Raw genomic sequence first — 144,179 nt, 5'->3', positions numbered from 1 at the left:
GTACACCGTGAGTAAAGCCGTATTATCGGGAGAAGTCTACTGGGGGTGTAGGGTCGGACAAAAGGGTGGGTTTGCAGGGTCGCGGAGAAGGCAGTGATTGGCTTGGATCTTACACCTGGCCCCACACCAAGGAAGTGTGGACGAGCATGCATCTCGGATAGGTATCAAGGATAAGGTCTCTTATGGGAAAAGTAACGCACCTCTGCAGAGGATACCGAATTGTGACTGTCACTCCCTGTTTCGGGAAGGGAACTGCGAACGCGGCAGGAAAGGAACTCCAAGAAGTTCTGGTCAACCTGTGAAGACTGACGGGCATAGTTTTCAGAATAAAATAAACCTTTTGAAGAAATGTTTATGAAAACTTGCATTGGCCTATGACTTTCTGATCTATGGCTGTAGCTAGTGCATGATACACCTATTTCCTAATATGAACTTGCTGAGTATGCTCGTACTCATTCTATCCCATTTGAACCCCCTTCTTAGATCAAGGCACCGAAGGAGAAACTACCGTGGAACTCGGAGACAAAGGAGTCAACTGCAACAAGATGAAGAATTCAATCAAAGAAGTCAATGGAGTCAACTTCTGCATCAGCTATAATGGAAACCTAGACTAGTAATAGAAGGGAACCTTTCCCTAATCCTAGCACCTAAGTAGCTAGAGTTCTATAGCAAGCCGATTAGCTCTTGAACTTGAGTTAGCAATAAGATAGACTACGAGTCGTTCTTCTGGAGCTTTATTTGAAGTTTTACCTCACTGTAAAGTAGGAGGTTGTGTTGATCTTATGTAAACAGATTGTGTATCCTTCTATAGACATACCTTGGACTCGCATATGTTTCTGTTGTACCACTCTGAGAGATGTAATATGAGTGGAACGGTGTTTCACTTGTGTTATGTCAACGACTTGTGTACTACACCATGCAGTGGTACGCTGGGTCATCACACCACCATTTGTTTCCGACATCAGGCTAGTTCAACCATTCTCCGCCTCTTCCAACACTGCACTAGGCCGGATCCCCAGTTCCAGAGAGATCCAAGAAGAACTCAAGGGATAAGCCAGGATGGCAGCCAAGGTGCAGGAGGCGAAAAACAAGAAAGCTTCCAAGGCCCGGATCCGCGAAGGTGAAAGGGGTCAATGGTGGCCCTGTGAAACCACTGATGCGGTGCTTAGGGAACTCCAGAACGAGGGAATGATCTCCTCACACTGGAGTTTCATGCGAGACTCCGACGTCCCCAAACCTGATGCAGACGAAAGGGTCATGACAAAAGCTTGGGTCGAGCGCGGTCTATCGCTCCCCTGTTCGGAATTTTTCCTCTCTATCCTCAACACCTACGGACTTCAGCCCCACAACATCTGCCCAAACTCATATCTCCTTCTCTCCAACTTCCCAACACTCTGCGAAGGGCATCTCGTAATCCGTCCAGATGTCTGATTGTGGTAGTTTTTCTTCCGGGTAAAGAAAGAAACGAAAGACAAGGCCATGGTGAACTACGGGAGCATGACTTTTATGCTCCGACCTGGTCGTATGTATCCGCCCCATGACTCCCACGAATCCATCCGGTATTGGAACGCCGGATGGTTTTATGAGAAGAACATCTCAGTTCCGGGTGTCCACGAAGGACTGCCCCAGTTCGTCAACGAACCTCCGGAAGAACTCACCAGCTGGAGCCTCATTCCCACGCTTGCTCAATTTCCGATACTGGAAAAAGCAGCGCGAAGAATTTCTTGGTTAGTCCATGATGGGCTAACCGGATCTCAGCTCACTTTGAGCTGGTTCACTTGGCGGATCCAGCCACTTCGGTACAATGCGCGATTAATCTGCGCATACACCGGGGCGGACGACCTTCTCCGAGCAACCCACCACGACCTTCCGGCTGATTCCCTTAAGAGGAGAATCAAGACGCTCGTGAAGATTGGCCGGGGACAACCGGTCCCGGAGTTAATCAAAGATATCCAGACAAACGACCAATGTCCTCCGGTAAGCCCTACACTAGTAGGAAAAGCCTCATCAGTGGCGCACGAAAATAGGCTTCTATGGCGCACGGGAGGTGCGCCACAGAAACTTCGCCACAAAAATAAGGTTTCTGTGGCGCACCGGCCCATGCGCCACAGAATTAAGGTTTCTGTGGCGCACTTGTTCTTAGGCGCGCCACAGAAAAGCGTGCGCCACGGAATTGGTTTTCGGTGCGCCTACGGAATTTGCTTGTATCATACACGATTTTGTGCTGCCTCGCTATACACATGCGGTTTATAGACGAGCAATATACAGGTTATATACAACAACATTCAGATATAATATAAATATCTTGTACATTGCACAGATATAACATAGACATCATCATCACATTACTTAGATCCCGATCGAGATACATATATAGTGGCAAGTGTCAAATGTTTTGCATACAACTCTTAATTCATACAAAATTCACAATTTCGAGATACAAAGTAGTCTTCATCCGGTTCCTCCTTTGCTCCCTCATCTCTACCCACCCGGCTCGCTTGCATCGGGGTCTTCATCCAGTTCCTACTATGATGAAAATGGAAGAAAGTGAGACCAACAAGTCCGATGCACAAGAGAAATGGAATAAATGCCTCATACATTGTTGGTCAACACAAATATTAACATTCAGGGACGGCGTAAGTGAGACCAAGTCCGATGCACAAGAGATTGATATTTGTGCTATCTTGCCAGGCTCACTTACGCCGCCCCTGAGTGTACGGTGACCAAACATTTTAATCATCGGCATTTTGAAAATCTCAAAGCAAATGGAATGACAAAATGGAATAAGGTCCTCATACATTGTTGGTCAACACAAATACTATGGTCAGAAACCATAGTTGCAGTATACACCGCAGTATACTTTGCAGAAGGGCCCCCTTTCCCGGCCGCCGTTCCGTGAACGGGTGCTTGACGACACAACGACGCCGATCCGCCTCTCCGGCGCAGAACCAGGAGCAGTCCCTCGCCGGTCCAGGCTGAACGAGTCCTTGATGCAAAGACCGTGCCGGCCTGCCCAGCATTATGCCGGGCCGTGTTGCGCGCTTCGAGGCCGTGTGTCCGCGCTCTGCACTATTCGCCTTCTTGCCCGGTGAACCAATAGATCGATCGTTGCAATAAGGAAACCGATGACGGCCGGTCGCAAGATTAAATTGCGATCGGCCGTCATCGGCTTCCTTATTCCAACGATTAGTCTATTCGTTCACCGGGCAAAAAGGCGAAGAGTGCGGGCGCGTGAGACACGGCCCGAAGCGCGGCAACTGAGGGTCGGCATGATGCTAGGGAGGCTGGCACCATCTTTGCATTAAGGACTCGTTCACGTACTGGACGGCGAGAGAAGAAAAGTGGTGATGCGCCGGAGAGGCAGGTCGGCGTTGTTGTCTCGTCAAAGACTCGTTCACGGAACGGCGGCCGGGGAAAGGGGGCCCGTCTACAAAGTATATTGCGGCGTATAGGTGACCAAACATTCTAATCATTGGCACTAAAATGGAAGAAAGAGCCAAGTGGTATCTCAACTAGATATCATATGCATCATACTTTGTTGGTCGAAAGAAATATTAACATTCCGGGATGGGGTCAGTGAGGCCAGGTAGGATGCACAAGAGATTGATATTTGTGCCATCGCACCAGGCTCACTGGCCCCACCCCGGAGTGTACAAGTGACCAAACAATTTAATCATCGGCACTAAAATGGAAAAAAGGCCAATGCAATTAAGAAGTAGCTAGCTAGTATGAACTAAATGGAATGCCTCATACTTTGTTGGTCGAAACAAATATTAACATCCAGGGATGGAGTAAGTGAGGCCAGGTAGGATGCACAAAATATTGATACTTGTGCCATCACACCAGGCTCACTTGCTCCACCCCCGAGTGTACGAGTGATCGACCAACCATCTAATCATCGGCAAGTACAAAAACACCAACAAACCAGCAACCATGGTGACATAAGTCAAGATGCTCAAACACACATAGCATGCATGGAGCGAGATGCTCCAAAGGGATTATTCATCACTTGGTATATAGACCAAGTGATGCTGGCAAAAGAGAGGCCAATCAAGAACCAGTAAATCCAGTAAGTAATAGATATGCCTAAACAAGCAACAACACATAGCATATCCCAGCTAACCAGATGAGACAAGTCTTGGTAGCCAACTTAATCACCTAGCACCACCTAGCCTTTTTAAAACCATCAGAAACAGTCCATTTTCTTCAAAGGATACCACAATGGCTTTCATTTACATGATCCCCTACTGTGGATATCTCTATTTTCATCAAAGCCAACAAGAAATAGAAATTTATCATTACTCAGTTGAGTTCAAAACAAAGCTGGGGTACCATAAGGGATTACTCATCACTTGGTAGTAACCAGGGACATTAACCAGGGTACCATAGTAATTTGGATCATAATGCATCAATTAAGGAGGCAATTAACCAGGGACAAAGGGAAACATTTGATGATCCAGTAAGTGCATGACACTTTGAGCTTCCAAGAATAAAGGCCAACAGTGGATAAACATCTGCAAGCAGCTCACACACACATGCAAACACATGTGTTGACAGTAACTAAACAGCGAGAAGAACACCACCGAGATATTCATGGGTACTTAGGATCAGTAGGGAATTGATAAAGTACGGTGAGGAGCAAGCATACCATCAGAAACTGTCCATTTGAGAGAAATAACATTGGGGTAATGTTAAAATGTTTGTCTCCATATTTGGGAGACATTTTTAATATTGGAGTCTAGCTAATGGAAATCAAGAACTAGTCTTGATCTCCAAATGGTGATTACAGGGAATTTATTCATCTTAAGCAACATTAGGGACAAATGGGATCATGCAAGGGACTTGGGTCATTTGGATCATAAGGCATCAATTAAGGAGGCAACCAGGGACAAAGGGAAACATTTGATGATCCATTATCATAGGCAACAAAGCAGACAACTTTTTCCCCTCTAATCTAGCTAGAGTCCTTAAAAGAAATCCATCATAAGCATGGTCAAATACACATATATAGCATGGGGCAGATGCTCCAAAGGGATTATATATTCATCACTTGGTAATTTGGAGAGCAAACAAGCAGTAGCCATATCACTCAATCCAATAATATAGTAATTTGGATCATAAGGCATCAATTAAGGAGGCAATTAACCAGGGACAAAGGGAAACATTTGATGATCCAAGTAAGTGCATGACACTTTGAGCTACCAAGAATAAAGGCCAACAAGTGGATAAACATCTGCAAGCAGCTCACACACACATGCAAACACATGTGTTGACAAGTAACTAAACAACGAGAAGAACACCACCGAGATATTCATGGGTACTTAGGATCAGTAGGGAATTGATAAAGTACAGTGAGGAGCAAGCATACCATCGAAACTGTCCATTTGAGAGAAATAACATTGGGGTAATGTTAAAATGTTTGTCTCCATATTTGGGAGACATTTTTAATATTGGAGTCTAGCTAATGGAAATCAAGAACTAGTCTTGATCTCCAAATGGTGATTAGAGGGAATTTATTCATCTTAAGCAACATTAGGGACAAATAGGATCATGCAAGGGACTTGGGTCATTTGGATCATAAGGCATCAATTAAGGAGGCAACCAGGGGACAAAGGGAAACATTTTATGATCCATTATCATAGGCAACAAAGAAGCAACTTTTTCCCCTCTAATCTAGCTAGAGTCCTTAAAAGAAATCCATCATAAGCATGGTCAAATACACATATATAGCATGGGGCAGATGCTCCAAAGGGATTATATATTCATCACTTGGTAATTTGGAGAGCAAACAAGCAGTAGCCATATCACTCAATCCGACAAAGTAATTTCGTCGAGCACTTTGTGCCCGCACGGGAGAGGAAGAGGGAGGGAAGGGGAGAGGTGGAGCTCACCGACGATGCTGTTGGAGGAGGGGCCGGGTAGAGGAACAGGGAGGGGCCAGGTAGGGGTGGAGGAGGAGGTGGACGATGATGGCAGGGGCGGCGGCTCCTCCTCCTTGACGCGGAGCCGGCCCCTCCTCCTCCATGCGGCGGCCGCCCCTCCTCCCCCACGCCGCAGCGGCTTGTGCTGCTGGTGGCGGGGATGGGTGGAGCGTGGCGGCATGCGGCCCTCGCGGAGGAAGGAGGCGGCGACGGCGACGGCGACGCTCACCATGGAAGGCGGCGGCGCGCGGCGGTAGGGAGAGGAAGAGGGGTGAGGAGGAAGTACGGGCGGGGGAGGGGGTACGGTTGGTTATAGAAGGCGCTATTTCTGTGGCGCACCAGCACAAGTGCGCCACAGAATCAACTACTTCTGTGACTCACCAGAGCCAGTGCGCCACAGAAACACTTATTTCTGTGGCGCAGCACGCCATGTGCGCCACAGAAATACCTACACTAATAATTGGTGGTGGCAGGATGTGGGCCCCACATAATTTCTGTGGCGCACGGCGCAGTAGTGCGCCACAAAAATAGCTTATTTTTGTGGCGCACTCTCCCTCGTGCGCCACAAAAAATCTTTCTGTGGCGCATTTATGCTGGTGCGCCACAGAACTAAGCTTCACCTATAAGGGTTTTCCTACTAGTGCTAGTTCCTTTGTTATTCTTAACTTCACAAACTTTAGATGTGTTCTAACTTACGTTTAATTCCCCTCCAGCTCGAAACTTTGGCGGAGGAGAGCTTCCGCACCATACTCCGTGTTCCCGTCAGCGGCGAAGCGGTGGAGGAGGATCCAGAGGACGAAGACGAGGAAGCGGAGCATGTGCCCCGCAAGGCTGCCCTCGACCTTCAAAGCGTCCCCGCGCCAAAGCTTCCGGCTCCGAAGCCGGAGCTAGCGGCGAGGCCTCCGCCAAGAAGCCCAAGATCACGAAACCACCTCCGCTAAACTCCAAGAAGGCGGAGCGCGAGCGTATCAAACTGCTGGCGACAGCAGGAAAACGATCGCGCCCCATCATTCCTAGCGCCACGTAAGTTTCCGAGTACAGCGCGTCTTTGTTTCGATAAAACTTGTTACTTAAACATTTCCTTTGCCCGTTTGTAGGAATCCGAGTACCACCACCGCGCGGACCAACATCCAAGAGCCCATCACCAACTACATGAAGAAGTCTCCGACCGTTGGTCCCGCAACACCTGCTCCACCAAGTGCCTCCCATGCCACTCCCCAGCCATCTCTTCCTCAAGCAGAGCAACCTCCCCCTCCCGCCACAACAACTCCACCGGAAATAATTCCGGTTAGCAGCGAGAAGGTCCTGCCCCTGACGAGGCTGAAGTTCAACGCCGAGAAGAGGCAAGTCAACTCCTCGGGGAAAGCTGAAGCCGCGGCGAGTGATATCATCGTTTTTCCGAAGAATTTTGGAGATCCGGCTGATCTTACCTCCACCCCCAAGGCCTACGCAACCAAAATTTTCAACAAGCTTACTGAGGCGGAAAAATGGGAGCTTGAACAAGATCTGCTCAATTCCATGTTGGATAATGCCTGGGGTAAGTCTGACGCCGAGTCATCGGAAATCCAGGACTTCATGAAGGAAGTTGGCCAATTCCTCGACAAACTCCTCTGCAAGCGCAAGGTACTCCCCAGTAGCCCCCAAGTATATAGGCGGAAACTAGTTAACAATTAGCGTCTAAATACTTAGATAAAAACTTGAACTGAAGAAATTTTTTAAAATTAAGTCGCAGTAGCCCCCAAGCATTAGGGCGGAAAAGTTTCCGGCGTCAATGCTTCAGAAAGACATACTTTGTAAAATATCCAGAACTTACTCCTGCTCTTGTTTGTACTTACAGGAACAGCATGCTCTGCATTACGAGCTTCACAAAACATAGCCCTGCAGCGCCGCGTTACCTTGAGCCAGGCGGAGAAAATTCAGCTGTTCAGGCAAGAGAACATGGATCTGAAGAAGAAGCTGTCCGACACCCAAGGTTGGTTTCCGACTTCGCATGCTAATAATTCACAATCCGAATTCCAAGCTGATCTTGAATTTGTCGTGGATAGGTGCATCCACTTCCCTGGCCGCCGCCTCCTCCGAGCTCGAGACTTTGCGCTCCTCGCAGAAAAATCTAGAGGCGGAGAAAAAACTGGCGGAGAAGAGCTCAGAACTCATCCGAAAGGAGGGTGAATTCCAGTTGAAAAGGAAAACTGATAGTGAAACCATCCAGAAGCAACAGAAGGAGCTCGGCGGACTCCGGAACTACATGGAAATGGCAGAGAAGCACTGGGATTTGCTCAACTCAGACGTCATGGGTATGTCTCCGAAGTTCATATACTAATGTATATGCTAAGCTCAAACTGTTATATTTATCAGAAATTGTTTTCCTTAGATCCTCTTGGATATACTGAGAACCGTCGGAGCCAGTTCCCCCGGGATGATCTGCTTCATCTTGCCGGAGATGACTGCAAGGATCTCATCTCCGCCTCCCGGAAGATTTGTCACAACCTATCCATTAAGAAGAGCCGAACTTGCGAAGTTCGAAAGCTTATTCAGAGAATGGACGTTCTTCCGGAGCTGGTGGTGGATCTGCAGGCGTCATCAGCTCGTGGTGCTGCTGCCATGTCCTTGGCTATGTGCCTAGCACATAACCCGGATCTTGATATCGATAGGGTGACTTCCGGTGTTCCTCCGAACTCGGATGTTAACGCGCTGCTGGACGCAGTAAGTGGCTACGACACCCGTATCGCCCGGAGAATCTGTCATGATGAGTTTTACGACAAGGTGGTTCTTCCTGCCGACGAACCTCTTGAAGCAGAGCTCCACAAGAAATGCGAGGCGGAGGCCCGACCTGCTCAATCCGGAAGCCAGTACACCTGGACAAGCTCCAAGGACTAAGGTGGCGCAACATCTCCGGCTGAGGGTGATGAAGAGAGTGATGATGATGTCTCCTATCCAGCCAAGGGCGAAGAAGAAGATGATCCCAAGGTTGATGACAAGGGCGACGCTTCTCCGGCTAAGGAGAAGTAAAAAAACTTATTCCTGCGGGAAGAAAGACAATGCATCATTTTGGCCCCTAGAGGTTTTGTAATATAAATTAAATTCTTAAGTAGCTAGGAACGGGACATTTATGCATGGGCGGAAAAAAACTTATCCTGCTATCCGTTAAATTTATTTGCATGTTTCGTTTGTTGAAAGCAAGTGCTGGTTTTATGTTTCCCGGCTTGCTCACTTGACCTTCCACGAGCCGGAAGACCTTTAACCGGAAACGCTCGCCAGCGGCGACGAAGCCCAATGGCAATCCGTCAATAATCGCGGAAACAAGCCCCCAGCCGAGGTGACGGAAATCGCTACCAGGAATCCATGAGTTTGCAACAGAAAATATTTCCACCAGAAAACTTAAGCTTACGTCCTAAAGGATGATTTTTGAAAATCACAACTTTCATACACGCCTAGGCGGAAATATCCAGCTCTGCAGTTTTAGTCGGAAAACATACACGATCTAAAAATGAACAAGTAAAGGAGGTAAAAGACTCAAAGAGTGAACCAGATGCTTTATTTCATTGATCATGTATAACTATTACAGAGTATGCAACTCGAAAAATTTGCTAAGTGTGGAAAGGACGTAGCTGTGCAATGTTCCAGGGACGTTCTGTTTCATCATATATGTCATCCGGATCCTCTCGCTTGCGTTTCCGGTATCAATTAGCAGGTCTATCCTTTAACTCTCGGAAATCGACAAGGTAGTATGATCCGTTATGAAGCACTTTGCTTACGACAAAGGGTCCTTCCCATGGAGATTGCAACTTATGGTCTTTCACCTGGCGAAGGCGGAGGACCAGATCTCCGGCCATGAACGAGCGATTCCGAACTCGACGGCTATGATAGCGTCGGAGCGTCTGCTGGTAGATGGTGGAACGTTGGTCAGCTAAATTCCGAGCTTCTTCGATCAGATCCACAGATAGCTGTCTGGCCTCGTCAGCAGTTTCTTCATTGTAGGCGGAGACTCGCGGTGAATCGTGGATGATGTCGGAGGGGAGCACGGCTTCGGATCCGTATACCCGGAAGAATAGAGTAAATCCGGTTGACCTGTTAGGGGTAGTTCGTAAACTCCACAGAAAAGAGTCTAACTCGTCAGCCCAAGCTCCAGCTGCGCGTCGCAGTGGTTCTTCAAGGCATGGTTTAATTCCGGATAATATGAGGCCGTTGGCTCTTTCGACCTGACCATTAGATTGTGGATGAGCCACAGATGCAAGGTCAAGCTGGATCCCTACGTCATAGCAGTAATCCTTCAATTCTCCTTGTGCGAAGTTCGTGCCATTGTCTGTGATTATGCTGTGTGGGATGCCGAATCTCGTCACGAGGCTGCAAACAAATTTTAGTGCCGTAGCACCATCGGCTTTTCTCATTGGCTTTGCCTCGATCCACTTACTGAACTTGTCAACAGCGACCAGGAGGTATTCAAAACTGCCAGGAGATGATTTCTTTAATTTTCCAACCACATCGAGCCCCCAGACCGTGAACGGCCAGGTGATAGGGATGGTCTTCAGCTCTTGGGCTGGAGCGTTTGGTTGAGTAGCATAGTACTGGCAGCCTCGGCAAGTTTTTACTAGCTTGTCAGCATCTTCTTTAGCTATGAGCCAGTAAAATCCGAGCCGAAAGGCTTTTGCAACGAGGGACCTGGGGGCGGCGTGATGCCCGCAATCCCCTGCATGGATCTCCCTGAGGATTTCAATGCCATCTTGATTGGAGATGCAGTTGAGAAACACCCCAATTGTGCTTCGTTTGTAGAGCTGTCCGTCAACGATTGTGTAGGATCGTGCTCTTCTGATGATCTGTCGTGCGAGGACCTCGTCCTCTGGCAACTTTTGACCAATGAGGTAGTCCAGGAAAGGCTGTGTCCAGGCCGGAATGATAACCATCACTTCCCTAGCCGGAGATACTACCACGTCTGGATTTTCCGGGTTAGCGCCCTTCACCGAGGGTATCCGTAGGTGATCCAGGAAAATACCAGGCGAAATTGGTTTTCTGCTGGATCCGAGCTTGGATAGCATGTCTGCCGCTGTGTTATCGTCTCTCCTGACGTACTTGACTTCGTATCCGAGGAAGCATTTGGCGATCTCGTCAACTTCGTCTCTGTAAGCCGCCATGACGGAGTTTCTGGCGTTCCAGGTTCCGGCTACTTGTTGTGCCACCAGGTCGGAATCTCCGCAACAAATGATGTGTTTGATCCCAATTTCCTTAGCAATGCGCAGACCATGTAGTAGAGCCTCGTATTCCGCCATGTTATTTGTAGCTTCGAAGTGAATCTGCAGAACATACTGCAGTTCTTCTCCGGTAGGGTACTTCAGGGTGACTCCGGCTCCTGAGCCTTGATGCTGCTTGGATCCATCAAAGTGCATAACCCATGTTTTTGGTTCCGGCTCCAAATTTGCATCCGGAGCCTCTGTCCAATCTGCGACGAAATCTACCAAGATCTGGGACTTGATCGCAGTCCTGGCTTTGTAATTGATGTCGAAGGCAGATAATTCAATGCCCCATTTTGCTGTGCGTCCTGTTGCGTCAGCGTTGTTGAGAATCGTTGACAGCGGAGCCTTGCTCACGACTGTTACTGGATGCTCCTGGAAGTAGTGCCTCAGCTTCCTGCTACCGAGGAATACGCCATAGGCTAGCTTTTGAAAGTGAGGATATCTTTGTTTGGATTCTGTCAATACCTCGCTAATATAATAGACTGGCCTTTGGACTCCATACTCGTGACCTTCTTCCTTTCGCTCCACCACGATGACGAGACTGATGACTCTGTTGGTAGCTGGCAGGTAAAGGAGCATGGGCTCTGACTCTTCCGGAGCTGCTAGGATAGGTGGGGAGGTGAGTATTTCCTTCAACCCTTGGAGTGCTGCATCTGTTGCGTTGTCCCAGACAAATTTGTCGCATTTTCTTCAGCAGTTTGTACAAAGGTAGCGCCTTCTCGCCAAGACGGCTAATAAACCTATTGATTGCTGCAACACAACCAGTTAGTCGTTGCACATCTTTGAGACAAGTTGGCCTTTTGATGCACAGGATTGCCTTGATTTTCTCCGGGTTCACTTCAATGCCCCTGTGAGAGACGATGAAGCCAAGGAGTTTTCCGGCTGGAACGCCAAAGACGCATGGATTTAACATCATCTTGTACCGTCGGAGGTTCTCAAAGGTTTCTGTGAGATCCCTGATCAAGTCGGATCCTTTCCGGGTCATGACCGCGATGTCGTCGACGTAAGCGTGTACGTTCCAGCCAATTTGGTCCTTCAAGCACCGCTGCATCGTACGTTGGTAGGTGGCACGTGCATTTTTCAAACCAAAAGGCATGGTGACATAGCAGTAAGTGCCAAACGGAGTGATGAACGAGGTCGCCTTTTGGTCGGACTTCTTCATCCGGATCTGGTGATACCCGGATATGCGTCAAGAAAACACAGAAGTTTCGCCCTGCTGTCGAATCAATGACTTGATCAATGCGCGGCAAGGGGAACGGATCCTTCGGACAATGCTTATTTAAGCCAGAGTAATCGATGCACATTCTTAGTATTTCATAATTCTTTTTGGGTACAAGGACGGGATTTGCGACCCAATCAGTATGGATAACTTCTACTACAAAACCTGCCTCTAGTAACTTTGCTAATTCCATTCCTATGGCGCGGCGCTTCTTATCTCCAAAGCGTTGCATAGCTTGCTTCACCGGTTTAGCCCCCAGATTTATGTTGAGGTAGTGCTCGGCGAGTTCCCTTGGTACTCCGGACATGTCAGAAGGTTGCCATGCGAAGATATCCATGTTAGCGCGGAGGAACTCGACGAGCGCGTCTTCCTATTTTGGGTCCATGTTGGCTCCGACCGAGACCTGTTTAGTGGTATCTCCTTCCTTGAAGTTGATTTTCTTGGTCTCTATCGCGGCCTTGAAAGAGTTTTTCTGTTCGGAGACCCGCTTCTTGGTGGTGTTTAACTCTTGCGGATCCACCGCAGCTCTGTAGCCTTGCAGCTCCTCTCCAGATATCACAGACTCTGCGAAGGCGGCTTCGCCCAACTCGCACTCGTGAGCCTTCTTGTAGTCTCCGGATACGGTAATCATACCTTTTGGACCCGGAATCTTGAGCTTGTTGTAGATGTAGCACGCTCTTGCGTGAAATTTGTGGTAGGTGGGCCTGCCGAAGATGACGTGGTAGGAGCTCTTGAAGGGCACGACCTTTCAGCACGCAGCTCCCGAGCACGACGATTGACGCCTTCTCCAAGCTTTTCAAGCTCAACATCCGCAACATGGAGTAAGCTGATGAGTCCCTTATCGCCATGGGAGGCCCCGGTGGGTGTGAGCCCGTTGCGCAGGACGTGTCCTCCTAGCACCTGAGTCGTTCTTCCGTTGTGTGCTTCGTCTTAGCTGAACAAGTGTCTGCGGTCGGTTTTGTTACTTCTGTGTCGTGTCACCTGTGGTGCGTCTTCTTTTATCAACAATTTATCTTGTTAGTCATCATGATCGGGCCGGACCTCTCCATCGCGGATTGGAATACTCGTGGGTTAAACGACCAAGGCCGTAAAGACACCGTTCATGCCTTCCTCGCAGACACCTCTTGCCACATCGCTTGCATTCAAGAAACTAAGCTGGATCAGCTAGATCAACATACAACCTCTTATATTGGTGGTTTTCGGCTTCGCTCCTTCGCACATCGCCCGACTCTTGGCACAAGGGGTGGCATTCTTTTGCTTTGGAATGATGAGCATGTGAACATCTCCAACATCCATATCGGCACCCACCTGATCTCGGTGGACGTCTCTGTTCGAGCCTGCGGTACCTCGTTCAAGTTGACCACGGTCTACGGCCCCTCCGACCATGGAGAGAAGGAAGCCTTCCTTACGGAAGTTACCGCCGCCAAGCCCATGGACGACTCCATGTGGCTCATCATCGGGGATTTTAATATCATATATCGAGCAGAAGACAAGAACAATGACAACCTAGACTTCCGGCTTATGGGTCTGTTTAGGAGGGCGCTCACAAACTGCCAACTCAAGGAATTGAAACTTCGGAATAGGAAGTACACTTGGAGCAATGAGAGAGAGACTCATACCCTTGTGAGATTAGACCGGGCTTTCTGTAACGCTGCGTGGGATCTGAGGTTCGAACATCACGTGTTGCACGCCTTATCCTCCTCCCTCTCGGATCATTGCCCACTTCTTCTCTCAAACCAGAGTGGTCCGCGGAAGCCTTCAGTTTTCCTCTTTGAGTCCTTTTGGACCAAGATGCCTGGTTTCAAGGAGGTCATCCAAAAAAGCTTGGTCCGCACCGTCTTCTCACTCTCAGTCGGTCCATGTCATCAACCACAAGCTTAAATCCACGGCGTCGGGACTCGGAGCGTGGAGTAAAGGGCTCTTCTCCGACTGTAAGCTGCAACTCCTTATGGCTCTCGATGTCATTCTACAGCTAGATATCGCCCAAGAATCCCGTCTGCTTTCTCTTGAGGAAAGATGGCTCTGTGCCAACCTAAAACGCCGAGTCAAAGGCCTTGCCGCTCTGGAAAGATCTCGCAAGTGTCAAGCTTACAGAATCCGCTACCTTCGTGAAGGCGACGCAAATACCAAGTTCTTCCACCTACGGATCAATGCTAGAAAGCGAAAGAATCACATCCTGAGGCTCAGGCAAAACTCGGGATGGGCTGTGACGCATGAAGATAAGGGAAATTTGATCTTCGATCATTTCTCCCAAGCCCTCGGGCGACCTCCTCCCTGTCAGCTGGATTTCAATTGGGAAGCTCTCAATCCTACCGCTCACATCCTGGACAATTTGGGTCTCCCCTTCACCGAGGCGGAGATTCTAGAAGCCATAGAGGACATGCCTACGGACAAAGCTCCAGGTCTTGATGGCTTCTTGATTGCCTTCTTTCGCTCTTGCTGGGAGATTATCAAGGGCGACATTATGATGACCATAAATGCTTTCCCAGAGCTCTCGGCGACCAACTTCCATATTCTCAACACTGATAATATAGTACTCCTGCCTAAGAAAGACGGTGCGGAATCCATCACTGACTTCAGACCCATCAGTCTCATACATGTGATCCCTAAGATTATTGCTAAAGCTATGGCACGACGTCTCTGCCCTAGAATGAATGAGATCGTGTCCCATAGCCAGAGTGCCTTCATCAAGTCCAGAACTATCCATGACAACTTCATGTATGTCCGGAATACCGCCCGCCTGCTGCATTGCGGGAAAATTCCGGCCCTCCTCATTAAACTGGACATCGCCAAGGCTTTTGACACGGTGAGATGGGACTATATATTGGATCTTATGCAACGCCTCGGCTTCCCCCAAAGATGGTGGGCTCTTATGACGACACTTTTCCACGGCCTCCTCCCGTGTTCTACTTAATGGGATCCCCGGAAAAGATATCCTTCATGGTCGGGGTCTCCGTCAGGGGGACCCTCTATCGCCTCTGCTCTTCGACATCACCATTGACCCTCTTCAGAGGCTCATGGAGAAGGCTACTGAGGCCGGCCTCCTTTCAGCCATGCCGGGAGGTTTGCAGGGCCCTAGGATCTCCTTGTACGCCGACGATGCTGCGATTTTCATCTCCCCTACTGCACATGATGTCGCCGGCCTTTCTAGCATACTTCAAAGTTTTGGGGAGGTGACCGGACTCGTGACTAATGTGGCGAAGAGCTCCATTGCCCCTATTCAGTGCGCCAACATAAACCTTGAGGAGGTTTTGGCGATTTTCCCTACGGCTACAACCCCCTTCCCCATCAAGTACTTGGGTTTGCCTCTCTCTTTGGGAAGACTCCGACGGGTGGATCTTCAACCTTACATCGACAAGGCCGTAGCCCGCCTAAACCCGTGGAAAGGCAAGTTTCTGAACCGTGCCAGCTGCACCGCCCTGGTTAAGTCGGTCTTGTCCTCTATGCCTATCTTCCTCTTGACGGAGCTTAAAGCTGACAAAGGTATCCTCAAGGCCTTCACAAAAATCAGCCGGGGAATGCTCTGGGATTGCAAAGAGACGGTCAGCGGGGGGAAATGCAAGGTGAACTGGTAGAAGGTCTGTCGCCCAAAGGAGCTCGGGGGTTTGGGTATCCTGGACCTGGAAAAGTTTTTAAGGTCTCTCAGACTTCGCTGGTTATGGTACAAGTGGACGGCTCCGGACAAGCCGTGGGTGGGCACCGAAACCCCTAATGATGCCGCAGATATAGATCTCTTCAACGCAGCCACACGTGTCACCATTGGCAATGGCGCCAAGGCCTCCTTCTGGACTTCTTCATGGCTACATGGCACCCCTCCGAAGGACCTTGCCCCCCTGATTTTCAAGGCTTCCATAAGGAAAAATCGGACGGTCCAGGAGGCGTTGACCGATCATAACTGGGTTTCGATATCGCGGTTGACGCCTTCACTGCCGAACACCTGGAACAGTATGCTCTTCTATGGGATCTTCTTTCTGAAGTCCAGCTGATCCCAGACTCCGAGGATTCCATCACCTGGTCTTTGACCCCTAACGGGTGCTACTCTGCCAGTTCCGCTTATAAAGCCCAATTCCTCACAGCTCTTCCTTGCCAGTTTGGGAAGATTGTCTGGAAGACCTGGCCCCCTCCGAAGTGTCGCTTCTTTGCGTGGCTCGCCGTCCAAAATCGCCTATGGACCGCCGATCGCCTGGCAAAACGGGGATGGTCGCACCACCCCAATTGCCAGCTTTGCAGATGCTCCCCCGAGACGGCGCGACACATCCTCTTCGAGTGTCGGTATTCCAAGCGCATTTGGGCTGCGGCGGCCTCCTGGCTCTCTTGCCCGGATCTTATGAGCAGCCTTAGAGAAGGTAGAGCGAAGATCATTGATTACTGGCAGGCCATCACGTCGACCACTACCTCTTCACCCAAAGGACTACGATCGGCGGTCATTCTCATCTCCTAGGAGAAACGAACACGTTTCAACAATAAGTCCTCGCTGCCATCGGTCGTTATGCATAAGATTAGGGAAGAAGGAAAAGATTGGATCCTTGCAGGAGCCAAGAGCCTTGCGGATTTAGTTAGCTGAGTTGTTTTCTGCGGCGAAACGTTGTTCCGCCTTCTTTTTCTTTTTATGGCTCTTGCCAGTATCTGTTTGCTTCTCCTATATCAATATAAGGCAAAGCTTTTTTGCCCGTTTCAAAAAAAAACTAATAGAAAATGGGGCTTTAGTTTTTGTTGTTAAGGGGTTTTAGTCCTGGTTTTTCAACCGCAACTGGGACTAAAGATCTTTCGCGTGGGCTGTAAGCGCACGCTGGGGCGGAGGACCTTTAATCCCAGTTTGTAACACCAATCAGGACTAAAGGCCTCCACGTGTATTTTTTTATTCAATATTATTTCTAACTTTTTTCTATTCAGATATTTTTTCTAGAATTTCTAGTATTTGAGTTACTTGACCAGTTTAGTCTCTAAGAGCATCTCCAACAAATGCCAAAAAACTTGGCGCCCTAAAACTTGTTTAGAGCGCCACTCGGTAAAATATAGAGGGTCGTAAGTAGCGCTTTACCAGACGCTGTAAAATAGGCCACGTAAAACACTGTTTTATTCACTTGCAGCAAACAGATCCCTAACTTTTATAAAGAAGACCCTATCCAAATTTTAAGAAAAGCGATCGGGTCCCAAATTGGCAATTGGCACAAGAGATCGTCCGCTCCCGTCGCCGTCCCTCGCGAAGCTCACCGTGGCGGAGCTAGCATTCGCCGGCCCGATGGACGCTCGTCCCTGCCCCTGCCGTGCTCGCCCGCTCCCATCCTCACCCCTGCCGTGCTCGCTTGCTCCGTCGCGAAGCTCGCTGCGGTCTGCCCGACGGTCGCTGGCGCCAGCCATAAAAGCTCATGAATAGGACCAGCCAAATGAGGCGCGAGGCCAGGGACAGAGAGGCGCGTCTCCGACGGACATGGACAGCGCCGAAGGCAGTGGCATACAAGGAGATGTTACCGCGGCTCCGCGCGGTGAAACTTCCAATGCCGCGCGGTTGAGCCTTCGTGCGTGGACATCTGAAGGTATAATTGATGCCCCCCATAGGGGGCCTCACAGCGATCAGCGCACGTGAGCCGTCGGATCTCCTCATCTATGTATCTCAGCCGTTCGTTCTTGCCTCTCCTCCCACTAGATAAAGACATGCAATGGCTCTGTGCTACCTGCCTGAGGCTGCTGGTGGGCCCACCATCTTTCGGGACCGCCTATCGGCGACTGCGGCTGGGATCTCCGTCGGTATGCATTGGCGCCAGGCAGTGGATCTCAACCCGCAGGGTATTTTCGGTATTTCACCGCTGTCTCGTATAAAAGCGAGCCCCAGGGGGAAAAAACCCTAGCCGCCCCCGTTTCTCCTCTAATCCCGTCGCTCTCCTCCTCCTCCTCCCCCAATCCCATCGCTCTCTCCTGCTCAGGCCGCCGCCGGTCCCACCGCCGCCATCTCCCCCGCGCGCCAGGCCAGGAAGGCGCAGGCGAAAGCAATGGACGACGGCAACGCGCGTGTCCTGGAGGAGCAGGCCGCGGCCGAGGCGGCACAGGAGCTGCGGGAGGCGGCGGCGGCCCTCGCCGTGCGCCGCGCCGCCGACGAGGACGCGCTGTGGCGCACGCGCGCGGCCTGGAGGAGCAGACGGCGGCCACGGCCGAGGCGGCGGGGGAGCTGCGGGAGGCGGCGGCGGCCCTCGCCGTGCGCCGCGCCGCCGACGAGGACGCGCTGCGGCGCAACGCGGTTGCGTTGGACGGGAAGCTGCAGCGGGGACGGCATACGGCCAACCGAGCGCCCCGTGGTCGGCCCGTGGGGAGGATCACGGGAGGCCGCCACCATCCCTGTCTCCATAGCGATGGGCAGCATCGACGCTCGCTCGAGGTATGCCACTCCTGGCCTCTCACTCCCTCGTATCTGATTTCTCTCTCCCCATCTCACCTCTAGAACTCTCTCTCTCTAAGCGCTTGTTGTGGCGATGCAGGGGTGGTGCGCGATGGGGTTTTGGCGTGAACAAACTGTGATTTGGGGTCAGATCCGTGTGTAGATTGTTGGATCAGTAGGGATCGGGCACCACTGCGCTGCAAGCTCGAGCTCCCTCCACCGCTCCTCAGCTTCATCCTAGGGAGGCTTCCTCACGCTTCAGGCTCCAGCTTGTACCAAGGTATATCCCTAGGTAATTCCTCTATTTTCCCCTTTTCAGTCATCTCTGTGGCATTGAATTTATTCAAAGATGTGCAGCTGCAGACATATAGTAATCATGATTGAACATTCTGATTGGGTAGTTCAAAATTTAGTAGTAGTAGCTGACTGGAGCAATGGAAAACGAAGATTCCCCTCAATTCTGGCTCTTTTGGTAGGTCAATGCTGGACCTTATTAGTTGTTAGTTTTCTTCCATACATTTTGAGCCAACTTCTGTATTTTTCCTGTGCGCTTTGAACCAAAGTTCAACCTTTAGACCTTTTTTTCAAACGAGATTTGTCATCCATTGCACTATTTTGGCTCATTGTCATGGCGGGATTTGAAAACATAATTATATGTATTTAACTAGACAAGTTTGTCACTGTCTATATTCTCAGGGGACTGACGGTGCCTTATTTAGTTCTTCTCATTTAAACAGATTAACATGAGCTTTTGTTTTACTACAAAATTTTGTTATTGTAAGGAGATTTCTCAGGGCTGGTAGATGAGTTTCTGTTCCTAATAGGAAGTAGATTATAGATCCTATGCTTGAACGCTCCTGGGTTGGACTAGAGGCAGAGCATCGTGGTCACCAACTACTAGAGATCTTGTTGTGTGAGTGTGGAGAAGCAAAGTAAGGTGATTCCGCCCACTGATTTATTCCCTGGTTTCACCATAAAGTGTGTTAAACTTCTCTATACCATCGCCATCATGGTTTGGTCATATTTTGTTGTACGTGGTACAATTTTTTCCTTCGATTATTTAATCAATGGTTCTAGCATTATAAATAAAGCAAGGGTGCACAGTAAGCTACTGTAAGATCTGTAGTATTAGGATATTATTTACCACACTCTGTACTAATAAGAATGAGGCAAGATGAGACATGTATTTTAGTTTTCATGAAGAAATGTAAATTCCCGCTTGTTTAGTTTTCAAGGAGAAAGATGAGGCAAGTATTTTAATTCTCAAACTGAAGCACAATGTATGTATCTTTGGACAATGTTTTGTTATAGTTGCATGCATTGTCCCATATTTAAGCTTCTTCGGTTTGAAAACTACAAAATGAAAATGATAGATTTACTGTTTGATGTTTGTGTTCATTGGGACCTGTAATTTGTTAGTTGGTTTGTGTTTAGTCTGCATTACTTTTATTTATGCTTACATGGTTACTGAATTTTGAATTGTTCAGCATTTATTTTTCCAGATCAAATGAGCACCTGTTTCCGCCATCCCCTATAGAAAAGAATCAGAGGGAAAGCTTGAAGGAGCTTTAGGTTAAATGTATGACGATTCATCTGGTCAAGGGTATGTTCAGAGGTATTTAAGTCTATTAAGCTACTGGATAATATTTTAGTATGATCTTTGGGTGCTTCTTTTCTCTTATTAGATAGATCACTTCAGTTTCGCAATTTATCTTGACATTTCAATAATTGCCCTACTAATATTTCCAGTCTGTTGCACTCTATATGCATAGTGACTTGATTTTTCCACATTTGTGCCTGCAAAATCTGGTGCAAATCATTCACTACTGCAAAAAGGCTTATAGCCTCCAGGTGATCAGTGACAGGCAAAATTTTGCCTGTCACTAGTAAATGTACCAGTGACAGGCACATATAAGCCTGTCACTGATACAAAACACTAGTGACAGGCGTATAAAAAAGGATGTCACTGAATTTTTTTCTAGAGGCAGGCCGGGACTGAAAATATGCTAGTGACAGGCTCAGACAAAAGCCTGTCACTAGCAATCAAACCTAATTTATTTTGATATAGCTTGCTATAAATTAAAATTACCATATATATGAGTGAATTTATATGTTTTCTAAGCTTTATACTCCCACCAAGAAATAATTTATTTTGTTTGTTAAGTGATGAGAAAAAATAAGATGAAATGACAAAACATGAAGACTGAAGAGGGAAACTGCTAGTTATGCTATCTTGAATCCTAGGATGTGATGAAGGCACAAGCACGTCCGGAGGTTGGGGAAATTTGGGAGGAAAATAGGTGTCAGGATTTGGGACACATGCATCATACGGAGAAGGCGAGAAATTTCTCTCCGACTACAGCTAAAACGACACGAAAAGCGGAACGGGTGGTCTAGAAACTCGTGCAAGTCCCAGCCGGAGGTGAGGAGACCTATACTCACGGGAGTAGTTGTTACGAATTAGCCAAAAGAAAAATACCAATATTATTTTGCAATCGCTAAAATACCAGCGGGGACTTCGCCAAAAAAAAAGGGCCAGTTGAGCTAGTACTCCATTACCCCGAGATCGGAGCCCTTCCAATCCCCAATCCACAACCGCCGCCCCCCTTCTTCCAGTCGCAACTCCGCGTCGGTCGGCGGTCGCCGGTCGCCCTGCACTCCATACGAGAAATCGCGCCGGCTGCCTTGCGCCCCGTCCGAAACACAGCGCCGCCGACCTCTCCAACGACGGCCGCCCTGCGCCCCATCCTAAAGCCGCGCTGGCAGCCCACTCCAATGCCGCCGCGCCGCTAGCCCAATCTAACGACGGCGTCCGACGCGAGGACATCCTACCGCTGCGCGGCCGACGCCCTAAGCGACGCGCGGCCCTGCATCCCCAACTCCGCGCCATTTCCCTGCATCCCGACCTCTGCTCGGCCCTGCATCCCCAAAGTCGCGCCACCCATTCACCGGACATGAGGCCGCCGCCTCCCGATGACTACATCTGAAGGTATCTGACGCCGACGCAACACTTTGTAGTTTTGTGTTATACTGCTTTATAAACTAAGTTTAAATTGCCTCCAAAAAAGCTCCCGGTCCAATTGCATATATTGAATGTATATCATTAGAGAATAAATTTTTGACATTCACTGAAAACACTTCACTGATCCATAGTCAGTCAACAAAATCCAACCATCATGCAAATGGAAAAAGTTTTTGCTATCAACCTTCTAGTGCTTGTTCAACAATCTATGACCAATCATTGTAGTACTATGACTGAAATGAGCAAAACCCACTGATGTTTAATGCGGGCTGCTATTATCATTAGCTTTGTCATAACTATTGTTAACTCATAATGACAGATGATAATCACCTGTGGAGAAGAAAGACTGGCAGAAAACCAAGATCTTTTATGGGCACTAGCGGAAAAGTTATTTTCCGAAGTTTCAGCTTGTAAATCATTATCCTTGAAAATATAGTATCAAAGAAATTATATCATTTCTCTCAGATTTCTAAGTTCTCGAAAACATAATAGCTAATACTGGCATCTTTATGTAAGAATCTTCAACCACCTACGACTCATCTGCCAATGATTCCGATTCACCTCCTGCTTCTGAAACTGAAGAAGGTACGACAGAAGAAACTAAGTCACAAGAAGCCCCACTGGCACAAATTGATCAAGCATGCATGATCACCGGATGAGGTAAGGGGCATTTTATTCATCCTATATTTGGTCAGCTTGAAATGTATGTTTTCTCTTCATGATTAGTAATAGTGGAAATCTGTTAACACTAACAATCCATAGCTTCCCTCCTGCCTCGTTGATCTTTTCTCTCTACCCAACTTCCCTCAAATTCCCTTTCCAAAAGACTACCGAGAGCTTACTAGAAATGATGCCAAGTTATGTGCTGATGTATTTTGTTAATTTTTGGTTCTCTGCTGGGCTACTGGGAATATACTTTTACAATCTTTTTTGTTTTAAACTAGGGCAAAAACAACTATAGTTTTACTATGTACTATTACATTTTTCTCATGTACTTTGGTTGCAAAATAATACAGTAATAAAATCCGGACGCACCGTCCACCGTGGATCCAGAATCACCGCCGTCGCCTAGGACGATGGTCCTGGTCGCTCTAGGAGCAGGAATCGCGGCTGCTGAGTAGGTGGATGGCGTCTTGGTTCGCAGTGTCGCGCCACAAGCATGGCGTATACCGCCAGTCCTCGCTTGATGCTGGGTACTCCAAGCGCCTCCCCTTACAGCGGAATCCTGCACGTTAAGACTGCCTCTGTTCTCTGAGATTTTTTTCTTTCGTATGTACCAACACGTTATTGATTCTACTCTTCAGACTTCAGTGACAATTAGCAACGTGCATGCTTCATGATTTTGTAAAGGGCTCTCCTTACAATTACATGTTGAGGAAGCATACGAGGCCTTCAATCCCTTATCTGCTGTTAGCTGTTCTGTGAGTGGATGGGCACCGCTGTTAGCTGTGATGGAGGACACCACTATCATCTTGTCCATTTTATTCATGTTAACTGGTATTTTAAGCATTGTAAATTATTTTCACAAATTATTGCTGAGGTAAGAGGCTACTGAGATCTTATGGCAGCAATTTTAGAAAATCCATTATATCTTCATGTAGGAGGGATTTCTTTGATCTTGGGAATCGTCATATTCAGTTGTTACTGTCCCATTGTATTTTATCATCCAGGGGTTGGAAATAGTTGCATCTGATGTTGGATTATAGCTTTGCTCAATCTTATTTAAAGCACACGTTTGTTTGTAATTTTTTTTACTTCTAGCAGATTATCTTATGTAAACTTGAAACTGCTAATAAATATGCGCTATATTTGTGCATGTGAATTTAGGTATATTTATCAATAGTAGAAGGTGTGCAAACTTACTAGTATTTTCTCATTTACTATGTTTATGTTCCCTTTTGCCATTACAGGACTGGCCAAGATTCTAAAGAATTATGACAAGAGAAGTGGGACCTTTATCGGTCTCCCCTTCATTCAAAATGTGTTGCTTTAGCATTTCTTCATCATTGACCGCCTGTACCAGCTTGTGAAGGAGTGCGAGGCCATGCTCGACCAGATCATATCATTGAATAAAACCATCTGTATCAAATGAAGATGGAAAAGAAGATATCAACATTGAGACAAGCCTCTTAACCTCTAGTTCTACCTTGGATAGCAGCGGATGCATTCCAGAGCATGTACATGGTTGCAACTTTTGTGCAAATCTTGTCATATTGGGTGATGTGGACGTATCATTGGTACAGCATTTTAGCAATCTGAGATATTCATGGAAAATGTATAATATCTTATTGTGCTATCTAGAATATTGGTGGAAAAGGCATTTATTTTTTATTATCCAAATTCAAACCAGTGACAGGCAGGATAACGAGCATGTCACTACAATACCTCATAGTGTTGCGGCCTTCCATCACCACTAGTGACAGGCATTTGTTTTTGCCTGTCATTGGTATGCACACACTAGTGACAGGCACATGCCTGTCACTAGTAACCGGATACCAGTGACTAGTCATTAGTGACTGGCTCAATGCCTGTCACTAACAAGCCATTTGTGCCTGTCACTAGAGGCCTATTCTGCAGTAGTGATTCAAAATGAGATTTGACGAGGATAGGCTTCCCCCGCTATTTTAGATACAACATTTATAAATGATGCTACATTTTCTGCTACTAATAATATAGCATATGATAATAAATGTTGCACTTTGAAAGCTACACAGGCAGAGCACTACTTACTTGTGTAGACTAATCTTTTTTACCTTATCGATAGCTACCACTTGCTTACATGAAGCTATAACTGTGTGTTTGCTCCCAAGACAGAGACAAGAGAAACTAGCTCTTGAGATTTTATACTGCTTGTATTCTCCATGAATTTTGATTACAAACCAGAGAGGAGGTAGAAGGGAACAAGCATTTTGTTAACTCTTTGCTAGCAACTCTATTGTTTTCAGATCTGTTTGCCCATAGGATGTTCTTAAGATGAATACTCTGTATCGACTGAACCATGTAATTTTGTCAAGTAGGTTTACAATAATAATATTAGACTAATTTTGGTTTGTTCTAGGTTTATGTGTCAGGATGGTCCTGATGAACACGCTGAAGAAACACGCTTGCCTCTCCACCAGGAAAACACTTTGTAGGTATGTAGCTTCTCCAAAGTGATATATCACTTTCATCGATCATTCTTGTCTGGTTAAACGCGAGGATGACGCTATTGGGCCCATCACATCCTCCATTTCGAAAACAACTTTGGGACCATCATAGCTTATAAGAATGAAAATCCCAGGATGTATGTTTATAATAGTTCTATAGGAAATGTTGCTACGAAATGGTTGTCCAAAAAAAGTAGGCATCCAGCAACCTGTGCAGTTTTTTTTTTTTTTGTCATTGTCTCATTGTTCTGAACCACAAATAATCTTCTCTTCTTTTCACTTGAAGTTTTACCTCAAACTTGAATAGCAGTTTCATGCCTATCAAATATGTTTCGGTGGATGCATATGCCTTCGAAATTTTGTAACTGATCCATGTATGAATGCAAATGGTTGACCATTATGCATGTCGCTGCCTTTGGTGCTTCTGGGCTTTGTGTACATCTGTCAAGTTGCTAAATCAGTTGAGATTGTTCAAAGATATGGTTGTCCAATACATGTATTTAGGTAACTGCATATAGAAAGTTCGCTATTGTTTTCCCTGAGAAGATATTCAGCCAACTAGCCAAACTCCACTATTCTATGAACTCTTCGTTTTCAGTTTGTATCGTCCCATTCAATAGTCCACTGTCCGTGCAAGTCTAGATATGAGATTACCAGACCGAAGAGCGCTCTGTTGCTACTTGAGTGCTGGACCATCCACAGTAGATCTGGTGTAGTACCCAAGTTCTGGCTTCAAATCAGATCTAGATAGTACCAGGAGGAAAACTAAGTGAATTTATATAAGTTCAATACTGCCAAATAATAAGATATTATTCAGGCATATTTTCTTTGGGAAGTAGGAGTACTATTGAATGGGTTGGTATCTTATTAACTTTGATCCGATGCATAGCAATCTTGCCTATTTGGATAACTTGTATATATCCAACATGTGCTTACACCAATATTCCAGTATGGCCAATTCTTCTTAGGCTTCTTACGAGAATGGTGCCTCTGGATTTATAACTTATTAGTTTTTTGCCTTTCTTTTCCCATTTTGATATTATTAATCATGTTATAATGAACTGAATGCCATCTATGTGTATAAATTTGAACTTAATTCTTTAACATGATAAGTTGGCTGGAATCATTTTCACAGAGATAGTGGATGCCTGGAAACAATGGAAAATACGAAACAAGTCCTACTTACATGATCTAGGTTGACAGAGTGATCGCAGACCTCAAAAAGTTTGAGTGCAGAATTCGTCCTGAGCACACAAAGGCGTTCTCATTGTTATTCACTGCTACTTGCACTTGTAATATCTGTTTTCGTACCTTTTTGTGCTCGGCCAAAATGGCATAAGCCTCTGTACATATGCCATGCAAATAATTATGCGGTTGTAATTCCATTTTTTTTTTGCCTGTCATGGTAGTGCCCAACTCATATATGTATATGTGTTGCTGAAAATGTATCCCTTGGTTAAGTCAGTTCACAGTTTGGTGCGAGCTAAACCAAGAGCCCAGAACGCACCATCAAAACAATTTGTCTCAGTCGATGCTTAGCGCAAAATGAAAAAGTTTGTTTCTCTGGTTATAATTTATGGTGATTTGCTATGTTTCGTGAAACCTAAAAAGATTTATTATCACTTTCCTACCTATGAATATGTTTTACGGAGTCGTGCGCCAAGGCGCACATTTAAATCTAGTATTTTTATAGAGCACTGAACATCGCGCGGTAGGCGCTGCAGCTTTTTTGCGTGCTGTTTAGAGACCCAACATCTATTGGAGCATCATTTTTGCTCCTCCCACAAAAAAAGCAGTTATTTTACAACGCGCGGCTATTATACATCATCTCTTGGAGATGCTCTAACTACTTACTCATGGTCAAACTTCCCGAACGGTCATCATCCTCAAACTACTCTAGCACTAGCACGTTTAACTTCTGAGTCCTTCCGTCCCGTTTCCAACTACTTTGCGCATACGTTATTAATATTAGTATCATATTAATTATATTAACCGCTTGGTCACGATGTCATACTTCTTTATTGTTCGAATTCCAAATAATTATTTTAATAAACAAAAGTAATGAAGTAATAATAATAATAAATAACTTTTTTTTGCAAAACCTAAAATCTAATTTTTTTTTCATATTTTCCTTTGATAGTTTGAGAGTCTAAAAATTGGCTAAACGACCGAAGGGATTAAGTTCGGATGTAACTTTTCGCGTACATAGATTTTCATATATTAATTTTTTTTAGTTCGTATGCGAAATTTATTGCCATCTTACCAAAAATATAGTTTTTTTTTCAAAATATGTCGAAATTCATATTTATTATTTTTCATTATAACTAGATCACCTAACCTACCTACACCTGAAAGGATTGAGTAGGAAGTGTCTTTAGTCCCGGTGTAGGAGACATCAACCGAAACTAAAGGGTAGAAAGTTAGTCCTGATTGAGGATACCAACCAGGAGTAAAGATTTTCGCAATAGCCGCAGCCTGTCGCAACCCCTTTAGTTTCCGTTGGTATCTTCAACTAAAACTAAAGGTCCCGTTTGACCCTGGACTAAAGCTGGCCGTGCCCCGTGCGAAAACTGGCTTGGTCTCCCTGGTTCTTTTGGTGTTGATTGAGATGGTATGAGTGAAGGCTTGGCTTTATTTTAGCATGAAAGTACTGTATCTGTATGGACATCAAGGATACAGCCCCAGGTTTATTGATGCTCACGTCTGCCTTGGGCAGGGTGAACCATTATTACTTCACATGATCTTTGTTTGTGGTGATCCATGTGTCACTAAGAGCAAGTACAATAAGGTATAGTCAGCTGGCTATAAGAGATAAAATATTATAAGTTTGCTTAGTTGGAGGAGAGAGATTAGGAGAGAGAAGGTAAGTGGGCTCTTAGAGCAAGTATAATAAGGCTGACTCAGCAGACTATAAGAATTAAAATAGTACTGTTTTGCTTAGGTGGATGAGAGAGAAGTGGAGAGAGAAGAGAGATGGGCTCTCATGCAAGAGCCAGCTCTTGCACGTGCTCCTAGGCACTTTGTGAGTATGTGTGGTGGGCCTTTTATACATAAAGTTATCAATCCTTAAAGCCAACTATTGTACAAGTTAGCTATAAGCTGACTATAGCTGGCCTTATAGCTAGCACCCGGCTGCACTATTAGAATTGCTCTTATCTAATAGCCAGCTCTAGCACGTGCTCCTAGGCACTATGTGAGACTAAAAGGTGGGCCATGTATTGTAAAAGTACTACACTTTTATAGCTTACTATTGTACATGCTAGCTATAAGTTGACTATAGATGATGTGGCAAATTATTATAGCCGGCTGCCGGCTACACTATTGTTCTTGCTCTAAGAGCAATTCTAATATCTTTCGTAAAAAAAGAGCAATTTTAATAGTATAGACAACTGTTGCCTATAACAAGATATCATGTTATTTGTAGTTATCATATAGCTAAGATGTACAATAATTAGCTATACGAATGAAGTACTTTATTAACATATGTCTCATCTTTCACTCTCACAAAGTGCCTAGGATAAGAGCTAGTTATTGTATAATAGCCCACCTCCCTTCTCTCTCCCATTCTCTCTCCTCCAACTCATCTAAAATATACGTATTACTTAATGTCTTATAGTCAGCTGACTAGACTCTATTGTACTTGCTCTAATCGTCACCGAATGTGGACGTTGTTTTCATCACTCTGAGCGTCATCTTCTCTCCCATGGCTAGTTATTAGAGATTTTAATAAAGCCGTATGGCAGTATGAACATTTTCCGGCATGCCTTCTTTTAGAGTCACAGATGATGGCTTTAAGAGATTGTGTACAACTCTGTGAGCTGAATGATCTAGGCTTTTAAGGTCTTCCATTCACATATGACAACAAGAGGGTTGGAAACAACAATGATCGTGTTCATCTTGATCTTGCTATGGCCACATTTACTCTGCCTCATCTTTTGTGCATTTGGTCAGCCCTCCGACTATTGCCCCATCCTACTCAATATGGCTAAGACTAGTCACAATGGGAAATAACATACACTAGTATCATGCACATGATACTAGTTTATGATACTAACCTCACAATGCATAGTATCAGAAAATGGTATCATAGTATTATCATATTTAATATTTTGTAGAATCTCAATGCAAATGTGTGTACATGATGTGTTTGCTATTAAGTTTTCTAGTTTTACGTGCTATGATACGGTATCATATTATGATACCACTCCCATCTCTCACCTTATTAATTGGTGTGCCACATCAGATTTTTGCCAACATGGCATGCATGATACTACTTATGATACTCCCATTGTGGCTAGTCTAAAGAGATTCGGCCTACATAAAAGGTCCTCAGCTCTGCTACGAGAATTTTTGGGAGCATGACCCAGCTATGAAGGAGCTTATTGGTACATGATGGCGAGAACTAGGACCGCTTGGTAATCTGGGATCGGTGTCGATGCACTGCAAGTCATGCTGCGGAAGTTACACGCATGGAGAAGGAAGAAGTCCAGTAATGTGACTAGAGAACTGAATCGGCTCTGGGACAAACTCAAAGACTTGTTGTGAGTTTGTGCCTTAGTTTGAATTTGGAATTGTCAAAACGATGTTGTGTTTAACAAAATAAGTGTGCCAAACTTTTTGCAGGTCATCTACAAAAGCACCTACTGGATTCACATGTGGTCTTTCCTCCTTCATGTGGAGTAGCGGGAACATATGGATTCTGGATGCACTCGGTTGATGGCGGTCGTTCGGGCTATATTCAAGCAGGGTGGCTAGCAGCAATCTAATAGGATCTGAATGGTGCGTCTAATAGGATCTGAAATGGTGCGTAGAGAGATGTTTTTACCCTTTTTTCGTTGGTTGATCTTTGCTGAAACTTTGTGTGAGCCTTGAGATGTAAATCCTGAATCCATATTTTGCAATGAATAAGGCTGTGTGCATCACTTTGATGCAGATGCCAGGACATTTCTCTCCTATTAAAAAAAATGAAAATAATGCACCCCGCTCGGAAATTCGTACTACAAGTGTACATAAACAGTAACTCCTTCCATCAGAAGGTTGTTTGGCGTGCTCGAAAGAATGGTGTGGTTCAGTCCATCCCATTAGAGATGGAGCGTATGGTGTTCCCCTACTTTAAATCTATGTATACTCGTGATCTGTCGCTTAACTATCACCCCATAATGGACCTGACTGAGGAACAAGTTCCGATGGATATGAATGAAACTTTACATAAAGATTTTCGGACGAGGAAATATCCGATGACGTCTTCCTAATATGCCCAGTCAAAGCTCCTGGCCCTAATGGATTCCCCACACGTCTTTATCAGTATCTATTGAAGAGAGATGTGATTAAAGTTGTGAGACACTTCTTCACCGCTGGTTTTATGCCAGAAGGAACTAGGTTTCTAGAGATACTGTCATGAAGCTAACTCTTTTTGAATGACCTCATATTTTATTTTTGATAGCCAGTTTGTTCGGCCCATGGCAGTGAATAATCAATAAAGTATAGACAAACTAGACCTATCCCCTCGATCGACTGAACTTGCGATATCGTGTATGACAAGTTATATACCACCAACTCTTATTTCAGCCGCTTTCCAGCACAACAGTTTCACCACCACAAGCAGCCGCTTCTGTCGCTGCCCAACCCAAAACAAACCGAGCCTATGTACCATGGAATCTCGCCACAAAAGGTTCATTTTCTAAGGAATTCGATTGACCAGCACGATTCCAACCAAAGTCTAATTGACCAGAATCATACAGTTGTGCCCTGCCTTGTGACTTGGCTAGATCTCAGCAGCCAGGTCCGCAGATGAATGCTCCAGATCGATCCCAGCGCCTGGAGCTACCTGTTTCTGGGTGACCAACTGCTGGAAGGTGATGGGCTCTGTGTACATTGCCGCCGCCGTGCCTTCGAACATGGCGGCGACGGCTCGCTGGTATGCAGCCTGCGTCTCGTGGACGTTGTCCCAGAACACATACCGGCTGCGATCTGTGCAGAGGTTCGAGGTCGCCGAGCAGCTGACCTCCGCGTTGAGCCTCCCTCCTCCGCAGCACGCGTTGGAAACCTCCTCAAGTCCTGGTCATATACAATCCAACCACAGATAGGTAAGAACAACCAAGCTTGCGCCGTTTGAATTCGCACGCAAACTATTCATGAAACAGTTCGATTTTTGCACAAGTAAACGATCTGGCATTCCAATTAATCAAACTATGCCTCAAAGGTACACACACACACACACAAATTTAGCTGGATGGTTTGTTTCTTCTTTGTATGGGATTTTCTGTTGGCCGAGACGTGTCAATAGAAATTTTAAAGGAATAAAAAATGTTGCTTCATTGCATCAAGGTGCAAAGAGAACTAACCATCAATCGGTGGGTTGGAGATCATATCGGAGATGATGTTGTAGACGCTGGCAATGGAGTACTCCATTCCAGGCATGGAAGCAGCCGTGGCACTGGCCATTTCAAGCCGGAGTAGGGCGTTGAAATGCTGGGCAAGAGAGTTGGAGGCATCATTGCAAGGGCCATCGTTTATCGAGGAAGCCCTGCTGCCAGGCAAGCATCCGATGGGCACCGCATCGAGCAATCCTAGCCTTCGTGCCCCAAGGTCGTATAATACCTGTTTGCACATTGTGTGTGGATTAGTGTGGATGAAAAAACAGGGGTCAAAGAGATTTCAGGATATCTAAGTGGTGAGCCTGAACAATAAAGTTCAATTTAAAATGTGTGGTTCTGATTTTGCTCCTGCACCTGCCGTTAACCATGTGGCCTACCAGCTAGGTTTCCACTGATTTTGCTCCCCGTTGTTCACAGCAATCATACCTTGATGTGCTTGAGGTAGGTGGAGATCATGTTAGCGATGTAGGACGACGCATCGCTCATGTTCGCTCTACCGTAACTGAATGCAGAGAAGTCGTTGCCTGCGGTGCTGATGATGAATAGGGATCGGGACAGCAAGCGGTTGACCTTATTATGGCCCAAATCGGTCTTGGTCATGCTTGCCTTGGTGTTCGCGAAAAACTTGATCTGTTCTCGGAGGGTGATCGTGCCATTGCCCTGCATTTTGTTAGGCAGAGTCCACACATTACCACTCATTCGGTTCTGAATTCAACATGTAAGTAACAAAATTAAACATTACAGAATTACAAAAATTATGTTCATGAAAATCTAATGATATTGTTTTCGTTTATCCAACTGCAATAATCATTTCACGTTTGGTTGTCAAAGTTACAGAGGTTTCAGTGCACGCTTTGTAGTACATCATCTATTTTGTAACAAAGATAGTACTACCTCCATTGAAGAATGTAAACCGTTTTAGCAAACTATTTTACTTATAGTTTGCTAGAACGGCTTATATTATGGAACAGAGCGATAAATGTCAATCAAGCATAATTAGCAAGTAGTACCACGGTGCCATCACTCTATGTTCAGGCTTCGGGGCCTAGTTTGCAGCTCTAACCAACAGAGCAAACTAAAACATGTCTAAACAAAAGGAAAGTGGTGGTTAGTTCTAGATTATGTACAACTGTACATACATACAGTAGCGTCGAGGATGCCCGATCCACCAGAAGCATAATTGGCCCCAACCCGACCGCTCAGGAGGTCGAGGCTCACTTGCGGCGTCAAGGAGAGGTAAGCTGGTGGGCTCATGTTGAACCCCACACGTTGTGCTGTGTACAAAGATAAACATGTCGTAATTGTGTGTATCAGTATAAGCAAATCGGGAAGGAAATGAGCACATAAATTTTCTATGGAAAAAACAAGTACAGCATTCAGTATTCAGAAAGATAGTTTGCACCATTTCAAATGTACTTTTGCTGTACAACTATATAGTAAAATTTGTACTCCCTCCACCCTATGTCTAGATACATCTAAATTTAAATAAGTCTAAGACATATTTCATAGGATGAAGGGAGCACTACTGATGTACTATCAGCTTGGGCTGCGTTCAGTTGAGGAGGAAGCCCGCACTGAAATATCTGAATTACTGTCCATATCATGATATCAACAGTCTGAACTGAAGCATAAGAAGTAGATCTGCGCCACCAAACCAGTGGCGGACTCACCGATGAAGTCGGCGAGGTTGTAGCCGTTGGTGAACCGCCCGGTCCGTCGGCCGGGGTTGCCGCGAGGGAGGTCGACGCCGCAGGGGAAACCCGCCTGGGGAGCCGGCGGCGGCAGGAAGTCGTTGTTGCCGACGTCGACCAGCGAGTCCCCGAACACGTACACCGCTGGGAGGACTACCGCACGACGACGGCGGTTCTGTCCGTTGCCGGCGGCCGACGCCGGGGAGCAGACGATGAGGGCGACCGCGGCGGCGGCTAGCAGCGCAGCGCCAGCCATCGTCTTCCTCTTCTTCATTTGGCAGACCAAGAATCGATGGATCGATGAGTGATCAAACACTATCTTATCAGCTGAGGGTAGCTGGATGGCTACACAGCATCGTCTTGATTAATGCGAGTCGCTGCTTTGTCGCGGGGTTGGACGTGTAGAGGAACAGCGACGTTAATGTGGCTCACCAGGGAGTGGGGATTTTTTTTTCTCCCCATCTCCACTGCTCCCTGCGTATTAAAAAAACAAAAAATATACTTATAAGTTTTTAAAAAATGGTGAGCTGGGATGCTCCACGCAATTTTTTTTTTTGATTTTGCATTGTGCCAACATAAACATTATTTACATAGTGAATAAGGAAAATAAAAAAATATAATACTAAAAGGTGCATGTAACGCCTGCTACCCTAGTCTACACCTCCTTGTCGTTGTCGAGCACGATGAATTTCAGTATCTGCCAATTGGTAACTAGCGGAACATACGCCGGTGCCGCCAATGGTGGAGGTGGAGGTGGAGCAGCCCATGGGTTGAACGCCGGTGGTGGAGGTGGAGCAACACACGGGCTGAACGGCGGAGGTGGAGGCGTCGACGGGTGCGGGGTCGAGTTCTGCAGCGCCCGTTGTAGGGCCTGCCAGTCCTAGAAGACGCAGGAGACAAAGTCGTCTCAGTCGTCCTTGGCCTCCTCATTGTGGTAGGCCAGCGCGTCGTCGTCTTCATGTGGAGGCGCCGGCGGCTGCCATGTTCGACGACGAGGCAGCGGTGGCCGCTCAAACGGGAAGTCTCAGTTGCCGAGGAAGCCCGCCACCCTCCTCCGTTCCTCCTCGGTCTCGTGCCAGCTGTGCCAGCTATTGGAGTCGACGGCAAGGGCGGGATCGGCGCGGAGGTCCGGCGGCAGATACTGCCGCCTGCGCTGGATCTGGGCTCCCCTCTCTGGCTCGCGTAGAGGCACGAGCGGGACAGGCACCCGGAGGTGCCTGAGCCGCCAGTCGCGCCAGAAAGGTGCACATCCCACCAACGGTGGCACGGCGTCCAGTTGTCGTGCATGAGCCGTGCCAGGTCGACGGGTAGCGGCAAGCTGTTCGGCCGCGTGTCCTTCTTGGTGCCACTGTCGGACGCCTCAGACTCGTGCTTCTTCTACCCCATGTTGATGCGGCGACGCTCGGTGGTGTGGGTGGAAGCGGAGGTGCTGGTGGTGTGGGCGATGGCAAGGATGATGCCGGTCGCCTTTTAAAGGACGGGCGCGCGAGACGCGATGCCATTGATGGCGGTGCAGAAGTTGAGCCGCCGCCCACCAGTGCGCGTGTAAAAGAGGAAGCGGCACCATTAATGGCGAAGGCTATGACGCAGACGCGAAAGCGGTGACCGCGGAAGCGACGACCGCGGAAGCGATGCGCTTGAAACATGCCTCTAGGTCGTTGCCAGGCGAGCCTGTGGGAGAAGGGAGCGGTCACGCGGCGCGAGCATGCAGCGTCCGCCGAGACGGGACTCTTTGTGCTGCCGGAAGATCCTATACACCGACCAGTGTAGGCTACGTCGCACAGCCACCCGCGGGTATGGGCCAGGCCTATTTTGTGTTTTCCCTTCATTTTTTCGTTTCTTTTAGTTCTTTTCTTTTATGTTTGTTGTTTTCTTTTTTTCTGTTTTTTTTAAATTCTCCAAAGTAAACCAGACGGCTTGAGATCATCAATTTTGAATATGTTTTCTCACTTCGAAAAATGTTTAGATTCGAAACATATTCAAATATGAAAAATGTACATCTTTTAAAAATATTTAAATTTAAAAAATGTGCAAATTTGAAAATGTTCAATTTAAAAATGGTTCAAATTTAATATTGTTCAGATTTGTAAAATGTTCAAATAAAAAATTCTAATTTGAAAATTATTCAAATTTATAATTTGTTCAAAATTTCAAAACAATCGAATATTTGAAAAAATTTCAAATTTGAGAAATGTTCCTACTTTTAAAAAATATTAGTTTTAGAAAAAAAATCTGTAAAAATAAATATTCCAAAAATAGAGACAAGAAACAGGCAAGAGAAATAAGAAAAGAAAACGAAACAAAAGAAAACCACATTACCTGTTGGGCCGCGACCCAGCTAGCAACTCGGGCGTGCGGGACCATGTGCGGCATCCTCGCCTCTGCCGACCAGGACGATGGCGAGGAGCTCCCGGGTTGGCCCGGCGAAGTGGCCGGCAATTCCTATACACCGACCAGGTCGGCCGTTACCGCGCGCCGCACACCCCGCGCGCGTGGTATGGGCCGGTCTGGTCGGCCCAGTTAGCTGTTTATTTCTGTTTTCTGTTTATTTTTTCGTTTTTTCTTTCCTTTTCCTTTTTCTGTTTCTTTTTATTTGTTGTTCTTTTCCTTTTTTGTGTTTGTTCATTTTTTGTTTATTTTTCTTTCTGTTCAAATTTGAAAATAGTTCAAATCTGAAAATTATTCAAATTCGAAAAATGTTCAAATTTGAAAATCATTCAAATTAAAAAAAGTTCAAATTTGAAATTTGTTCACATTCAAAAAGGTTCAATTTTTAAAATTGTTCGAGTTAAAAAATTGTTCAATTTTCGGATTTTAAAAAATGTTCAAATCTGAAAAATGTTCAAATTTAAAAAATTATTCATCCACGAAAAGTGTTCAAATTCAAAAATTGTGCAAATTCGAAAATTGTTCAAATTTGGAAATAGTAAAATTCGAAAATTGTTTAGATTAAAAAATTGTTCAAATTCGATATTATTTTTTCAAACTTAAAAATCTTCAAATTAAAACATGCTCAAATTCGAAAAAGTTCAAAATTTTAAAAATAATGAAAAAATATGAATATTGTTCAAGTTTTAAAAAATCGAATCTAAGCCTTTTTTTAAAATTTCGTTTGGTATTAGAACGATAGAATTAGTGGAGAAACAGTCTAGATAGTTAGTTAGGTGACGCAAAGAAACAAATCGGAAGGAAAAATCCTAAACGCACGCATGGAAGACAAACCGCAGAGAACGTCTCTGGGCCAAGCCCACTTTATGGTCCGGGGTGTGCGGCACGAATCAGCTACCGACCAGGTCGGTGTAAACTGTAAAGGCTCTCCCGAAGTGGGCAGTGTAGAGATTCACGGGATGGATGGGTCGGCGACAAATATCGATTTGCTTCCTGGATCGGCGATCCATTATGTGTTCCAATGGGCTTTCTGGACCGAGTTTGTCTCAGCCCTGATCGATTGAAATGCCTCGGTGGATCAAGTTGGCTTAATTTCCTCCTTAAGCTCACTATAACTAAGTGCATTTTGGGAATCCATCATGCAACTAAAATACTGTCCACTAGAGAGTATCGATCCACACTCTACAAATAAGATTTATCGGCACTTGTGACCCTAGCTATTTTATATTAAGGATTATGTTTAGTCAGAAGAATAAGATGCACATATATCCTAATATGTGGTGTTTTCATATAGTCTGATTGTTCCATTTTCTGCCAAGACTTGTCTGTCCTTACCAGTTGGTATGAGTGTGTGCCAAATTTGGGGCAAAAGCAGCAAATGTAGCTCAAAGTGGGAAAGAGTGCGTCCCCACTCTGACGTCTATGCAGTAAGCGCATCACTGGATGCAAAGGCCGGAATTTTTCCTCCTTTTGTGGGAGAAAATCCACTAATACTAGTGCTAAAAATAAGATGGTGCTAATACCATCATGCGGGCTGTATCTTTGAAACTACTGCATTTTCTTACAGCCGTGGACTAACAATGCCAATAGGGCAGCAGGCATGAGTGTGATACTGCAGACTGGCGATAGAATTCTTTTTTCTTCAAAAATGAGGTTGAAACCCCGCAAAAGAGATGCATACGAATTTTATGTATATTCTATTCAAACTTAGCGATAGAGCTAAGAGCATCTCCAGCCGCGTCCCCCAAAGCGTCCCCCAAACCGCGCCGGATTGAGCGTTTGGGGGACGTGTTTTGTTCGTGCCGCCTTTGGGGGACGTCGCTCCCCAGCCGCGTCCCCCAAACGCCTCCCCCAAACATTTAAAATACTTTTTTTTGATTTTTTTATTTCAATTTCCACAAACTAATACATAATTTGGAACGTGGTTTACACGAAAACACAGTTAGGCACATGGTTTTCCACAAACTAATACATAGTTTGAACCATCGTGGACACAAATATAAAATTTTGCAAAGAAACTAAACCTAACTAGGCCGTGCATCGAAGGTTTCCTATGTTCGCTGCTAAGAAAGAACACTCGAGGGCACACCCAGTCACCTAAACTGGAAAATCCAGCGGGAGGATGGTGCCCTTGTTGGTTTTACCGAGGAGGCGAACATCCAGATGTTAGATGTATATATCTGTATATTGTAGTTTCCCCATATGTTAGGGGGCTTTCTGCATATGTGCACCTGTACATGTACTATATATTGTGGCTACTGGCGCAGTATCTAACAAGTATATTCCCTAACATGGTATCAGAGCTAAATTGATCCTCCTCTCCCTACGAACTTGTTCCCGGCCGGCCGTCGCGTGGCCGTAGTCGTCCCCGTCTGTTCTCCGCTCCCGATCGTCCGTGCTGCTCCCCGATCTCCTTCCAGGCTCGCCCGATCTCCAGGCTCTCTCGATCTCCCGCCGATTCCGGCCGCGCGCGTGGAGCTCCGGCCGATTCCCGCGCGAGCCGCCCGCCTGCTGATTCCGCCCGCGCGTGGAGCATCTTCCAATTCCGTCCGCTCGTGTGGCTCTGCTTTTGCTGGATCCGCTCTGGATCTTCCAATTTCTCTCCCTGCCCCCGACGCCCTGTTCTGGCTAGCTCCCGATCTGAGCGTTTCTCCCCTAGTTGATTTTCAGTTGAGGTAAAAAAAAAAAAAAAAAAAAGAGAAAAGAGAAAAAAAAACAAAAAAAAAATACTGTCGTCGTCTGTTGTTATCCGATGTCTTCTTCTGCTGATCCCGCCTTATCTTTGGGCCTCCCTTCGGTACTTGGTCTTTGTCCGCTGCTTCCGTGTATGACGGCTAGTCATTCTTCGTCGCCGTTTGCGGCCTCTTCACGCGGCTCTGTCCGCGCTTCACCGGCTCCGTCTACATCGGCTCGCCGCTCTATACCGACTCTCGCGGCCTCTTCCCGCGGCTCTGGCCGCGCTTCGCCGATTTTGTCTCGATCGGCCTGCCGCTCTACATCGACTTTTGCGGCCTCTTCATGCGGCTCTACCCGCACTTCGCCGACTTCGTCTACGTCGGCCTGCCGCTCTACATCGACTTTTGCGGCCTCTTCACGCGGCTCTGCCCGTGCTTCGCCGACTTCCTCTATGTCGGCCTGCCGCTCTACATCGACTTTCGCGGCCTCTTCACGCGGCTCGCTCGCGCTTCGCCGACTTCGTCTATGTCGGCCTGCCGCTCTACATCGACTTTCGCGGCTCCTTCACGTGGTTATGACCGCGCTTTTCCGACTCTTTCTTCATCGGCGTGTTGCTCTCCGTCGCCCCCTTTGGTGGCCTCTGTGCGTGTGGGTGATAGCTTCTCATCGGCACCTGATTGTACGTCGACCTCTCCAGTCGCGCCCCTCTCTGCGCATGAGATAGCGCAGCTTCACCGCCTACTTGATGCTTGGGATTCCAGTTTACATCAGCAGCCTCACGGTTCGAGTCTCCTCCCTCGTCCTCATTGCACCTACTGTGGCAAGGTTGGCCACACTTCTTCCACCTGCTGGAGGCGGGATCCCAGGTTACGTCAACAGTTCCAGGATCGTCAGCAGGCTGGCTCTTCAGGATCTTCTGCAGTTGCACTCTCTGATCAGGACATTCTCGGGGGTCTTCGTGGTCCGCTCGCTACTCCGGACTCTTCCTCGCCGGGCGCCGCCGGTTCCGTGACCGGCTCTTCGGCACTGCGCGACCACCACTTTCTACACGATCGAGTACGTCCCCGTGGTATCCGGATTCGGAGCTTCCTTTCATATGACCTCCGAGTCTTCTATCCTGTCCGCTCTTCGGTCTCTTCTTTCTCCTCGTCCGTGTTGTCACGGCTGATGGTACCTCTATTCCCGTTTCTAGTACAGGCACTCTTTCTACTCCCTCTTTCTCCGCCCTGATGTTTCTCATGTTCCTCGCCTTCGAATGAACCTTTTCTCCGCTAGCCAGCCTCACCGATTCCGGTTGTCGCGTCATTCTTGACGCCGAGTCTTGTGCGGTTCGGGATCGTCGCACACATGCCCTGGTTGGAGCTGGCCCTCGTAGCCGTCGGTCTCCGGGGCTTTGGGAGTTAGAGCGGCTTCGTGTTCCTTCCGCTGCCACTCCATCCGCCGGTTCTCCTCCGGTTGTTGCCTCTCGTCACCGGCTCTTTTCAGCGGTGGCATCATCGTCTTGGTCACCTTTGTGACTCTCGCCTGTCGTCTTTGGTTCATCGTGGCCTTCGGGGTCCGTCTCCGGAGATGGGTCGTTACACTCGTCGGGGTTGTAGGTTAGGCAAACAGATTCAGCTTCCTTATCCTACTAGTGTGTCCGTCTCTCGGCGACCGTTCGATTTAGTCCATTCGGATGTTTGGGGTCCGGCTCCCTTCGCTTCGAAAGGGGGCCATCGATATTATATCTTATTCATTGATGATTTTTCACGGTACACCTGGGTGTTTTTCATGCACTCTCGCAGTGAGGTGCTTTCTATTTATCGGCGTTTTGCGGCCATGGTTCACACTCAGTATTCCTCACCCATTCGCGTGTTCCGTGCTGATTCTGCTGGTGAGTATATCTCCCAGCACCTTCGTGGTGTCCTTGCTGAGGAGGGCACCCTCGCTTAGTTTTCTTGTCCTGGCGCGCATGCTCAAAATGGCGTTGCCGAGCGTAAGCATCGTCATCTTCTTGAGACCACCCGTGCTATGATGATTGCTTCTTCTCTTCCGCCACATTTACGGGCTGAGAGTCGTTGCTACGTCGGCCCACCTCATTAACATTCAGCCTTCCGCTGCTCTACAGGGTGGCATTCCTCTCGAGCGTCTCTCTGGTGTTTCTCCAGACTACTCTACTCTCCGTTCATTTGGTTGCGTCTGCTATGTCCTTCTGCCTCCTCGCGAACGCACCAAACTGACCGCTCAGTCTGTTGAGTGTGTTTTTCTCGGATACAGTGATGAGCATAAGGGCTATCGCTGTTGGGACCCCGTTGGTCGTCGGATGCGCATCTCTCGTGATGTCACGTTTGATGAGACGCGTCCCTTCTATCCTCGCCCCACCTCGGGTACTTACCCGGTGGATGATATCTCTTTCCTTCTTTTTCCGGATGCACCCCCTGCTATCCCGTCTTCTCCCCCTCCTAGTCCTGATGCGCCCCCTTCGGCACCATCCTCTCCTCCGTCTAGTCCACCTAGTACTCCTCGTTCTCCGGCTTCGGATCCTTCTGATGCTGTCCCTTCTTCCGCTTCTTCTGATGAGTTGTCCTCTCGCCGATGACCTTCCCCCTTCACGGCCTGTCCGTCGGCGTCGTGCTCCGGCTCGTTACTCTCCTAGTCGGTATGGTCTCTCTGTCGTTTCCGAGCCGACTTCTTATCGGGATGCCGAGCGTCATCCTGAATGGCAGCTTGCCATGGCCGAGGAGATCGCTGCGCTTGAGCGCACTGGCACTTGGGATCTTGTTTCTCCACCTTCTGGTGTTCGTCCTATCACGTGTAAATGGGTCTATAAAATTAAGACTCGCTCTGATGGATCTCTTGAGCGCTATAAAGCGTGTCTTGTGGCTCGTGGCTTTCAGCAGGAGCACGGCCGTGACTATGATGAGACTTTTGCCCCTGTGGCTCATATGACTACTGTGCGTACCCTTCTTGCTGTTGCTTCTGTTCGCCGCTGGTCTGTTTCCCAGCTTGATGTTCAGAATGCTTTTCTTAATGGCGAGTTGACTGAGGAGGTTTATATGCAGCCTCCTCCTGGGTATTCTGTTCCCGATGGCATGGTTTGTCGTCTTCGACGTTCTCTCTATGGTCTCAAACAGGCCCCTCGTGCCTGGTTTGAGCGCTTCGCTTCTGTGGTGACTGCTGCTGGTTTCTCTCCTAGTCTTCATGATCCAGCACTTTTCGTTCACACTTCTCCTCGTGGACGTACTCTTCTTCTTCTCTATGTTGATGATATGATCATTACTGGTGATGATCCCGAGTATATTGCCTTCGTCAAGGCTCGTCTTCGTGATCGGTTTCTTATGACTGATCTTGGTCCTCTTCGCTATTTTCTTGGCATTGAGGTTTCCTCCACTTCCGATGGCTTTTCTATCTCTCGGGAAAAGTACATTCAGGATCTTCTTGCTCGTGCTGCTCTTGGGGATGAGCGCACGAGTCGATACTCCTATGGAGCTTAATGTTAAGCTTCGTCCTACGATGGTAATCCTCTTCCCGATCCCACCCGTTATCGCCATCTTGTTGGGAGTCTTGTTTATCTTGCTTGTCACTCGTCCCGATATTTCTTATCCTGTTCATATTCCGAGTCGGTTTGTCTCATCTCCTACCACTGTTCACTATAGTCATCTCCTCCGTGTTCTTCGTTATCTTCGTGGCACGATCACTCGTCGCCTTTTCTTTCCCCGTTCCAGCTCTCTCCAGCTCCGAGTGCTATTCGGATGCTACGTGGGCGAGTGATCCTACGGATCGTCGTTCGCTTTCGCTTCTTGTGTGTTTCTTGGTGGTTCGCTTGTTGCTTGGAAGACGAAGAAACAGGTCGCAGCTTCCCGTTCGAGTGTTGAGGCTGAGTTGCGGGCTATGGCTTTGTTGATTGCTGAGGTGACTTGGTTACGGTGGTTGCTTGCAGATTTTGGGGTCTCTGTTACGACACCCACTCCACTTTTGTCCGACAGATACAGGTGCTATCGGTATTGCACGTGATCCGGTCAAGCATGAGCTGACCAAGCATATCGGTGTTGATGCTTTTTACACACGTGCACAGGTACAGGATGATGTTGTTGCGGTTCATTATGTGCCTTCAGATTTGCAGTTGGAGGATTTCTTTACGAAGGCACAGACTCGAGCGCAGCATGATTTCTTACTCTCCAAACTCAGTGTTGTGGAGGGTGTTAGATGTATATATCTGTATATTGTAGTTTCCCCATATGTTAGGGGGCTTTCTGCATATGTGCACCTGTACATGTACTATATATTGTGGCCTTTGGCCCCCTGGTAATACAACAAGTATATTCCCTAACACCAGAAACCTCCGTGCACGTGTTCGCTGCGAAGAAAGAACACTCAGTCGTCCTCCTCGTCGGTGCTGTCGCCGTGGTAGTCCCGGCGGCACCGCGTCTCGTCGAAGACCTTGACGCTCATGTCCCTGTCGCCGAAGTAGGAGAACAGGAGGATGAAGTCGGCTTGGAGGCTGTGGTGCCGCGCGAACTTCTCCCAGCCCGATGTTGAGGTACATCTTGCCGCGCGCGTCGTAGATCACGTCGACGATCCACCGGTAGTAGCCGCACGCAGCCTCCCGCAGATGCATCGTGCGCGGGCGATCGTCGCCGGCGACGTAGTCGGCGAAGGAGTCCGGCAGCCTCCGGATGCCGCGCGGGTCGCCCTTGAGGACGAGGACGAACTCGAACCGCACGTCCGGCTCCACGTCCATCTCCGACGATGATGAAGCCGGCGGCGTGGAAGGCGACGGCGAGCGTTCAGCTCTGCCGCGGCCACGACCACGACCACGACCACAGCCGCGAGGTCGGCCTCCGCCTCTACCAGACATAGCGTCGAGTCTTGTTGAGATGGTGGCGGCTAGGGTTTGGGAGAGATGCGCTAGGGTTTGTGTGTGAGAGGGACGATGAGAGGCGGCCCTTTTATAGGCCGGAGGGAGGCGGAGGAGCGGTGGCGCGCATTAACGCCGGCACGCAGAGCTAGGCGCGACGGGACGCGTCGCTGCGTCGCTGCGGGAACTGCACCGTCGCTGCGTCGCTGCGGGAACTGCACCGCCAATAACTTCCGTCGCGAGGTAGGCGACGGTTAGGTTAAAAATTTATTGTGCCGCTGACGAGTCGGCCCCGCCACTCCCCGCCTCGCTTTTCGTTGTGTCCGGCGTCCCCGGTGCGTCCCCTGTGGGACGGGGACGGGCTCGGGGCGCCGGACACCGTATCGGGGCGCGCCGGATAAAAATGGGCTTTGGGGAACACGGCTGGAACGGTTTTTTTGTCCGGCGCGCCTCAAATCCCTTTGGGGAACTCTTTGAAGGACGCGGCTGGAGATGCTCTAATGGCGTTTTACGCAGCCACTGCGCCCCCTAGAACTCAAGCTCAAGGTTAGTGTTTTCTGCTCGGCCGTGCCGTTGTAATTGGATAACTCTCGAGGCTAGTTGTTCTAACCTCTAATTTCTTTTCTTTGGTTATGCTCTATCGTACGTTAGCTGATGCTCTCAGCTTGTAGGACTTGTAATTATGTTGATAACTGGGCTCTATAAATTTATAATCGGGCAGCATGGTGTGCCTTTCGTCTAAAACAAAATGATGCTACTAGGCACTAGCACATTTTGGGGGAATCGAATAGAATCGAATCTACTCCGATATTTGTGAGCCAACCTTTGAATTAAAACTAGTACTACACAAGGTGTGCCGTTTACTGGATTCCGAAACCTCGTACAGCACACAGAGGTAACACCCATTTGCATAATTCTAGTGATTGCCTGACCCGTCACAGGTTCCGGTGGGTGTGGGGACATGGCAGCAAGTTGCAATATTTATCAGTCAAGGAAAGAGATGACCGAGCTACTTGTATCCTAATCTGTTAATTACATAAATATAATAGGTTACATTCAAGTTGCACATATATATTTGGAGTAGTAGAGCTGCGAACCGCCCCCCTCCCATCCCCTCTCCTCCCTTGTCCCTTCCCACCTTCGCGCCGGGTCGTCTCGCGCGAGGCGGCTCCGAGCGACGACCCGAACCTAAGAAGAGGCGGCCCATCTTCCTCCTCCTGGCCGCTGCCACTGTCGAGGTTGGTGGTGGCGGCCGCGTCCGGCTGCCAAAGGTAGGGGCGGTGGTGGCGCGTCCATGGACTCCCCTTCGCACGGAGGCGGGGTCTTCTAGGGGCGGCGACGGTGGACGGCGGGTCTGGTGGCGGTGGTATTCGACTACTTCACCTAGATCATGGTGGGAGACGCGGTGGTGTGGCAGAAATCAGCGGGGAAAGGGCGGCAGCGAGATCGCTGCTGACCTCCACCGGCCGGGTTGGAGGAGGAAGATGGACCGCGGTTCCCAGCCATGGCGGCGGCGTGGGGGCCGGCCATTCCTGCTTTCATGGTGGTGGTCCTAGGGTTATCCTTTCGCGAAGATGAAGACGTTCCGGATGCCGATCTTTCTTCATCTAGCTGGAGTGATGAGTTCCGGAAGGCTCCGACAGCGAATGAAACAGTGCATCTTTTGCCTGGAGTTCACATGATTGGGTGTATTCGGTCGCGCGCACCCATGCTTTTATTCCGACAGTTTGGTTTCGGAGGGAGCGGTGCGAAGCACTGTTCTGTGTTGACATCAAGAGATTTTTGGTCCATGGTGAAGTCAGAAGCAGAGAATTTCATGAAGGCGGGATTGGGGGATTAGCTAAAGAAGGTTCAAGTCTCCGCGATGTTGAGAAACTTGCTTGGTGTTCCAGGATTCGCAACAGTGGTATGAAAGTGGGGGCGACATCACATGTGAAGTTCAGAGTCCTACCTTTCAGGGTGAAAACCTAAGGTCTGGCCTTAACTGGTTGTTCCTGGCAATAACCTTGTTGGAGGCATTGTTTTGAGAGCGGGGACTATCTTCAGGGTGAAAATCTAAGATCTTTGATCGGGCGACGATGGCGCTGGTGCACTGTTCCTTCTTGGAGGTGTTGCTTTTGGAGCGTCTGTATTTCAGGTGTTGTCTAGGGGTGGATGCATTACTAATGCTAGACTTGGGATACTATAGCGGGACTTTTCTTTCTTATTTTTCTTTTATCTTTTTTGGCTGTGTGCAGCCGTACTGCCATTAGGGTGTTGCATTGTTGCAGAGGGGTGTAATTGGTATCTTTTGATATTAATATATTTCCTTTATTGAAAAATATATTTGGAGTAGGAGGACCTGGAACGAACCGATGGTTCTGGTTCGCTCGCACGATCCTCCCACCCCCCCTCCCAAGAAAAACATAGGCCGAGCATCTTGCTGGCCGCCGCCAGCGGTGATGCCCCGTCCGTCGAAGGCGGCCGGTGGGGTGTGGTTGGCGCACCTTTGCTCCATCTCTTCGCGCGGAGAGGTGGTCTCGGCCGGTCACGCGCGGGCCGGCGCAGCGGCTGTTCTTGCGTGGTGACAGGATGCCCATGGTGGTGGAGTGGCGGGACATGGCTTCATCTTGGTTCGTCTTGGCTGGAGGACCGTGGCGGCTGCCTTACATCGGTCGACCCCCTCCCCTCCCAGTGAAGACCAGTAGTGCGGGGCTGCTGGCTTGGCTTCAAATAAAGATGGTTTGGTCCTAGGATCCCTTTCACGCCATCGCGAATATCTACTTGAGGCCTATCTTCATTGATTGGCCGGAGTGTCGAGTTCCGGAAGGCCTTGCCGGCGAACTCCAATGGACGACAAGCCGGAGATTGCCGGATCAGATGGTATTCAATAGCACGCAACCATGTTTTTTTCTGACCGTTTGGTTTCAGAGTGAGTGATGTGAAACTCTACTGCCATCGTGGGACATGTCTTTAGTTTCATGATGAAGTCAGTCGTGAAGAATGGCAAGAAAGTCGAGATCTGATGACTGATAATGGTGGTTCGAGTCCTAGTGATGATGAGGATTTGGCTTGGTGATTTATGACTTGGAGCAGCAACATTGGCAAGTGAGGGTGGCAACAAAGGAGAAATTTCGAGGCTGAACTTACAGGGTGAAAACCTAAGGTCTAGCCTTAATTAGTTGTGTCTGGCAATGACTTTGTTGAAGACATTATTTTGTGAGCGCGGACTTTCTCCTGCGTGAAAACCTATCATTTATGATCAGGACGATGATAACGCTTGTGCACTGTTCCCTTCTTGAAGGCGTTGCTTTTGGAGAAGATGAATTTCTTGTGCTGTCTTAGTGGTGTTTGGTTCGTTGTTACAAGGAATAGATTAGCAGAGCTTTTCTTTTCAGTAATTCTTTTTTTTAGTTATGTGCATTTGTATTGCCTTTAGGTCATTGCGTTGTTGCAGAGACTGAATGTAATTGATATCTTCGCGATATTAATATATTCCTTTTGTTGAAAAAATATATTTGGAGTAGTTGGTAGCTACTCTCCTTCCCTCATTTCATTCGTATATATAGGCCGGCAGGGGGTAGTACATGCTCACACAATCATATACACATAGATGGTATATATGCTGAAGCCAAGACCTAGCTAGCTAGCACATGATCTTGAGTGTTGCCGGGAGTTATAGATCGAAAGATTATTAGCATGACGAGGCGCAAGATTGTGATTAGGAGGATTGAGAACATGGGTAAGAGGCAGGCCACCTTCTGCAAGCGGCGTAGTGGCCTGCTAAAGAAAGCACAAGAGCTGGCCATCCTCTGTGATGTCCAGGTCGCCGTTATCGTCTTCTCCTCCACCGGACGCCTCTACGAGTATGCCAGCTCCACCACCACCACCACCACCACCACCACCACTTCCATGGCCATGGCTTCCATTCTTGAAAAGTATCGATCTGCACAGGAGCAGCAACAGCTGCTGAATCCAGTGTCACAACTCATGGTATGCATGCATTGAGTTTGCAACCCTAGCTTGCTAACTAATCAACCCCGATATTCTAGAACATATTCCAAAATACACGACGCCTTAGATATAAAAAAATTGTTTCCAAGATACAACTTTGGCTGTCATTTTCCCATACAAAAAAGTAGAATAACAAAGACAAAATTCATGACAAATGTAAGGATACTATTATGATTCGACCAATCCCAACGAATCTTTTTTGCATAATGTTATTTGAATTCAAGAAGTTTGTCTCACGCTTTCTAGGCAGAAGTAATACTCATTTACACCCATTTACTTATCTCACCGGCATTTACTCGATCTTGTGCATTTAGTATAGTATATAATTGTACTGCTAGCTACACCGTAGTAGTCCGTAGGTCAGCTAATTAAGATATTCTTTTCTTATTTGGAAAATATCCATGCCAGTTTTAACCTTTTGTTATTTGACAAAAAAATACATTAATTTAGACAGCAATTTTTGTACTCCGTAACGAAATTGTGATCATAGCAACTTAACAGTATTTTTCTACTGATAAAAACAAATTCCCTTTTTTGTTAGTTTTGGGAAGGGGAAGCACGGAAATTACAGGAAGAAATGCAGATGCTTCAAGAGCACCATCGGTATAAGTTCTTAATTTTACTTCCAAAACTATCTATCTACTAATATAAATCAGTTCGAGAAAAGACAGAAAAACATTAAAGTGACCATCCCCATTGCTTGGCTTCCAGGAAGCTTATGGGGGAGAGACTATCAAACTTAAGAGTCAAAGACTTGTGTTTGTTGGAACATCAGTTGGAGAAGAGCTTACACCGTATTAAAGAGAATAAGGTAGCACAACTTCTTTCAGTCGATCTGTTCTTACTCTTAACCATTATACCTTCCCACCATAATTACTATGCTAATTAACTTTGTGTCTGCTAACTGCTGTAGGAACAACGTTTTGCCAGTCTAATTCTACAACTCAATCAAAAGGTTCGCCAATGTTTTTGTATCACAGGCCCATGCAAGTTCACTTAATTTCCTTCTCACATCCATAAATAAAGTGAATATATATGTAGGGATGCATCTTCCATCAAGAGAGTATTAAACTCACCGAGGAAATAAAGCTTACCCATGAGCACAACATGGAACTAAAGAACAAGGTAACTAACTGAGTTCATTCTGTACATTACATGATCTTTTGGTTTAGATTAATGGTGATGCTGGATACTGGTTTCAGCTTTCTGTGTTGAATGGCTCTACTAAGGGTGCAGCATGCTATCCTCCAAAGCAGAGGATGACAAGTACTATGGAGCTTTAATGCTTCCAATTATATGTCAAGTACTACTTAACCTGACATCCTCCTCTTGTACTAGGCGAATTAAACAGTGCCATATACAGACTGGTTTGTGCATCTTAGATGCAGATGTAAGGAGTTAACTCTTATATAGTCGTATCGTATTGAAAGGGTGCTTGTAATCGAAGTGTGTATAACACGAATAATTAATGTGAATGTAGATGTATTGATCATCTACAACTAGCCTATGATCTAAATATATATATGCTTTTCTTTAATGTTCCTGAAGAATCCGAAGTACTTTTCAAGTACTACCCAAGATGAAAAATAAATTAAAGAGGCTGTTGGCTGGAGAAGAAAATAAAGAGCGGCAAGGAGAATGAACGACTCTAGCTTTATCCATCCATCCCCAAAAGCCTGAAGGTACACCTGAGCTGATTCAGCAAGGAAGAAAAAATAAACCTAGTATTAGCGTTGGTTGCATCATTAAGGGCCACTTTACTAAAGTTCAAGTGGTGCCATGACCCGGAGCACCAAATCTGGAAGGAAATCATCTTTAATTTAATTAATCGAGTACTGGTTCGAATCGAGATCGAAACGCTGTCACTCACATGGGCTGCAACATTTTTTGCATCGTTCTATATGCCCACTTTCCTTGGGCAACCTTAAACCGTACTTTTTTAGATGAGGCAAGTGTACTCACCAATCCAATAACCTTAAACAACATGTTATTAGGAAGTTATTTACAACCTGGTCGCTACCCCGAATGGTAACGTTCCTGCAGTGCCTACGTACGTACTCCTGTTATCCTGTAAGTACGGTTACAGACGATTATAGTATTAAAATCAGAAACAACGAATCATTTCAAAGTGTGTTGATCACTTGAACTATAGAGTTTCATACACATTGTAAACTAACAAAGTTCTTAAGTGTGCTGATCACTTGAAATATAAAACCCATTGACATTATGTACCACCACAGGAAATATATTTCTTAAAAGGAAAGTAAAAACCTGAAGCATTTGTTAGCAAAGAGACGATTTATTAACGTGGCCGAGTCGTATCAAAGAAGCCACAAGATTTATTGGTTTCTGGTGGATCTATTACTTTTCAGCCGCAAGATTTGGCATCTTAACTACCCACCATAATATCAGAAGTACGATAGTGGCATGACAAGTCTTACACAAATTCTCATTGAAAAAAAACAGTGCAGTTTGTTGCCTTCGTTATCACCCCAATACTTCAATTATACCATGTTGAGATTTTTTTTTTCGATAAAGGGAATATATTAATATCAAAAGATACCAATTACACCCAGCCTCTGCAACAACGCACCACCCTAATGGCACTACGGATGCACACAGCCAAAAAAAGAAAAGAAAACTAAGAAACAAAAGTCCCGCTACAGTATCCCGGGCCTGACAACAACAATACATCCACCGCCAAGACAACACCTGAAATACAGACTCTCCAAAAATGACGCCTCCAAGAAGGGAACAGTGCTCTAACACCATCGTCGCCCGATCAAAGATCTTAGGTTTTCACCCCGAAGATAGTCCCCCTCTCAAAACAATGCCTCCAACAAGGTCATTGCCAGACACAACCAGTTAAGACCAGACCTTGGGGTTTCACCCTGAAAGGTAGGACTCTGAACTTCACCTGTGTTATCGCCCCCACTTTCATACCGCTGCTGTGAAGCCCGGAACACCAAGCAAGTCCCTCAACAGCGCGGAGACTTGAACCTCCCTTAGCTAGTCCTCCCCTCCGGCCTTCATGAAATTCTCTTCTTCCGACTTTCATCATGGATCCATAGTCACTTGATATCAACATAGAAAAAGAGCTTCGCGCCGCTCCCTCCAGAACCAATCGAATAAAAACATAGTTCCGACTATGCTACCCACATGTTACATATATATGATACATGTTGATGTACAATTGGAGAGCTGGATATGAGCACATAATTAATTTTTTTTACTACCAACATGTTACATATATGGTAACGTGTCGAGATACAATTGGCCAGTGACTCTACCAAGACATGATTGGATGGCTCTACCAGGATATCTGGATATGAGCATACCGTTCTAAATAAATTTCAAAACCTTAACCCTGGTTCTCCCTTCATGCTGGTTTATAGGTCATGCGCGTCTCTCTTGGTTTGAGCCATCGTAATAAAAGTAGTATATTATAAAACATATATCATTATAAAGTTCATATTATGTTGGTAAAATTAACGATCTATAGATACGCGCGTTCTCGATAAACCAAGATGAAGTGAGTATCCATGTTACACCATTTGTTAGTAAAACAGGTTAAATGTTAGGTAGCTACCACAATTATTGTTAGCTTGTTAACCAGGTGTAATATAAAGAAGTTGCTGACCACATATTATACGGAAGGTTAGCAACTTTTTATGAGATAGGAAGGTTAAGGCTAGTCATAGTGGTAAGTATCATGTAGTAGTATCATGCATATGATACTTGTGTATGATACTATCTCTATAGTGGTTAGTATCATGAAGTATCATAGTCATGCTATATTTATTACTTTTTAGAATCTCAATGCAAATTTGTGCACAAGATTTGTTTGGCATTAACTGTTCTCGTGACATGCGCTATGATACAATATCTACCTATGTTACTTTAATCTCCTCTCTCCCCCTTAATTAACTACCACATCAGCATTTTTGTAGGACCAATGTGCATGATATTAGCTATGATACACTATGGCTAGCCTAACTAGAGACTTGTCTGAAGTCAATACGCTATCCTCGTACTGCAGACTAGACTATAAGGAAATTAGTATATTATACATGGATGTCCTTTTTTTTTTTTTTTGAAGATGAACCATAATATATATATGCAAGCAAGCCGCCTCATTAAAAACCTTCCAGTCCCCTTAGGTACCCTGGTAAGGAAAAGAGTGCGTAAGAAACTTGCTGCTCAAAGAGTTACAGAATGGTTACATCAGGCAAAACAAAGCTAAGCACCTAAGGCTCATCGACCCGGTTACAATCCTTCCTAACTAAACCCGCCAAAGCAGCAGGAACAGAATCTAGCATAGTTCCGGAATCACCTCTCTTGCCCAGCTGCGCCAATCCATGCGCTACCGTATTATTCCCCCGATCCACCTTCAAAACAGAAATGGATCGGAAGACCTTAAGCAGCTCCTGCCCTTCTCTATACAGGCACCAGCTCGATGATCTATCAACCAGATTGTTCTTCATAACATCAATGGTCCTTAGACAATCTGTCTCCAACACGGCAAATTCACATGACATGCCAATAAGATGATGTAATCCCGCGATACAAGCCAAGACTTCTGCTTCTTCAGCGCTCGAACACCATGGTAAATGCTTCCATTCCGATAACAGCGTATAACCAGTATGGTCCCGAATGACAACGCCGATCCCTGCCCTACGGCTCGCTGCGTCCCATGCCGCATCAACATTGGCTTTGAGGGAGCCAATGGCTGGAGCTGTCCACCGGTTCACCACCGATAAACCCTCAGAACTATAAACAGGCGCATAACAAACCGGCGTTTTCCCCTTCGGGTCCGACACCGTGCCACAAGCCGAGGTGAAACTATCCAGGTAGTTCCGTATAAAAGAAACCGAGGCAGAGACGGAGGCCCGTCCGTCGCCATGAACGACATTATTCCGATGGTGCCAAACTCGCCAGAGAAGAAAAATGATCCTTGACCTTGCAGATTGAGATGAGTTACTAAGCAAAACAAGCAGCCAGTCGGTCCCTCTAAACAAAAAGGCCTCCTCACTAGGCAGATCCCAGAATTGTCTCATCCCTTCACGGAGAGCTCTCGCCAGAGTACAAGTAACAAGGGCGTGATGTTCATCTTCGGCTGCTACGCCACAGACAGTACACGTGTTGTCAACCTCTGGCATCCGCCGGTTAAGTCCGGAGCGAACAGCTAGGGTAGACGTTGCCGCTCTCCAAGCAAAAACCTTTAATTTGTTAGGAACCTTTGCTTTCCAGACAATATCCCAAATGCTCCGGTCTCCAGATGGAGCTGAACTACTCTGACCTGCACTCAGAGACTCAATCAAAGGCTGCATACCAAGTCTGTAGGCTGATCGAACTGAAAAAATCCCATTCCGTTCAGGTAGCCAAGAAATGAAATCGTCACAGGGCCTGGCCGGAAGTTTTATAGCAAGAATAGCCGCCGCATCAATAGGCAGGCAACATTCTCTAACCATCTGTTCATTCCAAGTTCTCGAGTATGGATCAATTAGCTCCGACACCCATCGCCGTCTCGAGTTGCCGCGTCTGCCAAGTAGCTTAGGGGCGTCCAGACGCGGTAGCCAGTTATCGCGAAAAATCCGAACACTAGAACCACAGCCAATCCGCCAAATCGCCCCTCTCTTTAGCAGTTCCAGGCCATGAACAATACCCTGCCAGGTCGGAGAAGTATTTTGGATAAACGAAGTGTCCATCAGGTGTGCAGACGGGTAGTACTTAGCCTTCAGCAGCCGAGCACACAAACTATCTGGGTATTGGATTAGCCGCCACGCTTGCCTAGCCAATAAGGCTTGATTAAACACTCTAAGATCCCTAAAACCAATACCGCCTTGAGATTTTGGTCTTGTCATTTTCTCCCACGACATCCAGTGCATTTTCCTCTTGTTCTCTTCATCTCCCCACCAAAAATCCCGAATAATTTTGGAGAGATCTTCTAACAGACCCGCCGGGAACCTGAAAACTCCCATAGCATAAGTGGTAAGAGATTGTAACACTGATTTAATAAGGACTTCCTTAGCACCGCTTGACATATATTTCTCACACCAGTCATTTGCACGCCTCGAAAATCTTCCTTTAATGGGCTTGAATTTGTCTCCTTTCATACCACCCTCTGGCACGGGAAGCCCCAAATATTTCTCCTCAAAAGTTTCCGTCTCAAATTTTAAGATGTCTTTAATCTCAATTTGCACCTCAGGTGGACAGTGCTTCCCATAAAGAACCGAACATTTTCCCATGCTAACCAGCTGGCCTGTGCTTCTCTCATAGTTGTCCAGTATACTCTTAACAATTTGGGCTTGCTCCACCGAACCCTCAAAAAAGAGGAGACTATCATCCGCGAAAAGGAGGTGCGAGATACCCGGAGCACGCCGACATATACGCAGATCACGAAGAGCACCCATCTCAATCTGTCTTTTAATCAACAAAGATAGACCATCAGCCACGAATAGAAACAAATATGGCGAAAGTGGATCACCTTGGCGAAGACCGCGAGTTGGGGAGAAGGAGTCCAACATATGTCCGTTAAAGCGAACTGAATAGCTGACAGTGGTAACACAAGCCATTACCCACTGAATCCATTGACTATGAAAGCCCATCTTCGCTAAAACCCCTTCCAGAAACCTCCAATCGACACGATCATAAGCTTTGGCCATATCCAACTTATATGCACAGAATTTTGCTCTAGCCGGAGACCCGGACTGAATAGTATGTATACACTCAAAGGCAACCAGGGCGTTGTCCGTAATCAACCTCCCAGGGACAAAGGCACTCTGCTCAGGAGAAATAATGTCTTGCAGAATGGGCCGAAGGCGATTCGCCAAACATTTGGAGACAACTTTATAAATAACATTACATAAACTTATGGGTCTAAAGTCCTTCAATTCCTCCGGGTCCTTCTTTTTTGGAATCATAACAATCGCTGTGTCATTCACTGCGTCAGGCATAACACCAGATGTGAAAAAGTGTTGCACCGCCCTAACCACGTCATCCCTAAACAGGCCCCAATTACGTTGAAAAAAGTGCGCTGGAAAGCCATCCGGGCCAGGTGCCTTCAGAGGGCCGATCTGGAAAAGAGCGTCACTAATTTCTTTTTCTGAGAAACACTCACAGAGCTTAGTATTCATTTGATCATCCACACACTCCTGGACCAGATCAGTAATAATGGAAGGATCCAACTCTTCATCACGGGAAAAGAGAGACTGAAAGTAATTTCTGGCCATCGCCTCCATCTCCGCCTTATCAACTGTAATCGAACCATCAGGCCGCTTAAGCAAACGAATTCTGTTCTTACGATGTCTCCTCGAAGCTTGCCGATGAAAGTATTTGGTATTCCTGTCTCCTTCCCTAAGCCATGAAACCCTTGAGCGTTGTAGCCATGCCATTTCTTCTCTATACAAAAACTCATCCATCTCTCTTGCTAGTCTAGTCTTCTCCAGTTCACTGGCAGTATTAGATCTTGTATTTAAATCCTCCATCAGAGTACGTTTCTTCTCCATCTCCTTTGGGAAATTTTTAAACTTATCAGATTTCCATCTATACAGATTGGACATCACATCATTGAGCACAGAATTTATGTCGCCAAGATCCTCACATGGAACCCGCTTAGACCAAGCTTCCTCCACGGCCGACGCAAGGGACGGTTCTCTTTCCCAACAAATCTCGTACCTACGTATAGGTCTCTCCGGCCTACCATAGGCAGGTTGGTCCTCTGAAAGCAACAAAGGACAATGGTCCGAACGAGACGATGATAGATGGCGTAGCCGAAAATCAGGGAACCGATCAGACCATGCCGGCGTAGCCACCGCCCGATCCAGACGGACTTTAACATTCCTATCTCCTCTCTGCTTATTATCAAACGTCCAGGGGGTACCAGAAAAGCCAATATCATGTAGATCGCAGTCCGATAAAACCGCCCGAAACTCTGCCATATGTCTCTCTGATCGTTTGGATTTAGAAAAATGTTCCTCCTGCCACATGGCTTCATTGAAGTCACCCAACACCAGCCAAGGTTCACTGGATCTATTTTTCAATTGCCTCATTTTTGTCCACATAAGATGACGATCGCTAGGTTTTGGCTCACCATAAACAAAGGAAGCTCTCCATTTACATACATAGGGACCTCCACTGACATGAACATCTATATGTCGATTACTATAGGATAGGAGATCCACCGTAATGCCATCCTGCCAATACAGAGCCAGACCCCCTCCTTTCCCAACACCTTTAACCTGGTAGCATCCCTCCATTCCGAGGCGGAACCGAAGGTTTCTCATTCTTTCCTCGCTCTGTCTAGTCTCACACAAGAAAATAAGGCAGGGTTTATAAGACTGCACCAGGCAGTCAAGCTCTCGAACTGTCGCGGCTTGCCCTGCTCCACGACAGTTCCAGCCTAAAGTACACATTAGGCCCGGCGGTCCTCCTCGAGGGAGGCCGCCGATGGTGCCAGGTTGTTTCCAATAACATTCTCCTTTCGCTGTTTCTTATCCTTATTCTTAATATAAGCAGGTGGAGGTGGAGGTACAGGAGCAGCCTCGCCCCCCCCGCTAGTGTCCATCTTCTCCACTCCATCCACCGGCTCAACTCCGCCCAACTCCAACATTTTCCTTGCATCGCTCTCAGCATTGTTCTTGGTAGAGTCATCAATAAGAGGCAGCTTTTCAGGACTAGAGGCAGTGTCCTTCTCGTCGTCTTCCTCAGTCAGGGCTGCTTCTTCAGAATTTCTTTTCCTCCCATTAGCGCTATTGGCCATCCCTCTACCAGCAAAACCTCCCCGAAACCGAGCTCTATCCATGGATTGACGCGGAGCAGGCATTGGTTGATTAGCCCTACGTGTCGCCAGCATCCACGTACCATACTGCAACTGTTTTTCCTCCCACACCCCATCACCGCACTCCTCATGGTCATGACCTATAAGCCCACATCTCTTACAGAAAAACGGCATTTTTTCATATTTAACCGCTAGCCTCTTCTTACCCTCCGGAGTAGTAAGGGAAACAAACCTCAGTAATGGTTTAGCAACCTCAATTCTGACCCTTAGTCTCACATAATTTCCTTCAAAAAACAACTTAGGTACCATCTGAACTTCTTTCACCTTGCCAATCCTTCGGGCTAGGTCATCCACCACCTCCTCCTTCCGGTATAGCTCCGGAATTCCATGAATTTGAGCCCAGACAAACAGCCCACTGAACACGAACTCCGCTGGATCACTGAGCCCATCGTAATCCTCCACTAGCAAACCCCAACCCCTAAACGTCCAGGGACCTTGATGAACAACCTTCTTCCAATCTGCCAGACAGTGCATCTGGAATAAAAACAGGTTATCGCCCACCTCCCGGCAAACTGGGTCCTTTGCCAAACTCCAGACGCTCTTCATCTTCTCAAACAAAGCCTCTGAACTAAAAGATCTGGAGGTTTGAACTTTACCAATAGCAAGCCACCTCGCCGCTTTACGATACTCCTTCGCCGCCTCCACATCGACCACCACATCATCCAACTCCTCATCGTTCAGCTCTAGGTGGCTCAGCATGTCGTCGATCTCGCCTTCTTTACCTCCCGATCTGCCCTCCATATCCTGACCCGGATCCGCCATCCAACCGAAGCCGGCGTGACCAGAGAAGAACCAAGGAAACGACAGAGGAACACAAACAAGAACCAGAGAACTCGATCCTGGGCGATCAAGGGACCAAACCCAGGCAGGATCACCACCGGACACGGATCAATCTCACAGGGCGATAGAGCCGCCGCCGGAGCACTAAACCCTAGAAAGGGTAGGGACGATACATGGATGTCCTTGTTGCAAACGTCATGACATAATATGTAGCAGGGCCATTAATTAACCTACTATGATTAAAATTGGTATTTTAGTTATTTTATCGTAGCTTGTGTCGTCATCAGCACATGGGCACGATCTGGCCTTTAGTTTGCAAACCAAAACAAATAAAATATACAATGCAGTACAGTACAAAAAATAGCTGGATTGGCAAGGGGAAAGCTCTTCTAGCTAAATTAGACTTGTTGTTACCTACAGGAGGGAAGAAGCCATTAGCAGCCTAGCGTTCTATCAAACTCCATTCCGATTCTTATGTTTCCTTGATTCGGCTGGACGGCAAGAGGATATATAGAGCGGTCAATAGATCGAAGGTCTGGAGAAGAAGAATAAGAAGATGGGGAGAGGGAAGATTGCAATCGAGAGGATCGAGAATGCAACGAACCGTCAGGTGACCTTTTCCAAGAGGCGTGGCGGGCTGATGAAGAAGGCCCGGGAGCTCGCTATCCTGTGCGATGCCGATCTCGCACTCATCGTCTTCTCCAGCACAAGTCGCCTCTACGACTATGCAAGCTCGAGGTTTATTAGTTAACTTCAGCTCTTCCTTCTGTGCCTTCTAATTAATTAATTAGCACTTTCTCAGTTGATTAGGTTGATTGCTATTAGCACTCTTAACTTCTTAAGTAATGTAAAATCAGATATTCGTGTGATTTGTTATTATCAGCGGCATGAAGGCAATACTAGAGCGCTACCATGAGGCAAAAGAGGAGCACACTAGGGTTTTGAATCCAACATCAGAGGCAAAGGTATGTATACATTCAGAGTAGCATGCATAGGCTGGGGCTGCACCGAAAATATAAATTCACAGTAGCTGGCTAGCTTAATTTCTACACCAGACCTATCGACCAGAGAAGGAAGATGCATATTTCCAAGCTACGTATGTGTACATGCTGTCACTAATTATAGTTGTGTACAATTCGCAAAAAAAAAGTGTACTAAAAGTCTAAAATGCTAATCATTAAGTTGCAAGTTAAGTGTCCGCATTTTTGCTAATTACTTGGTTGGACTCTATGAGAAGGATGATCGAGTGAGCTCTCATGGAACTTTGGTAACATAATAACCAAGCAAGAGCCAGGAAATCATGGGCTGCCAATTTTTGGCATAAGACTACACAACTGATGATAGAAGCCTCATAGCATTAATTGAAATGAAATTTGCCAAAAGAAATTAGTTGAATGGATGAAATAGTGTATAAATATATTATATTTTAGTGTGTTATCTATGAAAAATTGTGCTTGTGCGCATATAAAAAATGTAATGAATAAAATTATCAAGACAAAGTGTGACAAAAAGGTACCATCTAGTACAATGGAGATAACTGTTTTATGATTAACTTGAAGAGAATATCTCTTAGCTCTTATTTCTCTCTCTTCTACGCCACCAAACATCATATGTGGTATTTTAAAATAGCACAGTTTGTCTTAATGATCTCCTAATGTGGTGAGTGGTAATTATTATCCTATTTCAGTTTCTTTTTATTGTGCAGTTATGGCAGAGGGAGGTTGTAAACTTGAGGCGGCAAGTGCAAAACTTACAACACAGTAATAGGTAAATATTTTATATTCTTCAGTATTTTCTCCATTAAGGTTTCTATGACCCTTTCTAGTTTTGAGACTGACCTTTACCATTAAATTGAAATAAAAAAATATATGTTATTTACCAAAAATAATATACTATCGACAACTTATTTCAAATAAGAATTCGGCGGTGTACTTTTTTTTGCAACATATAACACATGTTTCATTAGTTAAATTCACGGTCAAAATTAACATCAAATTCATGAAGGCTTTACAAACCTGGACCGAGGGAGTATTACTTATGCGTAGAATTAAAATGCTAATTGGTATAGCTATCGAAAACAATTCTTGTTTCGTCTTTTCATATGCATATTAATTGGAGGAGAAGAGTCTATGATGATGCATGTCAAGATCTCTCGCTTGGGATGTGATTGGTTGCTTGTGCCAATTTTTATTCACTCCTAGGGGCTAGGCCCTAGGGTGGCATGGTCATTGAGAAATGGCATCTCGTCCATGTTGTCCATTTTATTTGTCTTCCCACAATGAGACTGGTTGCATGGGTTTGGCAACTATTCCCATTTGTTGGTATGTTGCACACATGCCTTTTGGGCTTGGCTGCAAATGGAAGGTGCTTAGTTACCCACATGAGGTTGCATGTGGTTAACTGGTTCAAATGTGATGAGCTTACAATTTCATTGCATGCCACATCCAATCATACATAACAATTAGAAAAATATGAACTTCACGACCACCACAAACATGATTATGATGACGAAGTGTTTGAGCATACACTGTCAAACTTGTTGTGTTCCTTCGGCTGCGTGTTGGTTGTTGTTCTCATCATCCAAGAACATGGAGTAATCCTCCTCTGCATCCTGTCTAGTTTCATCCCCTTTGTATCCATTGTTGGAGAAACCGTCCACTTGATCTTGGCACCTGCGCCAGGACCGTCAGTCCTCGACCCATCCCTAACAGTTTATCTAACAAGACTCAAGAATGACATGTAGTGTACACCATCACAAGATCATCATAACAAGCATCCTTGAAATTTTAACAAGCATCAAAAGTTTAAACCAAATCAGAAACTAACATGAGCATGCATGATCATTAGAAAAACATGAGCACAAGTTCATCTTACAACTATGGTGTTAACCTACCACCACAAGAAAAGTGGACTCCATCTCCATAAGTTCACCATCAGATTACAAGTTTATTAGTATATAGCAACTCATCAAAGTATACAGATCACGGAAAGTTTGCAAGACCTAGCTACCACCAAAATATACATCATCAACAACATCATCATCATCACCATCACTATCACCGTGCATCACCACCCCTAACCCCGCAAGGAACCCTAGACCTATAGATTATAGTAGTGCTTAGCCAGGTGGGTTCTAAGCCAGAGGGTTCTACGTTGCTCATGCATGCTATAAGACAAGGTCTTATTGGCTCCCTCTTTCATTAGACGATGCCAGAGTATAATCGTCGACAAGTGCATTTGAATATAAAGACACACGATAAAAGAGGTCAACCAACAAGACCAAGTTAAATGCGCAAACAATGTGCAAGATAAGTTTACAACACACAACTTATAGATCATTTAAAACTAAACCTACGCAAGTTTGTGATACAAATTAACCAACAACATCTTCACTTTCGACTTGACCTCGGCGAGAACAGGCGGAGACCATCAAACGTCATGAAGTCCTAGTGGTAGCCCTGAAGATGACATCGCTCTTCTATCTACCTCTGACTTGGTTTTACAGGGCCATAGTAGAACAACCCCTCCGAACCGCAGAGAACATTCCTAATGAGTTTCCCAAGCTTATGTTGAATGCGATACAACTCAAATCTGGAATCTTCCTCACATAGTTGGCAAAGTCCTTGACCCATGTTGTCAGACTAGATGAATCCACAAGTAGCCGATGATCCCGTGCAAACTTCCGCATGTGATGGGTTGCGTAGAATGCTTTCCTCGTGCTCTCTGTTGGTTGCTTCACGTAGGGAAACTCTTGTCTATGGCCGAATACACGCCTGCCATTGATGACTACTTATCATTTCAAGCCGCTACCGTTCAAGTAGTAGCGGCTGAGAGAATCATCCAGAATGTTCCTGATGTTGGTGTAGTTTTTTGGTTTCACGCTCCCCGAGTCAAAATACACGACGTGCGGGTGATTGAGGTGTAAAACAATGAGGGTGCAATATTTGTCTGTATGCAACACAATTTAAACAGACCATTATATCCTCAACTCAAACATAATGAAAGAAATATATACGAAAGCATCTTGTGGCGCTGGCGAGTGACTTACTCGGGAAAATAAGGAAGGAAAAACATTTTTTTGTCCTTATTCGCCAAGAAGAGACTCTCGATGTAATGCATCACATTGAGTCTGTTCTCATAGGTGACCAAGTAGCTCTCATACAGGTAGTAGGGGTCCGCTATCCCCAAGGTCGGGGATAACTCTTGCTCTTTTCTAACATGGTAGGTCTCAGTGAGCACAAATAGGCGGAGGAAGTTTCGGTGATGTCTATTCATTTGAAACATGGAGAATATGTCTTCAAATCTTAGGAAGATCACGTCCGTGGGGTGTTTATCGATAAAGCCCAGGCCCTCAAGAACTTTGACGACAAAAAGCGAGTACGTTAGAGATGCCATACAAATAAGACGCCTTTCTTCTGCTAGAATAATGTCATGCAGACTCTTCATATCACCGGTTAGCGTTAGGTACTTTTCCCACGATAACATAGGTTCACCCTCCACATGATATTGCCGCTCTTGCATGGAGATCTTGTCCAGAACCCGGGTTGTTTGGCAAGAGACATAATCTTTTTTCTTAGCCCTTTTACGTCCCTTTTTCTTTAAACCAGAAGAATCTGACACCACATGTGTTGCGGCCTCGGCCGGATCTGATGCCACATGTGTTGCGGGTTCGGCAGGATCTGACACTACCAGAAAATAGCTAATCAGTGGCGCACCTATATTAGCTATTAGTGGCACATCTAGGTGCGCCACTGCTATCACACCACTACTAACTGTTAGTAGTGGTGTACTAGTGGTGCGCCATTGCTATCTGGCTTAGCAGTGGTGCACCAAGTAGTGCGCCACTACTAGCTTCGTGGTGTTCCACTGCTAAACGCGTGAGGTGCGCCACTGGACAAAAACAAGGTGCACCACTGCTAAAATTTGAAATTTCTAGATCTAGATCTAGATCTAGATCTGGCACATTTTCTTCGAATTTTTTTAGCTTGTTATTTTTTCTCATCTTTGTTGCCCAAATTATTTGTCCAATGTTCATTCTCATTTTTCATAGCCTAGCCGCCGGTGAGGATGGATCAGAGAGGTAGGAGAGGTGAGGATGGATGATGGATGATAGAGGTAGGAGAGGTGAGGATGGAGGAGAGGAGGAAGGCCGGAGGTAATGGAGGCTGGAGGGTCGTCGGAGAGGAGGAGGGAGGTCGGACGATCGTCGGAGAGTAGGGTCACCGAAGGTCGCCAGAGTGGATGGAGAAGTAGAAGGAAAACATGAAAAGAGAGGAGGAGGAGATGAGAGGAGAGGAGAAGGAGAGCAGGAGGAGAGGAGAAGGAGAACAGGAGAATGTGTGGAGGAGGAGGGAGTAGGAGGGGGTAAGTGGCTGGCCCGTCCGTTTCAAATTTTGTGGGTGGGAAGCTTAGCAGTGGCGCACCAAGGCATGGGTGCGTCACCTCTATTTTTTCCCTTTATTTTTTGGAATTTCTGCCTTGGTGCGCTACTGCTATTTTTTTCTTTTTTTGAAACTTCGGCCCAAAATCTAATACCTGAAAGAAGTCCTATTTCTTTTTTAAATTTGACGAATCCAGTTTTTATCTAAACGACCATAGGTCGTTGAATTCGGATAGGAAATTTTGCGTAGATACATTTTCATATAATCTTTTTTTCATCGGAGGTCATATGCAACTAGAAATCCAGTTGTACCGAAACATGACACCATTTTGCAAAAAAAGTTGAAATTCATGTTGGTTAATTCTCATTAAAACTAGATGACATAATACATGGGCATCTCGAAGGATTTTATTTTTTAAAATTTCTATCTATTTCTTTATTTTTTTCAAAACCGAAGTAGCAGTGGCGCACATATATGTGGTGCACCACTGGTAACTCCTGGCCATTCTATACCCACAACCCACACTTCCCAGTGGCGCACCCCTTCTTGGTGCCCCACTGCCATCCATAGCAGTGGGGCACCAAGAAGGGGTGCGCCACTGGTAAGTGTGGGGAGGGGTGGCTTTGGCAGATCCTTAGTGGTGGCGCACAAAAAAAGGGTGCGCCACTAGTATTTTTCTATCGGTGGAGCACCACTATTCGGTGTGTAACTAGCAGCCACTGGTAGTTTTCTGTGGCTAGCCCTTTCTCTAGTAGTGTGACACCACATTGCCTTGGCTTGGCGCCAACTCAACTGGTGTTGCTTGGTACCTCGGATGTGCCCCTTGTCGAATTCCGGCAATCCAATCTTCGATCGACTGGATCAAGATAGGAAGGAGGCCGTTGACCTATTTTCCACTTGGTTTTCAACAATGGTGGCCATGTTTGCTTTAAGGGTCGCCAATTCTTGCTTAACTTCATGATGTTCTTCTCGTAGTGTGTGCCCCGTGTCTACATTTTCTTCTTCGCCTCCACTCCAACCGCTTGAAGATGACCCGGCGACAACGTCATTGTCTTTTTTGAAAAACGAAATGGCTAGCTAACACTAATCAAAATTGAAACTATTAGTAATAAAAAAAATCACGGTAAAATTCGGCATGACCTTTACTAAGAAAGGATATACGGAGTGCGAGAAATTTGGTTGAAATGGAAATTAATCAATGTTTCGACAAAACATTAGCAACTCATATTCCTGTAAAACAATGCTCCAAAATTGTTAATCGTTAACTTATCGGTCGTCCACAAAATGGAGATTAATTGCTTATCGGCCGACTAATCAATTTTATGGGTCGGCCATATATTGGCTTATTTTTTTTTTGTAAATCCTAATTTTCGGCACTAAAATTTGAATAATATGCTATGTAAAAAAATATTGCAGCATTGAACATAAGTTTTGCCTTGATTCCTTGCACTTGAATCAATAAAAATAGAAAATCTGAGCTAATGCACAGCTGTCAGACCGAATTTCTATGACATTTCAATGAAAATCAGCCGAAATATTGACCATCAGACTAAAAATCGGACGAAATATTGGTGCCAGTGATAACTTAGCTGATATGCCAAAATCTTATCGGTTACCACCTGATTCACAATAAATCAGACAATAAATCGGTATCTCAAACGAATATTTTGATCAATGTTGTACAACAAGACATTTTTGCCATACTACCATACACCATATATCCATGTAACTAATCAAGCATTTACTGTAATCAACAACTAATATCCCTACAAATTAATTAGATAAGCAACTCATATCCTTGTAATCAACGCAGCTAATCAACCATATAGTGTAATCGGCATTTCATGGAGCAAGTGCAGGGCGCGGTTTCATACCAAGGTGGGGGCAGGGGAGGGGGTCATGCGGGGTGGGGGAGTAGCAGGCGAGCTCGACTGCAGGGAGAAAGGAGGCGTGACGCGGCCGGCGACCGTTTTGATGGCGAAGGCGAGGCGCAGAGTGGCGGGGTCAGAGGCGCGGAGTGGTCGGAGGCGTCGAGGCCGAGTGCTCCGCCGTCTAGAGAGATTGGCGAAACTGTGGTAGGAGAAATTGACTCGGCGCGTCGACTGAACTTTTGGTTAAGTCCAAATAATGGTAGCCGGCGGCGATAAGGTACGCTACCAGTATTTGGTGCACCCTCGGTCAGAAACTATTGGCAGCGGTTGGCGTCGATGACACATGGCCAAGAAGAGCGTATTAGCCGCGTGCCATGACGGCCGCACGCGGTGGATAAGTTCTGTGCCCAGGCGCAGCCAGACCCACATAATAGTCGCGTGCTGAGGGCAGCGACACGCTTCTAGTAAGCACATACTAGTCGCATGCTCCTTTCTGGCACACACCAATTATAAGCAGTCGCGTGCACCTAATAAGGTGTGCTGCCAATAAGCCTGTCCCTATGCCTTTTTCCTACTAGTGGAAGCTGCACTAAGGGACTCACTTGAGCCCACGACAAACTTTCATGCGGACAGACCGAGGGAGATGGTATGCATCTCATAGTAGTTCATGATTGGCTTGTTGAGGAACTTCGCAACATTGGGATGATATTTAGATTGGACAACAATGTGTTAGTTGCGCATGATAGTTTTTGACGACCAAGTGAAACAAGGATGCAAGATAGTGCGCTAACCATGTTGTATCCCTGATGATAGTGCTCCAAGAGAATGGTTAAGGTGACCTCACAATATGCATTGAGCGTCGAGGTATTTGAACTTTCTCACCTAGAGCCACCTATCCCTGCACTTCCCGAGGTCACCTCAGATCCAGAGTGCTCAAACATATTATTCTCAATGGCAGTCCAGTGGTCCTCCATGAAGCTTGTGTCAGTCCAGACATTGGTCCTGATGAGCCCGAACATCTTCTCTAGGAAAAAGGTGGACATGAAGGGAAGACATTTCATGGTCCCATTTGATTGCTCCTTCTCCGCCTTTCCAATCCTTGTGGCCACCTTTTAAGCTACGGTCTTCAGTTTGGGTATGAATGGAGGGGCCACTACATTTTGGGTATTGATTTCAAAATCATCCACAACCAAAAGGGATTTGCGAATCACAAATGCTGACCACAGTCAGGCTAAAGTAGTCAAATGGAGTGCTACATTGATCATGCATGACATGCTAATGTCAAAACATGAAAATCTAACCGAACAAAATATGCACAAACAAGAGCTACCACATCCAGTACAGAAGCTCAAGCTAGACAGTGGGTCAACATAACTAGATCATACTTCAAGCACACACATATTTCAACAACCTACCATACTACAACACACATATCTACCCTACTAGTGATAGATTTGGACAACGTACCATACTATAAGAACACACATATACCCTAAACAAGTAGTAGACATGCACAACTTAGGTAGATTTACCATACCAAGATCACATATCTACCCAATCCAAGTTGGAGGTGTGGTTACTTACAACCATCGTGGAGGTGGACCACAAAGAGGACAACTCAAGGAAGAGGAGGTAGTAAGGTTGCCGTCGCTGCCCAATGATGAGTGTGCTGCTTACATGCACTTCGACAAGAAAATGGAGCTCGATGGAGGGAGATGGTGGTTCTGGAATGGGATGTGAGAGTGGAGGGTATAAATAGGTGGAGGATTTTAGCGGGTGATGACCGAATTCCCCCCTCTTCTTTTTCGATGAAGGGCATGATGTCTCGTTATTTGAACGGTCTCGAAAGCTCGTACAGCCTGCACTCCTCTTTTACATGGAGGGAAGCCACGAGGGTGGTTCCACGAAAACAACCGAATCAATAGTTCCTAGCGGGCCGAGCCTGGAGGTGCTTTAAGCATTGTGCGGGCCACAGTGCAGAGGTTGTGCATGCATCAAATTAGCCCATATTTGGCTCCCCAAGGCATGGTCTAGCATCATGCGGGCTACGAATGCCCTTGAAGACTAGGCCAATGAAACCCATATTTCCAGTAGCACTTGTTGTTGCAATGAATGAATACGTAGTTTCATCAAAGGACAAGACAAGTTCAAAAAATGCATGTGTTTCTACCAGATCGAAACCAAGGTGACTCAAAACCCGCAGGCAACATTGTGGTATTGGCGGGGTTCATCCTCCAAAAGAGGTAGGTTAGGCTCATTTTTTGTTTGAAATGGGGAAGAAGCTCCGGCCTCTACATCAAAATATGCATACCCTCTATTTGTTTTTTTAAAAGTCTCCAAATCGTCAAAGAATAGCTTATTACATCAAGTATCACTAAAGGTGCTACATGGATCAATCATCTAAAATAAAGGAAATAAAAATATGTCTAGTGGATCAACATGTGAGCCTACGAGCAGCCGTGAGCCACACCAGCTGAATAAATCACGTGCAACCGTTTTCAATCGATTGCACCTAAAATCCATGTCCTCGCCCTGCTCCTTCGGCCAGAGAAATAACCACGTGCATTGAGTATTAAGTGAGATAACATGAATCACGATATGCACAAATACCAACCCTAATATGTCCCTTGACTCTTTTATATAGTCTATGCAACCAGCTATCAAAAGATTAATAATGTTTCTTGGTGTGTATATTCAAAAGGACATATGGAGAATACACAAAATAATTGTGGCAAGCACACAATCAATGAAAAAAGTTTGATTGTTTCATTTTTGTCACAAAAAAATATTTTTATTACCTTGCCAGTTTCTTTTGAAAAATCATCCTTCCTTAATACAACTTTCTATGCAAGAACAACAAAAATATTCTTATAATAATTAGATGAAACTATTTTATGTTGCTACCCTCTTCTTAAACAAGTTTTACTTTCGCTCGCTGCGCCCACTTTGTTTCTCCGTCCCTTGGAAGTTGCAGAACTTCTCATTTGCCTCCCTCATAGCCTCTTTGTCCGAGGTGCAAAGAGGAGATATTTCTGCTTTTCTATCTAAGTGTTCATTTTCTTTTTTACACATACTAATTTGGTTGCGAGCCCACCCTCAAAAGAAATTATGGAGCTGTCAGATTTTATTCGGCCAAATCTTCATTGGTGAGTTACACTAAAATCACCCCAACCGACATCGGGAGTGTAGTATCATCACATATCCGTACAAGCTCTGCAAGAAAACCAGCTTTCTGTGCATCTCGAGCAGCACTATATACCGCAACCATACACCATTCAAAACCATCAGATTTATTTTGAATGTTAAATTTAACACATCTATCTCCTCTAGTGATATCTTTAATGTTCACTGTGGATGAATTCACTCCTACTACAACGCCTCCCGACCTTCCAATAGGTAGGAAACAATACCACACAAAATCAAAGACCCCGACAGATGCTTTGAGAACGAAGTCAGGAAATTTCATATCCCTTTCTCTAAGATATATTTTTTCTCGATAATGGGCGCTTTATTACTCAAAAAATTTAAGCATTACACCCAGCCTCTGCATAACTAGGATGCAAACATCCGTTTTAATTCAAAAGGTACCAAAATAAAAGGCATTCAAAATGAAACCAAGTTTAAAGCAAAGTAGTCTCTATGGAGGCAGAGGGTCAATCCGTAGATTATGCTGCCATCCATATAGGGTAAAAGTATCCCTCGCCACATCCTCAAATCGTGTAGACACCTCCATAAATAAGTTGCGGTTCTTCACACGTTGTAGAGGTGACCATAAACGGAGCACAGATGTACATCGGTAGATAACCTTCATAAGAGAAACATTTTGATCATTAAAAACCTTGTCATTTCTACATAGCCATAGCGGACAAATAACGGAAATCGCTCCAACCCTAATAAGTAGCTTGAACCTAGGATCTACACCATTTAGCCAATTGCCGAATATATTCGCAACACATCATGGTGGATATAAGATAGAACCTATCTGGATGGCTGACCATATAGATCTAGAAAATTTACAATTGAAGAATAAGTGTTTTATAGTCTCGTCATGATGACAAAAGACACACTTTTTGCTTGCTTGCCAATTACGTTTTACAAGGTTGTCTTTGGTGAGATTACCCCTTGACGAAGATACCACACAAAAAAACTTTGTTTTAAGCGGGATCTTCATCTTCCAAATTTTCGAATTATTATCAACTGGTATATTAGGTTGGATTAAAGCCTTATACATAGAATTCATAGAGAATTTGCCACTCTCATAGATTCCAACGAAATTCATCACCGAATCCAGGCGTTGTAACAAAACATTCCAAGATGTTTGTCTGGGTCCAATGAGACTTCTTCTGAACGACACATTTGGTGGGTATGGTTCCTTCTCTAAGATATATATAGCGGAGAAATCTAATTTATGCTCCCTTATAGTCTTATGAACAAAAGGATGTTTTTCCCTTTCGCGAAACCGTCACTATTCCATATGCCCCCTTCCATTGAGACTTACTTTTTCATAGGCAGGGAATCCGTTTGTTCCTCCACACCATCTTCTTGTTTAGCATTCGGACATGATTGGAGCAACAATAGTAGCTTTGTTTCCTGCTTCCGGCGCGAGCGCGGGTTACCAGAGCGGGATCCCTCGGAAAGTAGGAGCGGGGGATGGCCATGCGAGCGGCTTAACGGCCAGAATGTGTGGCTCTCGGCAGGGCTTCCTCTTGGCGTGTGGTATGTTGTGGAACCTGTCATGGGATGCAGTACGGTGTTTGGCAGCGGGAGGACTGGATGCCACCAGATCTGGCTGCCAGCGTGATGGTTTCTAGAGTCATCGTCTCTGTGTGGTGCGGTTCCTACTTCCCAGTGGTGGTTTCTAGAGTCAGCACAACTCCAGATCGGCGACGAGGTATATGGTGGTTTCCACATGAAGTTGGCATAGTTGTCGCGCTAGAGGTGCTCCCTATCAAATTGAATCTTCCTAGTCGCTGGCAAGTGTGGCCGCTGCTGTTTCAAGGGGGGTGATAACGATAACACCGCACAACCTTGGCCATGGTTCGGTTTTGAGTTTTGACGGAGTGTGTAGAGTATGTGTTGGTATCCAAGCTGGCACATGTCTTGTTCGATGACAGTTGCTTGGGTTGGTTGTAACGGTTTTTTTGCTGGGCTTTACGCTAATTTGTCCGCCAATTCTCTTCTTCTTGGTTAATAAAATAGCAATTTCCCAGCTTCTAAAAAATGTAAGTATCTAGTAGCTAGTTACATTGTTAATCCATGTGTTTTCTGATGAAAATACAGCCAACTATTGGGAGAGGAACTATCTGGCTCAAATGTTCGGGATCTGCAGTTTCTCCAGAACCAACTTGAGATTAGTTTGCATTCTGTAAGAAAGAGGAAGGTGCACCATCCTTTCCCCTTCTTCTTTAATTTATTTACTTACGCTGCAATTATATATGCATGATACAATCTTTAATGGTAGCTGATTTCTGTAGGAGCAACTTCTGGCCGTGGAGATCCAAGAACTCAACCAAAAGGTTCACTACATCTTCTTCCTCTTCTTCCTTTTGCTAGTACTGTTGTTGGTGTTGAGATAGCTCAGGTGTCTATTCTGGGATAAATCAATGCCATTAACGACTTATTATGTTATGGTGAGATGATTTTTTTTTTCATGTAGGGGTTTCATATTGAGAAGGAAAACATAGAACTTTGCACCAAGCTGAGAATTGCTCATGAACACAAGATGGAACTACAGAAGAAGGTAAGAAATGTCTTAGAATACCAAGTACTGAATGCAATGTAATATCAGTACTGGTCACGGATGCATGCCCGCGCGCTTCACTCCTTTTTGAAAAAAGGCAGTAGGACCTTCCTTGCCATTTATGCTAAAAGAATGCAAGCTAATACATTAATTCTAGTTTGCCTGTCAAGAAGTGTCCAAGCATTATGCAGAAAATCATGTTGTCAGGTACTCTATCTGGTCGTAGAACTATATCATTTTCGACATCGACACGATTCTTAAGGTGAAACTTTCATCATCAGTTCAGACAATAATAGTATTTTTTCAAAATGAAATAATTATACCTAACTAAAATATATTTGTAATTGATCTAGTAATACTAATTTATTTTAATCAATTTTGTTGACAGAATCACAACATCCAAAGAACTTAAGTATGTGTAATAGTCAAAATCATAAATCTTTCAAAGCTCTAGTATTGACAAAGTAGCAAATGCAATATTCATGACTCATATGTAGTGCGAAATAATATATGTACGTGCTCACGCAACAGTTCTATTCCAGTAAAATATTAATACCAGCTTAATTCAGTACGTTATATTTGGTTACAAGCATGGAAGAGAACTGGTGCTTGACAAGTGAACTTATTTGTGATAATTACTTAGATTTCTGGAGGACTCAGATCGAGTGAGCAGCAGACTGGCGCAAGCAGCTCAAAAATGAGAGTACGTGAACCAAGTATTGACCTTGAGTTGTGCCAGCAGGAGCAGGATGACGAATAACACATAATATCTCGTCAACATCAGTAAGTAATTCCTGTCTAATAAATGGGAGTGGTATTTTGGAGCATGGGAGCGCTCCCTTCATTTTGAAATGCGTGTTACACATGTTTTGAAATTTTAAAAAAACTGAAACAAAAAATCGTACGTACATCTTCACGTGCTACGCGCTGACAAAGTAGTTTCTGGAAAAATCGATTTGTCACGTAACGTGTGTAAAATAGACAAAATTCATGGCTGAGACTAAGACTGTTCACAAAATAAATTTTCTCTTTTTTATATAGACCAGAACAAATATTTTTTTCATGAAACTTGGCGAACTCACATATATTATGTAGATGTAGATGTAGATTTTTTTTGTAATTTTTTAAACATTTCTAATTATAGTTTTTTAGTAGAGGGAGCATATGCACCCGGGAGCCGAATTAAATTTCCTCAGTGGCATTTCAAACAAGTTATAAATTATTGCACGTACTATTTGTTAACTACAATTTATTGAATTACATAAAACAACTTTGGTTTATTTTCAGTGCCTGGACGATGTCGCAGCTCATCAATCTTTGTGCATACACCTTGTACGGTGCACGAGGAGTCAAGAAACATGTATGCATATCGTGCATATTAAGATGAAACTAAACTGAAGAAGAACATGCTAGAACCCTATATATTTTTGTGGTGTCAAAGACACATATACAGCTGCAAATGTATTTATGTGGATCTAACTCGATCTTGCATGGAGAAGAGAGAAGATCATATAGACATATAGATTATTAATGAATGTGTATGCTTTTGTTTTTTTGTGTAATCGCAAAGATCGATCATTGTAGATATATAGCAAAAATGCCCGCGCGTTGCGGCGGACAGATTTTTATTGAATATTATTTTACTGAAATGCAACTACCATTAAAATGTTCTAGAATGTATTTTTGTTAATATTTAGGTGTCTAACGCTATCCATAAATCTCAATCACCTAAATTCTATACTTGAGAATATGTTTTTGTCAAGTGTCGTCAACTAAATTGCTTTTGGTATTATGTGTATAACACAAATGCATGTGCGTTGCTACGAACGAATAAATTTAAACCTAGATATGCAAATAATAAATTGATCTATTAAAGTTGGACATAACATGAAGTCACACAAAAATTAAAACATTTAGTTGAAAGTACATATATTCTAATTTGAGAGAGCATATGCATCCGGGAGCCAAATTGAGTTTCCGGTTGAAAAAAGGAAAGTATGATTGTGCACTAAAGAAAAGATGTCTTAACCTGTGCTTCACCATAGGTAGTAGCTGTAGCAATCAGGACATTATCAAACATATCATATTTCTTCCAAACTTCAATAGCTCGCGATCCACCATATTTCTAGATCGATTCACATCTGCAAAAGAAAAGATCGGCATCAATCTAAGTAGAGTTCTATATATAGCTGATTTAGAGGTTTCAGTTGTACTGAGTTCAAGCATCAGAGATGCACATTGTCTGCGCGTTCATCTTCAATGGAGCCTGCATCAAAATTTAATTTCACGAACCAGAGATGCAAGAAATAAAGACCATGATGGTTCGCAAATAGTTGTACTGCCCCCATTTCTGAATGACATGCACAGATGAAGCACATACTGTCAGCCAGCACCATTATTGTGTTGTTTTGCACAGGCATAGAGTAGCCCGCGGGAGCAACGAGTTCCAGCCCATCCTTGCATATGGGTACCCAAGGATCGCGAGGCTGCAGCCAGCGACGGCGTGGCAAGGCCACCGGACCCGCGGCAGATTCAGCATTTTTCGATGGAGGATCTCCCGGAGTCTTTGTTGCCTACATGGAGTGCACCAAAAGGATTCAGTTATTGTCCCATGACGAGTCCATGAACCAAACCGTCGTTGTCTTGGATGTAGAAGCCCTTACCTGCCAGACCAGTATGAATACTAAAGGCACCATCTGAACTAATCTTCATAAGACATAAGGTGGCCTGACCTTGGGCTGCCAACGAAGCCACGGCCTTCTCGCTAATTCATTGACGCAAACCCCCATTGGCGTGCAGCATGAAAATGACGTAGACGAAGGCGCCTGTCTGCTTCATGACCTCCGGTGGGCGCCAGCCATGGCTACCGACTGCCCCGTTCCTGATGTTCCCCCCGAATTCACCAACGCCCCATGTTTTCTCTGTAGTGACAAACCTCTCTCTCTCCGATCAGATCGAGAACTGGGGGTGGACGAGCTCGAGGCCAGCTCCAAGGCGACCTCCCAAGGCGGCGCTCCTATCTCCTAGGCGAGGAACCGCACAGGAGTTAATGTAGGACACAGAGATAACCCTGGATCGAGATTGAATTGGACTAGGAAGCATCGGCACGGCGGCACGCTGTGCCCGTAGGTTTATCATGTGTAGATTAATAAAAAGTTGTAATATTTGTTTCTTTAAAAGAAAAGGCGATGGAATATATTTTTGTGTTGAAATAGCTATGGAAGAAGGTAGTAGTATTCTCGTGAGGTTATCGTGAGCCGATTAACATAATGTATTAATATCTTTTTTGAATAGAAGATGCGACAAATGGTAACATATTTTATTTCTCGCAGCTACAATAGCATAACCATGAAGGTACTATAGGAAAAGGGAACTACAAATGGAGAGTTACCACCGGCAAATTATTCCTAAAGATTGTTGTCCATACACATTTGAAAATTACCGATGAAGATTGCTGCATGTGCACGTTTGAAAATTACTGGTAAGAAAATACCACAGCTGAAGAATTACACACCGTTGAAAACCGTTGTTAACTAATTACCATATGGGAAATTACTATTTGGGACCGATGATTTGCATGGAATAACTACCGACACATCGACGAAGGAATAATATCAAATAATCGCTGCTGAGGTCAAAATTTTGTGTGCAGAAATAACCATCAAAGAAATCAACAAATAACCTTCGAACTTACCATGGTAAAACTACGACCGAAAAAATATGTCAGAGAATAAAGAAAAGGGAAAAATTAAATTACTGCTAGAGAAATACTAACCGTAGAGGAGATACCTTGGGGTAACTATCGGTGGAACATTACAACCAGGAAGCTATCTCAAAAATTTACCGTCGAGAAGTAAAAGGAGAGAGACCAAAAAAATGTTCGAAGAAGTACCGTTGTAGAATTTCTCATAACTACCAGTAAAAAGTTACAGGCGAAAAGTTATCTCTAGAAGCTAGCATCAGACAATAAAAGGAGAGACATGTAAAAAAACATATATTTTTTTAAATGAAGGGCGACACAGTGGCCGCTGATTGGTAGAAAATGATGGCTCTACAATGCCCATGCAGTGGAGCTGTGTATTTTTCATTGCGTGTAATAACATGGGAAATTTACAGCCTAACGGAAAATTATGCACCCTTGAAGAGTGAAAGTATGGAAACGCGTCGAGAAACTATTGCTAGAAAATTTATGTCTAAGAGAAAGTTGAGCCATAAAATTGGGCAATCTCAAAGACTCATGGTTGGGTAACTACCGCTAGAAATAAAGAGCCCGGAAATTTGTGACAAAAAATGACCATTGAGTAATTAAAAAAGAGTTGGAAAAAATACTATCATAGATGTACGCTAACTACTATTGGAAACTTACGTCCGAAATGTCTATCGAATGAACTTGTGTTAAATATTACGGCCGAAAAGTTGTGCCGGAAGATTACCTTCAAGTAATTTTTTTAAAAAAAAAGAGCTAAAAAATATGCCATCAATAAATTTTTTTTTGAAACCCAAGACTGTGAGGCAACAGCCCCACAGCATTTTATTACTCTCAATTAAAGAAAGTTATGTACAGAAACCAAAAACAAAAGAAAAACTATGTACATCAAGGAAAAAAGGCTCTAAGGTAGAGACCTAATCCAGTCTAACAGTCTATCCTTATGCTTCTGTTTTATCCTATATTGCAACAAAGAGATATCATGAATAAACTTCCCCTTCCACTTAATGAAAGAGTGAACCTCAGCACTGAAGATCTTCCCATTTCTGAGTAACCAAATATTCCAACAAGCCAAGATGACTACTTCCATGAAAAAAGGCTTAGCAAAATTCTTCCTTGCTCCATTCAAAACCTGTTGCATGTCATCAGTACCCACCCACTCAATCTGTAAATAGTTCCAAATTCTCCTGCTAAAATTACACTCAAAGAACAAGTGGATACGATCTTCATAACTTCTACCTGGGCAAAGCACACAATGTTCATCATCAGTGACATGCCAGTGCCTTCTCTTCAGCAAGTCTCTTGTGTTTAGTCTATCTGATATCAGCAGCCAAGCAAACACCTTATGCTTCATGATACAACATGATTTCCAAAGCCATTTATATACACTAGGCACCTGTATGTGATCATGAATGTGCTTATAGAATTTAGCCGAAGCATAATGCTCTCCCCAAATATACACCCACTGATCATTGTCTTGTGTCAAAGGATTATCCTGTAAAATTTGCTTGACCTCCCCCAATTTCTGGTAAGCTTGAACAGACAGAGGTCAATAGAACATTGATTCCAAATCCTCCTCATGATACATATCCACCAAAGATGCATTTGGCAAGAGTGCATAAGAAAATAGCCTGGGGTATCTTTGGCAGAAAGGTAAAGATGAACCATTAACTCATTCATGGCAAAGGTGATACCTTAATGCCATCAATAAATTATTCCCATAAAGGTGTGTCCAGAAATTCCCACCAAAAAGTTTTAGAAGAAGGGACTTAAAAACACTGGCGTAGGTAATTGTTTGTTTGAGAGGTATATATAGGTAGCTACAGCTAGAAAATTGCAGATGAAAAGTTGTTGTGTCTAAACCTATGATTCAAAAATCTCAAAAGAGAAAAAAAAAAGAAAAAAAACACATTGTACCATATGCCACGAGTTAGAGATTGATTGGAAGAAAGTGGGCATCTACAGTGCTTGAAAGTGGAGCACTATTCAAAAATCTCAAAAGAGAAAAAAAAAAAGAAAAAAAAAACACATTGTACCATATGCCACGTGTTAGAGATTGATTGGAAGAAAGTGGGCATCTACAGTGCTTGAAAGTGGAGCACTATTCAAAAATCTCAAAAGAGAAAAAAAAAGAAAAAAAAAACACATTGTACCATATGCCACATGTTAGAGATTGATTGGAAAAAAGTGGGCATCTACAGTGCTTGAAAGTGGAGCACTCTCCTTCAAGCAAAAGGGTTCAACTTTAATATATAGTCTCATAACTACCAGTAAAAAGTTACAGGCGAAAAGTTATCTCTAGAAGCTAGCATCAGACAATAAAAGGAGAGACATGTAAAAAAACATATATTTTTTTAAATGAAGGGCGACACAGTGGCCGCTGATTGGTAGAAAATGATGGCTCTCCAATGCCCATGCAGTGGAGCTGTGTATTTTTCATTTCGTGTAATAACATGGGAAATTTACAGCCTAACGGAAAATTATGCACCCTTGAAGAGTGAAAGTATGGAAACGCGTTGAGAAACTATTGCTAGAAAATTTATGTCTAAGAGAAAGTTGAGCCATAAAATTGGGCAATCTCAAAGACTCATGGTTGGGTAACTACCTCTAGAAATAAAGAGCCCGGAAATTTGTGACAGAAAATGACCATTGAGTAATTAAAAAAGAGTTGGAAAAAATACTATCGTAGATGTACGCTAACTACTATTGGAAACTTACGTCCGAAATGTCTATCGAATGAACTTGTGTTAAATATTACGGCCGAAAAGTTGTGCCGAAAGATTACCTTCAAGTAATTTTTTTTAAAAAAAGAGCTAAAAAATATACCATCAATAAATTATTCCCATAAAGGTGTGTCCAGAAATTCCCACAAAAAAGTTTTAGAAGAAGGGACTTAAAAACACTGGCGTAGGTAATTGTTTGTTTGAGAGGTATACATAGGTATCTACAGCTAGAAAATTGCAGATGAAAAGTTGTTGTGTCTAAACCTATGATTCAAAAATCTCAAAAGAGAAAAAAAAAGAAAAAAAACACATTGTACCATATGTCACGTGTTAGAGATTGATTGGAAGAAAGTGGGCATCTACAGTGCTTCAAAGTGGAGCACTATTCAAAAATCTCAAAAGAGAAAAAAAAAGAAAAAAAAAACACATTATACCGTATGCGATGTGTTAGAGATTGATGGGAAGAAAGTGGGCATCTAGAGTGCTTGAAAGTGGAGCACTATTCAAAAATCTCAAAAGAGAAAAAAAAGAAAAAAAAAACACATTGTACTATATGCCACGTGTTAGAGATTGATTGGAAGAAAGTGGGCATCTACGGTGTGAAAGTGGAGCACTCTCCTTCAAGCAAAAGGGTTCAACTTTAATATATGGTATTATTATTCCTACTCCTCCTAGGTATAGCTGGTTGCTAAGCTGACGTGACACGTTTTTTTTATGGCATCAGGTAGGACGTCGTAGAAAGACTTGACGCATTGTGACGCTGAGACGGACGAAGACGCATAAAGCATAAACAACGGATGAAAACGTAATCATATGGACCGAACCAAGGAAATATTAGAGCATCTCCAGCCGCGTCCTCCAAAGCGTTCCCCAAACCGCACCGGATTGAGCGTTTGGGGGACGTGTTTCGTTCGTGCCGCCTTTGGGGGACGTCGTTCCCCAGTCGCGTCCCCCAAACAAAAATTTGGAAATTTTTAACTTAACGAGATTCGACTAAGATTCGTTCAAACTTACATAGATTCGAACGAAATTTGACTTAATTTAAACTAAACCTAATCTAGAACCACTTGCGGCAGCCGGAGGCGTCGTAGTACTGCTGGAAGTTGTACATGTCGTCGGTGACGACCTCCTGCTTGACGCGCTTGCCGACGGGCTCGTCCTTCACGGCGCCGCTTGGTCCTGCCTCGCCGTCGTCGGTGAGGTCCACCAGCGGCTTGCCGGAGTCGCGGATGGACAAGGCGATCGCCGCGTCGAGGTCGCCCCTCCAGGCGTCCTTGTCGTTCATGGACGCCAAGAACGCCGCCCGCAGATGATACGTCCCAAACGTATCTATAATTTCTTATGTTCCATGCTACTTTTATGATGATACTCACATGTTTTATACACATTATATGTCATATTTATGCATTTTCCGGCACTAACCTATTGACGAGATGCCGAAGAGCCGATTGTTGTTTTCTGCTGTTTTTGGTTTCAGAAATCCTAGTAAGGAAATATTCTCGGAATTGGACGAAATCAACGCCCAGGGTCCTATTTTTGCACGAAGCTTCCAGAAGACCGGAGGACTTACGAGGTGGGGCCACGAGGTGGCCAGACACCAGGGCGGCGCGGCCTGGGCCTTGGTCGCGCCGGCCTGTTGTGTGGGACCCCCGTGGCGCCTCTTGACCTGCCCTTCCGCCTACTTAAAGCCTCCGTCGCGAAACCCCCAGTACCGAGAGCCACGATACGGAAAACCTTCCAGAGACGCTGCCGCCAATCCCATCTCGGGGGATTCAGGAGATCACCTCCGGCACCCTGCCGGAGAGGGGAATCATCTCCCGGAGGTCTCTTCATCGCCATGATCGCCTACGGATCGATGTGTGAGTAGTTCACCCCTGGACTATGGGTGCATAGCAGTAGCTAGATGGTCGTCTTCTCCCCATTGTGCTATCATGTTAGATCTTGTGAGCTGCCTATTGATACGTCTCCGACGTATCGATAATTTCTTATGTTCCATGCCACATTATTGATGATATCTACATGTTTTATGCACACTTTATGTCATATTCGTGCATTTTCTGGAACTAACCTATTAACAAGATGCCGAAGAGCCGATTGCTTGTTTTCTGCTGTTTTTGGTTTCAGAAATCCTAGTAACGAAATATTCTCGGAATTGGACGAAATCAACGCCCGGGGTCCTATTTTGCCACGAAGCTTCCGGAAGACCGAAGAGGAGTCGAAGTGGGGCCACGAGGCGCCGCCACCATAGGGCGGCGCGGCCCGGCCCCGGCCGCGCCGACCTATGGTGTGGGGCCCTCGTGTGGCCCCCGCGTTGCCCTTCCGCCTACTTAAAGCCTCCGTCGCGAAACCCCCAGCACCGAGAGCCACGATACGGAAAACCTTACAGAGACGCCGCCGCCGCCAATCCCATCTCGGGGATTCCGGAGATCTCCTCCGGCACCCTGCCGGAGAGGGGATTCATCTCCCGGAGGACTCTTCACCGCCATGGTCGCCTCCGGAGTGATGAGTGAGTAGTTCACCCCTGGACTATGGGTCCATAGCAGTAGCTAGATGGTTGTCTTCTCCTCATTGTGCTTCATTGTTGGATCTTGTGAGCTGTCTAACATGATCAAGATCATCTATCTGTAATACTATATGTTGTGTTTGTCGGGATCCGATGGATAGAGAATACTATGTTATGTTAATTATCAAGTTATTACCTATGTGTTGTTTATGATCTTGCATGCTCTCCGTTATTAGTAGAGGCTCTGGCCAAGTTTTTGCTCTTAACTCCAAGAGGGAGTATTTATGCTCGATAGTGGGTTCATGCCTCCATTGATATCTGGGACAGTGACAGAAAGTTCTAAGGTTGTGGATTGCTGTTGCCACTAGGGATAAAACATTGATGCTATGTCTAAGGATGTAGTTGTTGATTACATTACGCACCATACTTAATGCAATTGTCTGTTGTTAGCAACTTAATACTGGAAGGGGTTCGGATGATAACCTGAAGGTAGACTTTTTAGGCATAGATGCAGCTGGATGGCGGTCTATGTACTTTGTCGTAATGCCCAATTAAATCTCACTATACTTATCATGACATGTATGTGCATTGTTATGCTCTCTCTATTTGTCAATTGCCCGACTGTAATTTGTTCACCCAACATGCTTTTATCTTATGGGAGAGACACCTCTAGTGAACTGTGGACCCCGGTCCATTCTTTTATACTCGAAATACAAATCTGCCGCAATACTTGTTTTACTTGTTTTCTTGCAAACAATCATCTTCCACACAATACGGTTAATCCTTTGTTACAGCAAGCCGGTGAGATTGACAACCTCACTGTTTCGTTGGGGCAAAGTACTTTGGTTGTGTTGTGCAGGTTCCACGTTGGCGCCGGAATCTCTGGTGTTGCGCCGCACTACATCCCGCCGCCATCAACCTTCAACGTGCTTCTTGACTCCTACTGGTTCGATTGAACCTTGGTTTCTAACTGAGGGAAACTTGCCGCTGTGCGCATCACACCTTCCTCTTGGGGTTCCCAACGGACGTGTCGGCTGCACGCATCAAGCAAATTTCTGGCGCCGTTGCCGGGGAGATCAAGACACGCTGCAAGGGGAGTCTCACTTCCCAATCTCTTTACTTTGTTTTTGTCTTGCTTTATTTTATTTACTACTTTGTTTGCTGCATTATATTAAAACACAAAAAAATTAGTTGCTAGCTTTACTTTATTTACTGTCTTGTTTGCTATATCAAAAATACAAAAAAAATTAGTTAATTGCATTTACTTTATCTAGTTTGCTTTATTTACTACTGCTAAAATGGCTACCCCTGAAAATACTAAGTTGTGTGACTTCACAACCACAAATAATAATGATTTCCTATGCACACCTATTGCTCCACCTGCTACTACAGCGGAATTCTTTGAAATTAAACCTGCTTTACTGAATCTTGTTATGCAAGAGCAATTTTCTGGTGTTAGTTCTGATGATGCTCGCTGCCCATCTCAATAATTTTGTTGAACTATGTGAAATGCAAAAGTATAAAGATGTAGATGGTGATATTATTAAACTAAAATTGTTTCCTTTCTCATTAAGAGGAAGAGCTAAAGATTGGTTGCTATCTCTGCCTAAGAATAGTATTGATTCCTGGACTAAATGCAAGGATGCTTTTATTGGTAGATATTATCCCCCTGCTAAAATTATATCTTTGAGGAGTAGCATAATGAATTTTAAACAATTGGATAATGAACATGTTGCTCAAGCTTGGGAAAGAATGAAATCTTTGGTTAAAAATTGCCCAACCCATGGATCGACTACTTGGATGATCATCCAAACCTTCTATGCAGGACTAAATTTTTCTTCGCGGAATTTATTGGATTCAGCTGCTGGAGGTACCTTTATGTCCATCACCTTGGGGGCGGCTACAAAGCTCCTTGATGATATGATGATTAATTACTCTGAATGGCACACGGAAAGAGCTTCACAAGGTAAGAAGGTAAATTCTGTTGAAGAATCCTCTTCCTTGAATGATAAGATTGATGCTATTATGTCTATGCTTGTGAATGATAGGACTAATGTTGATCCTAATAATATTCCGTTAGCTTCATTGGTTGCCCAAGAAGAACATGTTGATGTAAACTTCATTAAAAATAATAATTTCAACAACAATGCTTATCGGAACAATTCTAGTAATAACTATAGGCCATATCCTTATAATAATAGTAACGGTTATGCTAATTCTTATGGGAATTCTTACAACAATAATAGGAATACACCCCCTGGACTTGAAGCTATGCTTAAAGAATTTATTAGTACACAAACTGCCTTTAACAAATCTGTTGAGGAAAAGCTCAATAAAATTGATATTCTCGCTTCTAAGGTTGATAGTCTTGCCTCCGATGTTGATCTTTTGAAATCGAAAGTTATGCCTAATAGGGATATTGAAAATAAAATTGTTACTACAGCAAATGCCATCCAAGTTAGAATTAATGAGAATATAAGATTAATGGCTGAACTGCGTGCTAGGTGGGATAGAGAAGAAAATGAAAAACTAGCTAAAGAGAAAAATGTAGCTAAAGTTTGGACTATTACCACCACTAGCAATGCTAATGATTCACATGTTGCTGCACCTCCTACTATTAATGGTAAAATAATTGGTGTTGGCAATGTTTCTACTTCTAGTGCAAAGCGCGCAAAATTACTCGAAACCGCAAAACTGCTGAAACTGCCTGTGATAAAACTGCTGAAATTTTTTCCAACCTTGGGGATGATAATCCCATTGCTTTAGATTGTAATGATTTAGATTTTGATGATTGACACATCTCTGAAGTTATAAAGTTCTTACAAAAACTTGCTAAGAGTCCCAATGCTAGCGCTGTAAACTTGGCTTTCACAAAACATATTACAAATGCTCTCATAAAAGCTAGAGAAGAGAAACTAAAACTTGAAACTTCTATTCCTAGAAAGCTAGAAGATGGTTGGGAGCCCATCATTAAAATGAGGGTCAATGATTTTGATTGTAATGCTTTATGTGATCTTGGTGCAAGTATTTCTGTTATGCCTAAAAAAGTCTATGATATGTTTGACTTGCCACCATTGAAAAACTGTTATTTGGATGTTAATCTCGCTGATAATGCTAAAAAGAAACCTTTGGGGAAAGTTGATAATGTTCATATTATGGTTAACAATAACCTTGTCCCCGTTGATTTTGTTGTCTTGGATATTGAATGCAATGCATCTTGCCCCATTATATTGGGAAGACCTTTTCTTCGAACCGTTGGTGCTACTATTGATATGAAGGAAGGTAATATTAAATATCAATTTCCTCTCAAGAAAGGTATGAAACACTTCCCTAGAAAGATAATGAAGTTACCTTATGATTCTATTATTAGAACAAATTATGATGTTGATGCTTCATCTCTTGATGTCACTTGAGATACACTTTCTGCGCCTAGCTGAAAGGCGTTAAAGAAAAGCGCTTATGGGAGACAACCCATGTTTTTACTACAGTATTTTTGTTTTATATTTGAGTCTTGGAAGTTGTTTACTACTGTAGTAACCTCTCCTTATCTTAGTTTTGAGTTTTGTTGTGCCAAGTAAAGTCTTTGATAGTAAAGTGAATACTAGATTTGGATTACTGCGCAGAAACAGATTTCTTTGCTGTCACGAATCTGGGTCTAATTCTCTGTAGGTAACTCAGAAAATTAAGCAAATTTACGTGAGTGATCCTCAGATATGTACGCAACTTTCATTCAATTTGGGCATTTTCATTTGAGCAAGTCTGGTGCCTCAATAAAATCCATCTTTACGGACTGTTCTGTTTTGACAGATTCTGCCTTTTATTTCGCATTGCCTCTTTTGCTATGTTGGATGAATTTCTTTGATCCATTAATGTCCAGTAGCTTTATGCAATGTCCAGAAGTGTTAAGAATGATTGTGTCACCTCTGAACATGTTAATTTTTATTGTGCACTAACCCTCTAATGAGTTGTTTCGAGTTTGGTGTGGAGGAAGTTTTCAAGGATCAAGAGAGGAGTATGATACAATATGATCAAGGAGAGTGAAAGCTCTAAGCTTGGGGATGCCCCGGTGGTTCACCCCTGCATATTCTAAGAAGACTCAAGCGTCTAAGCTTGGGGATGCCCAAGGCATCCCCTTCTTCATCGACAACATTATCAGGTTCCTCCCCTGAAACTATATTTTTATTCCGTCACATCTTATGCACTTTGCTTGGAGCGTCGGTTTGTTTTTGTTTTTGTTTTGTTTGAATAAAATGGATCCTAGCATTCACTGTATGGGAGAGATACACGCTCCGCTGTAGCATATGGACAAGTATATCCTTAGGCTTTACTCATAGTATTCATGGCGAAGTTTCTTCTTCGTTAAATTGTTATATGGTTGGAATTGGAAAATGCTACATGTAGTAATTCTAAAATGTCTTGGATAATTTGATACTTGGCAATTGTTGTGCTCATGTTTAAGCTCTTGCATCATATACTTTGCACCCATTAATGAAGAAACACTTAGAGCTTGCTAATTTGGTTTGCATATTTGGTTTCTCTAAAGTCTAGATAATATCTAGTATTGAGTTTTGAACAACAAGGAAGATGGTGTAGAGTCTTATAATGTTTACAATATGTCTTTTATGTGAGTTTTGCTGCACCGTTCATCCTTGTGTTTGTTTCAAATAACCTTGCTAGCCTAAACCTTATATCGAGAGGGAATACTTCTCATGCATCCAAAATCCTTGAGCCAACCACTATGCCATTTGTGTCCACCATACCTACCTACTACATGGTATTTATCCGCCATTCCAAAGTAAATTGCTTGAGTGCTACCTTTAAAATTCCATCATTCACCTTTGCAATATATAGCTCATGGGACAAATAGCTTAAAAACTATTGTGGTATTGAATATGTACTTATGCACTTTATCTCTTATTAAGTTGCTTGTTGTGCGATAACCATGTTTCCGGGGACGCCATCAACTATTCTTTGTTGAATATCATGTGAGTTGCTATGCATGTCCGTCTTGTCTGAAGTAAGAGAGATCTACCACCTTAATGGTTGGAGCATACATATTGTTAGAGAAGAACATTGGGCTGCTAACTTAAGCCATGATTCATGGTGGAAGTTTCAGTTTTGGATATATATCCTCAATCTCATATGAGAATAATAATTGTTGCCACATGCTTATGCATTAAAGAGGAGTCCATTATCTGTTGGCCATGTTGTCCCGGTATGGATGTCTAAGTTGAGAATAATCAAAAGCGAGAAATCCAAAATGCGAGCTTTCTCCTTAGACCTTTGTACAGGCCGCATGGAGGTACCCCATTGTGACACTTGGTTAAAACATGTGTATTGCGATGATCCGGTAGTCCAAGCTAATTAGGACAAGGTGCGGGCACTATTAGTATACTATGCATGAGGCTTGCAACTTGTAAGATATAATTTACATAACTCATATGCTTTATTACTACCGTTGACAAAATTGTTTCATGTTTTCAAAATAAAAGCTCTAGCACAAATATAGCAATCGATGCTTTCCTCTTTGAAGGACCATTCTTTTTACTTTTATGTTGAGTCAGTTCACCTATTTCTCTCCACCTCAAGAAGCAAACACTTGTGTGAACTGTGCATTGATTCCTACATACTTGCATATTGCACTTATTATATTACTCTATGTTGACAATTATCCATGAGATATACATGTTACAAGTTGAAAGCAACCGCTGAAACTTAATCTTCCTTTGTGTTGCTTCAATACCTTTACTTTGATTTATTGCTTTATGAGTTAACTCTTATGCAAGACTTATTGATGCTTGTCTTGAAGTACTATTCATGAAAAGTCTTTGCTTTATGATTCACTTGTTTACTCATGTCATTACCATTGTTTTGATCGCTGCATTCATTACATATGTTTACAAATAGTATGATCAAGATTATGATGGCATGTCACTTCAGAAATTATCTTTGTTATCGTTTTACCTGCTCGGGACGAGCAGAACTAAGCTTAGGGATGCTGATACGTCTCCGACGTATCGATAATTTCTTATGTTCCATGCCACATTATTGATGATATCTACATGTTTTATGCACACTTTATGTCATATTCGTGCATTTTCTGGAACTAACCTATTAACAAGATGCCGAAGAGCCGATTCTGTCGTTTTCTGCTGTTTTTGGTTTCAGAAATCCTAGTAACGAAATATTCTCGGAATTGGACGAAATCAACGCCCGGGGTCCTATTTTGCCACGAAGCTTCCGGAAGACCGAAGAGGAGTCGAAGTGGGGCCACGAGGCGCCGCCACCATAGGGCGGCGCGGCCCAGGCCCCGGCCGCGCCGACCTATGGTGTGGGGCCCTCGTGTGGCCCCCGCGTTGCCCTTCCGCCTACTTAAAGCCTCCGTCGCGAAACCCCCAGTACCGAGAGCCACGATACGGAAAACCTTACTGAGACGCCGCCGCCGCCAATCCCATCTCGGGGGATTCTGGAGATATCCTCCGGCACCCTGCCGGAGAGGGGATTCATCTCCCGGAGGACTCTTCACCGCCATGGTCGCCTCCGGAGTGATGAGTGAGTAGTTCACCCCTGGACTATGGGTCCATAGCAGTAGCTAGATGGTTGTCTTCTCCTCATTGTGCTTCATTGTTGGATCTTGTGAGCTGCCTAACATGATCAAGATCATCTATCCGTAATACTATATGTTGTGTTTGTCGGGATCCGATGGATAGAGAATACTATGTTATGTTAATTATCAAGTTATTACCTATGTGTTGTTTATGATCTTGCATGCTCTCCGTTATTAGTAGAGGCTCTGGCCAAGTTTTTGCTCTTAACTCCAAGAGGGAGTATTTATGCTCGATAGTGGGTTCATGCCTCCATTGATATCTGGGACAGTGACAGAAAGTTCTAAGGTTGTGGATTGCTGTTGCCACTAGGGATAAAACATTGATGCTATGTCTAAGGATGTAGTTGTTGATTACATTACGCACCATACTTAATGCAATTGTCTGTTGTTAGCAACTTAATACTGGAAGGGGTTCGGATGATAACCTGAAGGTGGACTTTTTAGGCATAGATGCGAGCTGGATGGCGGTCTATGTACTTTGTCGTAATGCCCAATTAAATCTCACTATACTTATCATGACATGTATGTGCATTGTTATGCTCTCTCTATTTGTCAATTGCCCGACTGTAATTTGTTCACCCAACATGCTTTTATCTTATGGGAGAGACACCTCTAGTGAACTGTGGACCCCGGTCCATTCTTTTATACTTGAAATACAAATCTGCTGCAATACTTGTTTCTACTGTTTTCTTGCAAACAATCATCTTCCACACAATACGGTTAATCCTTTCTTACAGCAAGCCGGTGAGATTGACAACCTCACCTGTTTCGTTGGGGCAAAGTACTTTGGTTGTGTTGTGCAGGTTCCACGTTGGCGCCGGAATCTCCGGTGTTGCGCCGCACTACATCCCGCCGCCATCAACCTTCAACGTGCTTCTTGACTCCTACTGGTTCGATTAAACCTTGGTTTCTAACTGAGGGAAACTTGCCGCTGTGCGCATCACACCTTCCTCTTGGGGTTCCCAACGGACGTGTCAGCTACACGCATCTCCTATCATGTTCAAGATCATCTATTTGTAATCCTTCATGTTGTGTTTGTTGGGATCCGATGAATATTGAATACTATGTCAAGTTGATTATCAATCTATCATATATGTTATTTATGTTCTTGCATGCTCTCCGTTGCTAGTAGAGGTTCCGGCCAAGTTGATACTTGTGACTCCAAGAGGGAGTATTTATGCTCGATAGTGGGTTCATGCCTCCATTAAATGCTGGGACGAGTGACGAAAGTTCTAAGGTTGTGGATGTGTTGTTGCCACTAGGGATAAAACATCGATGCTTTGTCTAAGGATATTTGTGTTGATTACATTACGCACCATACTTAATGCAATTGTCTGTTGTTTACAACTTAATACTAGAGAGGGTTCGGATGATAACCTGAAAGTGGACTTTTTAGGCATAGATGCATGCTAGATAGCGGTCTATGTACTTTGTCGTAATGCCCTGATTAAATCTCATAGTACTCATCATGATATATGTATGTGCATTGTTATGCCTTCTTTAGTTGTCAATTGCCCAACTGTAATTTGTTCACCCAGCATCTGCTATCTTATGGGAGAGACACCACTAGTGATCTGTGGACCCCGGTCCTATTCTTTACATCTGAAATACAAACTGCTGCAATTGTTTTTTACTGTTCTTCGCAAACAACCATCATCATCCACACTATACATCTAATCCTTTGTTTACAGCAAGCCGGTGAGATTGACAACCTCGCTGTTACGTTGGGGCAAAGTTCTGTGATTGTGTTGTGCAGGTTCCACGTTGGCGCCGGAATCCCTGGTGTTGCGCCGCACTACACTCCTCCGCCATCAACCTTCAACGTGGTTCTTGACTCCTACTGGTTCGATAAACCTTGGTTTCTTACTGAGGGAAACTTGCTGCTGTACGCATCGCACCTTCCACTTGGGGTTCCCAACGGGCGTGTGCTTTACGCGTCATCAGCAGACCTGGGCAGTCCTCGGGGTCGTCGCTGCTGGCGATGAGCCGCTGCTGCCGCTCATACTCCGCCAGCAGCGCCGCCTGCGACGCTTCCTCCGGCTCCTCCTTCACCTCCGGCTTCGGGATGAGGAGGGCGCCGCCGCGCCTCCCTTGCTGCCGCTGGCTGCCGCTACCGCTGCCACCACGCCTCGTGTTGACGGGCGTCGCCGGCTCCTCCTTCACCTCCCGTTTGGGAACGGTGTACGGCGCCGACCGGTAAGACGAGGACGGCGTCGATCGCGCCGGTCCTGAGGAAGAAGAGTGCGAGGAGGACGAGTACGTCGTCCTCCTCGGCTGCCATTGAGGAGACAGCGGCGGCGACGACGGCATCTCCAGCCTTGGAGCGCCGTTGCGGATGCCGCGGATGACGTTCTCGAGGGTGCGCCCCGGAACGCCCCAGAACAGGGCGCGGCCGTCCTTGTTCCAGCTATTGGGGCCGCCGACGAGCCCCTCCATGCTGTGCATCTCGATGTCGTACTTCGCCTTGAAGTACGTCGTCCACCAGGCATCGTTGTTTTCGACCGCCCACGTCGGATCCAACCGCTCCTGGGCGGTGAGTTGAGCCCGACGGGCCTTGACGGCGTCCCACCATTGGTCCGTGCGCGGCTTCGGCGGCGGCGGAACGCCAATGCCGTTCACGGCCATCTTCCAGCCGCCGCTGCTTGGCAGCCGCATGTCCGGCGGGACTGGATACCGGGCGTGGTACAGCGCCCACGCCTCCGGCACGGTGAGGCTGCCGCGGCTGAAGCCGTTTGCCGCGGCGATCTTGCGGGAGGACGAGCTCGACATTTTTGGAGAGACGAGGAGAAGATCTGGGATGGGGGAGGCGGCGGCGACGAGAAGGTTTGTGAGCGGTGAGAAACTGCAGGGCGTCTTTAAACAGCGGCGGCAGCGGGTGGTTACATGCAATAACGCCGGCGCGGACGACCACGCGGCCATGCACGACGAGACGCGTCCCTGCGTCGCCTGGGAAAACAGGGACGCCATTAACATCGCTTGACCAAAGGTAGGCGACGGGGTTTTAGGCTTCCGAGCCGCTGACGCATCGGGCCCGCGTCGGTTCGCCTCGCTTTTCGTTGTGTCCGGCGTGCCCGGTGCGTCCCCTGTGGGACGGGGACGGACTCGGGGCGCCGGACACCGTATGGGGGCGCGCCGGACAAAAATGGGCTTTGGAGGACGCGGCTGGAACGATTTTTTTGTCCGGCGCGCCCCAAATCCCTTTGGGGGACGCTTTGGGGGACGCGGCTGGAGATGCTCTTAGCTCCTTTATTATTAACTAGCAGCATGCCCGCGCTTTGCTGCGAAATAATCTAGAACGTTGATTTGTAGTATGTAGCAAACATGCTCTTATGTTGCCAAATGTATCTATACTTCCTCTTTCTAAAAATGAAATACGTATATAGTTTTTTGTCAAAGTTAAACTATTCAAAATTTAAAAACTAAATGTGTCAACATCTATAGTCTCAAACCAATACTATTATAAACTTCTTGAAATATACTTTCATATTGTGTTTGTTTGATGTTGTAGATGTTTATGTTAACTTCAATTTTATGACTTTGACTAAAAATTATATGCATCCTATTTTGGCGCGGCGGCACCGATACGTGGGTACCATAAAAAATTATATATTAATTAATAATAGATTGATGGCTTGCCGCATGTATGCTCATATATCTATTTTTTTAGAACATCTATATATCCTCTTAGATGTTGCCGTGGTGCACGAATACAACCGGAAGTCAAGTAAGGTGATATAGTTCAGCTAGAAGAACTTTTCATATGACCAGAACAACATAATGATGATGTCATGATGACGTGTCATGTAGAAGTACATATGCTATACGATGGCATGCAACATCGGCTTAAGGGCCGACGCCCACCACAAGACCTAGCCGAAAAACTCCTTCCATCCTCGATTCCGACGAGATCGATCCCGGCTAAACTCGCCGACCAATATGTTTTTGTAGCATCCTGAGGCGCCACTCCGTCGTTCATTTGATCGATGGTCGTACCTCGTGGGTTGGGCAGGTATTATATTGCGTTTTTTTCTTCAGGGAAACAATCATGTCAGTTTTATGTATGGAAAGCCTGTAGCACTCTACGTGATTGACCTCGAGTTTCCAAAACCATCCGCAAGTGCAGCACAACCGATGTTGTGGAGTCCATCACGGGTCCGGCCGGATCGACCTAGGCCTTAGGCTGGTCATAGTGGGGAGTAACCTAGACTAGTAACATGACATATGTTACTAGTCTAAGTTACTACCTTCATAGTGGGTAGTAACTTATATGTGGTGTCATGCATTGTATCATTTATTATGTTGTAGACTCATCTTGCCTTGAGGTGTGTGATGTTATGGTAACATACTCCCTCCGTTCTGAAATAGTCTACATTCTAGCCCCAAATTTTGTTCTAAAATACTCTGCATTGTAGCTTTTAGTCAACAACAACACTAAAAACGAGGTGGTTTTGCTTTCTTTATTGGACGTTGTTATTTTCATTGTAGCTTGGATTGGTTGTTCACATATCTTAGTAGTACTAATAAATGCAACACTAATTTGTCTCATTTTTTCTATAATGTAGACTAAAGCAGAACGGAGGGAGTAGCTAGTTACCACCTCATTCTCTTTCTTCATTTATTAGCACTAGATGACCGGTTGCGCTATCGCGCAAATGGCGGAATTAGGTCAGTATTAAAATCATAAGTTTTAGCTTATTTTAATATTAAGAATTAGCCAAAAAAAAATCACTGGTTTAGTATATCACATAAACACTATTCCATCGAGGTGTTGCACGAAGATATGACAATTTATTACGGTATCACACTATTTTTCTCAGCTATTATGCTTTTGTATAAGTTGGTCCACCATATTATGGTTATTGTACCAAAAAAAGGTAGCATCACAGAAGAAGCATAACAGGATAATTACTATTGCAAGAATGCGGTTTGAGATTTTAAGCCCCTTAACCGATACCACGGGAACCAAAACTATTACAAATGTTTGCCTCACATAAACAATTTGCATCACTATTCTCACCTGATACCCCTCACCTCCATCCCGATTTGCGTTAAAACGGCTGTTCCTCTTAACCTATCTCTCGACCACCTCCCTCCATTCCCTCCACCCATCCACGACATCCGTTGCTCGCCACAAGGCTTACCTAACACTTGATAGAGGACAAACCATATTGAACATTTAAGAATCTTAAGATAACAGTAGGAAATTTTAAAGAAATGTATTTCAGATCATCCTCTTCGAGGAGCCGCTTGACACGAGGGCGGCGACGCATCAGGCGGTGGTCTGCCGTTCCATGAAGGCACGCAGCTACAGGGACATGTTGTGGAGGGAGACGCCATGGTGGCGACATGCAGGAGGATGGCAAAGCTTCTAAAGTCAATGGTGAATGCAAATATAAATTTCTTCTATAACTAAAGCTGATGTTTGTTTACTTCAAGTTTCCTCACTTTCAAACTGAGGCGATGGCATCGGCAGCGTATCCCGCGCACTTTCGAACGGATTGACCTCACTTTCAAACTGAGGCGATGGCATCGGCAGCATGTCCCACTCACTTTCGAACGATTGACCACCACAGATTGACCATATCTGTTAAGATTAATCGGTTTATTAGAAAATCCATTTTAAAATATATAATCCACCAATAATTTAGTGGCCACGGAGAACTGAACACGATTGAATTTGAATGGTTCCCACGATGTCATAGCTGCAAATTACAATCTATTACTATATAAGTGAGTGATTTTGTTAATTCAACAGAAAATGGAATAGAACTCAAGGTGATATTAAGCAAAAATTATAGCAGAGTGCAGTCTAAACACGATATCTTTAAAAAAAACTTCAGAAAGGCCATAAGTCGAGTAAAAAAGTTTAACAACAGGCCAACAGTACATAATCAAGCAGGCCCCAAACAGTATAATCATGAGCTATGAATAATATATTACGCAGTTCACCACATCTCTTGTATCTTTGGAGAGTGAGGCTGAGCGGCTTCTCAGCTCCATCAGGATAACCCCTGAGGCGAATGTGTTGACCTAGACGTACACGACGCCGTCGAGAGGCCCTATGTCGACGACAACATCGACAACATTAGAGCTGTAATCAGAGCATTCTTTGCTGTAACAGATTTACAGATGCTGTCAGGTTATTAGGCATTTTGATGTAAGCATCATATGCTCACAATGAGTCTAAAGCAATCAGGATAGTTGTTTAAATTGGTAAGCACAAACAATGAAAACAAATAATGCGATGTCCCTAGCTTGATTCCATCCTTTGTCACTTTATTTGCAAATTTACAGTATTGTCTAAAAATTGCGAAGCACATGCATACATAGCACTGATTAGCAATATATACAATACCAAGTCTACTCAAATAGAAAATGAGCCGCTGATAATTAATATTGCACATGAACCAGTTCCATTAGTGTACACAAAGATTGAAAATACAAGTGGAGGAAGAGCAAAATGACTTCGTACATCGGTACATGATTTGGCCGTTGTCATGGAAGGACGCTCCCTTGGCTGATCCGGGTAAGAGAAGGGTGGACCGATCTCATTGTGCGCCTTCTTCAATCCATAAAACGATGGAAGGATGCTTGCCTCACAAATTTGGGTAAGAGAAGGCTGGGATGCGCCTGTTCTATGCCTTCATCCATCCATACCACGTCCTACAGTCATGAAGAAACCAACCTGAGTATGGTTCTTACAATTAGAAGAGAAACAGAATAGTTACACAGTATTTTCTCTAATGTAATTCCCGCTGCATATGTTACCCATCAAACTATGTCAAATCTTCATTAGGTTATTGCATAATTTATCGTGAAAGAAGAAATGTTTCTACGGGGTAAAGACTTAAGAAAACAAAGGAAAACATTTAAGACCTTAAGAAAGGTCTATTAATAACAAAATAATCATCCCGGGAGTCTCCAACATTTGCGACAAAGAGACAAAATAATCATCCCAGATCCCACACTGGTTTTGAGTACTGTCAGATCCCAAGAACTCACTGTCCAAACTGACAGAATTATCTGCGCGATACAAAATTGGGAACAAAACATATAAGTAGACACCATGCTTTCCACCTAAGGAGACAAAATAAACCTAAAGGAAACAGTAGTTTGGCTAACAACATAACATTACTAACCTGGTAAGCAGTACAGACTTTTTCATTGCATATAGACCTGGTAATCCAATCATCTTAGTTAGTGAAGAGTGACTTCCATTCCCTAATGCAAAACTAAGTGATGATTTTTTTTAGAAAATTAGTAGAAAATTATTCGCGTATATACTGAATCTGACTATAAAAGAAAGCAAAATATTTGAAACAGTTTCAACGAAACTACTTTACAACTGTGGTGTTAAAAGTTAAAAGTAAGCTAAAAAGAAAAAGTAGATTTATCTTATTGATGTTTTTTATTATCTCCGAAAAAAGAAACTTGCACCGAGTTTGGTGGCGTAGTCCTATCTGAATTATTTCAAGGTAAATGTTTTCCTGAAAAGTGTCAGTGTAACGGGAGAACCAATATTTACACTGAGTTTGGTCGATAAATTCTTGTAGCACCTTCTGTGGTAGTTTGCTATGTTCAAAAAACAAAGGGAATAAATCTCTGGGATAGAAGTTTGAAAGCAATAGCATATTCATTATGGACATAGACACACTGCAAAACCTGGCATGATGGAAATATATCTTGGGAATGGGATTTTGTGCCTAACTAATGTATTTGCTTTTTTTAACTGACTGGTGTACTTGTTATGACTTATAACACACGATCAGAGGTATCAATCTCTGCAAGTGAGCAAGGCTGCGTCGGACATGGATTGATGTTCTACACATGTAGTAAAGTTTCACTTAAATTAGATTTTGCTAAAACATACAATCTAAATAGTAAAGAACCTTGACAAACTTACCATGTTCAACCGATCAGAATACACAACCAGGATGATCCCAAAACGCATCCACTCCTGGTCTCTTGGACGGATAAGCTCTTCAGCTGGTGCCAGCGAGTTAAGCTCGTAATAGGAACCATACATGAAGATAAGACTCTACAGAGAACAACCTGGTAGACAGAGATAAGAAAGGGAACAAATCAGTATAACACAGTGATATTGAAGAAAACCATCTCACTGTATCAGGAAACAAAAGGAGGGCTGTGAAAAGAACGGAACATATAGAAACAGAGCACTGTAAGCTAGCAGAACAGAAAAATAGAAAACTATATATATACATCAAGTAATTAGATGAATCCTAAACCCTATACATAAATCTCTTGCTGCCTCTTTCAAATTGTAATACATTGAGCTTTGGTGCATCCACCTAGGAACTTTTGCTTTATAATCACAAATCACGCCTTCATTTGGGATGATATAAAGCAAGAAACTATACCAATTATGTCTATTACTTTTTATGGTAACTTGCAAAAGTATACAACTTGCACTGAATTACATTGGCTTATAAATCTTATATCTGCATCCACCTAGGAACTTTTGCTTTATAATCACAAACCATGGCTTCATTTGGGATGATATAAAGCAAGAAACCATACCAATTATGCCTATTACTTTTTTATGGTATTATACAGGCTCAATATGAAACCTATGCAGAACCACTTTGCAGTACCTAATTTTTGGAACAAATGCCATTAAGATCTCAGCACTACCATTGTTAATATTCAACACACTAAGATCTCAACACTAATATGTAATTTCCAAACACTGATGGAACTGAAAAGAAAATATTATATGAATACACAGGCATATCTAATAACATTTGACAGAATATCGCAACACTAACTTTCAATATTCGAATACTGATGCCAATGTTTCAAAGCCATGCTATATGATGTATCGGATGACAGTCCCTTGCATCTACCAGTGATCTGGAATCACACTATGCCGCTCATGCCTATCAGTTTTACATGTCATTGTACAGGTTCTGTATGAAGATCATAATAAACAGATAGATCGACAAACCCAGCAAAAAACTCTGCAACAGGAAAATTGATTCAATCATTCCTACTAAAATCTATGCATTAATCTAAACACTACATACTTGTTAATTACATATAGATCAAATAAGCCAATTCCCATGTTCAGAAAAATAGTTATTCCATAATGAAAAATCGAGGAAAGATGAATCCTGATGCTAAATTCAACTATTTGACGATCCAGTAACTAATATCACCTCAACTTTATGCTTACGAGTACATAATTGAGGTTTCCATACAAAGTACCACCAAACTACAGCCATGCCACTCAATTATCTTTAAAAATAGGAACAACTAATGCAATCCGTATTCAAAAAACACAAACACTAAGTTATTAGTAAAAAGGAGGAGGTATCCACCTTTGGACGAATACGTCAGTAGAGTAAAGCATGTCAATACGATGATACCATCCACATAGGCATAAATAATACGGCAGAAACAACCACTGAATCTCCGTACACCATTGTTGGGTGTTGAAACCTATTACTTTTTTATGGTATTATACAGGCTCAATATGAAACCTATGCAGAACCACTTTGCAGTACCTAATTTTTGGAACAAATGCCATTAAGATCTCAGCACTACCATTGTTAATATTCAACACACTCCCAAACCCAAACATTACAAGTCATAGCCCAACATCTGCAAAGCAGCCAAATAAAATAAAAACGTCAGCACATATATCTTATAGCAGAACAGTACATTTGAATCATATGAGGCAGCCTATCATCGTAAATGACCTACGAAGTCTGTGAAAAAAGATATTCACAGTACCATAGTAACTAAATTCACCCAACGTATAAAATAAATCTCACTTTGAGTTGGGCACAATAACTATTCATCAAATTAAGTGAGTTATATGCTAACTCTTAAATAATAATCATGTAGTTCAAACCATTGAGCTTGTTCAGAAATTAGCATGAGGAACGAACATTCAAATGTTGGATCTAACAGAGAAACTTATATTAAATCATCACACGTGACCTTACTAATACCAAAGATTCTCTAGAGGGCTCTATGACATATGATTTAATGGCTGGAGGTACTAACAGAGAGCTATATCCAAAATTTAAAAAGGGTTAAACACAAGACAAGGATCAACATCAAATTCTGTCGCACCAAATGCATGTAAGCTCATACTTGAATTTAGGTTAAAACCAATATTAGAAAACTAATGCAGTTTTCAATTGGCATGCCGTTTTGGGGGATAACCCAAAGAACAAAAAAACGGAGAGCTAGAAAGTATCCAACACACATGATATTACCATAATCTACACCTGGATGACCCATCAATGTAACCTGGGGCAATATAAGAGCATGTACAGATCTTGTGCAAGCACTTCAACAAGAAGATAGGAGCTGGACTGTTTCATGGACAATTGCAGCCATGTTTCTGCTTGCTATGACTGATCTATGTCCAGCCAGTGTTCAGAGAAATCAGCACTGTCATGTAGAAGAAAAAGAGGTTGGACTAGCTAGCATAATGCAAAGAAAATCAATTACGCATAAAAGAAAAAGGAGAGGCCTAATTATATATAAAAACCTCAGCAAGTAGGAAGTGCACTGAGTTGAGATTTTGCGGGAGCAACACGAGCAGAGATTTTGTTCAAAATTAGACTTGTCCGAGCAGATCTCGTGGAGGGGAACTTTGTGAAGTAATGGCCTAAATCTTCTCAATCTATTGAGAGGACTTCAGAGATATATTTATGGGATGAGAAACAAATTTGGGGGAAAATGGGCGATTGATTGCGAAAAATCTCTCTCGCAAGGCTTTCAATTCTTCCCTGCCTCCCTTGCCTGCTAATGCAGTTTTTTTACATTCTTCAAGAATGAATCAGAACTTTCCAAACTAAAACAACCAAGTGAGTAAGGTACCAAGTTCTTGGGGATGAAGAGTGAAGTGGCAAGGGATGCAGCAGGAAAGGAGAAGACAAGCGAACCAGCCAACCAGGCAAGATGAGCTTCTCATCCTGCGATGACGAGAACATTTTAGATTTGAAAACAAATATTGTGAGGATCTGCAGCGCAAACATGATGAAAAGATGAGTAAAATTAGACCAGATGGCTTACAAAGAAGAAGGTAGAGGGGATCCGGATGGGCATCAGTCGTTCTCCATGATGAACCAAGGCCGCTTGCTCTTACCTCCTGTCGCCGGCCTCCTTCCTCTCCCCTGTAACTCCTCTAAGCGGAGCACCGCCGCCCCTTCTGATTCATGTCCGCGCTGCCCCGTGGCTTCTTGTCTGTAAATTCAGCCACCTAATAGTTTAAGCAACATCTATGAAATGGAGATGTCGCATGTGGTACAATTTGACGACCATTGATTTATGGTTGTAAATCCCTCCCGTAAAGGATTTCTCAAGCTCCACTATCACTCTCACTACCCTTCTGACAAAAGTACCTATGCAAAAGAACCGCAATATAGTTAGGCACTATCTACTACAGTGCAGATGCAGAGGCAAAAAGTGATGTAAATATAAGGAACCGGAAATACAATATTATCTGCCATACAATAAAAAAAGTTGGCTGATCATTTACCTTCATATTTATGCAGTAATGCCCCAACTAAGGTTGTTCCTGGCTTAACCTGAAAATACCATCGAAATCAAACTAATAATGTGCTCATCCAACACCTCAATTACTGGAGGAACAAAAAAGCAAAATAAATGGGCATACATATTTACCTTCTAGCCCCATGAACATATGTCTACAAAAATCAGTCACTTGACCTGCTTGTTCTTTTCTAGCCCCTGCAATGGAAACAAAAAAAAAAGTTGGTTTACTATCGAAGTGAACACATCTGTAGCTAGAATCTATCACAACATTTATTTATTTCATTTGGAGATTTGCATGCATTATTGCCTATTTTGATGGTGGAACAATTAATTCATTCGATGGAGAGAACAAATCAAAGCCGGCAGATTAATACAATGATGAAGTACCAGTCTATGCAAAGTACACATTCTGGGTTTTGTGTAAACATTAGGCAGGTACCAACCAATCTCTAAACTTGCAAAAAAAAAACTTCAATTAGTACCAATATATTACATTCGCAAATTTTTCTTATCACCCACACCATAATTTAAGCACATCTATTATTCACTGATCATGCCACCATAAATTAGAACAAAATATACTGCAGCAGAGTCGAGGGATAAAGCAAGGAAAAAATAAAAGACCCAATGTAGAACTAATTACATACGTTCAGAGCGTTACTTGACCTACACACCGGAATACAAGCCTTGTGAACCAAATTAGAAAGCAGGACATCATTGCCAATTCATTTATTCTAGTTTCTAATTAACTTAATCTATTCCATAGTTTGTTGATATCTACCCACCCACAAATTAGGCATGATAACCTTCCAACATGTACTACTATGCTCTCATCGCATTTTGCACCTCATATATCAGAGTGATTGACTCAAAAAACAAAGTGGTGAGACATACATAGCAGCAACCTGATAGATATTGATAAGAAAGAATAGAGAGGGAATACCAGTAGAAGCCATTTCACAACTTTGGGGCGCAGCGGCACAAGCGTCGGAGCTCCAATGCTCCAGCCCAAACCACCCTGTATATTGTGTCATCTATTAGACAGGGACAACAACAATAGCATCTCTTTTACAATTCCATTCTCGGTAGTAACAAATCTGGGAGAGAGAAACCATATTGTTCCTATTTCCTTGAAGCATGAAATTTGTGCAATAACTATGAAAGGAATCTGACAAAACCTGAGCGCTCACCTAGGACAATGAAAACACTCTATTGTTGCTCAATCCATCCCCATTCCGAACCGTCCACTGTCTGCAATAAAAACCAAAGGAAATCAACCAAACTGGGTATTTTCATTAACCCCAAGTGCACATCCTAGAAACCCAGCCTCCAACCTGCCAAGGAACATTACCGTCCACCTGTCCAGCCTGACGCGGAGGTGTGGATGCTACCGACGGAGATAGGGAAACCGAACCTCTTAGCCAGTAGACCGCCGGCTCAATCTCCTGCACAGTGCCAAAGGCCGCCGGAGTCGACCTGTCCTCCGTGAGGACAAGCACGAGGCGTACGGCGGCCTCCGTGAGGACGAGCTCGTGGCATACAGCGTCCTCCGTGAGGACGGGCTCGTGGGCGGCGTCTGCGCCACCCCCACTGTTTCTTGACTGCATCCCTCCGTGAGGACGAGCTCGTGGGCAGCGTCCGCATCGCCCCCACTATTTCTTGACCGCATCCAGGGCCAGCCTGTACAAGAGACGGGCGGCGCTGCCGCTTCTGCCCGCACCGCGCCCTGCTGCCTCTTCTCCGTGCAGCACCGCTGCTTCTTGCTACCCGCCGCCCCGCTTCTTCTTCTCCACGCCGCCCGCCGCTGCCTCTTCTCCGCGCCAGCCTGCAACCTCCACGCCGCCGACCCGCTTCCTCTTCTACGCGCTGCCCGCTGATGCTTCTTTCTTCCAGGAGCAGTCCATCACTGCACAAAGCGATGCAAATATATAGAAAATCAGATTATTGGCTGCAGCACCAAATAAATCTACTCTAGATTACATTACCAACTTTCTAATGAGTGGATATGTATTATCAATTTGTATATGTTTTTGTACAACCTACATGCATCTTTCTAGACTACAAAGAACACATTCAGTAAGAAAACCAAGTCAATATTATAAGGAAATTTTAGCATTTAGCAAAGTAGATGTGTAAATAAAAAATTCAGTATAACTATGGGATGCAGGCTCATGCGTGTGAACTAAATCATAAAAAATGCAGGCATGAAATTTTTTGCTAGAAAGAAAAGAACGATTTGGTGAAGAATACTTCAGATCTAGCAAATAATACACACGTGCAAGCACATGACCAACTCAACAGGCAAGAGTGAGGTAAATCTGCCATAGGAAAGAGGATCAAGATAGGGTTCCGGAGAATCTGAAGTGCTAACCTTTAGGCATGATTTTGGCCAGGAGGAAGACGAGAAGTGGTGTAGGCAGTCGTGGAAGCACGTATGGTGGCCCAGCCCTCCTACTCCGTTCCCTGCAGCCGACCCCCTCCGTTCATCATGGCAGAAACAAGAGTGGGAATAGAGAGAGACGGAGTGGAAGAGACATAGAGAGGAGGAAAAACCAAACCTGAACAAATCTAAGCCCCGTGCTGCGCTGCCACTTGATCCGCGTCCTCCATGGCTAAAACCGAAGAACGAGGATGGAAGGAGACGAGCCGGGGAGGCAGCAGAGGGCGTGGGAGGTGGGGATTGGGCCAATCCCGTGCACGATCTCGAGGGAGAAAAGAGACGAGGCGCCACAGCCCCGTTCCAGGACTGCTCGCCGCCGTCCCGTTCAATTCCGGCCGATGTCGCCGTCGCGCGCTGCCAGGAGACGACCGATTGGGAGGAAGCAGGGATGCGTCCCATTGGGGAGGAGAGATGAGGCAGGGATCCCGATCTAGGGTTTTCGGTTTGACTGCTCCACGGAACAACCACCGAAACCAGCGACCTGGACGAGCGCCTGCGGCTGTCACTCGTAACCGGCCCCGCACAAAAACGGGTCCCAGGTGTCATTGACATATCGAGAGAAGCCACAGGTGAAAGAAGAAACTACTACATCCAACGGTTGCTGTGAAAAGTTGGTTCACGAAATTACTGTAGCTCTCCAATTGGACGAACCAGATTGATGTGCCCCTCTCAGACCCCCTGGATGGCTGGGTAGTCTTGGGACTTTTATAGGAGGAATGCCATGTCACCAAAATGTCTTGAGATGTGTGATATTACTAGCTATATTACTCCCACTATGAGCAGTCTTATGCGAGCATGGACCTGCCTCGTGCGTGTTTGTATATAGCACGAACAGGGAGAAGCCGGAGTGCGGGCTTAGCACGGACCAAACATAAACCTCCGGTTTATTTTGACGTACTAAGGGTTTTTCGGTTTTTTTACCTACGGACACCACCTATTGCCGTATAATAGTAAAGAAGACTAGTAAAAATGCCCGTGCGTTGCACCGGAAAAAATAATACTCAAACAATATCTTGACACTTCTCCCCTTTGTCATAATCGGTCACGTTTCTTTGTCGAACATAATTAATCTTATGAATATTAGATTGCGAGAAACTCGCTGCACCGAGCCGTAGTACCTCAAACTTGCAATGATGGTTGACACTACTCTTAAGTTACATTAAAAATATGAATCCAACAATGCAATTTATGTTTTACAGATCTCAATATTATATTCCTTGAGAAGAATCAAATGTTGGATAAATGTAGTTGCATGCTGAGTAAGTTCATGAAGCATTTTTAAATAAGCATAAATCTTGATGTCCATCTTATTAGACATTTGACAATACAACCCGTGCATACGGATTAATATTTATTAAATATTTTTGTCCAACCCATCGCAATGGAGAGTTAAAGGATCTAGTGTCTTTCAATTAACATGTAGTGGAGAGTTAAAGGATTTATTGTCTCTCAGTTAATTTTTATTAAATATGTTCGTCCTCCCTATGGCATGCCGTTGGCCTACAACACATATTGTTTGGGCTTGGAACACCTTCAACGTTCTTCTGTGTGTTGCCACAACTCAGGCCCTCGATTGAGGTTGTCACTCGTCATTGCCCTTGACCTCATGCCGTTCAACTCGGGACTGTGTCCGCCATCGCGCATTAGAAGGTTTTCGTCCTCCCTATGGCATGCCATCGGCCTACAACACATATTGCCTGGGCTTGGAACACCGTCAACCTTCTTCTGTGTGTTGCCACAACTCGGGCCCTCGATTGAGGTTGTCACTTGTCAGTGCCCTTGACCTCATGCCGTTCAACTCGGGACTGTGTCCCCTGTCGCGCATTAGAAGGGTGGTGAGATCTCTATTTAATATGTTTTATTAATTATTTCGCATACACATGAACTACTTTGAAAGCAGACTCTAAGTACAATTTTAAAAGCTAATTCCTCGATCACTTGATGAAACGTTTTTTTTTCTCAGCCACACATTGCCTATCAGAAAAAAAATAGCACTAACATGAGCCTGGGTGGTTTCTTATTCATTCAGTTCAGCACCACCTGTCTGTAATCCTGTCACCACACACGTTTCTCTCTATCCTTTGCTTCTTTTCTTCATCCTAAGAACAAACCGGTTCAAAGAAAAAGAGACCAGCTAAACGTTGGTGACAACAGGCAGCATCGGAGATTGGCCACGGGCTGAGGCAACCTATAGCGTAATTTGTCCAGGAAATTAGGGTCGACCAGGAACTGATAAGAAGGTACGGAGGAGTGGGCCGGAAGAATTTCGCCACGGACCTCATGTCGTGCGCGCATGTCAAGTGGGGGCACACGTGTATCAAGCGCCACGGCTGCACATCGCCGGCGCCTTCCTCCGGGCAGGGACCACGTTGTTGTGGCTGGCCAGCAGATTGGGGACGGACAGTTTGGGAGTGACCATGACTGCTCGGGGCGGAAGAGTCGGCAGAATCCACGACAGTTTTCATTGGAATTAACGACTCCCAGATCCGAGCAGGCGTGGTGAGGGGATCTTGTCCTGGACGAAGGCTTAGAAGTAGGTGGCGCAATCCAGGGATCTGTAAAGGACGTAGGCGGCAAGGGCAGGCCGGGGCTCTGCGGGAGCCGGAGACTACACGATAGGAGGTGAGGCAGGTACGGCGAGAGGACGCCGGCGTGCAGGTCGGGAAATAGATGAACCGCTGACACGAAACGTTTTCTGGACTTACCGGTGGCAGGTAGTGTAATTTGGACGAAAATTTAGGGTAGTAAAAGACGGACCAACAAGAAACCTTATTTTCTTTATTATTAGACTAGGACAATGCCCGCGCGCTGCTGCGAAAGAGCAAAATATGTAACTTTAAAATAGAAAACAAAAATATTGCTCTTGCAAACTAAACTGTTAAAATTCTACATACATAAGAATATTTATAATATGACTGCATAAAAAAAGATATACCTAAAGATATAAAGGTAAACCCGTGAAATGAAAGGGGCTAGAAGCATGTTTTCGTGTGTACGATCCCTCTAGGTTGGTTTCACCATGCATTTTTATCGCTGGTCTTTTTTTTTCTATGCACTGTGGAACATTAGTGGGGCTAAGACTTTATGCTAGGTGGGACACCTAACATATATATTTTTTAATACCACTTCTCTAATTGGACAATGTTATGTGTATACCAATTTTTTTTATAAAAAGCACAACAGAAATAAATTCATAAAGGCGCACAAACAACATAAATTCTATTTATATTTCTGAAATCTTCACATAATATTACATACTTGTAAACGAGATGCAATGTCCTTGTCCATCTCTTCATGTTTAAGTAGTTTGTACTCTGTAGTACATTTATCAATTTTCTAATGGCATTGAACCATTTTCTGTATCGACAAGTCATTAGTGAGTTGATATAACAATTTTAGTATTCTATTTTAGAATATACTCGCAGTTAAAAATCAATATAAGAGAGAGGTATGGATCTAAACAGAAGTGTCGTACAAAGACGTCAAGCCTGTTCCACTCCAAATAAAATAGACGATGACGTGAGCAAAGGTAGAACCTCACCTGATCGATCGGCTGTTTGGGAGATGCGAGAAAAAATCTCGGCCAGGAGATCGGCAGGTCGCCCTGACTGCACAATGCGTGTATCTGCCCGCAGGCCACCTGCATTGCCTCTCGCCGCCCAGCGTGTTGCGGCCCTACCTTCTGGTGTTGCTCACTGCTGGAGCTGTTGCTTTCTTCGTAGTGAATCAAATCATCAGTCAAGGCCAGCCCTGTACAATATTGCCATAGATTTTATGTTCTTGGAAAATAAAGAATCAAGATCTAGGCTCTGTATTCGGCTAGTGAGAGAGCGCAGTGCAGGCCAAAGCCATCAAATAGATCAATTCAGAGACTTCCACCGAAGTATCTTGCTTTGTATTCCTAAGAGGCTAAGACTGTACCTGTTTTTGCTGAAATCTCTTTACTTACTACAGCCCAGCGTTTGTCCCCGTTGCCGATGACCATCAAAATTAACTGAGTATGCGAATCGGCTCCTCCTGCTGTGAGCTGCCTCTGTCTGAACCATGATCACCAGAATTATTGTTATCCATAATCGAGGCTGATACGATGATAAAACATGATCTGAAACGCACTGGTGGTGAACAGGTGAGCTCGCTGATGAAATCGCCCTTGACTGACCGTATCAGGAGTTCAGGACCAGCACCGTATTAGGAGGATAAGATCACTGCCGCCGCGGCCTAGTCGCGATCCCGTTTTGATGCAGAGCTCAAGCCGGCCGCGGTCATGGGCGACTTCTAAGTGCCGACGGGAGCCACCATCGCACCTGTACCAGCGTCGTCTGTTTCTCCGTCGTGTCCATTATCGCCGCGCCGAGAGTTGTCTTGTGTTGTAGACCTAATTAATCGATCGTCCGCCTGGAAGTATGGATGCGACGCGAAAAGCTGATCGTGGGCAACCAAGATCATATATAGAAACATGATACAGAAGGTTACCTGTTTTGGTCCGGATTGGACTCTGCTGCGTCGTGGTTCAGACGTGGGCAGGGCAATGGACGAAGGAAAGAGACAGAATCAAAGAGCTGGGAGCGTCGGTTGCTAATTGGGCCTGGCCCAGGTGGAGCGACGGACGAATAGAGACGAAGGTTGTGAACCGTTTTTTACATAACCGGTGGCAGGTGCTGTAATTTCATCAGAAAATAAGGGTAATAAAAAACGAACGAACAAGAAGCCTTATTTTCTTTATTATTAGGTATAGATATAGACTAGTAAAAATGCCCGTGCGTTGCACCGGCTAACCAAATACCCAAACACTTCAGCAAACCATCTATGTTGATACTTCTCCTCTATGCCGAAGAAATTTGAATTCTTTGCCTCGTAAGGAATTAATTTTAAAAATAGTATTGTGCCATAATAACTTACTTTGAAGCAAATACCATGTTTCGGACAAGAAGCAAAACATCGCTACTGGTTAAACCTATGTTGTTCACCGAAAGTTTGACAAAATAAAATATAGGACAGTGGAAGCCTCTAAGTGCGTGGTGAGAAATGAGGGGCAACCGCTTGAGTCGGAGTTTGAAATGCAACTTCTTTTAGGTATTGGTTGCCCTTTGATTATCATATCTTCAGCTGTTCTCTTGGATCTTCCTAATAAAATAGATGAACAGGACACCGATTTGCATATTGTATTAACATTTAGGTATTTGTTGCCCTTTGATTATCATATCTTCAGATTCTGTTCTCTTGGATCTTCCAAATAAAACAGATGAAATCCAGGACACCGGTTTGCATATTGTATTACCATTTATTATCCTTCATTGTTAGAAGATTCCCCATAATTTGTTTCCTGAGTTCGTATCTGTCCTGCTCATTTATTAATTTTTGTAAGCGAATAAGAAAAACACCATATTTTAAAGAAGAACAATGATTTAAATGCTTATGATATTCACCTTTAAAAATGGCAAATATACTTTTCCATCTTCCCATGTGGACATGAAGAGTGTAACAAAAAAACCAGAGAGGTCCCTATATAAATATAGATTAGTAATCATTGACAAAATACATATCGAACATGCTCAGGACATTAAATACTAAGTATACATCCTTTGCCACCTAATAAACAGAAAATTCTTCAAAATTATTTGTAAAGTATATGCCCTCCCTTTCTATTTCTACTTTTTTGAAATAAAATATAGGAAAAAGGGAAAAGAATTGTAGAGCACAGGGCACCCCCGGTGGAGCTCTCATCTAAAGGTATAAACGATGCCCCCCATAGGGGGCTTCACAGCGATCCTCGCACGTGGACCGTCCGATCTTTCTGCTAACGAATCTCGTCCATTGATTGTTGGCTCAGAGCTACTAGGTAAATCCATGCAACGGCCGTGTCCTACCCATCTGAGGCTGGTCCTGGGTCCTACCAGCATCCGGGCCCGTCCGTCGGTAGCCGCAGGTGTGGTTGGCTTCGGTGCACGAAGATTGGGCCGGACAAAAAATCTCCCGCAGTGAGGCAAAAAGGGCTTCTCGCCCAATCAGCGTCAAACCCTAGCCCCCAATCCAGTGCGTATTTCCTCCCCAATCCCCTCCCGTCCGCCGCGTCGGCAGCTCCGCCGCCGCCTTCCGCCTCTTCTTCCCCCACTACGGACCTTAGGTTGTGTAGCACGGGCCGCCCCGCCCCACGCGTGTTGTCGTGGTCTTCTCCGTCGAGACAGCATGCGAGGAGGCGGAGGAGGAAGCCCTCCATGGTGCCGCTAGTGCCCTTCATGGGGCCGCCGGTGCTTGGAGACGGCGGCGAGGTCAGCTCGGCGTGGAGTCCACGTCCAATCCCCTCTCCATCATTCTCTGGCTTGAGCCACCAAGGTGGTCCTCGTCCTCGACAACCACGAGTCGGTCAAGGTCACCCGCTACCTCCTCTATTTCCTGCTCCCTCTTGGCTCCTCTTGGTTGTCTGGTCTCTGTCTCCTCCACTGCCCACCGACGCCTCCCCCCACCATGAGTAGAGAGGTTAGAGGAGGACATCCTCTGCAGCCTCCATCCCTGCCCCATCTACATAGAGCGGAGGCCAACGAGGTTCAGCTTCTTCTGGCCCATTTCTCTACCTGCAATCCTTTGGTGATTCCACGTACTCACTCTCTCTTCCTCTTGATTTGTCTCCTCCCCTCTCTCTTCCACTCCCATAATTTCTGTTCTTTGTTTTGTACAGGTGTGTTTTGTATCTATGCATATAAATTGTTTGAGGAAATGTCCAAGAAGGCTGCAGGTACAAGCTATCTACATTTTAATGCGATATTTCCTTCTGAATTATTTGATAATATAGTTCTTTGCAACCCATGCTTTTGTGCTTTCAGTTATTTAGGAGCAAGACCTACTGCGCCACGACGTCGATCCCGCCGTTGGAAGGGCTGGCGGTCAGCGGGAGCAACGCCATCCATCGGTGGAACCACCTTCGCGCACCATCTCCTCATCTGCGCAGAGGCCGGCTCAGAACCGGTTGAGGGACAGGACGGTGGCGGACCGAGCTCCTCATCTGCGGCGCTGTGCAGGAGGAGCACTGCCGGTGATGTGCCACAATGTTTAGCCCACCTCCGCGCACCAAGCCATGGCTCGGCGGAATGGTTAGTCGCCAGCGGGAGCAGCGCCCGTGTCTCGAACCGTCGCCATGGGCCGTCTCGTTCCCCGGAGTGCAGCAGTACTCAACAAGAGGTGAACGGGATGGTGCTTACATGATTGCAGCGCTCCATTTATTTTCGTTGCTTTTCATTGTTTTGATCTTTCCATCCTGTTCCTCATCGCCCCTTTCTTCATCTCTTGACTAGGTAGGAGGACAGTGGAAACGTCGTCGTTTCTACATGACGGAGGAGGAGGAGGAGGAGGAGGAGCGTGGGCTGCAAACGGAGATGCAGCGTTTAGGGCCTCTGGTGTGCCGCCATGGTTGCCCGGAGTCGCCTCGCTGCCGCGCCCATTTTCACTTCTGCTCTCCGACCCGTCATTCTTCTCGGCCACTATCTCATCTCAATTCCCTTTTTGCTGCAGTAGATTGACACTGCCTCTCTTCATCACAATGGTGCTGGTCATATATGCTGAATTTAGTGCACAGCAGACTGCAGTATAGGAGGTGCAAGAAAAAAATTATGAAGAAATCTATTTGTGAGGATTGCATTCAGAAGGAACTCCTATTTTTTTTTCGATAAAGAGAAGGAACTCCTATCTAGTGATGTAGTTCATGATCTGATTGGGAAACTTAATTTTATTTCATTTTGCTGAATGCTTGGATGATTCGTGGTGGATTTCAGGTTCGGGTGATCTGTTAATGTGCTAAATCAGGTTGGCTTCACTGATTAATCTTCGCTCCTTGCCCCGTTTTCTCCTGTTCTGCACAGTATAATATACTTACATCAAGTTACTGTGTCGTCTTTCAGATGGTACATTAATGGTATTTTTGGAATTAGCATCTACTCTATACGTGTAAATTTTACAGTGCTGAATATGGATTGCTGATTTGGGGAGTTGCAGACTCAATTATCAAGGACATGTATCTATAAGAACGGGTCTGGTCTGGATGTTAAGTGACGGTAAATCAAGTAAATGGTACTGATTTTTTATTCACTAACATGGTTTCCATCTGCACTGCCCGTAATGTTCCTTTTGGCAATGCTTAATGCTACGATTTTTCTAAAAAGATTTACAAGGTTGGAGTGGAATTCCTTCAAGTGCTAATTTCAGTTTTGTTCATGCAGGAAGTTAGCAAACTGTGGAAATCATATTCGTTCCCAGAAAGTCCCAAGGAGGCTCTTCACCCGACCCATGTCACTGCAATATTGGACAAGAGCTAAGGCCTAAGGTAAATATGCAGTTTATTTTGCTGGAGGGTCAAACTGTGGATATGTTATTTGTGTGATATTGGAAATTTGCTAGGTTTTCATTGATGAACCTGCATGGTTAATATTCTTTTGTCCAGCCTAGATAGTTTTGGTCATGTGCCTCATGCTTGATTTTTGGGCTTCTTATATTATATTGAAGTTTCACGCCTGGCTAAGCAGAACGAGTTTAATTTTAAGAAACCATAAGTCTGTCATAATAGCTTGATTACTTAGTATTTGTGCTTTTGTGCGCCTCTCTGTTTTCTGCTTTCTTGCGTTTTTAGTACCGTGTTTGTTGTTGTCTCTGGAATTTTCCATCCATCGGATTTTGCTTGACATGGATGCTGCATTCTGTAGGTGGTCATCTTGCTCGACATATTTGTTTGGGTGCTATCGTGGGCGATATACCCACTTTGTTAGTTAAGATTCAACTATATTCTTCGTAAGTTTCAGATTTTGTTATGATTTGATATTAGGTTAGTTGTGAGTTTGCTTTTGCGCTCAGTAGCTAAATGTGCTTGAGTTTATATTTAAACTGTTATCCATAATGTGAGAAAATTTTCACGGGGAATTTAGGAATAGTTGTGCCACCGCTAAATATTTAAAGAGTTACCTTTATCCCTTTTGGTGTTCTTGCGAATCCGGATAGCCATTTGTGTTTCGCTTTAGTTGAATAGTTAGTGCTTAATACGCGCACTTTGCAATCTATGGACAATTTTCAGTATAGTTGGTGATTTTCTTTAGTCTAGCTTAATGGTCTTACCTTGCTATAATCTCCAGTATTTTTTTTTCTTGCTGCAACACGAAAGTAAGATGGTGATTAATATCAGATTGTTTATTTTTGTATTTGTTGTGTAAATGGCTATAGGAAAAATAGTAGTTGAAAAAAACTAATGTAATGATGTGCTTCTTCATGGTTATTTCTACAATTTATAGTACAATGGTTAATTGCCTGATTTTCTATTAATGCACCAAATTTGCAGCTCGGGACAAGCAGGAGATGATGGGAGTGAAGGCACTCCCATGTTTCACATGGTATGTTCTGAACTTAATTTCCATGGTTTATGGAACTGCTGAATATGTTATATATCAACGCTACTATGTTAGTATCTCTTTCATTTCTTCAGAAAATTTTCTGTTCGGAGTGGCTTCATATGTTTGTTGAGGAATCCTTAAGTTGTTCTAGAAGTTCCAAAAAAAGTGGGTCTAATTCGTATCTACGTTTTCTGTAAGTTCACAAAAATATTTCAATATCATTTTGTTTTTGAAAGTGTTGTCTAAAAATATATGTAGGGACAGAGCAATTAGAGCGAGTCATGGAAATTTCAAACCAGATTTTTCGAACCAATGGTCACTGCATTCACTTTCGTTCATCCCATGGTTGCATCTCATCTGTTAGACTGCTATGATAGTACTAAGCATGAGTTGCTACTTGCTTGCACAGTAAAGCAGTCTGTTTATGAAATTTAGTTCATTTTTCATTGCTCATATTCAGATATCTAAATTATGAGAGCTGGTTTCCTAACAACTTCTATTTTATTTACTAAAGGCTGAATCACATATTATAATAGATGGTTCACTAATTTCTATCTTATTTTTGTCAGTTCTTAGAGAACCTGTACAGCGTATTCAAACAAACAAAACATATTAATTTGAAGCTTTGTTCATAAGTTGGAAGTATGGCTCTTTTGCATCCTTGTTCATAAGTTTATAGAGTGCAACTTCTTATTTTGTCCTGGGGCAATTTGATGAGCAGTCATGGTGCGAGCTCACCCATTGATAAAACAACGGGTTTGATAGTTCAATGCAATCACATGCATTCCGTATTGGGTTTCAATCGCCATTTCCAATAGGAACACACTTGGTGAGCCAAGTGAACCACACCCGCTTGTGATTGAGGCATGAGAGGCACTCAGGAAATCTGTAGTGTATTTTCATGGCCAACCAGTTGGTACAGTTGTTGCGGTAGATCATGCATATGAGGAAGTGCTCAATTATGATCAGGTAAAACCCTTTAGCATATCTGAAAACAGGCCACTCTTTATTTTCTAGATACTGATGTATCTAAATCTGTAATTTAGCATCTCCGGTTGCCTTGTAATTTTCTTCATTCACATGCTGTAGATATAGTAATGATGATGCTACATTATTCTGTGGCATTTTGAGGATAATATCTATTATAAACTGATGAAACGGAAGGTGTTCACTTGGGGGGGCCTGTATTATCTGATATAATTGATGAAATTTTGCTTTATAATTTGATTATCATGGGCACTATGGCTTTCGATACTCTGCTTGCTCGTAGTCATGGTTTGCATTTTTTCCTATTTTACTTAAATAATTGCTATCTGACGATTTACTTTTCATGATTTTATCCTTACAATGACAGGTTTTTGTCGGCAATTTTGTTCCCACTGCGTTGGCTTTTCTGATGAACAAAGAGCCCGGGATAGTGAAGAACTTTCTATTGAAAACTCTTCACTTGCAAAGCTCACATTAAATGGTACATCGGTTCACTTGCAAGATATGCTTCTTCCATCCTCATACTGGGGAGTTAAATTCAGATAACCGTTTCTGTTCAGGTGCCTGTGTTGAATAGTGTTCCCACTCTTCTTCAACTTCAAGGATTCCCCAATGATAGGCACGCACAAAATTTTGTTTTTCGGTGCTGGATATCGCAGAGAGATATCAGTTGGACTTGCCTAGGTAATCATCAGTCCCACAAGATTTCACTATTTGTGATGTTATTTAGCAAAATAATGTAGCTTTTTTACTCTCAGGCCTCATGTTATAGCGCTGGAACCAAATAAATCGCACCGCCTCTCACCCTTCCAGCTTAAAATGGCAGATATTGTTATCACTAAATAAGGCATCCCTCCTTAGGTCTTACTTAGTGCAAATGGAATACATAAGTAGATCATTAGCTCGACAAACTAGCCCATCAACGGTGCAAAAAAATGAATTTGGATTGTGGTTAGCTAATATATCTGTCATAGATCTGCGATATTGAACTTATCTGAAACATTTATTTTGTGGACAAATTGTAGTGACGGCTGGGATTAATGAAATATGACGCTGAGAAAACAAAGATATATATTTTTCAATAAATCCAGTTCACAGAGGGTATTGAACTTGTATGTGTGCTGAGGTCTTTTCTATGACAATGATAATTCTCACATTTCTTTATGCTAATTAGTGCATGGTGTTTTTCTTCCTTCTTCGATCATGCATCCGTATATTTATTTCAATCACACTAAGTTCAATTGTTTCTTGATTACTTGGACTCGGCCCCTATTTTTAACTCACCTCGAATTGTCTTTGTGGCTGTATAGTTTCTCATGCGAGTTGTCACGATGTGCAGATCTGCATCCCAGCTTAGGAGAGCTTCCACAGTTGGCAGTTGTAGTCTGAATCTTGTGCCAAATTCCGAAGATGCATAGGCTGAATCGATCGATTACACTTCTGAGTTTCATTGCATCTCTATCAGGTGAGTAGGTGACACCTTCAATATCAGCTTTACACCTGTTCGGTCTACATGGTGTCCCTACTTAGTATTCCTAGGACTTTATGCATATGATCCATTATTTTGTACATCATACATTAGGATTGCATCCGTTCAAAGGGACTCTGTTCCTGGATTCACCTCCTGGCTTGCACTGGAGAGGTGAATTCTTACATGATAAGTTTATTGTTTCTTGATTATTTGGACTAGATCTATGTATGCTTAACTGTCACTTCGGGTTGATCCGAACCACCCCATCATTCGCTAATCTTTGAACATAGGTAATTTAGTGCATGCCTCGTGATTATTTTTTCTAAATCAATCTACCATCATTCCAACGGATAAGAGGCAACTTCTTTTCTTAACTATAATTGGTTTACACGTATAAGCGTGTCCAATGTGCTTGCATCTCACTTCGATGAACCAGGTTCTGTGGAATTTTTTTGTAGGCACGGACACCCATCCACGAAAGCTCAGGAGGATGGACAGAGCAAGAGGAAGAAAACCTACAACACAATTTTCCAAAAGCGGCGAATTTTGGTGTTGCGAGTTGCAGGTGAATGATCTTTCTATGTTGTTTGTGTACGTCGGAGTCTGAAGATTATGTTGATTCCTTTCATTGTTATCCTGTAAATATGACCTAAGTGTCTGTTGTGGCGGTGTTTCTATGCACCTTATGTGGATGGAGCTTGTACTATTGCGCCATGCTCGATTTATGTGTTTGCCGTTTTGATCCGTCTTGCTGTAGACAAAGACTTTTTCTAAAATTAATCTATTTTCATTTTCAAGTAGATACAAATGCAAGGCCTTATAACTGTCATTAATTATTATTTAGCATAATGATGTTATTAGTATCATTTATGAGCGTTATTGAAATATATATTTGCCTATTTTCATTGTATACAAGTGTTTTCTACTCCGTGCTTGATTTTGTCTGTTTTATCCTAATTTTACCTGCGGATTTCATTTTGTAAAATTAAAATGAACATACTATCATTTTGCTGCCTGATTTTTTATCATTATATAAAATATAAATCTTCACGAGTTTTACGGGGTCGTGCGCCAAGGCGCACATCTAAATCTAGTACATATTATGCGCACGGCCAAAGAACCTCCTCCATCGCCCCCTACAATTCCTTCCTCGTACCACCAGCGTGCATTTATTCTGCAATTCCTCCTTTAATTCAATTTTCCTTACCCTTTTCCTTCCTCAATCTTTAATACCGTTTCCTTCCTCATGCCACCAGCATCCAATTCCCCTTTTAAATTCGCTCCCACATTATATATTAAACCATACAATGATGATGCTATACGGCTGCTTGCTGTGGCTTGGTACAACCCAGAAAACAGACGCATATAAACTGGTGAGACTTCTGATACGGGAGCAAGGTGGGACTATCTACACAAGATATATGTGCGTTAGTTGGGACATAGCGATAATTCTTTTTTTTTTTTTTTTGAAGCAACCATATATTTCATTAAACAATGTGTTTAGAGAGATTACATATATGATGACCATCCCAGACAAACATGTTTGTCAAGCAAACTTGCACAAAAACCACAAGAAGTAAAATTAAAATTTCACTCTTGAAGAAACTTGTGACATAGCGATAATTCTTTCCCTGCTCGTAAATCGTCCCAATCGGTTTTCTGTTGGTTAATTGGGCCGGTCGACCGCTAGCAGGCCCGACCCGCACGCCGCACCGATGACTGGCAACCATCGGGATATCGATGGATGAAGGAATTCACGTGACAAAACGACTGTGGCAAACCGTTTTTTGATTATAAGCGGTGGCAGCAGCCTGTAAATGTTTGTCAACTCTGAGAGTAAATTTAAAACGGACGAAAAAATCTCTATCTCTATCTCTATCTCTATCTCTACTTATCTCTACTTACTTATAAAGGCACGAAGTGCTGTTGGAAAAATAGATCTCAACCATCCATGCATATTCATCTAACACTCCAGATTTGTTTGATCTCCCCACCACGTGAGACTAATTTTTCCACCCGTGACACCCTTACTTTCCCACCCGTAAGACTAAATTTCAGCCATAAATCTCTACTACTTATAACGGCACGAAGTGCTGTTGGAAAAATAGATCTCAACCATCCATGCATATTCATCTAACACTCCAGATTTGTTTGATCTCCCCACCACGTGAGACTAATTTTCCCACCCGTGACACCCTTACTTTCCCACCCGTAAGACTAAATTTCAGCCATAAATTCCGCATAAGCCATAACTTCCCCATATCTCCTACCTAAATCAGCCTACACTAGCCTCCCACGCCTCTCTCTGCCCCAGATCCTCATACCCCGACAACACACCCTGCCGTCCTGCCGGAGATCGTCGACCACGCCAGCCTCCAATCCTCGGTATCCTACTGAACATCGTCGACCACACCAGCCTCCGCAGTCCACACATCATCGCATCCCTGCCGCGCCAAACCTGCATCACGCAGGTCCAGACCACGATCACATACTGCGACGGCAGGAGATCGTCCACCACGCCAGCCTCCACACATCGACGCCTCCCTCCCGCGGCAACCCTGCATCGCCAGGTCCAGACCATGACCGCACCCAGACGATGCAAAACGAAAATTCAGGTTTCGTACAAATCAATACAATTCTTACACCTAATACAACCTCATTTTCTCATTGGTATTACATATCCAATCTGGTTAATAGACCATCGGCGTGCTGCAAATAGACAATCACATTTGACCACTTTAACTAAGGTATTTTATAATCGACTGTTTTTGTTGATCTGTGGCTTCCAATTTGTATAGTCTGAAATAAACAACACATATGGTATCAATGAAATGCTTGACATGATATACAAAATCTTTCCAGTAAGATTACGAAAACAGATTATGAAAATATTTATACAGTTCATGAAATGTTTGACGTGATATACAAATCTTTCCAATATATCTGACAAAAGTTTTATGTATACTTGTAGTGCAAATGATGTAACATTGATCATGAACTTATTTTGACAGGAGTAATGGTTCGGCCTGCTTTAGGCGATACAAATACAACAAGCATACTCAACCGCCGTTCTGATTCAACACAAGGTATAGACGAGAACAACATTTTTAAACAGCTTTCCTATCCATATATATGCTTACTACAACATCTACTACAAATGATGTAACATTGTTCATGAGCTTATTTTGACAGGAGTAATGGCTCAGGTTGCTTTAAGCAATATAACAAATGTACTCAACAGACGTTCTGATTCAACACAAGGTATAAACGAAAATATTATTTTTAAAACAGCTTTCCTATCCATATGCTTACTACTGGATCTTATATATGTTTCAATTCATCGGTACAGATGGTCCCAAAATTTCGCGTGTTCTCGACAATCAGTCTACACCATCAAACTGCGATCAAAGTAAGATAACTGATTTCAAAACTGTCAATTCCGGCTAACATCGTAAACGAAATCTTTCTTCTGTTTTCGTCGAACTAAAGGTCAGAACTCTTTAGCTTCTACATGTGCCATTAATAATTGTAAGTCAAGCCTTCAAGAGCAATCAAATAAGCGTGCTAGAGAGCGGTATGCAAATATGAGCGTTGAGAAGAAAGAAGCATACCTAAAAAAAAGCCGTGACAACTATCATAAACAAAAGGCTAATATGGAAGCATCTGCTGCTGAAGGGTTGCATTTGGATTTTTCCAAAGCCAACCCTCGGGTTACAAATGTGTCAACCCAATTGGCCCAGCCTTCTAATCAAGTGTGTCAAATAACCGATTCCCGATTGGTTCTGACTCCTATGTATATGTCTCAGCAATGCAGTAACCAATTGGGTCAGATTCCTATAGATGTGACACAACTAACCAGTAACCATATAGCTTTATGACAAGAAGATGCAATTTTTATATGAGTATATATTATCTCCTATAACCAATGTACGCACTTCATATTGTAGCTCATAAACGCGTACATACATTGCATAAGTGAAACATAGCATCTACAGGTAAGATCAGGTGGAAGTGCGTTCTTAGAGAATGCATGCATCTCTAAGTTGATAAAGACTGGTACGTGTCTAGGGGATGACCCACCACCATGGGTATTAAAAAGAGTCAAAACTTATTTGAAGCATGATACGGTTAGTGGCAGTTTTGTACATATTACTATGAATTTAATCGAGGATGAATATTTCTCTATATGAGACCTAAACTAACAGCACAATTTTATTCAGATATTCATTCCAATAAACATTGATGACATTCATTGGTAGGTAGCAGTTATAAATGCCAGATTAAGATGTATCCAGGTGCTCGACTCGCTAGGTAGTGGAATGCACCGCAAAGATCTCGCTGCTATGGTTAGCAATTAGTCCCACTGCCACATCTTTTCATAACACTATTTTCTGTTATTCTTCACTTCTGATGCTAATACTTTGTCATTTATCCTCGCAACATTTGCAAGGACTGGAAAATGTTTTCACATATGCATCGACGTGCATGGAACTAAGATCTGATAAATGGAAGGACCTAAACGTCAAAAAATGGAAAATAGAAGTGTGTATTAAGAGCAGCCTACAGACAGATGGGTACACCTCCTAGCTCACTTTTTGCATCAGATGGAAAATAGAAGAGTGTTTTCACATACCAATTTTTTATGAAGAACTTTCATAACAATATGTAGTACTACCTATTAGGACAGAAGTGCACTGTAGGTTTTTAATTTCTAGATATCTCGCTTCAGCCCCTAAACGTGAAAATTCAAATTCAGGTACATAGACTTTTATGGATGTACCAATAGGTCATATAATAGGTGTGTGCTGTAGTTTAGAGGTTAATTTACTTCTTGACAGAAACAAAATGTAGCGTTTTACTTATGCTTCGAGAATAGATGACATGTAGCTGTTGTGCCACTGCAAGTTCTTAAATGTGTCATCCGTATGAGCTATAGTCTAACTGCTAAAACTGACCAAAGAATTGCAGTAGAGGCAGCTGTTAAATGGCATCAACAACAGAAATCAAGCAGAACATAGGGAACAAAAGATTACCAATCCTGAGCAAGGTGGAGAGGGGCTTTGACATGGCATGCTGCACTTTGGGCCGCTCGAGGAGGCTTGTGACACAGCCAACCCGCAAGAGCGGAGCGTCCTCGCCGGCGTCACTTGTTCCTAGGGAGTCAGGAGGAGGATGACGGTGTCAGAGGGGAACCATTGGGGGGCTGCTGCTAGCGCCAGCGGAGGGGAACCATGGGGGAGCTGGTGCTAGCACGGCGGATGGGAACCATATGGGGCCGATCCTGGCGCCAACGGAGGGGAACCATGAGGGGACGGATCTGGCGCGGGCAGAGGGGAACCATGGGCGGCCGGTTATGGTGCGGGCGGAGGGAACCATGGGGGGGCCGTCCCGACGCCGGCAGCGGAAGGAGGTAGGATGCTCTTCAAGCGCCACTGGCGGGGCGCAGCGACGGGGATGGGAAGAAATGAGAGGTTGAGAAACGTGGGGATGGAATGGAGCAGGATGAGAGGAGTGAGGGAGTGGAAGAGGTTAGGGATAGGGAATTGGGGAGTGTGGCCGGGTGTTTTTTTTATTTCACGGCCATTTCATTATATCCATGATTTGTTGATTTTTGCTGGTCCTTGAAACCTTTAGTATTAACTTTTTCTGTAATTGTCCTTTTCTAGCAAGTAAATTTTGTATTAAGCCCATGGTAATGCTTCTATTGAGTAAGCTAAAAATGTATGTATCATCTAATCTTGCAGGTTATCGTGTGGATTGTGGATGTTAAACTTCATGGAATACTAGACAGTAAATATTTTGGTCTGACATTTTTTACCAGATATATTTCACTTGGTATCATGCGTTAAATATTATATTATTATTATTATTATTATTATTATTATTTTAGAAGCTAATTCTGATTACTACTTGCTAGGAACACATGATAAATTTTAGGACAAAATTGACGGTAATATTGGTTGACTCGGAATTAAACGATGATGACATAAGAAACCAAGATTTGTCCCTTGATGAGGAAGATAACACTGATCCCACACATTGTATGATTCTGGATGGTCCACCTAAGAAAACAAAATTATCAAACTCACCATCAAAAGTTTAGCTCGTGTTGCCTTCATTGGTACTTTTACCGCCCCTCAATCCAACAAAGGCTAACTTAATGGAATCATCAGAAATTGAGCCTCTATCACTATCATTGGGCCTTTCACCGTCTTTCAAACCAACAAACTCTGACTTAGTAGATGAACTTTCCTATGACTACCTTTGGTTTCATTCAGTCTTATCTCAAAGATCTTCAGCTGGTACCAGCAAAGGTGGAAAGTAAGGTGGAGGCAAGTAGAAGCACTTCATCAACCAAAATGATACGACCACCTCCATCCTTTATGAAGATTAATTTTGATGCTGTTGTCTTGCGTACTGGAACAAGGGGATCAGTGAGTGCTTTGTGTAGAAGCGAGCAGGGTGTTTTTGTTGGTGCTTCAACTAGGGTGATCGACGGGGTTTTTGATCCTGCGATCTTGGAGGCGATGGCGTGTGCTGAAGGTTTATCACTGGCTCAAGATCTACAACTGCAGCGTATTTGTCTAGCTTCAGACTGTCTAGAAGTGGTGCAGAGTGTGATGGCTTCATCTATAGGAAAGTACGGTATAATTATAAAGGAGATCAAGGCAAGGAAAGCAGCTTTCGATGGGGTACAAATTTGTCACGAAGGTAGAAAGAATAATACAGAGGCGCACATGCTTGCTCGCAATGCTGTTTCTGATGTTGTGGGGCGCCGTCTGTGGCTTTTGAATCCCCCTGATCATGTACCTCATACTATTTCTTTCGATGAATAAAGCCGTTTTAAACCCTCAAAAAAAAGTAGATGAACTTACGCATTAGCATGGTTGATGATGTCCAGTCATTGGAGTAAACCTCCTTTTTCTCTCAGTTTATTTTATGTTATATGTTCGTCATTGTACTTCACAAAGTTTATTTGATCATTTGTTTCGAGACGCAATTAAATGGCTTTATAAGTATGAAACGTGCACGCTTACTAGTTAGGGAGAAACCTTACTTCGTTTATTAGTAGGTAAAGATATAGATATAGATGGTCACAATCATGTACATCTGTAACTCGAACACTATGTACACTGACACACGTGGAAAATAGCTTATAGGAGAAAAATAGTGGTGGCACACTCCAAAAATTCTGCACGGCCGGTATTTAGCCAAAATATCGCGGCGTACCGAAATCTGGTACATCACAAGTATTTGCTTACTGACGGTGTGTGGGAGAAAATTTACGCCACTAGTAAGTGTGGGAACTAGGAGTGAAACATGGCCTAAGTTACTAGCGGTGTACCAATTTTTAGCTACACCACTGGCTTACCAGCTGAATCTAGTTATGAGCGTCACTTTATTGGTGGCTTTTTTTCTAGCGCCTCCACCACTATAGTACTAATAACGAAGGTTGGAATACTACCGCCATAGTTTTTTTGGCACATTGGTATTATTTCAGTTACCGGGGGGTAACTGTTACAGCTGGCGTGCAACATACATGCTACTAAGGACAATTTTAGCAAGCCGCCGGTAGGATATTTCTTACGAGCGTGAAGTCAAAAGTGATCCACTATTCACTAGAAGAGAAATAGTTATAGAGAATCAAGATTAGTGGCAGAGGCATCTAGGAATACTAATGGTAATCATTACCATACCCAAGTAAATTTTGCATATTTCTAAGGACTATGATTCCGGGTTTACTATTGTGTCGATGTTTGCTCTTGATAAGTTGTGTCGATGTTTGATCCTGCGTTCTAAACGTGCTTAAACCTCATGATGAGCGTAAAAAATGTCCTTGTTTTAAAATGCAAGTGAGCTGGGAAGGAATGTCAAATACCAAGTTTATAAGAAAAAAGAGGTTAATCACCTCCTCAATGTAGGAGAGAAAGTGGGAAGGGACCTAAAGATCGGAACCACTCTCAAGTAACATGTTAGGGTGAAATATCACAATGTTAGTATTTACCTGCCTTGCACATGAACGTTTCCATATCCACATGCACTTCTAATCTCAAGACCTGCACATTACATATTAATCCCCAGTTTCCTCTGCCAAGATCCCAACCTATCCTTAGTTCCTTACCTAAGATTGTTCTTTTACAATCTATCCTAAGACTGAATAATAGGAATATATACACTATGCACACACTTGCACAAAATATTTACAACAATGTTCATCAAGATCTTGAAAGAGTAATAGGGCGCAAGATATCTTTTGTTTCACTACTAGGGTGACAGGTAGAGCTCTCCGCCCGATGCTAGGCATCATCTACAAAGGGGAGGTGCATAGAGAGAGAGAGGAGGGGGCTGCAGCGGCAGGCCAGGAGGTGGCAGCGCATCAAGCGCAAAGGGGCATCGGTGTCAAGAGAGGAAGAGGGAGAAGAGAAAAGAAAATAAAATGGAGATATAGATGACAGGACAACAAAGCATGTTTTACCTCCCGGATAGAGATATATGTATGTACATGCTAGAGTTGTGTTTCTTTGGAGCAAATATGGAACTTGGGATAGTGTTTGTATGGTGTAGATTGATACGTTGCAAACGTATCTATAATTTTTGATGATTCACGCTTGTTTTACAACAATTGCTATATGTTTTATTTACACTTCGTGGCATTTTTATGTATTTTTTAAAACTAACCTATTAACAAGATGCCACAGTGCCAGTTCCTGTTTTCTGCTATTTTTATATTTCAGAAAAGTTGTTCTGGAAATATTCTCGGAATTGGACAAAACAAAAGCCGAAGTTCCTATTTTTCTATCACGAAGACGGAGTCCAAAGGTGAGACGGAGAGGAGCTGGGAGGCAGCCACACCACCCCTAGGCTCGCCCCCCTGGCCGCACCTAGGCATGTTGTGGGCCCCCCCGGGCGCTCACTGACATCGCCCTTTCTCCTATATATTGCTCCCGACGCGAAAACCCTAAATCAATCAGCCTCCATCCACGAAAAGTTTCGTAGCTCCGCCACCATCGAAGACACGTTTCGGGGGATAGAAATCTCTGTTCCAGCACCCTGCCGGGACGAGGAATTGCCCCAGAGCCATCTCCATCGACTCCACCGCCATCTTCATCGTTGTTGCTGACTTCCATGATGAGGAGGGAGTTGTTCTCCCCCGAGGCTGAGGGATTTACCGGTAGCCATGTGATTTATCTCTCTCCCATGGTGTGATCTTTACGTTATCATGAGCTTTGTAATCTAGTTGAATAAGTAGATGTTACTCTTCATCTATTATGCTACTCATGTGGTTTTATTAATGTGATCTCCGGAGACACCTTGTCCCATGGTGTGAAGGTGACTGTGCGCCCCGTGTGTGGCTCTTAGGCTAAAGATTACAGAAATACTTATCATGAGTTATAATTTGTGTTGGATGTCTCTATGAAATTGTGGTGTTTGTTAGTACTATCTTTGTATGCTCAAAGTGACAGAGTGGGGTGTCCCTAGGTTTGAAACGCGAACTCTAGGGTGTGCTTTTGCAGCCCTACGCGGTGAATTGGTGTTTGTTATCCAACCGGAGAGTGGTTTAGAGTAGCTTAGTGAAGAGAAGATATTTATGTATTCAATTATGATATCATTGTTGAGAGTGTCCGCTAGTGAAAGTAAGATCACTATGCCTTGTTTCTAAGCACTGAAACACCGTTTACAACCAATTCTGCTACATGTTTGCTTGCTGCCATTTTTATTTCAGATTGCAATTACCACTTATAATCATCCATATTACTTGTATTTCACTATCTCTTAGCCGAACTTCGTCGGTTATCATAGAATAATATGTGGAATCTCCTCCATATCCGAACAGGGTGAAAGAAAAAATTCTCACCGCTGTTGCAAACATGAGTGCTAAAATATGTCATGAGCCTTATGAACAAATCTCTATGAAGCCTCAAATTTCGACCATGAAGGAATTAAATGAAGAGACTCCTTGTGATATCTATTTATTCGAAGATTCCACTAAGGTAATTCAAGGTAAGACAACTAGAACTGGTAAACCTATTATATCTTGTGCTATTGGAACTTCATGTTATCATGATCTTTGTGATATTGGAGTAAGTATAAGTGTGATACCATATTCTCTTTATCTTGAAATCAAGCCCGATATTGATCACATACACATGGAGGAAATAGGTATAACTATTCAACTTGCTAATAGAGAGTTTAGTAGTCCTCTTGGTATGGTAAGAGATGTAGAAGTATTAGTAGGAAAGATTAAGTATCCCGCTGATTTCATTGTGCTTGGTTGCTCCCAAGATGCATTTTGTCCTATTATATTTGGTAGACCTTTCTTACATACTTTTGGTGCTGAAATTGTTCGCCAAAAGAGAGAGTGTTTATTAAATGTGTTGGAGAAAGGTTAGAATTTATTTTTTCCAAGTTTACTGATAAGTATTTAGAAAAAGAAAAGTTTCAAGAAGAAATTGTGTAAACTCTTGCCTCTGTGGTAGTTGCTTCATCGGATGCGGTGGAACGATATGTACTTAATCAAGAGGAACCATATAGTAATGAACAAACAGAAGCATTAGAACAAATTTTATATCAACAACCACCACATTTACAATTGCATATTCCACATGATAATCTTGGAGTATTACCACCACCCAAGGAGGATCCTAGTTTTGAATTAAAACCTTTGCCAGATGATACGAAATATGTATACCTTGATAAGAAAAATATATATCATGTTATTATTAGTGCTAATCTTTTAGGAGAGGAAGAAACAAAATTATTAGAAGTATTGTGTGCGCATAGGCCGGCTATTGGATATTCTCTTGTTGATCTTAAAGGTATAAGTCCATCTCTATGCATGCATAAAATTAATTTGGAAGAAGATGCAAAGCCCGTTGTTGACTATCAACGTCGTCTTCATCCAAAAATGAAGGAAGTGGTAAGAAAAGATGTAATTAAACTTATAGAAGCTGGTATTATTTATCCTATAGTTGATAGTAAATGGGTAAGTCTTGTTCATTGTGTTTCTAAGAAAGGTGGAATCACTGTGGTTCCAAATGATGAAAATGAACTTGTTGCTCAGCGTACCATTATTGGTTATAGGGTGTGTATTGATTTCAGAAAATTAAATAAATCCACTCGTAAGGATCATTATCCTTTACCTTCTATTGATCAAATGTTAGAAACATTATCTAAGCATTCACACATTTGTTATTGTTATGGTTATTCTGGCTTTTCTCAAATACCTGTGCACAAAGATGATCAAGAAAAGACTACTTTTACTTGTCACTTCGGTACTTTTGCTTATAAAAGAACACCATTTGGTTTATGTAATGCTCCTGCTACTTTTTAAAGATGCATGAATGTTATATTCGCCGATTATATTGAAAAGATTATGAAAGTATTTATGGATGATTTTTCTGTCTATGGTACCTCTTTCGATAATTGCTTATTCAATCTTAACAAAGTTCTGCATCGGTGTGAGGATCAACACCTAGTCCTTAATTGGAAGAAGTGCCATTTTATGGTTATGGAGGGTGTAGTCATTGGTCGAGTATCTGGAAGAGGCATTGAAGTGGACCGCGCGAAGATCGAAGCCATAGAGAAGCTACCATATCCGACGGATGTCAAAGGTATAAGAAGTTTCCTTGGGCATGCTGGGTTTACAAAAGATTCATTAAGGATTTTTCTAAAATATCAAAGCCTCTTACTAATATTTTGCAAAAATATGTTTCATTTTATTTTGATGATGATTGTGTGGAGTCTTTAATGTTTTAAAGAATGCTTTAATTATTGCTCCTATAATTCAACCACATGTTTGAAATTTACCTATTGAAATTATGTGTGATGCAAGTGATTATGCAGTAGGCGCTGTTTTGGGACAGAGGGTTGATAAGAAACTAAATGGTATATATTATTCTAGTAAGACTCTTGATGTTGCCAAAAGAAATTATGCTACTACTGAAAAATAATTTTCAGCTGTGATCTTTGCTTATAATAAGTTTAGACCTTACATAGTAGATTCTAAAGTTATTGTGCACATTGATCATTCTGCTATCAAATATCTTATGAACAAGAAAGATGCTAAGTCTAGACTTATTAGATGGGTTTTATTGTTACAAGAGTTTGATTTACATATTGTTGATAGAAAGGGTGAGGATAATCCTGTAGATGATCATTTGTCTAGAATGGAAAAATTCTGAATGATCCAACCCCTATTAATGAGCTTTGCTAATGAACAACTTGCAAATATTAATGTGTCTAGTGCAAGAGTAGCTTCCCCATGGGCCGCTGATTATGCTAATTTTATTGTTGGAAAAGTTATGCCACCACATTTTACCTATCAACAAAGAAAGAAATTCTTTTATGATCTTAGACATTACTTTTGGGATGATATTTTTATTTATAGGAAGGGAGTTGATGGTATTATTAGATGTTGTGTGCATGAGTTTGAACAACAGAGGATTATAAAAGACTGCCATGGCAGTCCTTATGGAGGTCACCACGCGTGGGAGACCGCACAGCTGCAAAGGTATTGCAATCTGGTTTTTATAGGCCTACTTTATTTGAAAAGATTGTGCTACTTATGTTAAAGCCTGTGATAAATGTCAATGTGTTGGTAACATTGGTAAGAGAAATGAAATGCCTATGAATTATACATTACCTCTTGAATCATTTGATGTATGGTGTTTTGAGTTTATGGGACCATTTCCTGCCTCCAAAGCGCAGCATACTCACATTTTGGTTGCAGTGAATTATGATACTAAGTGGGTGGAAGGAATTCCGACAAAGAGTGCTGACCATGCTACTGCAAATGGGAAGATGTTGAAGGACATCATTCTTCCCAGGTTTGGAGTACCTAGATTGTTAATTACTAATGGTGGTTCTCACTTTATCCATCAAGTTTTTAGATAAACCTTGGCTAAATATGGTGTTAATCATAGAGTAGCATCTCCATATCACCCACAAACTAGTGTACAAGTTGAATTGAGCAATGGGGAATTAAAGCTTATATTGGAAAAGACGGGTAATAAGTCCCGGTCTGATTGGCCAACTAAAATTAATGAAGCAGTATGCGAAAAGTGCTTTTGGTTCTCGAGCTCTAGTGCTCCTGCTATATAAAAAATATTTCTGCAAGTTATAAAAATATTTTAGAATAATTCTGGAAATTGACAATAATACATCTCACAATCCTGGAAAATCTCAACCCAAACTTCTTTTTATTTTGGGCTGGATAAAAAAACAAAATCCGATATGTTTTAGAGATTTGAAAATGTACTACTCAGATCTACACTTTTGTTATTTTTGTGTAGCTCAAAATATAAAGTATTTGGAGTTTGTTTTTTGCATGTTTGTGGGATACAACATCAACTACATACATATTTTTTCCTAGATTTTTTGGAGCTTAAAAATATTTTTTCTATTTTTTCTTGAAACCGAGAGCACTGATGCTCATGTGCACTAAATCTATGTCTAGCATTATGAGCTTATAGAGCTGCTTTTAAAAATCCTAGAATGGTCTATGAAAAAGCTTGTCATTTACCTGTAGAATTAGAACACAAAACTAGGTGGGCCGTTAAGGAGCTTAACTTTGATTTTAAAACTCATGGGAGAAAAGAGAATCCTATACATAAATTTACTAGATGAATGGAGAAATTAAGCTTATGAAAGTGCGGGTTGTTTAAACAAAAGGTTAAAATTTGGCATGATAGAAGGATAAAGAGAAAGGAATTCAAAGTAGGAGACCAAATGTTATTGTTCAACCCTCGTTTCAAGTTCTCTGCAGGTAAACTAGCATCAAGATGGCGGGGTCCGTCTCCATGGATATTACAAGGGTAAGCCTCACGTTATTAATGCACAACGTCTTAAACATTATATTTCAGGAGAACACTTCATTGGAAATGTGGAGGAGTTACATCTCCAGGCTCCGGAAGATCTCGTCACCAAGAATTTACTTCTGCCAAACATCGGAAACCAATAAAAATAAAAATCTGGTACGTAGCAATCTCAGAATCTTTTAATATTTTAGGATAGTTACTTTTTGCAAAATAAGGATGATTCGCAAAAGATTTGGGCTAAACGGAGTCACGAGGAGCGAAAGAGGCCAGGTGGCGCGGCCCAACTTTCAGGCCACGCCACCCGTGCTCGTTCATACCTAGTACTTCCTTTCCGCCTCATTTTCGACTCAAACTCTTTGTTTTTACCTAAAACACGTAAATATATACCCCCTCTGCCGATCTAATCTCGCATCGAGTCTTTTTTGAGAGAACCTTGTTTTCGACCCTGTTTTTAGATCTAGCCTTTAGTTGAAGTCATATCTTCACGGTGGAGCACCCCCGTTAGAGGATTCCCATGTGCTTCAACAAGGACCTCTTGGTGGAGTTCGCCACCAAGGGAGGAGCCTTCGAAGGAGGAGGAAGGATCTGGAAAAGGTGGAGCATGGAGGGCTCAATATGAAGAAAGGGCGAGAAGGATGAAGGAAGTCGAAGGATCTAAACTTTGAAGCTTGACTAACTCCGAGCTTTAGGCACAGATTGATCTTCTTCATCAACAAATTGCTGATGAAGGAAAGAACTTCTCTAGTTCTCGCCATCATATTAAGCTATTGCAGGACTATGAAGAGGCGGTGAATGTCAAGTACATCAGGAATATGGAGACCAGTTCTGCTACTGTTATCACCAGAATTTGACCGAGTCAGAGGTGGGCCGTGATCAAGATGGGCTTAAAGATTATATGTAGAAGAAATACGTGAATCGGCCTTGTGTACCAAGTTTGGGCTAATTGCCCTTGTATCTGTAACATATTAGTTTACGTGTCGGTTAGGAGTTAGAGTTTTACCCGTGCACGGTTAGGTGCACGCCTGAATTAGAAAGTCCGCTGGACTATAAATATGTATCTAGGGTTTATGGAATAAACAACAACCAACGTTCAACACAAACAAATCTCGGCGCATCGCCAACTCCTTCGTCTCGAGGGTTTCTCCGGTAAGCACCATGCTGCCTAGATCGCATCTTGCGATCTAGGCAAGCACAAGCCTCGCCCACGTTGTTCATGCGTTGCTCGTGCTCGAAGCCTTTTTGATGGCGAGCAACGTAGTTATCTTAGATGTGTTAGGGTTAGCATTGTTCTTCGTGTCATATGCTGTCGTAGTGCAACCCTATTACATCTAGCCGCCCTTACACCTATCTTAGGTGTAGGGGCGGCACCCCGCTTGATCATAGTTTGGTAGATCCGATCCGTTACGGTTGCTCCTTGCTCGCAAGGATTAGTTTAATATCCGCAATAGTTAGGCCCTACAAAGGGTTGGAGGATCCAGCGGCGTGTAGGGTGAAGTTTGCTAGCCCTAGACAGGATGTTCCGAGGATCAACCTCGTGTTGGTTTTTAGGCCCTGTCTAGGATCGGCTTATGATCACCGTACGCGAGCGCGAAGCCCAATCGTGAGTAGGATGATCCGATTATGCGGTGAAAACCCTAAATCGTCGTAGATCTCATCCGCTTTACCTTGATCAAGCAGGACCACCATATATTCGGACACCTTGTTCGAATCATGGGTGGATCGGCTCTTTGAGCCGATTCACAGGATAACCTGAGAGCCGATCGAGGCTCGTATTTAATGTTTACGTGTATGCCATGCAGGAAACTAAGCGAGGCATCATCCAACACCTTCCTGACCAGGTGGCACGCCCTTGCGATAGCATCGGACGTGTGACCAGGAGGCTTTACGGGCCGTCGCTCTGAGGGACTGGGGCCAGCCGCAGCCCTAGTTGTTCCCGGCTCTACTGTGTTTCCCGTCGCTGCCCGCCGGTGGGTTTCTGACGCCAACACATTCTGGCACGCCCGGTGGGACAATCTTCAACCATCCACCGCATCGCCATCTACATTCGAGATGGCGGAGAGCACTCCGGTCAAGTGCGAGGATCTGCCTGACGAGCTCAAGAAGAAGCATGACGAGGTCAGGGCAGCCCTCGAAGCCGAACTCATCGGATCTTTCCACAGTACCCGCTCCCATGGCACCAGCGTCAACATGGTAGAACTTGGGTACCGCCCTGGTAAGGGTAGTGATGAGAGCAGCTGCTCTCATAGCAAGGATGAAGAGGGAGCTGGTCCACGCGATCGGCCCCGACACCGCCACAAGATCCTGGTGATGATCAAGATGGAGGCCGATTCCAGCGATCGGACCGTATTATACGCACCACCGGCTCTCCCAGTATTCGGCGTCGACCTCACAGGTGACGGAAAGCTAGGGTATGGGTTCACCTCCGCTGATGAGCTAGAGGAAGTCGACATCGGCCCTGGGGATAAGCCTCGGCCAACTTTTATCGACAGGAAGTTAGATCCACAGCTCGAGAGTCGATGATTGCTCTGTTGAATACCCGGATTGCTTTGCATGGGACTACGACGAGATGCCTCGGGTTAGACAGGAGCATCATTGAACATCGGCTCCCCTTAAGAAAGGATTTCGGCCGTTCCAACAACGAGCACGTCGATGAAGGCCGAAATCCCGGAAGAGGTCAAGAAAGAGATCGAGAAGATGTTGGCCGCCGGGTTCATCAGGCCATGCAGGTATGCTCGAATGGATCTCCAGTATCGTTCCCGTAGAAAAGAAGGACGGCCGGTGGCGTGTGGCTATCGATTTCCGAGATCTTAACAGAGCCACTCCAAAAGATGAGTATCCGATGCCTGTGGCGGAAACATTGATCAATGCAGCTGCCGGCCACAAGGTTTTAAGCTTCATGGATGGCAACGCCGGCTATAACCAAATCTTCATGGCTCCGGAAGATATACACAAGACCGCATTCGGAGTACCGGGGCGATAGGCTTGTTTGAATATGTGGTCATGACCTTCGGGTTGAAGAATGCTGGTGCAACATATCAAAGAGCCATGAATTATATATTTCACGATCTGATCGGCAAGTTGGTGGAAATCTACATCGATGACGTGGTAGTCAAGTCCGTCTCCATGGAGGGACACTTGGGAGATTTGCGACACGTCCTAGACCGAACTCGGAAGTTCGGACTGAGAATGAACCCAAAGAAGTGTGCCTTTGGTGTGACAGACTGGTCGGTTCCTAGGATTTTTGGTTCATGAACGAGGAATTGAGATCGGCCTCGAAAAGTCGGGAGGCGATGCGTACCATGCAGCCGCCCACCACGAAGAAGGAACTCCAACGTCTTATCGGCAAGATCAACTTCGTCCGCCGATTCATCTCTAACCCGTCGGGACCGGATCGAGCCGTTCATGGCATTGGTGAAGACTAAATCTCGATGACGAATTTCCATCGGGGGCGGAACGACAGACAGGCGTTTGATGAAATTAAACGGTATCCGACGACGCCGCCTCGTGCTAGTTCCGCCCCGAGCAAGACAGGCCGTTCTACATCTACTTGTCAGTAGCTGACACGTCCATCGCCTCGGTAGTGGTGCAACTCTACGAGGGCGTTGAAAAGGTCGTTTTCTACCTCAGCAGAAGGATGTTGGACGCGGAAACAAGGTATCCTGAGGTCGAGAAACTGTGCCTCTGCCAGTTCTTTACCTGTACCAAGCTGCATCACATCCTTTTGACGGCAGTGATCTTCGTCATATGCAAGTCGGACGTTGTCAAGCACATGCCGTCGGCCCCCGTTTTGAAGGGCCGACTAGGTAAGTGGATGTTTGCGTTGTCGAGTTCGATCTCCGGTATCGCCCGCGAAAGCGATCAAAGGGCAAGCGTTAGCCGATCTCATAGCTGAGCGAATCAGTACCAATATAGCAGCACTATCTATACGTGCATGGGCTATGTTCTTCGATGGATCGGCTTGCGACGACGGTTGTGGCATCGACATTCTGCTCGTGTCGCCTCGGGGGGCAGAGTACTCCTTCTCCATCAGATTGTCTACCCCTTGCACCAACAACGTAGCAGAATACGAGGCGGTACGTAAGGGGATGGAGTTGCTATTGGAAGCCGGGGCAGAGGCAGTAGAGCTTTTTGGAGACTCCAAGTTGGTGATTAACCAGCTCACGGATGAATACAAGTGCGAGAGTGAATCGCTTTTCCCATATTGGATGGAATGCCGTGAGTTGATGACACAGTTTCGGTACATCAACTTTAATTGGGTCCCAAGATCCCAAAACACCGAGACCAACAATCTCGCACAAATGGCGTCAGGCTACATAGATATACCTGAAGGGTCGGAAGTTCAGGTGCAATTCCTGGAACAGGATGATTGGAGAGCCGAAATCTTCAATTATTTAAAAGATTCGGCTCGGGGGGCACCTAAACGGATAAGATACAAAGCCATGAAGTATGTCCTCATAGGAGACGATATGTTCTACAGGACGTTGGAAGGGTTACTACTCAAGTGCTCGGGACCAACTGAGTCTAATCGGCTCTTACATGAGGTGCACGAAGGCGCCTGTGGAACTCATCAGTCGGCTTACAAGATGAAGTGGCTAATCAGGCACTCAGGGTTTTATTGGCCCACCATGCTTGAAGACTGCTTCAATTACTACAAGGGGTGCCAAGCATGCCAGATGTTTGGGAAGATTCAGATGGTACCGGCATCAGCGATGAACCCTATCATCAAGCCTTGGCCGTTCCGAGGGTGGGGCATGGACATGATCGGCAAAATCCATCCGGCGTCGAGTAAAAAACATGAATGGATTTTGGCCATCACAGATTACTTCACCAAGTGGGTGGAAGCCATCCCTATGAAGAAGGTGAAATCAGAAGATGTGATCAAGTTTGTGAAAGAACACATGATTCATAGGTTCGGGATTCCCCAAACTATCACGACCGATGGAGGTTCGGTCTTTGTTTCTAAAGAATTCAGGAAATTCTGTGATGACATGGGGATTAAACTGATCCGATCATCTCCGTACTATGCTCAGGCTAATGGGCAAGCTGAAGCGTCCAATCAGAGCTTAATCAAGCCGATCAAGAGAAAGATTGACGAGAACCCTAGGGATTGGCATGAGAAGTTATCGGAAGAATTATGGGCCTACCGCATGTCGTGCCATGGAGCTATAAAGACTTCGCCGTACTCAGCTTGTCTATGGACGGGAAGCCGTATTACCTTGGGAAATTACGGTTGGATCAAGACGTGTCACGTTTCGAATGATCCGACAAGCGGAAGAATATGCAGCTTTGATGAGTGACACTATTGAGGACGCAACGGAACTTAGGCTTTGGTCATTGGAGAAGATTAAGGAGAACAAAGCCAGCGTAGCGCGTGCCTACAATAAGAAGGTTAGACCAAAGGAGTTTCAAGTTGGTGATCTAGTATGGGAAGCTGTGTTGCCGTTAGGAACCAGGGACAAGGCGTATGGCAAGTGGTCTCCTAATTGGCACGGTCCGTACAAAGTCGTCCAGACCTTGAAGGGTAATGCATACATGTTGGAAGAGTTGGGCGGGCAGAAGTTTCCAGTAGCCGTCAATGGTCAACACCTCAAGAAGTATTTCCCAAGCATGTGGGATGATGGGCAGTAAGGTGTGGAGGCCGATTTTAAATCGGCCAGTAAAAAAAAAATCATAGCCGATGCGCAGACATCGACTTGAGAAAACATGCAGAGATAACAGTATGAAAATACAGCCGATGTACAGGCATCGACTTCAGAATAACAAAGCCGATACGCTGGTATCGACTCTAGAGGAATAAGCTCAAATTAGCAAGTTAACGGAATTGGTTCAGGCCAGAGGTCATAATGTGAGATTGATGAGGAGTTCAAGCTGATGGTTTGGACGAGGATTAGGCCTAGTAAGACCTGTTGGACCGCGTGGTTAAGCAAACAGCTTGGCCCAGATCGCAATGCGAGCCGATGTCCTGCTATCGGCTCTTCGTACGGCGACTCCATTCGACGATCGGCAAAATCAACAAGGAAGCGAAATTAATTGAGGAATATTTTCTTCATTAATAGAGGGATTTCTTACAAAGAAAGAGCCGATTGCTCAGGGAAGAAGAAGGCAGAAGCCAACTACTACTACTGATCCCTAATCTAGGGGCCATTGCTGCCCTCGTCGTCGCTGCCTCCGGCGCAACTGCTGATAGGCTCTTCATCGGAGCTTCCGTAGCCTTCTGCGGGAGCCTCATCTTCCTCATCATCGTCATCGCTGTCATCGTCCCACCGAGTGCGGAGGCGCTTTGCTGGTGGGTAGCCTTCAAGGGAGTCATCGTCGTCCTCCTCCGCTTCTTCCTCGGAGGAGGTGAAATCGTCCCAGGAGAAGCGGTCGTCCTCGCTTTCTGCCTCCTCTTCCCCTTCGACGAGGAATTGAAGGTCGCCCTCTCCATCAGTCAGGGATTTTTCATCCTCCGACCAGATGGAGGAATCATATTCCTCTTTGTCCCACGTCGTCGAGGCGAGGATGTCGTGCGCCGCCAACAAGCCCCACTCCGGCGTCGGCTCGCGAGAGGAGGAAGAGTCAGAGAAGACCGACGAGGTGGAGGAAGAAGAGGAAGACATGGCTATGGGAGGTTGGGGGTTTTTTGGGTGCCGATGGCCGGAACAGGGCAAAGTGATGAAGTAGTAAACTGCTCAGGGCGTTTAAATAAAGGGGCTATAGTAGAAATTCAATGCCACAACAGTTTCCGAGAAGGCGGTGGCCAAAGACAGCGGCCAAATCACGCGGAATAGTTGAGAAGACCAAGGCATCATGATGAGGATTCTGCGGCGGTTTCTGCCCTGCCACGACATGACCCGACGAAGAAAGCACAATGATTTTGGAAATGTCATTTCCAAAACCAGGGGGGCATGTGTTATCACCAGAATTTGACCGAGTCAGAGGTGGGCCGTGATCAAGATGGGCTTAAAGATTATATGTAGAAGAAATACGTGAATCGGCCTTGTGTACCAAGTTTGGGCTAATTGCCCTTGTATCTGTAACATATTAGTTTACGTGTCGGTTAGGAGTTAGAGTTTTACCCGTGCACGGTTAGGTGCACGCTCGAATTAGAAAGTCCGCCTGGACTATAAATATGTATCTAGGGTTTATGGAATAAACAACAACCAACGTTCAACACAAACAAATCTCGGCGCATCGCCAACTCCTTCGTCTCGAGGGTTTCTCCGGTAAGCACCATGCTGCCTAGATCGCATCTTGCGATCTAGGCAGACAAGCCTTCCCACGTTGTTCATGCGTTGCTCGTGCTCGAAGCCTTTTTGATGGCGAGCAACGTAGTTATCTTAGATGTGTTAGGGTTAGCATTGTTCTTCGTGTCATATGCTGTCGTAGTGCAACCCTATTACATCTAGCCGCCCTTACACCTATCTTAGGTGTAGGGGCGGCACCCCGCTTGATCATAGTTTGGTAGATCCGATCCGTTACGGTTGCTCCTTGCTCTGCAAGGATTAGTTTAATATCTGCAATAGTTAGGCCCTACGAAGGGTTGGAGGATCCAGCGGCGTGTAGGGTGAAGTTTGCTAGCCCTAGACAGGATGTTCCGAGGATCAACCTCGTGTTGGTTTTTAGGCCCTGTCTAGGATCGGCTTATGATCACCGTACGCGAGCGCGAAGCCCAATCGTGAGTAGGATGATCCGATTATGCGGTGAAAACCCTAAATCGTCGTAGATCTCATCCGCTTTACCTTGATCAAGCAGGACCACCATATATTCGGACACCTTGTTCGAATCATGGGTGGATCGGCTCTTTGAGCCGATTCACGAGATAACTCGAGAGCCGATCGAGGCTCGTATTTAATGTTTACGTGTATGCCATGCGGGAAACTAAGCGAGGCATCATCCAACACCTTCCCGACCGGGTATAGGTCAGGTGGCACGCCCTTGCGATAGCATCGGACGTGTGACCAGGAGGCTTTGCGGGCCGTCGCTCTGAGGGACTGGGGCCAGCCGCAGCCCTAGTTGTTCCCGGCTCTACTGTGTTGCCCGTCGCTGCCCGCCGGTGGGTTTCTGACGCCAACAGCTACTTGTATGGAGACCATTGAAAGTTTGGAGGAGAAGGCCAAGTGGTACAAGACCAAGTGGATGGAACAAGTTGAAGCCAATCGGAGGTTGCATACAGACTTGACAAGGATTAGAAGTTTAACCGATGATGAGATCATGAAGCTTGAAGATCTACATCAACACTCAAGCTTGGGGGAGTTATATCAAGTCTTTTTATGCTTTTTAGTTTATCGTATCATCTTTAGTTCATCATCTTAGTTCGATCTTTGCTTCCATCTAGTAGTATGAAGTATCTTATAGTTTAGAGAGCTCTTAGAGCATTATCATCTATCTTTGATCAAGTGGTTTTTAATGAAATTGAAAGTATGGTGTCATCCATGATTCTTTTGTACAAAGATATATGGGTAATACTCATGCAGATGTGTTCCTCATATTTAGAAATTTCAATCACATCTTATCTTGAATTTAATAACTTGAACATGTTGGACAAGCACTGAATTTTGTAAGTATGACTTGCAACAAATGAAAGATCCATGCAACCAATACTAAGTATTATAAGAAAAATAAAAATATCTTGTAGTTGTGTTGGAGATATGGTCTTGGAGAACAAATAGTTAGGAAGAGGAGATGACAAGGAAGTATGAGATATTCTTGTGATACCTCGTAATCAACGGGTAAATTGATGTCATGGATATTTCAATACATATGCTCCAACAAGTTTGTGAATGAAAAGGTCGGTACCCGAGGATTTGGTAGCCATGGAAAGTGAACGACAAAGGTGGATGTAAAGCATATGACATGATTGAAAGATCCATGAATAAGGTTTATACTGGTTACTAAGGGGAAAGACTATTAACTAATCATAAAAATGAAAAAGCAAATTAAAGTGTTTGATGAACATCAAACTTCATGCTCTTCTTGTAACTACTTGCTCTATGAGAGTTTATCTTCGGTACAAAGGCAGAGTAAATGAAGAACAAACTGGTAAAAGGCCAAGCAAACAAGTGATCTATATTTATAGACACACATGAAGAATTTTTCAATTGTCCAACATGCAATGGTTGATCTTGTTCAAACGGTAAGAGGTAATTGCTAGAGTTTCTATTTATGAAGTTCATATTTATATGATTGGTGGTTCAGAAATCTTTCTTTACAATTGAATATGCATAAGTTGATGATAAAATGCTCATATTTCTTTTATCAACCATAAGCTCATTGATGCATGATATGATCTATTCGCTTATTTGCTCAAGGATGAGGAAAGGTTTAAGCTTGGGGGGAGTTGATACATGCATTTTGCATCATCATTATTGCTAAATATATGGTTCGTTTTCATTGTTATTTGCCTTCATACATTGTTATTTATGCATTTTCAGATGATTTCCGAGACTTTCCTACAAAGTCCCCTTCTTTGGTATTTAATTATTGGGAGGCAGAAAACCTCCTTTTTCGTATTTTATTTGTTTCGGGACTTTCTGGATCGCAAAAATTCAAGGGAAAAAAATACCTGATCAATTTTTCACCCAAAGAAAGGCCGTGAGCGAAAGAATCACGCGAGAGGGGGCACGAGGTGCGAACGGCACCAGGTGGCTGATGCGTGTAGTTGACACGTCCGTTGGGAACCCCAAGAGGAAGGTGTGATGCGCACAGTAGCAAGTTTCCCTCAGTAAGAAACCAAGGTTTAATCGAACCAGTAGGAGTCAAGAAGCACGTTGAAGGTTGTTGGCGGAGGAGTGTAGTGCGGCGCAACAGCCAGGATTCCGGCGCCAACGTGGAACCCGCACAACACAATCACAGAACTTTGCCCCAACGTAACAGCGAGGTTGTCAATCTCACCGGCTTGCTGTAAACAAAGGATTAGATGTATAGTGTGGATGATGATGTTTGTTTGCGAATAACAGTAAAGAACAATTGCAGCAGTTTGTATTTCAGATGTAAAGAATAGGACCGGGGTCCACGAGTTCACTAGCGGTGTCTCTCCCATAAGATAGCAGATGTTGGGTGAACAAATTACAGCTTGGGCAATTGACAAATAAAGAAGGCATAACAATGCACATACATATATCATGATGAGTACTATGAGATTTAATCGGGGCATTACGACAAAGTACATAGACCGCTATCCAAGCATGCATCTATGCCTAAAAAGTCCACCTTCAGGTTATCATCCGAACCCCTTCCAGTATTAAGTTGTAAACAACGGACAATTGCATTAAGTATGGTGCGTAATGTAATCAACACAAATATCCTTAGACAAAGCATCGATGTTTTATCCCTAGTGGCAACAAAGACATCCACAACCTTAGAACTTTCCGTCACTCGTCCCAGATTTAATGGAGGCATGAACCCACTATCGAGCATAAATACTCCCTCTTGGAGTCACAAGTATCAACTTGGCCGGAGCCTCTACTAGCAACGGAGAGCATGCAAGAACATAAATAACATATATGATAGATTGATAATCAACTTGACATAGTATTCAATATCCATCGGATCCCAACAAACACAACATGAAGGATTACAAATAGATGATCTTGATCATGATAGGCAGCTCACAAGATCTAACATGATAGCACAACTGGGAGAAGACGACCATCTAGCTACTCGCTATGGACCCATAGTCCAGGGGTGAACTACTCACACATCGATCCGGAGGCGATCATGGCGATGAAGAGACCTCCGGGAGATGATTCCCCTCTCCGGCAGGGTGCCGGAGGCGATCTCCTGAATCCCCCGAGATGGGATTGGCGGCGGCGGCGTCTCTGTAAGGTTTTCCGTATCGTGGCTCTTGGTACTGAGGGTTTCGCGACGGAGGCTTTAAGTAGGCGGAAGGGTAGGTCAGGAGGCGTCACGAGGGGCCCACACACCAGGGCCGCGCGGCCAGGGCCCAGGCCGCGCCGCCCTGTTGTGTCGCCACCTCGTGGCCCCACTTCGTCTCTCCCTCGGACTTCTGGAAGCTTCGTGCAAAAATAGAACCCTGGGCGTTGATTTCGTCCAATTCCGAGAATATTTCCTTACTAGGATTTCTGAAACAAAAAACAGCAGAAAACAGCAACTGGCTCTTCGGCATCTCATCAATAGGTTAGTGCCGGAAAATGCATAATAATGACATATTAAGTAACAGTAAAATGGAACCACTAGGGCCATTCCACAACAATTTGACGTCTTTGGCCTTCCGATCGGACGATCTAACGGTCTAAAACTTGTTACCATTCCCTACATGAGCGTTACCTGTACACATCTCGTTAAAAGGGCCTTTTTCGTTACAGGGCTGCTACTCCCCGCATGGGCCTAGGCCGCTCCATGTTTCTCGGGCCCCGAAACGCACAAACGGGCCTATGTGTTTGGGCCTACGTAGCGGAGCAGGTTTGGGAAGGCGAGAGATGGTGTGTGTGGGCCGTGTGGTGGGCGCCGCCGCTGTTTCTTCGGTCTTAATGTCGCGGAAGGTGGCTAGGCCGGCCTTCCGTTTCCGTTTCCTCACCTAGCGGTAGTAATGAACGGGGTTTCCGGCTTGGCCCTGTTCTCCTCCTTAAAGATTGCTGGGGCTAGAGATTCGGTTACAGGAGAATTAACAGATCCTATTTTATGGGACTGATGGGCAGATGGAGAGGGCGATGGGGGAGAGGGAGAACACAGACCTGGATCAGAGGCTATGGGCGATGCTCAAGGACCGAGTGACCATGGCCGGCCCATGGCGACCCTTGACCAAATTGAGGAGCACGAGGGCGCCTTCACCCGGATCGACATCCTCGATTGCTAAATGGCAGGTATGTGTGGGAAGGATCAAATTAATATGCTATTTTCCGCAAATGAAGAATGGATCCGCCATTGGATGCTCTTGCAGACTGTTTGGATTGTAGAGCTTATTTATTAGTTCTTCTTGTTTGTTGTTATTGCTTCTCTGCATGTCAAGGTTCTGAAGTAGTAGAGCATCCGGTTAGGGTTGAACAAGCACAAACGCAGTCCATGTGGGACGAGGCGGTGTGTACTCTTATACAGCTGCTACATAATTATAGATTAAATTTTCTCCTAAAGCACCTCACAAGTGCCTCTACACTAGACGTGGCCTCTTGCTCTTCTCTGTTGCATCTTCCTTTTCTTGCTTAGTGCCGCATCCACAATGAAGAGCCTACAACAACGGCAACGATGTGTGCCACCCACCATCTCTTTTAAGAAGTAAGAGAATTAGCAACATAATTATGTTATGGGGGTACTTGTTGTTTTCCAGGAATGGAAAGGTAAAGAAACTAGATGCTATGGGGAAGAAACATACACACTCTTTGCAACTCGTCAGCAGCCTAGCAAGATGGAGTCATTCTTTTTCATTCCCTCGTGATTCTAGAGTTGATGTACACTTTCGTTTATTGTTTCTTACCGGTTAATGGGTTGTAATGGTGCTTCCATTCCTGTAGTGTAACTCCTATGTTTCTATTTGAGTTGTCCATCCTACACTCTTGTAATTTCTTGTTTTATTTTCCAGGATAATTGCAGTTCGTACCATCTTACTTGAGTTCGAATGAAACAACCTCCACAGGCCATAGACTGTGTGTACAGTGATAGTTAGAAATATTCCTTTCATTTTGCAAATGTCTTTTGCATCTTGTTCTATTGTTTGATTAATTTTCCATTATGGACACTGTATATATCTTCAATTAGAGGGTGTTGAGTTTTCCTGAGTGACAACAATCAGCATCAGCACAGAAATGACATGAGAAGCTAGACAGTCAATCAGAGAACTCCGATGAAAAAAGATTATGGTTTTCTTTTGTGTTTCTGCCCGCATTATTTCCTTCTGTTGTAGACATGTAGTATTAGCTATTGAAACTTGGTATTTTTATTCCAGGAGAATGATAGAGTATCATCTGATTTTGACAAGTCCGCCCGAGACAGTAATGAAATTGCTATTGGCAATGTCCTAGAAAGTGCACCTCTATTCTCTTCTATGCTTTATTAATTTGTTTACTGCCTGACCATTATTACCTGTGAAATACCACTTGCTGTCTTTCCATTTGTTCTGGAAGCATGCTCTTATATTATGGTAGAATGGTCATCTCATGTTTGTGCTATGTTATATTTGTGGAAGGCAATGAATTCAGGAACAGAAGCACATGAGAATGTAGAAAGTGACTTACTAGCATGTCATGACTCATGAGGTAATGTGCATCTCTTCAAGGCTATGAATCTCAGCTTTAGCAAACCCAGTTTTGTGTAAGACTGCATTTATTTCAGTTTTCTGGTACTTGGTTTCTATGTAAGGCCTTCTTTACAGTTTATTTATCTGTTGTCTTTCGTGTCTACAGCGTTATGCTGTCAAGTAATTCATACCTTTACTATGTGATAGCCGAAGCCAGAATGCATTACACCATACCTAGCAGTTTCTGTTAACACTATTGACACTTCAAATATTGAGTGCATTCGATACATGCTTGATGTATACTACGTGGATGGGTAGACCTGTAATGAAACTATACATAGCTGATATTTATTACTTCCTGTTGTACCGTTGAAGTGATTATGTGCTTCCGTTCATACTGTTAATATTTATATGTTGCCTTCTGTATCATATAGCTCCACTTCGACTCAAAGTGGACATGCCCATATGATGACATGAAGACATCGTTTTGGGCTAGAGCTCCATGGTTAAGATCTCTTTTTTTTGCTCTCTCGGACGATGTGTATACGATCGCAGCTAAATGCTTGATTGATATTCCTTAATTTATTAGTCTCGCTCTGTAGACATTATACATGTATTGTTATTTGGCATGTGAACTACTAGCTCAATGAGCCAGCTCCGAGTAATTCTACTTATGTTGTGCCTATATATTTTCCTTACTTCTATGCATAATATGTTCAGAAATGCTTGGTTCATTTCGATCACGGCTTAAGATGGATGGGCGCGGCATTGCGCGGATAGACTTGGAAATTTTGTGGCACATAAATGAAGGTATAATAGTGGTTCATCCCTGTATTTTGTTTATTACTTGTGTACCTTCGTTCATGTATCGAAGAAGTCAGACCCACTCTCGCCATCGGTATGGCACAGGATTGTCGCTCACCACATATTGTTAAAATCTATGCAATTATGCATAGCCTGTATGAATGGAAAGCTTTGCTTTGCAATAATAAGTGTTGATAACCCCTTTAGTACTTTAATTTATTACCGTTGCTTTGTTTTCGGATGAAGAACGGTTGTTTTTATGGTCCATCGCGATCTCATCTTAGATTCTTTGTCATTTCATATATAGATTTATGGAAGTGCTTTGTTTGGTTCTGAATGGATGCTTAGAGAACGAGAGGATCGACCTCCTGATATTCCAGTCCAAAGTTTTCCACACTTTAATCCTCTGGTTATGTTTTAAATCTTTGTTGCAAATTCGTTCAGTTCCATCTATGTTGCGTTATTTTGCTTCCTAGAGTAGTCGATGTACAAGAAAGTTCTTACCTTCTCAAATGTTAGCATGGTGTACTGACCAACTTGGGAGAATGAAGTGATATCCTAGATTGTTAACGATATTGTGTTCAATGTGTGTTTCTTGAGCCCTTGATCAGTTATTTAGAGCATCTCCAACAGACGCGCTATATAGGCCGCGCGGCATAAAAACGTCCGATATAGCGCGCGCGGGACAGAATCAGGCGCTCCAGCAGGCGCGGTAAACGGCGCGGCGCTGTAAATTTTTTAGGGCGCGCGGCTTTTTGCACAATCCGGAGCGGCATATCTGGCGCGTTGGCTACAGCGCGCGGCATCGCTCGTCCAAGCGCGAAAAGCCAACGGCTGGAAATTTCCTCCCCGCGCCCGCGCCCTCATTTCCCCACCTACCGCCGGCGCGAAATCCAGCCGCCGCCGGTCGACTCCGCCGCCGCCCCCGCTTCGCGCGCCGCCGCGTCGTAGATCCGCGTCGCCCGCACCTCCTCCCGGCAGCGGCGGACGCTCCGCCGCGCCGTGTCGCTCGCGCGGCCGTCGGCCGACGAGTTGCAGCCGGCGGTCCTTCTCCGCCGCCCCTTCGCGCCGCCGTCGCGTTCTCCTCCACGCAGGCGTCGACATGTCGTCCTCGTCGTCCTCGAGCAGCTTGCTTGCAACTTGGCGCGCCCATGGTGCTCGCCCATTTGCTCGCAAGGTATGAACCTCCGCCGGCCGGCCTCTACTCGTCAAGTAGCTACAATAGTTTATAGTGAATTAATATGATACATATGTTTGTAGAGTTCCTCATATGATTCATCGGATGACGAGTTCGACCAAGAAGAAGAGGAGAACATATCGATACTATTAGCATACAGCGCCGTTAAGAGGCCAAAATTTGGTGGATCGGTGTTTGGTAGACGAAGTTGTGGAGAGAAAGGATTGAAGGGCATGAGAAATTGATGCGGTCGTATTTCAATGAGAATCCGATATTCCCCGAAAGCTATTTTCGGCGGCGTTTCCGGATGAGTCTCAACTTGTTCAAGCACATTGCAGCGGAGGTCACCAAATATGATCGCTTCTTTGAGCAAAGGAGGAATGCCGCCGGAGAACTTGGCCATAGCACATATCAAAAGGTGACCGCCGCCTTGCGTATGTTGGCATATGGTATACCGGCAGATCTTATTGATGATCATTTGGCCATGGGAGAGAGCACTTCTATCTTGTGTGTGAAGCGCTTTGTCGTTGCAATTGTCAATGTCTTTGGCTCCACATACTTGAGAGCCCCCAATGCTCAAGACACGGCAAGGCTTTTGGAGATGAACGCCAACCGGGGATTTCCCGGTATGCTTGGTTCCATTGATTGTATGCATTGGAGTTGGAAGAATTGTCCAGCGGCATGGCATGGACAATTCAAAGGCTACAAGAAGGATGCCACCATAGTACTTGAAGCGGTGGCCGACCAAGAGACTTGGATATGGCATGCTTTCTTTGGAATGCCCGGATCTTGCAATGACATCAATGTTCTTCAACGGTCACCACTAATGACAAGACTTGCAATGCGGGAAGGTCCATTGGTGGAGTTTGAAGCAAATGGCCGCAAGTACAACTATGGCTACTTCCTCGCCGACGGCATATACCCAAGGTGGCAAACATTTGTGAAGCCAATTATTCAACCAAGAGGTAAAAAGCAAACTCAATTCCACAATGCACAAGCGGCGGCTAGGAAAGATGTAGAGAGAGCATTTGGGATTTTGCAAGCCCAATTTGCCATAGTTAGAGGACCGGCTAGATTTTGGGATCAAGAATGCCTTTGGTATATCATGACCGCGTGTGTAATCATGCACAACATGATTATAGAGGATGATCGCGGAAAAGATGTGGATCATACCCACTACGACTTGATGGGGGTTCCCGTGCAAGTGACGAGGTCCGCACATAGGATTGCCCAATTCATTGCCTCATACCATGCCATTCGGTGTAACGACACACATGATGATCTTCAAAAAGATCTCATGGAAGAATGGTGGAATTGGAATGGACAACAATAGTTCCATATTTGTTGTATTTGTTTGAAAATTATGTGTTGTATTGTCTCAAAACCATGTTGTATTGTTGTATGTGTTGTATTTGGTGTGAAGTATTGTTGTGAACAATGTATTGTATTTGGATGGTACAATATATTTATGAATTTTTATATATTGTTTGATCTTCTTGGATGCATATTTGTGTGTGTTTGCTGTTTGCGCCGCGTCCGCGCGCTGCAAAATGGCGCGTCCGGCGGAGGTGCTATTTTACCGCGCCAACGCGCGCTGCAAAATGGCGCGTCCGGCGGAGGAAAAAACGTCACAGCGCGCGATATCTGTTTACCGCGCGCGGATTCTTGGTTTTAGCGCGCCGCGATATAGCGCGTCTGCTGGAGATGCTCTTAGACTATCATAAGATTGTTGTATATATATCTCTACTTTTCCTCAACAAGGGCGGGTGCGGCAACGCGCGCCTTCATGGTCTAGTAATGTGTATAAAACATGTGAGTATCATCATAAAAGTAGCATGGAACATAAGAAATTATAGATACGTTTGGGACGTATCAGTGGCGCTGCCAGACAGGGGGCCGCGCCACCCATGGTCGTTTGCGCCTTGGGCCCCCTTTTATTTCAGAATCTCTGTTTCGCCCAAAAACCTATGCCATATTTTTCCCGAGATTTCTTGGGGCAGCGGGGCAGGCGAAAGTCCTCTCCTACTCCGAGAGAGGGCAGATCCCATTGAACCGTGCATCCGGTGAAGGGGAAATCGACGCCATCGACATCTCCACTTCTCTTTGGCTTGGGAGGAGGCATCTCCATCAACATCTCCACCAACACCTTGATGGTGCTTGACGTAGCGTAGATTTCACACCGTTGGGGAACCCCAAGAGGAAGGTATGATGAGCACATCAACAAGTTTTCCCTTAGTAAGAAACCAATGTTTAATCGACAAGTAGGAGAAAGACGTGACTTCTGAAGGTGTTGCTAGCTGACTATTGGTAGGGCGCACTACCGGCGTGAGAAACAACGTGGAACCTGCACACAACACAACCAAAAATACTTTGCCTCAACTTACAGTGAGATTATCAATTTCACTGGTTTTGCTGAACACAAAGGATTAAATGTATCGAGTGGAAAGAGATGTTTGCAGTGGAATTGAAGAGAACATTGCTTGCAGAAAGTAAACAGAACAGGATTGCAGTAGATGAATTTATCAGTGTAAAAGAAAGGACCGGGTTCCACGTTTCACTAGAGGTGTCTCTCCATAAAGATAAATAACAATGCTGGGTGAACAAATTACAGCTGGGCAATTGACAGAATAAATACCATACATGACAATATGATTACTGTGAGATTCGTTTGGGCATTATAACATAATACATATACCATAATCAAACTGCGTCTATGACTAATAATCCACCTTCCGGTTATCGTCTGCACCTCTTCCAGTATTAAGTTGCAAGCAACAAATTATCACATTAAGCAATGTGTGTAAAGTAAACAATATAATTACCCTTGGATAAAACATTGTTGTTTTCTACCTAGTAGCAACAGCACATCTACAATATTAGAATTTATTGTCACTCTTCTAGAAAACTAGATGCATGAACCTACTATCGAGCATAAATACTCCCTCTTGGAGTCACAAGCATTTACTTGGTCAGAGTATCTACTAGCAACGGAGAGCACGTAAGATCAAAAATAACATATGATAAGTATATATAATCGATCTCAACATAGTATTCAATATTCATCGGATCCTACCAAACATAGCATGTAGCACTACATTAGGACGATCTTGATCATGTTAGGAAGCTCACAAGATCTAAACACGAGGCACAAATTGGAGAAGACAACCATCTAGCTACTGATATGGACCCATAGTCCAAGGATGAACTACTCACGCATCACTTCGGAGACAGGCATGGCGATGTAGAGGCCTCCGGTGATGATCTCCCCCTCCGGCAGGGTGCCGGGAAGGGCTTCAGAACCCTCCCGAGCTAGGGTCTACGATGGCGGCCGCGAAAGAACTTTTCGTGGATGGAGGCTCGGGTATTTAGGTTTTTCCCGAGATCGTGAATAACTAGGCGGAAGGGTGAGGTCGGTGGCCATCTGGGGGGCCCACACCACCCCTTGGTGTGGGCCCACCCTTGGTCGCGCCATGGGGTGGTCTGGCCGCCCCGTGGCGCCTCTTCGCCCCCCCGTCTGGACTATGTCTTCGTTACAGTAAAATATTGACTTCGGCTTTTGTTTAGTCTAATTCCGAGAATATTTCCTGTACAACTTTTCTAAAATACAAAACAACAGAAAACAGGGAACTAGCACTGTGGCATCTTGTTAATAGGTTAGTGCTGGAAAATGTATAAAAGTGCAATGAAGTGTGAGAAAAACATATATAAATTGGTGTAAAACAAGCATGGATCATAAAAAATTATAGATACGTTTGCAACGTATCATACCTTCATCACCACCATCTCCATCTACAAGAACGACGTCATCCCCCTCATAGTTTGTGTTCAATTGAACCCCAGATATTGTTTTCAGTGCTATTGCATGTTCGTGATTGGTAATTTGTCTTTTGATGGGGATATTATATATTGAGATTGTGTTGGAACAATTATACCTCTGGTCCATATCATGTTTGATACTTGTGAGTAGTTCCCCACGTTCCTAAGGGCATAGGATGATCTGGCTATGATTCCATATGATGTGCAATGAGTATTTAGTCAAGTTTTCTATCTTTTATGTTATTCTATTATAGTTTTATGCGTACGTTGACTGCATGTTACTTCACCCATATGGGCTCATAGGGCTGCACTTTGATGTAATGCATTAGTGTTGGAGGGGTCGGAATGACAGAAACCGTCTTCTGACACAATGGGTTGTATTAGAGGGGTTTATGTCGGGGACCCTAAATCATATGGCTATGATGGGACATTTATGTCTTAAAGATTCCTATACTTGCACATGAAAATGGCTCTAAGACCCATCATAAGGGGTGTATTTGCACACTCTTATGGCTTCCCCTAACTAAGGCTCCGCCCCTAATTGAATAAAGCTTGACATGATACTTACCATGTTG

The 144,179-nt window shown here is 44.2% G+C and overlaps 4 protein-coding genes and 5 long non-coding RNA genes across 30 annotated transcripts; 4 read left to right on the top strand and 5 right to left on the bottom strand.

The window, feature by feature from the left end:
• Positions 1 to 30,442: 30,442 nt before the first annotated feature.
• Positions 30,443 to 33,345, bottom strand: LOC124655053 (GDSL esterase/lipase At3g50400-like). Its single transcript, XM_047194021.1, has 5 exons — positions 32,957 to 33,345; positions 32,430 to 32,560; positions 31,713 to 31,946; positions 31,254 to 31,509; positions 30,443 to 30,966 (listed from the first exon to the last, which is right to left on the bottom strand). The coding sequence occupies exons 1-5, from the start codon at positions 33,249 to 33,251 to the stop codon at positions 30,674 to 30,676; spliced, it is 1,209 nt and encodes a 402-aa protein (XP_047049977.1). The 5' UTR covers positions 33,252 to 33,345; the 3' UTR covers positions 30,443 to 30,673.
• Positions 33,346 to 46,556: 13,211 nt separating this feature from the next.
• On the top strand, positions 46,557 to 47,672 carry LOC124657751 (MADS-box transcription factor ANR1-like). Its single transcript, XM_047196265.1, has 2 exons — positions 46,557 to 46,850; positions 47,583 to 47,672. Exons 1-2 carry the CDS (start codon positions 46,557 to 46,559, stop codon positions 47,670 to 47,672), a joined length of 384 nt encoding a protein of 127 aa, XP_047052221.1.
• A 9,374-nt stretch (positions 47,673 to 57,046) lies between these two features.
• Positions 57,047 to 70,841, top strand: LOC124653784 (MADS-box transcription factor 25-like). Its single transcript, XM_047192849.1, has 8 exons — positions 57,047 to 57,228; positions 57,374 to 57,455; positions 58,196 to 58,257; positions 69,023 to 69,122; positions 69,217 to 69,258; positions 69,399 to 69,482; positions 70,126 to 70,265; positions 70,770 to 70,841. Exons 1-7 carry the CDS (start codon positions 57,047 to 57,049, stop codon positions 70,240 to 70,242), a joined length of 669 nt encoding a protein of 222 aa, XP_047048805.1. The 3' UTR covers positions 70,243 to 70,265; positions 70,770 to 70,841.
• Positions 70,842 to 91,948: 21,107 nt separating this feature from the next.
• LOC124654557 lies at positions 91,949 to 94,470 on the bottom strand. Its single transcript, XR_006988383.1, has 4 exons — positions 94,360 to 94,470; positions 92,925 to 93,073; positions 92,161 to 92,197; positions 91,949 to 92,044 (listed from the first exon to the last, which is right to left on the bottom strand). It is a non-coding gene; the product is annotated as an uncharacterized LOC124654557 (long non-coding RNA).
• Positions 94,471 to 94,592: 122 nt separating this feature from the next.
• On the bottom strand, positions 94,593 to 98,104 carry LOC124653325. 3 transcript variants are annotated; one of them, XR_006987868.1, is made up of 9 exons: positions 97,888 to 98,104; positions 97,744 to 97,804; positions 97,497 to 97,571; positions 96,683 to 96,748; positions 96,537 to 96,585; positions 96,071 to 96,241; positions 95,876 to 95,970; positions 95,266 to 95,443; positions 94,606 to 94,642 (listed from the first exon to the last, which is right to left on the bottom strand). It is a non-coding gene; the product is annotated as an uncharacterized LOC124653325 (long non-coding RNA). The 3 variants fall into 3 exon arrangements; XR_006987869.1 differs by lacking the exon at positions 95,266 to 95,443 and having other exon boundaries at positions 94,593 to 94,642; XR_006987867.1 differs by having other exon boundaries at positions 94,612 to 95,443.
• A 244-nt stretch (positions 98,105 to 98,348) lies between these two features.
• On the bottom strand, positions 98,349 to 99,365 carry LOC124651405. The gene is made up of 3 exons (XR_006987395.1): positions 99,112 to 99,365; positions 98,925 to 99,016; positions 98,349 to 98,459 (listed from the first exon to the last, which is right to left on the bottom strand). It is a non-coding gene; the product is annotated as an uncharacterized LOC124651405 (long non-coding RNA).
• A 5,701-nt stretch (positions 99,366 to 105,066) lies between these two features.
• On the top strand, positions 105,067 to 106,165 carry LOC124651319. Its single transcript, XM_047190417.1, has 3 exons — positions 105,067 to 105,578; positions 105,670 to 105,726; positions 105,823 to 106,165. The coding sequence occupies exons 1-3, from the start codon at positions 105,459 to 105,461 to the stop codon at positions 106,042 to 106,044; spliced, it is 399 nt and encodes a 132-aa protein (XP_047046373.1). The 5' UTR covers positions 105,067 to 105,458; the 3' UTR covers positions 106,045 to 106,165.
• Positions 106,166 to 106,681: 516 nt separating this feature from the next.
• Positions 106,682 to 111,822, top strand: LOC124651320. 20 transcript variants are annotated; one of them, XR_006987364.1, is made up of 10 exons: positions 106,682 to 106,790; positions 106,886 to 107,054; positions 107,204 to 107,307; positions 107,684 to 107,768; positions 108,310 to 108,361; positions 108,454 to 108,554; positions 108,931 to 109,829; positions 109,909 to 110,032; positions 110,688 to 110,813; positions 111,278 to 111,814. It is a non-coding gene; the product is annotated as an uncharacterized LOC124651320 (long non-coding RNA). The 20 variants fall into 20 exon arrangements; XR_006987357.1 differs by having other exon boundaries at positions 108,454 to 109,829; positions 111,278 to 111,817; XR_006987368.1 differs by having other exon boundaries at positions 108,310 to 108,554; positions 109,180 to 109,829; positions 111,278 to 111,816.
• A 1,577-nt stretch (positions 111,823 to 113,399) lies between these two features.
• LOC124651322 lies at positions 113,400 to 116,359 on the bottom strand. Its single transcript, XR_006987374.1, has 2 exons — positions 115,853 to 116,359; positions 113,400 to 113,618 (listed from the first exon to the last, which is right to left on the bottom strand). It is a non-coding gene; the product is annotated as an uncharacterized LOC124651322 (long non-coding RNA).
• Positions 116,360 to 144,179: the final 27,820 nt, after the last annotated feature.

The sequence above is a fragment of the Lolium rigidum genome, chromosome 5, assembly GCF_022539505.1.
Source record: "Lolium rigidum isolate FL_2022 chromosome 5, APGP_CSIRO_Lrig_0.1, whole genome shotgun sequence".
Taxonomy (NCBI): Eukaryota; Viridiplantae; Streptophyta; class Magnoliopsida; order Poales; family Poaceae; genus Lolium; species Lolium rigidum.
This window is presented reverse-complemented; position numbering and strand designations above follow the sequence as displayed.

What these genes read in the sequence shown, in the direction of transcription:
- LOC124655053 (XM_047194021.1), bottom strand. Translation starts at nt 33,251, where the DNA reads ATGAAGAAGAGGAAGACGATGGCTGGCGCTGCGCTGCTAGCCGCCGCC. An exon ending in CCTACCTCAAGCACATCAAG is followed by an intron (nt 31,510 to 31,712) that starts GTATGATTGCTG and finishes ATGTGCAAACAG; the next exon opens with GTATTATACGACCTTGGGGC. An exon ending in CTCCAACCCACCGATTGATG is followed by an intron (nt 30,967 to 31,253) that starts GTTAGTTCTCTT and finishes GTATATGACCAG; the next exon opens with GACTTGAGGAGGTTTCCAAC.
- LOC124657751 (XM_047196265.1), top strand. Translation starts at nt 46,557, where the DNA reads ATGACGAGGCGCAAGATTGTGATTAGGAGGATTGAGAACATGGGTAAG. An exon ending in ATCCAGTGTCACAACTCATG is followed by an intron (nt 46,851 to 47,582) that starts GTATGCATGCAT and finishes CTTGGCTTCCAG; the next exon opens with GAAGCTTATGGGGGAGAGAC.
- LOC124653784 (XM_047192849.1), top strand. Translation starts at nt 57,047, where the DNA reads ATGGGGAGAGGGAAGATTGCAATCGAGAGGATCGAGAATGCAACGAAC. An exon ending in TACGACTATGCAAGCTCGAG is followed by an intron (nt 57,229 to 57,373) that starts GTTTATTAGTTA and finishes TGTTATTATCAG; the next exon opens with CGGCATGAAGGCAATACTAG. An exon ending in ATTCTGTAAGAAAGAGGAAG is followed by an intron (nt 69,123 to 69,216) that starts GTGCACCATCCT and finishes TGATTTCTGTAG; the next exon opens with GAGCAACTTCTGGCCGTGGA.
- LOC124651319 (XM_047190417.1), top strand. Translation starts at nt 105,459, where the DNA reads ATGAGTAGAGAGGTTAGAGGAGGACATCCTCTGCAGCCTCCATCCCTG. An exon ending in TCTCTACCTGCAATCCTTTG is followed by an intron (nt 105,579 to 105,669) that starts GTGATTCCACGT and finishes TGTTTTGTACAG; the next exon opens with GTGTGTTTTGTATCTATGCA. An exon ending in AATGTCCAAGAAGGCTGCAG is followed by an intron (nt 105,727 to 105,822) that starts GTACAAGCTATC and finishes TCAGTTATTTAG; the next exon opens with GAGCAAGACCTACTGCGCCA.